The sequence below is a fragment of the Protobothrops mucrosquamatus genome, unplaced genomic scaffold (genome assembly GCF_001527695.2).
Source record: "Protobothrops mucrosquamatus isolate PMUCROS unplaced genomic scaffold, P.Mucros_1.0 scaffold382, whole genome shotgun sequence".
Classification (NCBI taxonomy): domain Eukaryota; kingdom Metazoa; phylum Chordata; class Lepidosauria; order Squamata; family Viperidae; genus Protobothrops; species Protobothrops mucrosquamatus.
This window is the reverse complement of record NW_015386714.1, coordinates 68,965-203,591: the sequence shown is the minus strand read 5'-3', so window position 1 is coordinate 203,591 and position 134,627 is coordinate 68,965. Positions and strand designations below refer to the sequence as shown.

At 35.7% G+C, this 134,627-nt stretch overlaps 1 protein-coding gene across 1 annotated transcript; it reads right to left on the bottom strand.

The window, feature by feature from the left end:
- Nucleotides 1-15,533: 15,533 nt before the first annotated feature.
- CBLB (Cbl proto-oncogene B) lies at nucleotides 15,534-89,850 on the bottom strand. Its single transcript, XM_015815889.1, has 19 exons — nucleotides 89,846-89,850; nucleotides 89,118-89,292; nucleotides 81,633-81,883; nucleotides 59,059-59,205; nucleotides 52,888-53,044; nucleotides 51,888-52,009; nucleotides 51,080-51,217; nucleotides 50,158-50,245; nucleotides 48,705-48,836; nucleotides 45,352-45,555; nucleotides 41,947-42,132; nucleotides 39,776-40,144; nucleotides 38,787-38,881; nucleotides 34,354-34,491; nucleotides 31,480-31,568; nucleotides 31,262-31,390; nucleotides 29,408-29,551; nucleotides 23,584-23,703; nucleotides 15,534-18,631 (listed from the first exon to the last, which is right to left on the bottom strand). Exons 2-19 carry the CDS (start codon nucleotides 89,283-89,285, stop codon nucleotides 18,375-18,377), a joined length of 2,934 nt encoding a protein of 977 aa, XP_015671375.1. The 5' UTR covers nucleotides 89,286-89,292; nucleotides 89,846-89,850; the 3' UTR covers nucleotides 15,534-18,374.
- Nucleotides 89,851-134,627: the final 44,777 nt, after the last annotated feature.

Here is a 134,627-nt window from a genome sequence, read left to right as displayed (position 1 = left end):
ATATATATATTATTTTTTGTAAATGTCTGCACTGAAGATTACTTTTGGTTTGCCTTTATGTAAATTTTTTACGTAGCTATTTTTATACACTGTAAGGCTTTGTTCTGGGAGTTGCTCGTAATCTGATGTATAGTGTAATGTTTTTATTTTCAACATTTTTTGCACCCTTTAAAGAGGTACATTTCTAATTCTGACTGCTATCAGTAAATCTACTTTGCACAGTGAGTATTTAATTTATAAAATTGCCTTATGGAAAAATGAAACATTTTTTTGTTTTTCAAAAATCACTGTAAGAAAAAAATATTTAAAAAATCTGTAAGGGAAAAATAGAAAAAATCAAACTAACCACTTTATAATATAATAAAAATCTGCTAAACTATTAATAACATGTACATAATTGTCAAAGGGTAATCAGGTATTATTCAAGATTCATGTTATTGTGTATACCAATGTGTATTATGAAGTCTTTTTTAGACAGGAAAATCTTTTTATTGATAGCATTCTGAAAAACATTTTTTTTTCAGTTACATGATATATAGTATGAATGACTGGAATTAATTAGTTCAGATTTTTTTTTTGTTTTCCACTGCCTTAAAATTACCTTTGTTTTTTTAAATTTCAAAAAGGAAACAAATAATTGGAGGTTTTTTCTTTCTTTTTTTAAGTGGTCATACTTAAGCTGCATTTTTCCACAAAATAGAATATATATATTTTTGTGTGTATGTGTGTGTTTTTGTTAACAACACTACAGATATTGCACCTTGAGATGATTTTAGTGTTTTTAACTGGTACATAATTTATCAAAAGTACAGAAATTGTAACAATACAATGAAATCTATGTATCTTTAGTTACACTCAAGACTGTAACTTTGTAGACCTGTTTTATGCTTGAGAATTTTTTTAGAAAGTTAGCATAAAAAGAAACATTTGGATAGATCAGGAGAAATAGTGTTTAGCAATGTTTCCTCTTTTAGCAGAAAACTAGCATTTGGGAGGATATAATAACTTTTTTTAATCAGCAGGGAGATAGAATTAGAATAAGCATATGGTTTGGTTTACCAGTTTATGATTCTGGGAAAAAGGAGTCTCTAGCTTATTGGAAAGTTGCTTAGGAGAGAAATGGAGATGGACATTAGGAAATGCATTTTGCCACATAGGAGAGGGGGAGGGAAACTGTTGTGAATTTGTAAAATGTTAAATGTTTGGGCAGTAGTGACTAATATCTTAAATAAAACCTTCCTATAATGTATTGGCATGAATTAAATACATGAAATGTTTTAGAAATTCAATAGTGTATAAAAATATTACACAAGAATCCTGTAAAAAGTCCTCTCTGCACTGGGTAAGGCTTTATTTGGCAATGTAACAACAAATCTTGATAAATGTTAAACCAAAGTTAAAAGGGGGATAAAACCAAAGTCTTGTGTTCTGTATGGCTAAGCCATTTATGAAATCTATGTAAATACTGTGATTTTTTTTTCTTTTTCTCCTTTTCCTTTTTTAGAATTTGTTTACAATGATTCTAAAATTTTTAAGCACCTGTTTTCCAAAATAAAATGTGAACACATGCAAAAAAGATTATAATTTGTTCTGATGTGAAGTCATCACTACCTTTAAGAAAAAAAGCAACTGTTATAAATACAGGAAAGGGGGAAACAAGATTTAAAGTGGCCTTGGATAATATGAAATATAAAAATAAATACGAAGGTATTCCCATTTAGGAAAGGAAATCTCTTTGCTCTATTAATAAAAAATAAAATTATTCACACGACTGCTTGACCTTGCTTGAAACTGAAAGAAAAAAAAGTGGAAGTGCTTAAATTCTGCATCCAGTGTCAGCATGAAAAAGGACTAAAACTCTCACATTTCTAAAGTCTACTTACTTACCACTGTTATTTTTTTTGGGGGGGGGGTGCCTGCTCTACTGTTCAGAATTCATGCTAAACATGTTACAGAAATCTACAGTACAAATTAATTGTTGCCATTAATGCCTGAAAGACAATAAAAATGAAGTATGTTTTCCCATTCCGGTGTGACATTTCAGTTCAAAGATATTATTTATGTATAAAATAAATTTTCGGCCATTGTGGTGGCATGAATCTTCAGCTTTTTTCAGATATTTTGACATGTGCCAAATGAAACACCTTCATGCATTTTATTTATCTTTGATTTACCTACTCTTTATATAATTTATGAAAGTTAACATATTTAAAGGTAGAATTTAACTGTTAATTGTGAGGTATTTGTTTTATTTTATTTTTATTCTGCTTTCATTAATAAGCCCTGAAGAAATTTAGTTTGATTTTTTTTATCCAGCATCTTTATTCAAACTATATTCTCCAATATATTAAGATAAAATTAACATTCATGATTATGAACATGGTTCAGCCATTTGTGCATGCTTATTATTTCAGTGTAAAAGGAAACATCACATTTTATTGAAAATGCTTGTTAATTTGATATTTCAGTGACAGAAAAAATTATTCATTTTAGACCATTCTTTAAATTCAAAATCCAGTAAAATTACTTCCATGTGAGTTGCATCTTTGGCTAATAATCATTAAAAATAAAAATAGCAGGATAGAATTCTAAATTTAAGCCAGAACTTGGTTTCAGTGTGAAGTATTAACATTCTACTATTCTAATTCTCATCTAGTCTTCATTTTCTTTCTTTTTCCCATTAAATTAGCAAGAAATATCAATTGTCTTACATGAGTAATTTCATTATTTCCAAAATTATGAATAAGGATAAGGTTTGGCAAAACATAATTCCCCTGGAAGAGAAAATGTTGAATATTCTCCATCTAGAAAAGTTTAAATCTATTTAAGTACTTCACAAAAACAAGTCCTGTAACTTTCAATTTTAAAGTTTAATGGAACATTCCTCTTATTTGCTCATAGTTTTTTTTAAAAAAAATTGTGTAGCATTGTTTGCAAGACAGGCAAGAATAGAAACTTTACTATTGCAAGCAATAGAAAATAAATAACCTTTACTAACCCAGCTACTGATTAAATTTCAATCACCCTGATGTGATTTTAGGCTATTCAGTACTTAATACGACTTTTCTTTGTCTTAGGGTTTTTAAGATATTGCCTTTTCCATTTGGAAAGTACAAACAAGGAAAAGGGTATCAAAGAGAAGGATATCTTCTCTACATTTTTCTAGAGAAATATTGAATAAATCCCCTGTCACTGGAGTGCTCATCCAACAATCCTAAGCCCTGCCCTTAAATATGATTGATTTTACCAGTATTTTGTGGGAGATAATGTTTTACTGGATTGGCTCTGGACCAGTTAGGAAAAAACCAATTTGATAGGAAGGATTGTTTTGAAAAGCTGGCAGAATGATAGCTGCTAAGAGCTCTTAAAAAGTTAAACACATATAGCTAAACATGTAGAAACTAGTCAGTGGATTAAATAATTATATCACAGGGACATTTGTGCTGAAAGATATTAGTCTGATGGCCAACTAATTTTTTCCATAGGCCATAAGTAATAATATCAGGAAAGTTGAAAGAGACAGAGGGACTAAATCTGGCTGCATAAGACCAAACTTTAAGAACAAATGCATATACTGTAAAACCAGAATTGATAATACAGTACCAAACAGAAAATGCTACCTCTGCAAAGAAGCTGAAGAAATAGTGAAACACCTAGTTAGCTGCTGCAAGAAGATTGCACAGATGGACTACAAAAATGGTATAACAAATTAGCAAATGATGAGTTGGAATATCTGCAAAAAATACTATTTGCTTCAAAGCAAGAACTGGTGGGACCATAAAATAGACAATGTAATAGAAAATCAAGAAGTTAAAGTGCTTTAGAACCTTAGAATTCAAACAGACAAGCATCTGCCACATAAAACCCCAGATTTAACAACTGGGAAAAAAAAGGCAAAAAATTCTGGATAGTGAAGGCAGTACTGGAATTAACAGAATAGAAAAGAAAGAACAAGAAAAAATAATAAAATGCAAAAACCTGCAAATAGAAGTAGAATTTCTGAGGCAAAAGAAAGCAAAGATACTCTCAATAATAATAATAAGCACCTTTGAGTACAATCCCAAAATATTTGGAGTACCACTTGAACATGATTGGCATTGATAAAATCACCATCAGTCAATTGCAAAAGGCAGCTTTACTTGGAATAGCTTACATCCTGTGATAACACCATCAAACAACATCTGCCTATCCCAAGTCTTTGGGAAGGACTCGATAGGTGGATAAAAATACCAAATCCAGTCTGAACATTTGGCTGACTGCGACGAACCACAATACAAAAATAGGGTTTTTCATAGGCCAAAATTCTAATCTTTCAAATAAAATACAGTCAAATCCCAAACCTTCAGCCAATCCCAATTTAATGACCGTGAAAAAGAAGCATATTGAGAACTATTTTCCAAAGCACCCAAAGGCCAGACAAAGAACAATGGATGGAAAGTGATCAAAGAGAGATTTAACTTAAAAATAAGGAAAAATTTTCTGATAGTGAGAACTATCAACCAATGGAACAGCCTTTATAAGATGTCACTGGAGGCTTTCAAGAAAAGACTGGACAGCCACTTGTCAGAAATGGTATAGGGTCTGCTGCTTGAGCAGGAGGTTGGACTAGATCAGTGATGGCGAACCTTTTAGAGACCGAGTGCCAAACTGCAACCCAAAACCCACTTATGCATCGCCGTGTGGGTGTGGCCCATTGGATGGGTGTGGCCCATTGGGTGGGCGTGGCTGCGGTGGTAACAGCAAACTGGGTGGGACTAAAAAGTTCAATCAATTCCAACTTTGCAAGATCTTTTTTTTTCCCGCAAGAAGTTGAAATTGACTGATTGAATTTTTATTTTATTTTTTGCACATGGTGGCGGAGGCCTAAAGCGAAAAGGTTTTATAAAACCTAGCTGAAAGCCTAGGACTGGAGTGACAGTGCGCGTGCCCACAGAGAGGGCTCTGAGTGCTGCCTCTGGCACCCATGCCATAGCTTCGCCACCACTGGACTAGATGACCAAAAAAGGTCCCTTCCAACTTTGTTAGTCTAACTCTTTCAGAAGTCCAGGAGTGAGAAGGAGCCAGGTGGGCCAATGAAAACAATGTTTTTTAAAACATGAGAATTGACCACTAAGAAGATTGTCTTATGGCCCATTTTCATCTCTTGAAAGGACAAGAATATATGTAGTTGCCACTTTAGACAATCTCAGAGAACATTCAGTGTGAAAAAGGCAGTCGCTAATATGTACCTGTGCCACTGAGTGGTGCTTTATAGGTGATATCCAGACATCTAAATTGCTGCTGTTCAAGTACCAACTACTTCTTACTAACAATAAGAAGTTCTATCCATCAGCAGTCTAGATACTGTATCCCTGACTAGCTTTATCTTAGTCATAATCGAAGGGAGCTCCAGATTGGGCACATTGCTGTTGATAAGGGCACAGTTACTGTTACCAAGCCTCCTTCCTAGTAGGGCCTTAATTCTCACACCAATTAAAGCCTGACTGAGGCTTTAACGTCAAGCAGAAATCTGCTGCCACAAATCTAGGAAAATATCCTTGTCATAGAATTGTTTTAAGGAGAGCAGAATCCCTTTTATAATAATCAAAAGCAATGTTTCTAGAAGTCCAAGATATTTTCAGGTGAACAGTAGATTTTTCATGTCAACTTAATCAGAATGGCATTAAACTGCATCTTTTGGGGACTGCAGACAAAAAGTGCAATGGGCCCCAGATAAAGTGGAAAGATGTGATAATGATATTATAATGGTAACCATTACACTTCAGTCATAAGGACTATTAGCACATAAATGCATTGTCATTTGTTTTATATGTACTAATGTTTAGTATGGAAATAAAATTGCCTTGGACTTTTAATATAGGAATGTAATAGATGTAACAGAAAACTGATGCAATGACTACCATTAGTGGAACATAACCACTGAAGGCTGTTTCTTTAAAGGAACCAAAGCAATATGAAAGGAAAAGTTGAAGTTGAACAAATCTGACAGAGCTGTAGAGGGCATGTGGATTAAAATATATATAGTAATGAATAAAAGCAATTCTATTGGTTGTGTTTGCTATCATTCACTCAATCAAGGAAAAGACGTGGGTGATATGTTCCAAAGGAAACTGCAAATCACTTGGATGCATGAAGTAGCAGTGATGAGTGACTTTAATTACGCTGACATCTGCTGGAAGACAAATGCTTACTTCTCAGGATGGTAATTTCTCCTTCAGAGTGGTGAAAGGCACAAGCTATCCTTAACTTGATACTGAGCAATAAGGAAGCTAAATCAATAAAGTGTAAGTATGAGAAACTTGCAATTGAATGCACGTCATTGAGTTCAGAAGTGTGTTTTTTTTAATTAAACTTAGAGCAATGTTACAATATGTAGGTTTTTATGCCCAAAGAAATTCACAGGAAATTAATGGAAAAAGTTGCTCAAAATGCCAGAGACATCTTTAAAATGCATAATAAAAGTATAGTTGCAAACTCTGAATTAAAAAAAAATCCACAGCTTATTGTGAATGAGGAAAAAAACAAAACAGAAATCAGTGCAGATGCACAAGATGTCTGAAAGGAGTAGAACTAAAATATTCTATCTATCTATCTATCTATCTATCTAACTAACTATCTAACTATCTATCTATCTATCTATGAAATTTATTTGCTGCCCATTTTGTATCCAATGACTGGGCGGCAGAGGAAATAGTAGGAAGAGGGACAGCTTAGCAAAGAAGAGTACACAAAAATTGTACAAATGGTTTCCGTTCTAATCTTTAGCATGAAGCCAGGTAGTTCACTTTGCATCAGTCATTCTCTCTCAGCCTAGGAAGGAAGCAATGGCAAACAATTTCTGAAGTCTTGCCAAGAAAACTGCAGGAATTGGTTGTGTCAGGTTAATATCAAGAATGACTCAAAGGCATCCCCACCTGCAGAAAAATTAAAGTGTGGTATCTTCTCTTGTGCAATTTCCCAAACAGATGGACTGATGCCTCACTTAAGAGTTAAATGGCTTTACCAGACTTTTGAGACTTCTCTTACATCAGGCTTCCACCTCAGGCTTCTCATACGCAAGAGACGACGTTTTCCAAAGAAAGTGTCCTCTAAATGAAAGTTGGTTTCCTGAAATAAGTTGTCCTGCTTAGGTCCTAGCAAAGAAAGCAGCTCCAACTATGAAGATATGCATAGATAACAAGCTAAAATAAAATTATATCATGAAGTAAATATAAATAATTGAATGAAAAATATTGTACCATCTGGCTCATTACCATCTGCTAATACATGAGTACATATGTGCATGATATACACACATCTACATACATGCATAACCATGTATTCTTCCTGAAACCGAATTACAAGACTTCCAACAGTAGCATTCAGTTTGTTTTGCCATTCATTTTATATTCATTTAAAGACAACTTTTTTTCTATTCTATTTCATATTGATGCTCTTGTTCTATAGCAGTGATGGCGAACCTTTCAGAGACCGAGTGCCCCAAAACCGCCCCCTGCCCCTGCTCCGCCTCCCATCCTGCCTGCTCCGCCCTTGCCCTGCCCGCCTGCAGGACCACATACTGCCTCCATGGCCCGCCGCAGATTACCCAGGCAGCCCTGTAGCGCCATGGCAGCCACGCCCTCTGCCCACACCCCGCAGCATCATCTGCACGCTATGTGGCACGAGGGCAGAGTCTTGTCCCTGCTGCCTGGCTATGTCCTTGGCTGTGCTGCTCTGTGCAGGCCGCGCCCGGGGACGACTCTCCTCCAGGAGAGCTGCTGGTGAAGAGGGTGCCATGGGGGGAGGCAGGTCTGGGGTGACGGCGAGCGTGCCCACAGAGAGGGCTCCAAGTGCCGCCTCTGGCATTCATGCCATAGGTTCGCCAACACTGTTCTATAGTGTTCAATTATTTTGTTTTATTTTTAATTATAAACTGCTAAACATAAGCTGGGTTGAACTGTGGCCTTCATTTATCAACTTTTGTTTTAACCCACATTTCTGAAATCTATTTGCAAACTCCTAGATCAGTAGGAATCTGGCAAAATTCATTTTTGCAAAATCAGTTCAGGGAAATCTATCCAGTTCAATAGTTTAAACTATTTCAGAAAATTTATCCATTTTGGATTTCTGAATTGATTTGCAATCAGTGCCTGTGCAATTCAGTTATATAATTTGATTTGCATCCAATTCAGTTATAAAATTTGATTTGAGTTATGACTTGATAGGCATTTGAACTGAATCTGCAGATCATTTTTTTTTAATTATAGCTTCCTTTCAGAAGAAGAAAAGAAAATTCAAGAAATTTGCTTCTTGGTATGAGAAGTACTTATCCATCATTGCATTGCATATATAAGATTCTGAGAAGCATTTCCCTGTTGGTCTTAATATATTTAGAATTTTTAAAACCATTATTGAGTAAGCCTCTTTTTCCATTCCTTCCTTCCCACACCAAATCATTTATCTTGTTTTAAATTGACTGCTAACTTGTTTTGCTTTTTTTCAATTTAATGGTCAAGGTTGTTAATTAGAGAGTCTGGGCCTTTCTGTTAAAAATACAAAGTGATTGGCACAGACAATTAGGCTCAGTGTGAGGATACATTAAATGCAAAATGCACATGGATAAAAGTTACCAATTATTGGAGACAGAGTGAGGAAAAGCAGGTGGAACAACATACACTATCTGGCAGTACTGATACCATTAAAGCAGCATGGAGGGAGAGAGAGAAAGAGACACACAGAGAGAGAGAGAACCAACATTAATCATGTCACTGGGGAATATTGAAAGGAAATTGAACTGCCAGAGTTTCATGCCTCCAGTGGATCAATAACACAAAAACAACTGCAAACTAAGAAGTACGAGATTACATTTAAAACAGGCGGCATAGACAATATAGCCTAAGCATGCGAACTATATGAAGCCTTCTATATTTATTCATCATGAGGGAAAGGAGTTCAATCATGACAGCTGACATAAACATTTCATTTTCTGCTTTATCAATAAAATTTACAGAAGTACAGCCTGGAAAAGCATATGTCTGTGTCCTAGGGTTACCTTGTGAAAGAATCAAATAGTACTGTTCCTTGGGAATACCTGAAATATGGGGTTATCATCTGCCTAATTTTGATTAAAATGATCCATCAGCCTAAAGCAGTTTTCTCATTCTGGAAGCCCAAAGAAAAATCCCACTCCATTCTGATGCACAGTGGCAGAGTGTCAATGATAATTTATATCATAGGTCAACTCCGATAAGTACAGGAGTCTGGATAGCTTATTTAAAACTTTATATCAGTCTCTCCTAGAGGAAGCTTTGATTCCATACTCAAATAATGAGATCATTCCATACTGGCCAACAGTTCCAGTGTCTGAAGTCATAAATCTTATTTACATCCTCAAGATTAATAAGGCCTCTGGCTGTGACAACCTCTTGTCTCCAGACCTGTAAGTGGACTTAATCATTCTAATCCTTAAAAAAAAAAAGATAAGGCTAGCCCTGCCAACTACCAACTTATTAGTTTGCTGAGCATCACCAGCAAGCTTTATTCATGCCATTTAGAATGAAAATTGCAAGAATGGTTGGTAAAGGTAACTATCCTTATTGCAAACAAGTGGAATTTAGGTCTAATCTGGATCATGCTCTTGTTTTATGTGGTCCATATTCATGTGGTTTATGGAAAAGTATAGGGAAACATCTAGACCTCCCTTTATGAGGCCTTAAATCAGCATTTAATTTTATTTCAAGGTTTCTCCTATGGATAAAATGCAAGAATCTCAGCATTGAGTGGAAATTATTGTTTCTTATCTACAATCTGTATAAAGACTCCAAGACCAGAATGTATTGTAATCCATAGGGATTGCTACTAAAGCTAATTCCTATATGTAGGGGAGATGTATGCCTTCTTTTTAAGAATGTATGTCGTCTTTTTAAGATTCCTGTTAATCTATGCATAAACTCATTGGCTAAAGAACTTTCAGACCCAAATTTTCATCCTCCCAGAATTGCAAATATGTATCTTCTGCAGTTACTTTTGCAGAAAATGCAGCTATTATTTTCTTTAACAACTTAATACACTACCCCTGGAGAAAATGTGATAAGCTACTTGAAGATTAAAATACTGTTTTTTGTTAAAACATTCAGGAACATATGAGAAAAACTAGAGGAGGGGTGTCAAACTGCCGGCCTGTGGGCTGGTTTCATCATACCGAAGCCGCGCCCACCCTATTGCCGGCAATGCAGAGTCGCGATACGTCACAGCATGTCACATGACGTGGTGAGTTTGACACCCGTGAACTAGAGGGTCAAGGGACTGAGCAGGTGAAATCATTTACTTACCTGTGATTTTTTTAAAACCTGTGATCATAAAGTGCACATATTGACAGATTGATCCTGCAGGCTCAAAAAAAAACAACAACCCTTCAGAAACACCTTTTAAAGGTTTTTCACATTACAAATTGGAAATATATCCCTACAACTTTAAAACTATTCACAACTAAATATCTGACTAAGCTTTTTTATGGTTCTGGACTAGTTCCACATGCAAGTTACAGGTGCATAAAGTATAAATCCCAAGTATAAATCCAACTTGATTTTTAGGCTTAAGAGTGGCTAAAATGAGCCAGGCTGAAAGCTTGGCTGTTAATTATTGTTTTGAATGCCCCTTTTCCTCAGCTGCTTTGATTCCAATCAGCCACCTATCATCCTAATGATTCACATTTCAAGCTAAGCCATAATAGCAATAGCAACAGCACTCAGACTTATATATCACTTCACAGTGCTTTACAGCCCTCTCTAAGCGGTTTACAAAGTCAGCATTTGTTATTGATGGAACATAACCATTGCAAATTATAAACCATGCTTTACTTTTTCCTGAGCAAATCTAGCCACTTTATCATTATTAAGTATGATGTGCACATAACTAATTTGTTATAAAACAAAAGTACATTACAGTCCATCTCCCTTATTACACTAGTTATCCACATTTTCCATACTCAGAAAGGGTTAGAGTTCCTTGAGAATATAAGTATCCTGTATGGTAAGGGCATAAAAATTTATATTTTAACCGGGGAGAAACTATTTTTTCTTCAGATAATTGTTTATGATAGATCAAGAATGAAGCTTATACTCATGTGATAAAAATTCTAGTTCACTTCCTATTAAGTTATTAATCTATCCAAGAATATTCCGTTTCTATTTGAGTAAATTATCCCTAGTTTAGTATGCATCATAAATTAAAAACATACGTAGGTTTTACATAAGTCATTGATATACTGTATATCAGAAGATTTTATCTACGGAACGTTGACTGAAATAAGCATGAGTCTCTCATTGGAATAATACAGCCCAAAGTCTATTGGGAGTGTCCAGCTGTGGAAGGAAAGCTTTGCAGTGGCCAGTATGTTTTTTTCTTTCTCTTGTTTTTTTCCCTTGGGAGAAAGGCGGCATAGAACGGTTTCAAGGCAAGCCTGAAGGCCACTGCACCACATCTGAATTCTAACAGTAAAAGGAAAATGCTGGAACCATGGGAGTATGGGTGTGTAGATCTGGTTAGAGGAAGATTGGTGTTGTAGGGAAAAGAAAAGGAAGCTGAAAGGAAGTTGCAGAAAGGAAGCATTGGCAGAAAGGAAGCATTAGCAGTGGAGGGAATGGAGCAACCATTAGCTCAATGGTGAAGGAAGAGTTGGCTTCAACTTCATGAAACTTAGCAGCAGACAAGCTGGAAGGAAAAGCAGAACTCAGCAGCTTCACCATACCACCAACAATGCTGAGGAATTAAACGTCAATCAGCAGCTGGTAAAGCACCTTTCCCTTTCATCCCACCTCAGCCCAGGCTGAGAAACTGCCAAGCTTCAGCAGCAGTTTAGAGTAACAGCTAGCAGCAACAGAAGTCAACTTGAAGATGGCTTTTGTTGTTGTTAGTTGCGAAGTCGTGTCCGACCCATCGCGATCCCATGGACAATGTTCCTCCAGGCCTTCCTGTCCTCTACCATCTTCTGGAGTCCATTTACGTTCACGCCTACTGCTTCAGTGACTCCGTCCAGCCACCTCATTCTCTGTCGTCCCCTTCTTCTATTGCCCTCAATCTTTCCCAGCATTAGGCTCTTCTCCAGTGAGTCCTTCCTTCTCATTAGGTGGCCAAAGTATTTGAGTTTCAACTTCAGGATCTGGCCTTCTAAAGAGCAGTCGGGGTTGATCTTTTCTAGGACTGACTGGTTTGAACGCCTTGCAGTCCAAGGGACTCGCAGGAGTCTTCTCCAGCACCATAGTTCAAAGGCCTCAATTCTTTGTCGCTCAGCCTTTCTTATGGTCCAACTTTCACATCCATACATTGCAATTGGGAAAACTATGACCTTGACTATATGCACTTTTGTTGACAGGGTGATGTCTCTGCTTTTTAGTATGCTGTCTAGATTTGCCATAGCTTTCCTCCCCAGGAGCAAGCGTCTTTTAATTTCTTGGCTGCAGTCCCCATCTGAGGTGATCTTGGAGTCCAGGAAAATAAAATCTGTCACTACCTCCATTTCTTCCCCATCTATTTGCCAGGAATTGAGAGGGACGGATGCCATGATTTTGGAAGACTTTGATATAAACTCAAGCAACAAAGAAGAGGGATAAGATAAAGACATAAGTGTGTGCATGGTAATACAGGTATAGCATAAAATACCATAGGTTTGTAATAAAAAATTCTATTTCTAAAAAATATGTAACCTAGTTTAATAGTTATTGTTAAAACTTTAATAATAATACCTATTATGCTATTTATCATTAAATTTGGATTATAGTGGTACAGTCCCAAGATTCTGACTATGGGTAGAAATTGCCTTTTAACACATCACAGAGAATTATTTCCACCAGCTGTAGAAGCATTCATTGAAAAACATCACAAGTTAGAATAATAATAAAAATAAAAATAAAAATAAAAATAAAAATAAAAATAATAATAATAATAATAATAATAATAATAATAATAATAATAATAATAATAATAATAATAATAATAATAATAAAGTTGGAAGGGACCTTGGAGGTCATCGAGTCCAACCCCCTGCTCAGGCAGGAACCCCACACCATTTCAGACAAATGGCTGTCCAGTTAATTCTTGCAGAATGACAATGCTTAGCAACTTTTTTTTTTTCAAAAAAGTTGGTACTACTTAATAAATCACGTGATACCCTTCAAAATCAAATAATACAATTCAAATAAACATCAAAAAAGGAAAAACAGTCAAGGAAAAAAATTGTAAGAAATCAAAATTTCTGAATAAATTCTACAGGCAAGTGAAAATATATTTCCTAAGATACTTTAAAAAGTATACTATCTTGAAAAAGGAATTCCAGATAGGCAGAAAACAAGGACATGAATAAAGATATGAGACAATATACATTTTAGTTAAAATGCTTTTAAAAATATTGTATTTAGTTCTCTAGAGGAGCTTGAATTTAAAGGATTATATAAGCACAAGCAGCAAAGTAAAGCTATTTTTTTAAAAAATGCATGCAAAGAACAAAATTGTAAATTGTGATCACATTCATGGGTAAATTAAATATTAAAGTAAAAAATTCCCAGAAGATATCCTTGTGCTCTTGCAAAACCTTTATTCTGATCAGGATAACCAACAAGCAAAATAAGGAGAAAAAGACTGGCTCCACTGGGCAAAGAGGTAAATAAGGATGTATACTTCTTATTTATTCAAGTTATATGAGATATTTAAAATCAGCCAGTTTATTGCAGTCTTAGACCAATATAAAAGACTGTCCATGAGTGATCTATAAGTACCTATAAATCTATCTTAAGAAACCATTAAATAAAACTGTCTTAAAATTAAAATACATCTAAAAAAACTGACTAGCACCCATGACTAAGAACCAAAAGGATTAATCTGTCTAGGCCAGGGGTAGGCAACCTTGGCTCTTTTATGACTCGTGGACTTCAACTCCCAGAATTCCTGAGCCAGCATGGCTCAGCTTGGAAACCTCTCCCTTTCCCCTCAGCATGGCTGGCTCAGGAATTCTGGGAGTTGAAGTCCACAAGTCATAAAAGAGCCAAGGTTGCCTACCTCTGGTCTAGGCTGTATATGGGATAGTATATGACGACATATAAAATTTACATAGAATATGGTATCTGAAGTAACATAAACATTAATAATATATAAAATTATATAAAATATATCTGTGTGGCAGTTTGGCATATCAAAGTCTAGTGCATCATGCTGCTATACAAAACCTAACCATGTCAGTTATAACAAATGGCAGTTTATCTGTAGGCAGAATCTGGACTTAGGGCAATTCTGAGTAAACTGTGTGTCTGAAACTAAAATACTACTCTTATAGCTGAAAATGCAAAGAATCTGCAAGCAATAGTAATGAAAGTCACGGAACCTAGTGAAAATATGAGACTGATATTAAATAAAGACCAAAATAATGACAGCAGGTAAAACAACCAGGCTTAGAATTGATAGTGAAGATATTGGTAGTTTCTGCCTTTAGGATCAACCATCAACTGTAAAAAAAATAAACAGTCATGAAATATGCTGCAGACTACCAACTTGGCAATGTATCCATATAGGCCTTGGGAAAAATATTCAATTTATGCCTATAAACATCAGAATAGTGCAAGTAATGATATTCCATGTGACATTCTATGGAAGTGAAAACTGGACTTTTAAAAAAAAACAATAGAAAATTATTGACGCTTTTGAATGTTGGGGTTGAAGACTCCTGAAGAGACTCTGGACAGCCAAGAAAACAAACAAATGGATCATTGAACAAGACTTCTGATTAGAAGCACAGATATAATTACAGTAATTATGCCTACAGATAAGCAAATCAGCCAATTTCTATGTTACCCCAAATTCTTTTCTATTATATATTCATTCAAGCCTATTTTCATGAGTTCTAAATAGGATAAAAATCTTCAAAATGACACAATTTTTGTTGTTTTTGTAAAATGCCCTTTAAAATTATTTTTAGGGGGCTGAATGCATTTTTATATGACCAATGAGATTTTGTCCAATTGTGATTATCTTTGAGTTATAAATCTCACTGCTGAATTCTACTTAACGGTAAATAGATGTGTAGGTTTATAGCTTTGGGGAAAGTGAATTGAATAAGCTTCTTTTTAAAGTCAAAGTAAATTAAAGATAACTGACCAGGTATAGTAGTGGGTTGCTGCTGATCTCACCAGCTGTTAATGTTTGGTAATGCTTTGTGCATCACACAAACTAGTCCTATAGGAGAACATGCTATTATTATTGATGCCAAGCCTTTATTGTGGGCATCCCTGTAAAACAAATACGGTTGCTAAACATATTCTTGAGGTCTGTTGTTTACGAGGAGACAAATTTTGCATAGACAAGTCTTGAGCAAACTCAAAATATTTCTTTACATTCCAACAAAGGATAAATGACTCAGCTATAAAAACTATTTTGCAAACACACATCTATACATTCTGATGCCTGCATAAACAAATGTGGGAATGATGTGTTCCAGTATAGCAAAACTTGGTTGATGCATGATAGAAAACAAAGAGAAGTCATTTTGTTAACATTAATTTTTATAAAATACCTTACAAGAACAATATAGTAACTTCAGGTTACATAATATTCAGAATTGAAAAAAAAAAGATGAACAAAATATAAATTGATCACATCACTATTTTACCACATTAAACAAGTTTATAAAAAGTATTTTTCTTTCAGATAAAATAGTTATTTAGAAGAAAAATCTTCAAAATAAAAACTATTGAAGTCCTTTCAATAAGTCAGTCTGAGAAGCATTACGTTCCAGGTCAAAAGGCTGTGCCTGATTTAGAACTCACTTGTCTGCTTCCAAATGTATCAAGCTTTAAGACACAAATTAAAACATTTACCAGGTCAGTGCAAAGTAAAGCTTCAAGCTGGAAACAGGAGAAACAGAACAATGTTTCTGGTCCAAAATAAATTCACATTATAAAAAGTCGTTAGGTATGTGCTTGGGATAGAAAGAAACTTGCATTAGAGAGTACTGGAAAGAATGTTAAAACAGAGGCTTGCTCTTGAGATGCTGAGTGTGTATTTGTGCTCTATAATGTGGGAAATCATCAGCACTACTGGTAAGCATCACTATCTGTTTAAACTATTTAGAATTGTTTAGCTGTAAGGCAAGGAGGCATAAACTGCCCTACCTGTCCTTCAAGCATATGTGAGCCCAAAGCCATTCCTAAACTACCATCTAATTGTAATTTTTTAAAAATAAATCAGAAAAAATATTAAATATGTGGCAAGTAATCATTTTATTTAAATCAATTTAGATCTTGTACAGAAACTCATTCAAAGCCAGCAGCCTGATCGCCTCAACCTGATCAACACTTTGAATCCAGCTAAAGAATGTAAAATAAAAGTTAAAGTATGATAAAATTATTTAAGTGTTTGAATCACTCTCCATTGTAGAAATATAGTCATACTTCCAACCTAGCAAGTAGCTTATGGATAGACTCCAAAACTGATTCATTTAGGAAGCAGTCATATAGCACAATATGACTGCTTAAATATGTTTGCATACAGAAATCTTGTAAAGATCATTTGCTATTACACATTTATAATTTTCCAAATGACCAAGGATAAAAGATATAACACTGGCATTACAGAATATAGGCATACCTGGCTTCTTAAATTACTTGCAAATTTCACTAAACCAAGTCCAATCTTTGTGGAATGTTTACTACCGCTTTGACTGTCAAAGGCTTCATCAGATGCTGAAAAACTACCAAACCATATAATATTCTAGATGTTGTATCTTTCTCCCTCAATTATATGGGATGAGAGAAGACCAGAGGGTTAACCTACACATTTGTATGTCTCTACTCTTATACTATGTAACATATTAACTTGAACAAGTCAGTGATGGTGAACCATGCCCAAAATATAATATAAATGCCAATGTTCCCCAGCAAGATCGTATTTCATAGATTTAAGAGAAGATAGGGAAAATAGCCATTTCAAGATTAAGTTTGTATTCAGTTTACCCCATTTCAAATCAACAATTTCTGTTAAGTTTTTAAAAATAGAAATTGGAAAATCTAACTTGTAAGGTGTGTGGACTTCAACTCCTAGAAATCTCCACCCAACATGCTAAAGTCCACATATCTTAAAGTTGCTAAGGTTGAAAAATACTGATCTAGGGGAAAATGAAATCAGTTTTGTGATTATTCTAGGTTTAATTATAGCAATTCACTGAAAAACCTGATTTAGCTTGTGCTTCAAAAAATTACTAGCAACTCAAGGCAGGAAAATTATGTTCAAGAATACAGACACAACACAGTAAGTTGATCTGGGGACTGAATAAACATTTAAGATAAAATGTAAATTAATTAAAATCCTTGTAAAATTGGTTGATATAGAAGTAATAGAATTCAGCCACAGTACAGAAAATTTAAAGTGTTCTTAAAATGATCCTGTTCTTGCAATGCTGTAATGAAATAATTATCTACATAGGAAATTAACCAAATACTTCTTTCCATAAGACATTTACCTGTCCACTGATAATAAAATTCACACTGATAGATTTCATATATCTGCCAATATTAAGGCACGCACAGCCTTTCATTAAGCTTGTCAAGAAACCAAAGTCTAATTTCAATTCCATACCTTTTGGATTTTGAATAGCTATATCAAAAAAGATTTACGTTTCCAGGTCATTATCATGCAATTTTGTATATTTTAATTTTGTAAGTTAACCATACTGATCTTGAAGCTTAACAACCACATGTCAAAGAAAAGCTACCCAGTGTTGCTGGTCAAAATCTTTTTTAAAATAGACCAGTAACAAAGTAACATACTACACATTCATATAGATATATATATTTTGCTTTGTGTAAATAGCAATGGTCTACCAGAAAAATAAAATCAGTAGTGAAGGCCTCATTTTTCTTGCATTTTATTTGAGCAGAAATGCAAAAAGCTTTTAAAGCTCCTTGAAAAATAAAAATGGAGAGTGCACTTATATATGTATAAAAAGTAAGTAAATGGGTCAAATCAGTATAAAGACAGCTGGAAATGCCTCACAGTAGAAAATATGAACAAGAACACAGAATTGTCAGCTTTAAAATTGTCATTTACCATCTTGTAAACATGGAAAAATGCATTTCACAGATTAAAAGTTCATGGGAAGTAAACTTCTTTAAATTATTTGTCAGTTCAACCCTGATTCAAAAATATGGCTAGCAAAAATACAGATTTAATTCACTTATATCTTGAAGTGAGCAGTTGATCTTATTCTGAAAAATTGTTCCAACTCATTCTTTGAAGATACATCCAGGAAAAAAAAATCTCTCTTGAATCCCATCTCACAATTGTACAATATTTCTCATGTTTACACACACACACACATATGGAGAATTAGGCTTGCTGCAAGGTTTTCCATACTATAGATTGAGTCGTGGGGAAACTGATGGAGGAAAGCAAGCAAATTCTCTTAGAATGCTCCGTGCTACATCAAGATTATTCTGGGCTATTTCAAGGGCCCTCTTCACTTCTTCAAAAGAATAACCTTCTCCCATAAGTTTTGCAATCTTTGCATCAACATTTTCTATAGATGTATTATGTGCCTTCCTATGGTGTATTTCTGGAGCAGTCCTACGAGGAAGTGGTTTTGGAGGCCTGGCTGGTGCTTGCGAACAATCTACATAAAAAGAAAAAAAAGAATGGTCATTTTTTTAATGGCAAAAAATATTCCTGACTAATTCCAAGTCATTGGCTCTATTCAATTCTCTTACTATAAAGGGTAATTTCCAAATTTGAACTGGACTGTGGACTTATACATATTTAAACTTTGCACAGATAGGAGCAAAAGAATTATTATTTGTTTTGTTTGGTTCAAGAACAAGTTCTACTTGTTAACTCAGCCTTCCATCCTTTCGAGGACCCAGATTGTTGAGGGCAATATGCTGACTCAATAAACCGCTTACAGAGGGCTGTAAAACACTGTGAAGTGGTATTTAATCTATGTGCTATTGCTATTGCTACTAGATGTTACCAAACCATACAAGAGAGATATAATTAAAACTACTTCATCTTAACTTTAACTGATTTCCTTGAATATTTTCTATGAATGGGATTCTGTGCTTTTTTGTTCACATTTATGATTCCTCTGTTATAGCAATGTTTACCTCTATGATGTGCAATTGCAAATATTACTATAAAGTATTATTGAAATTTATGAAAATCAGGGATAGCATTTTAAAGCATAATTTAATAAATACAAATAAATTATCTCAAAAATAGAGGTAGTTCTCAATTTATGACAATTGAGCCCCAAATTTCTATTGCTAAGTGAGATATTTCTTAAGTGAGTTTTGCCCCATTCATGACCTTTCTTGCCACATTTGTTAAGTGAATCACTGCATTTCTTTAGTAACACAGTTGTTAAGTGAATCTGGCTTCCCCATTGATTTTGCTCGTAAAAGGTTGCAAAAGCTGATCACATGACTCCAGGACACTGCAACCATCATCATAAATATCAATCAGTTGCCAAGTGTCTGAATTTTGATCAAGTGATCATGGTGATGCTACAATGGTCATAAGTGTGAAAAACAGACATAAGTCACTTTTTTCAGTGCTGTTGCACAGTCACTAAATGAACTATTATAAATCGAGTACTACCTGTAATTACATACCAAATGACCTTCCATTCTTAGGGTTTTTGATTCAACGCATTCCAATATATTAATTACAATGAAAGACAGTAAGGATTTTTATCAGCTTTCTTCCTCCTTCCAAGAGTATTTTTTTAAATGCTAATGTCACACTCTCAACTCTGGGGTTCTTTGCTCTGTACAATCTTCATCATACAATTAGTGTTTTTATTTATGCTGTTACATGATATCTTATCATACATAAGAGCTGGATTATTTAGTTATTTTCAGCTGTGCTCGCAGTAATAATAATTCCTATGAAATTGATTTTCAAAAAACTATTCCATCAAATGGTTATACCAGTTCTGATCATAAAATGGGCTGAAATAAATATAATGCATGCTTTATTTTTATTCAAGAATATAAGTATTGTTCACAATATTTTATTTGATTTGGGTGAAAAAACATGAATAAATTCTCCATGAACATAATCTAAGAATCTAAATATATTTAAAAAATATTTTCAGCTAGTACACAAATTTCTACTATTTGGCTTCAATGTAAATTATTGATACAAACATTTCTGCATTATGATATTACTTGCAACGTGACTAAGAAGATGGACATTTAGAAACATGTATTTCAAATAGATATCTTAATGTATGAATATGCTTTTTATTTTTTTTAAATCTATTTGAAATTGTCAGCAGTGAGAATCTTCCACTAGCAACATTAATTCACTTACTATCCAAAGTCCCACAATTAATAGATAGGAATTGTATATAATACATGCCAAATTATGGATAGAATTAGTAAACAATGAGGAGCCCTTGGTGCTTTCTGAGCTTAGTTATTTGCCAAAGACTCTACACAGTTCAACCCTGAGCTACATATATTCTCTTCTATTGGAATAAATAATACATTTAACTTATGCATAGCTATTAGAGCATATACCAAGTATACCAACATCTACATTAAAAAGGTATCTGGATGATTTAACTTGCACAAAATGCATATGGGAACATATTACATAAAATTGATGAAATTGAATTTTGGAAAAGATCTGTATTACTAATAACTGCATTACTATGCACACCAAAGCAATATATTATAATAAGAGTTTGAAAATATTTTTCACCCCTACTATTAAATTAGAACCTCAAACCCCTGAGGCAGAGTTTATTACAAAGCAAGACATGCTGAAGTTAAATTTAAAATCATACACTTAGTAAGTATAGGTACATAAGAAGTTTCTACTGTTCCAACCAATGTGCAGGGGATTACCTGTTGTATGTTTTTAAAAAACAGTTACCACAGCTTAAAGACTTTCTGCCTACAGCTATCTAATAGTGTCACTCAATCTAATACGGTAGTGTAATTCAATTTTGTTTATTGGCAACAGACATAACAACAAAAACACATACAAAAAGATATTGGAGGATATGACTTGGTCCAAGTAGTGCCTCTAATGGACTCCAGTTGGAGCAGAAAAGCTAAATTAAGATTGCGTCTCCTGAACTTGAAATTGGTTCAACAGACATTCATGTACAGAATATCTCTGTTCATATATTTTCCTGGAATTTTTAGAAATCTGAATTTTAGCAGCATAAATTCAGCTTTGTTTAGCTTTCCTCCTTTTTTTCAGTATTTCATTGCTTAGGGAACTCTGGGCAATAAGATAGGTCAGGATATCTGAGCATTAAGACAAGATGTGGGACTTATTGGATATTACCTAATTCACTCAATTCTGTATTTTGAAGCAGCTTGTCAGCAGAGTTTAGAATGGTCAAACTTTATTATCACTTCCCTCAGAAAAGTATACTGGAATCTCAAAGACCATTGTAATAATTTGCAGATTATTTCAATAATAAAATTGCTGTAATGTTGCTTTTGACATACTTTACTCAAGTGTCCAGTCTAATGGTTTAAATATACAGGAATGCTCAGATGGCAGATAAGACACTTTACTTACATAGTCTTATACTTGAGGACTGCAAGCCAATAATAACTGTACCTTTCCACAACAAATCTTAAAGGAGATAGTAATCTATTATTGAAAAGTTCTCCCTGGGCCCCTAAGGTTAAACCCACTACAACCCAATTACAAGTACCTCTTTGTTACTAGAAACATAGATCACCGAATCAAAGTTGTAAGGTGTATCTTAAGTCATCAAGTCCAACTATCAAGTCATCAAGAATACAATTTAAAACATCCAATAAAAATATATTGTCCATCCTTCGTGTGGGCAACATGCTTAATAATGTAGCAACTGGCTAGATGCAGATATTTTCAAATGACATGATTTTAACTCTTTCCTGGGTTTAGGCCTGGGTTTGCAAATTAGAATATCAGATATTCTTCTGTAGGACAGAGATAAATATAATGCAATTCTACAGATGTTTGATGTCCACGTAGTTTAATACTGTCAACCACAGTATTTCTGTGGTTTGTCTCTGTGAGTTGAAGATGCTGTATTACAGTGAATCCACTCCTACTTGCACAGAGTTGAGTGACTATCTCTCCATCCTGGCAACAATACTATGGTGTACCTCAAGACATTATTTTTCCCTCAGTGATACCCAATATCCATAAAAAAAATTGCTGGGAGAGGTTATCTGGCGTTTGAGGGTTAATAATGACCAGAATGTTGATGACAAGAATTTTTGTAACCGCTGAATTAGGAGAGGCATATTCCAAACCAGGACATGGAGTAGATAAAAGCCAGTAAATAGAGCCTATATCTTGATAACATAGAATGGGTGGTTTCCACATGAGAATTTCAGAAATCCGCTTGCTCTAAAAATGTTGCTCCTAAAGACATTATTACCATTGGAACCTAAGTGACATATTTTTAATTTTGGTAAATGTACTAATTATATCTTTACATGGATGGGAACAGTTTAGTTGTATTTGTTCAGGAAAAGGAAATGTCATATTTAGATTACTGCAATATATGCAACAAGGGTGCTTGATCTAGAAAGAGAAACGCACACAAAATGTGGCACAGCAGGTTGCTAAGTGTGGCTCATGATCATGCACATGTTATGCTTCTGCTGAAGTAATTACTCGTTTCTAATTCAGTATTATGCCAGGTTGAAGATTCTGCTTTTTACACATAAGGTCCTAAATAATGTGGCACTAGGATACCTAATAGATCAATTATGCTGTTACAGACCTGATTGATTGATAAGATCATCAGAGGAAGTTCTGCTGCGTGTGCCGAGACTGACTGATTGTCATCTTGCGGTTACTCGCAGACAAGCCTTTTCTGTAATGATGCCTGTACCATGGAATGCTCGGCCACCTGAAATTCATGAGGTACCTACTGTTACATCTTTTAGGTACCTTCTGCCAGGATTTCCTTCTATGAATGTTTGATGGATAGTTTTGCTTTTGCTTAATACTTTACTTTGTTTTTATTACTGTATTGCTGTATTATTGTTATTTAATCCCTTTGATTGTAAAAGTCCAGTATCTGGACTTTTACAATGCATCTTGAGTTTGCATAATATTTCAACAGATGTAATTATGGTTTTTTTCTGGTAGTGACTGTGATGTTTTCTTCTCTTTTTATGATAGTAATGAACATATCGATTCTAATACCACATAGCACTTTTGTTTATTATAAATTATTGTAACCGAGACTGACTCCCAGAATTTTACAACACAGAAAGAGAAACACAGAATAAAAGCTAGGAATGAAAACAATAGCACATAACCCTGATGCCCAAACCCAGGGACAATAGTAAAGTTCTTTGGAAATGATATGGAAAAGCTCTAGTTTCACTGCTTTGAAAACAGATTAAAAGGTTAATACAAAATGAAGCTCTAGAAGGGGGGGGGAGGTTGATATCCTGAATCACATATTCTCCATTTTCAATTTTAATATACTTTCTGAAAGATTTAATCTGAAAGATTAAAGTGACAAATTCTTTTGAAAAATTATAGGAAATATAAACAGTTATGTAATTTTATTCCTGTATATTGGGTTTTAATTACCTGAAGAAGATGGCAGTTGGTCATAATCCTGGGATGTTCTGTGGGCCTTTATATTTTCACCAGTTAATCTTCTAACAGGTGGTAAAGGAACTGAGCCATTTGTAGGATCAAAAAAAAGATCTGTGAAAGGAAAAATAAAGATCATTTTGTGTATTTCTGTTCATAGGACATAAATTGATAAAAAAAGTAATTCAAAAGAAAAAATACACAAGAGAGGAATTATGTAATATGTTAAATTTTAATTTAATTGAGTTGAGTTGCAAAGTCATGCAACTTCATGCATTCCTTTCTAATGTGGACTTCACCTTCTTTTTAATGGTTTCTTTACTAATCTGAGAAATTGTGGTTAATTTTAATCAACTATTGAGTATTTTATACATACATATATACATATATATGTTTGTGTGTATGTGTGTGCATATATAATATATATAATATTAAGAATATGCACTCTAGAACAGGGCTTTTCAACTTGTGGTACTTTGGCACCTGGCAGGTGGTATACGACCATCCTAGAGAAGTGGTAGTGGGGGGGGGAGAGGAATGAGCTAAAGCAGTGATAGCGCTGCACAAGCCTGAGAGAGAGACAGCTGGAGCTGCAGGGCTATCGGGGCAGGGCAGAAGCTCCAGGATCTATGTGAGCGGCTACAAGCTGATCGGTGCTTCTGCAGAGCTGTTGCAGCTCAGCACTGGGCTCCAGCTGATTGCCGCTTCCGAAAGTAGCATGTAGCTGGAGGGGCACCGAAAAGGAGGGGGGAGAGAAGGATATAAAAAGAGGTTTTGGCGGGGAAAGTCCAGCGAGGGGCTGCCCCCACCCTGCCCCCTGGGCATGCACACAGGAGGCAGTGAGTGCCAGGCATCCCTGCTGACTGTCCCTGCTGACCGCTCAGAAAGAAAAGAGGCAAGCCCAGGCCAACCGGGTGCTGATTTACAACCTTGTAGCTACCATCAAAGCCAGAACGTGCTCAGCCTTAGATCCATGGGGCAGCCCTGGAACCAGTGACAGGCCCCTCGCCACCTCAACCCCGCCTCCACCCCACCCCCTAGGTGTGTGCACAGGAGGCGGCGAGCGCGCAGGATCTGGCATCCCTAGGGACGGCGTTCTGAGCGCTTTGCAAGTTTATTTTTTTAAGCTGTCAGAGGCTCGGGCAGGAGGCTTCCCATTTTGACCCCTCCCGTCATTGCCTCTGTGCCTGAAGGGCCTCTGCGTGGCTCTCAGCTCACCTCTCCCAGACCCGTGCATGTGCTTGTTTGTGTGTGCGCGTGCGTTGGGGGGGTCTCACTCCTTGCAGCCCCATGCTGTGACATTGGGGAGGAAAAAAACGGGAGACATAAGAGAAGCTGCAATGGGAGCTTCTTGCAGCCTTCCACGCTGCTAGGGTGGGAGCTGAGGGCAAAAGGGTGTGATGCGATCGCCGGCGCATTGAGAAAAAGAAACAAGTACTCCAAAAAACCAGCTTCCATTAGTTTGCAGTCTGCCATCGCAGAAGGTCTCTGTTGAGGACGTGGAGCTGCAAAGGGTGAGACACAACCCCCCTTCGTGCACACAAACACATGCATGGTCTGGGAATGGTGAGCTGAGAGCCACACAGAGGCGACGACAGGGGGAGGGGTCAAAATGGGAAATCTCTACTAATCACTGCCTGCCTGTTGCCACCTCTGTCCAGAGCCACTTGCAGCTTAAAAAAAAAAGCAGGGGAGGGAGGGAGGGAGGAAGGAAGGAAGGAAGGAGAGGCAACTTGGTTGGAATTGCCCCAGTTCAAAAGAGAAAGCAACTTTGTGTTCTGTTTTGTCACAGACAGAATTTTGTTGGCAATCCAAGTTAACAATGGTATTCTTGAATTGTGACCTCTTAGGAAAGTATCCCCTTCCTTGTATGTTGCTAACAGCCATTTCCAGTGAGGAAAACAGGACAAACCAGAGTGGGGAAAAATATTTTCCTTTGCTATATTTCCAGTCTGATTTAGACCAAGGCAGGGTCCCTACAAAAGAGCCCTTTTAAGGATAATGTATTAATAGAAAAGCAACTAATCTACCTCTGTTCCTAAACGCTAAAGCTGTTGCACATAAAAAACAGAGAACCTCTGATCAACTAACACAGCCACCATTTTGACAGTTTTGCTGTACTGTTGTCTGTGGACGCCCCCACTAAAGGCAAGCACAGGATAAACTGAGCCTGGTTTGTTCTCAATATTTTAAGTGGCCATAAACTACTAGCAAAAGTTGCATTTGATCACAAGGCAAGGAGGCATCGAGAAATGTTTCCTCTTTTGCATTTGAGCATCCAAAAAGGGACAGGAAAGGAGAAAGGAAAAGAGGAAAGACAAAGAAAAAGAAGAAAAGAGGGGAAGAGAGCAAGGAATGAAAAAGAAGGAAAGAGGGGAAGGAACAAAAAGGAAAGGAGAATGAAGAGAAAAGGAAAAAGAAGAAAAGGGGGGAAGGAAGGAAGGAAGGTTATAATGAAAGGGAAGGAGGATCTGAGGGAAGTCCTGCCTTAGCACTTGGCCACGACCAGCACTGCTGCCCTTTTGCCTTCCCCTTGTCCCCTCCTCCTGACTCTCCTAGTGGTCTCCTATCCTATCGGTGAGGATGCTTTGGATACAAAGCTGAGTATCTTCGCATGGAGAGGGAGTGGCCTCCCTCTGGCCCACACATTTTGCCTTCCCGCACACACCATGAGCAACCAGGCCAAGGAGAGCAAGCCAAATAGCAGCAACCTCGAGGAGAAAGTAAGCCAGGCACCCCCTTGGGGAAGGCTGGGCTGAGCTGGGTGCTTCCCCTCCACTGCCCAGGGCTCTGGGCAGCCTGCACCACTGGGGGTCTTCTGCGTGGCCTGAGAGCAAAGGAACCGCCACCAAAGAAATTAAAACCGGTACTTTTTTCCTTTTTTTAAATGGTTTGTAACATTTTATTAGATTATGGAATAAAATACAAAAATACAATACAAAAATACAAAAGCAAATAGTAGGACACAGTGGGGAGGAAGAAGGGGGGGAAAAGTGAGGGGGAGAGGGGAAAAAGAAAAGGAATTGACTTCCGACTTCCTCTGTTGTAGTAAAATGAAGCATTAACTGAATCTCAACTTTTTACTTTCCCATAATAGTATAATCTAGCCATGTCTATAACAACAAATGAATCTAATCAGTAAAACCCAAAATCCCGCCCCCTTTTTTTCAGTCATCAGGTTTTTGATACCTTGCTAAGCCCTGGTGGTACTCGAATATTGTCATGTCCTAAAAGTGGTACAATCTGTGAAAAGGTTGAAAAGCCCTGCTCTAGAAATCTTAAAGATTTAGTTGTCCTGATATCTTTCTATCCACTGGTTGCAGCTATTGTTCCCCATTGTCGGCTACTGCTTTGCTCCAACAGCATTTTATAAACTTTAACGTAGATCCACAGTAAACAGAAACAGAGCATTAAAAAATTAAAATGACAGTGAAATTTATAAAATGTATAAATCACACAAAATTAATCTTGCTAATATTACCATTTTATAAACTGCCAGAGGTAGAGAAAGGAAGAAGGGCAGTTCTTTCAGTAACGCAGAGATCCTTTAGCTAGCATCAGTAAAAATCTACAGCAGAAGGAAAGCCGAGTAGTAGCTATGGATCCTCCCCTTCTTGAATTTTGGTTCCTGCCTCTTAAATCCATGAATGTATTTTAGATCTTGAACAAAGTTTTAAGAACTGTATGAATTTTTATAAAGATACTATTTTTTATAAAGGCAGTATTTTTTCTAATCTGTTCTGGATGCTGCTTTTGCTAAATTAAAATTCCTTCAAATCAAATAAACAATTTGCCCACGTTATGAAAATCAACCAGTAGTGGTTGTCTCCAAATGTTATCTCAGTGTTTCGCCATACAATTAAAGCCTGATTCAGAAATAAGTTTACATACTGCATTAAAGGGATGTTTAATAACCCTGAATAAAACATTCTGGCACAAGATTCAGCTGTAACTATCCAACATATTAAATATTGGATATTTTAAATATTTAAATATTTCTCATTTTTTTCTGACTTCAATATAAAAATGTTCATGCTAGGCTATTCAATAAACAAAAACTATATTCTAATTAATTTTTATACTAATTTCAGTAAAGTTTACAATTATAGCAGTAAAAATACAAACTAAAAATAACAAGAGAAAACAAAAGTTGCAGAAAAGGAAGAAAATATAAACAAATTAAAAAAAGAGAAATAAAAAATAATATAATAAGGAAAAAGGAAAGAAACAAAGAAGTGATTTCTCCTTTATCACAAGTATAAACAATTTAGTAATTTAAGATCTCCTCTTAAAATAAATGATCTCTTCTCTTATAAAAAAAGCCTCTCCCTTTTTATGACCCTGTAATCCCTTACTTTGGGGTAGAATCGGGATGACTGGACAAATCCATAAAGCCTTGTTATTTCAGTCCTAATGTCAGTAACAGTCTACCAAGGGTTGCCAGAGGTAACAACAGTTCTATTTTAACCTTGACCAAAGAAGTCAATTTTATATTTCTTCCCTTTTCTTTTAACAATCTTGATTTTAGACCCAACAAATATGTCACAGAATTTATTTTTTTTATTTTTTCTTTGTCCTTTCTCAAAAGAATTCTTCAAAAATATAACAAGCTTCTTTTGTAAATCCAATATAAGAAAATTATTCAGATCACTCTGTTGCTTTTTTATTTGTATATCCCTTTCAATTAATTAAACAATCAGCCGGATTCTTTTGTACAGTATATCCACTGTAACATCTTTTTCCATGCTATTCTTTTAGTCTGTTGAATCAGACTGTTCAAATCAGTCTCAATCCTAACAGGTAAAACTAGCTCCTGTTCAATCTTTTAAACATAGTTAATCAATAGAAGCAGATACTATTAAAATTAATATCTGAGTTCATTGTTTAAAAATTTCCTTCAATATGCCCAATACTAAAAAAATATGCTTCATTCTGTAATTTTAAGTTGAGTTTGAGTGTTGTTCTAATTTAATTATATCTTTGGTTCCCTCTAGTATCCAATTTTTAAATCATACCTTACAATGTTTTTTTTTAAATAATTCAAAATAAAAACATTTTTCCACAAGAAGGATACCTTATAATTAATTCCAAAATATTATTTAAAATTTATCTGAGATCTTGGTCCATTTGTAACTTTCTTAAAATCAAATTTTATCACCTTTTTGTTGTTTATTCCCCATATTTTTTAAAAGTCCTTAGACTTTTATTTAAAATTTCCTTTGCTAAGAATTGAAGGAAACTCACCTGGTACTATAAATCCTCCAGATCTAAAAGTTCCTAATAACTGTAAAGTAGTTAACAAGCAATTTCTGAATGTGATTAGAAAAGGAAGTATGCAAACTTAGCATCCTTTCAAAGGCGCCAACCACAGTTTGAGGAAGATGGCTATTCCCACATCTTCCAGACTGCTAAACCCACTGGAGACAGTTGTCTTGTGGTCTCCTCACAAGGAGCAGCTGTTTGGAGCACTTGTAGATGATCTCAATTCTTCTCCTTGTCTGGCCAGCTCTTCATTCCTCTGTGAATGTCAGCTCTGATTTTTGCAGAGTTGTCTTTAATCTGCCATTTTTCCCAGATGTCAAAACTCCAAACAAAAAACTACTACTTAATTTGCAGATCACTATACCATTAATAGTATATATTTTGGAAATATAGGAAATTAACTTGCTTATTTTTCTACATATCTTCAATTTTATAGTATAAAGCTCCAAATGCATGGCTAGATCTATGCTGACAAGTAGTTAAATAATTGAGAACATTTTTTATAATTAAATCTCTACATTAAAATAAAATAACTATCAACATCACCATCTCTTACCGGTGGATGGGTGGTATAGTTCATGTCCAGACAGGGGTCTATTTCCTGCAACAAGTGGTCTTGTTTGCTCAATGAAGCTATGGCGTGCAGGAGGTGGTGGAGGTGGAGGAAGGGAAGGTGGTGGATTGTCGGACAAATTTTCACCTATATTGACAGAGAAATTATATAAACCCCATATCAGATAATTTTCCAAAAGTTTATCTAGCAGTAAAGTGACTTTAATGCAGGTCATTCTTGACTTAGTATTACAATTGAGTCTGGAATTTTGATTGTAAGCTGTAGTTGTTACATGGGTCACCACAACAATATTTTTTTGGAAGAAAGATAATCAATGCTACCTCAGTTCAGATATTTGAGATCAACACTTCAGGATTCCAGTCTAGACTTGATTAGTAGATAAATGAATTTGGAGGAAACGAATTTCTATTGAATCAATCTTCAGTTAAACTCAAAGGCTATTCTGATTAATACTGTAGAAGTAAATATCTTTAGCTAAAAAGTCAGAATAAAGAGGGAGGGAGGGGAAATTTTTCTTATAAAATGTAACTTCTATGATAAGTGGGCCCTTTGAATCTCTGTCCAGGCTCAACATTTCTGCTAATAGAAAGCCATATTTCTTCATTTCCTTGGTCCAAATCAATCAATACATCACTGTGGGGACCTTCAGTCAATACTACATTAATGCTTGTTTTCCTTGAGTCAGGGTTATAAAGCTATAAATCTTTTCCTTGAGTCAGGGTTATAAAGCTTCCATAACTGACCCAAGATATAGCCTACATTCTGGTGACATCCCAACATTAGTACAAGTCTTTGAAGCCATTTCACAAACTAAAAATAAAGTTTCTGCTAGAGAAGTTGCTCACCCGTTTTAGGTTGCTACAAATAAATCACTGAAACATATTACATAATATTCTAGTCTTTTTCTCCAAATTGAAAACACTAAAATTAAAAAGAATTTGTGACCTGCTTGATGAATAACAGCTGGGCAAATTCAGGTAATTTGAGAAAACATGTCTTATGAAACTGTTAATCTAGTTTTTCTGGAACAGTTAAATGTTCCCCTCTCCCAATTTAGGAATATAAATTAAAATAGAACGCAGTATTTTTCTATAGCATTATAAATTATGCTGTAATAGTTATGATCATTTGAGATGGAATTAATTTTGATTTTGAATAAAATGTCCACATCTAGCTAAATTTACGTGTGGAAGACAAATACATAAAACTGGACAAATCTTAATCTAATATTACTAAATATTAATGCATCAAATATATTATCATTTGTAGAAAAATGTATTATTTTGAACTGACTACAGAATACAAGTAGTCCTTGCATTACGACACAATTGAGCCCAAACTTTCTGTTATTAAGTGAAACACTTGTTAAGTTTGTCCCATTTTATGATCTTTCTTGCCACAGTTGTTAAGTGAATCACTTTAGTTGTTAAATTAGTCAAACTGTTGTTAAGTGAATCTGACTTCCCCATTGACTTTGCTTGTTGGAAGGTCGCAACGGGGATTACGTGATACTGGGACACCACAACCATCATAAATATGAGTGGATTGCCAAGTGTCTTAATTTTGATAACATGACCATGGTAATGCTACTACGATCATAAGTGTGAAAACTGGTCATCAGTCACTTTTTTCAGTGCCATTGTAACTTTGAACGGTCACTAAATGAACTATTGTAAGTTGAGGACTATATGTACACTCATAGAAATCAATGAGGCTTCATTTAGTCAATACTTGGTATAGGATTTTAGATTTAGTCTACATATAGCTTTCTTTGAAAGATTTATTGTAAGGAGCTTGCTGTATTAGAAAGAAAAAGAAAAATAAAAAGAGAATAACCTGGAGGATGCACAAGCAAGTCATAATCGGAGGACGTTCTATTGAGTAGAGATGCATGTTTCAAATTTTCCCTCAATGGAGGTCGCACAGGTGGCAAAGGTATTGGGATAGTAGACTCAAAGGCTTCTCCTAAATACCAAACATTTAAGATACCTTAATTTTTAAACTTTCAAAAACAGCATGTTAATTTTTTCCCTCTAAACATGCACTACTCATACCTATATCAGGTTGTTTCAATTTTTTCATCTCAGATGAAGTATTGTGCATTTCATTACTTATTCCAGAGCACTGACCATTCTCAAATACACTGAAAGCAAAATAAAACCTGGAGTTTTAATCACGTAGAAGTTACATGGAATTAGATGCAAAAATAAAACGCAAAATGAAGACACTTAAACTAGTATAAGAAATTTAACTTCAGATAATATCAACTCTTTCCCTCTGCCCCTATTTTTAATTACTATCACATATCTTAATTTTAATAAAAGACAACATCATTTTCTAGCACCATGTGCACTTGAACTCAATAAAGCAGATCAGAACTCAAACCAAATAAAGTTTGATGAAATAAGTGACAATTATAATTTTTTTCATATTTCTATAAAGCAAAATACATACATGAATTCTGAGAGAGAGAGAGAGAGGGAGAGAGAGAGAGAGGGAGAGAGAGAGAGAGAGAGAGAGAGAGAGAGAGAGAGAGAGAGAGAGAGAGAGAGAGAGGGAGGGAGGGAGGGAGGGAGGGAGAGGGAGAGGGAGAGGGAGAGAATGTATTTAATTTTTATAACCACCCATCTCAACAAGTGACTCTGAAAACAATTAAAACAGTACAAAATATATGGGACCAGGTAAAATGTATATTAATACAGCCTGGAAACAGGGCCCTTAACACACTGAAAGCCCAGGCCTGGGCACAAAACCAAGTCTTCATGGCCTTGCAAAAGGGCAACAGGGTCAGGATCATCCTGATATCTGACGGGAGATATTCTAAAGGGCAGGAGCTACAGCAGAGAAGGGTTGATTTCCTGTTTTCCGCCAGCCAACACTCCTTGGTTGATGGGATCTGTGGCATGCCCAATCCACCTGACAGAACTGGACAGGTAGAAAAAACTGGGAGAAGACCATCCCTTAGTAACCTGATTGCAGATGATAAAAGGCTTTTCAAGCAATAACCAGCTCCTTGAATTGCACCCAAAAACACATTGGAATACTGGTAACTCACAAAGTAGTGATGTTACATGTATCAAATACCTGACATGTTTACTATGCGTATAGCTACATTCTGTAACAGTTGAAGCTTCTGAGTGCTTTTTAAGGGCAGTCCCATGTAGAAAGTGTTACAGTAGCTCAGAAAAGAGATCAAAAGGCATGAGTGACTGTCAGCAAAGCCCCCCTATCCAGAAATGGATACAACCAGTCACCTTATAGGGGAGATGCACAGCATAAAAAATTAATCTATAAATCAATAAACTGGCATACTAACGCTAAGATATGCAAAGGCTCTTCTAGCCACCGCTGCCACTTGATCTTCCAGCAGGAACACTGACTCCAAGAGAACTCCCCCGATTGTGAACCGGTCCATTTAGGGCAGTGCCACTCCATCCAGAACTAGTGGTGGCAAAACCTTATCACCACAAGTCCCAAATATCGAAAGACACTCTGTTTTGCTTAGGTTGAGTTGAAAACCTAATCCAAACTCTTACAGCTTCCAGGCACTGACATAGGACATCCATGGCATCATGGAGATACAAAGCTGAGTACCATCAGCATATTGATGATACCTTATCCCAGATTGTTGGGTCACCTCACCCAGTGGCCTCATGTGGATGTTAAATAGGACTGGAGAGAGAACTGAGCCCTGGGGTACCTCACAAAGTAGGTGTCAACTCTACAAATGAGCATGGCTACAGCTATTTTTCCTTCTCATTCTAGGTTGCCACATTGAAGGAAGGAGGGGGATTGCCCAGGTGCTTCGCTAGTCAAAATAATCTTTTGTCCCGTGGGAACCAAGGTCATCAGCTGCTCCTGAGAGTAAAGACTGGGCGTTTCATAAAAAGCCCACCAAATAATCATATTGGAGAACGTAATTGCTTACATAGCTTTTGTGAGTGGGACATTTAACTTTGTATAGGGGAATTGTTGCTTGTGTATCCAGACTTGGTTTCACTTTTGACCGTGCTGATATTTTGTAACTAATAAACAAGTTCTTTGAGGAATTTGCAAGCCTCGAGTTCTGCTTTATTCATCTCTGTCTGTCAGAACCATGACATTAGGGGCCATGGCTTGGAACTCTATCCCCATCAACACAAACTAGAATGGACCCTGGAGAAAAAAAGAGAATCAGAGCAACACAATGCTGCTCACCCCCAATTCCCAAAGATGGTCCAGAAAGAACCATGATCAATGGTATCAAACGACACTAAGGGGTCAAGAAGAATGAGGATGGTCGCACTATTCCCATCTCACTCCTACCAGAGGTCATCTAAGAGCACAGTCAATGCTGTCTCAGTCTTGTACCCAGTCTGAACTCTGATTGAAAAGGGTCCAGATAAGCTGCTTCATCCAGAGTTCTCTGCGGCTGCCACACAACCACCTTCTTTACAAGCTTTCGTAAAAAAGGAAGTTTGGAGACTGACAAAAGCCATACTGGTTCGGTCATCAGATGACTCCTTCAGGACAGAGTGCACTAATGCCTCCTTAAGAGCTGACAGAATCACCTCCACCTTAAGAAGTTATTAATTATTGCCCAGACCCAATCATGTGTTTATTTTTTGTGTGCATGCATGTGTATATTTTAAAAAGGTGATATTCTATTAAGATATTTAAGCATAGGTATTAAAAGCTGTGAAACCAGGAATTCTATTCTGAGGAAGTATGTCAGCAAAAAGTCTATTCTTTGTATGGAAAAAAAAACACCGTAAGAACAATGCCTAGAAATTTAACAGAGAGGTGCTGAAACCTGATACCAAAATATTTTAAATTCTGTGTAAAGACGTAATCTTAAAAGTAACATTATGGTTAAGATCAATAAAATATAAAACTAAACTGAATGTCATGTCAAATGTTTCTCTACCATCATCTTCAAATCATCTTACCGAGTATGAGACTTCATATTATGACAATGAAGTGATTGCGAAGGCAAAGAAACAGGATGGGATGACGGAATCTTGTACTCATCTTCTACATGTTCTCTTGATTTTTCAGAAAAGGAATTTATAACAGCAACAGAAGACCTCAAGAGAAAAGTACACCAGACCCAGATGAGTTTTTGTTGGTACAGAAAATAAATATATCAATCACTGCATTTACAAATGGATTTAATTATATTTTTCTATTTTATTGCCACAACAAAGCCAAAAATAGAGTAGGTATGTGCATTTAATGAGATACAAATGTATTCCACTTCCTTATGGAGGTTGTGCACTTTGCTCTTTTCTCTCTTTTTCCACAAGCCAAGAGACACTTAAAAATTTTCAGCTTTGATTAACTGCAAAACAAACTCAGATGTCTCAACAGAGAGAGACACAAAGCAAAACGTAAGAAGTTTAAGATGGACTATGTTATTTTTAAAAAAACTTGAAGAACTGAATATAAAATTAAGGAATCATAGTTGTATTTTCTTTGAATAAAATTTGAAACACTGTACTGAATGTCAGAAAAAAATTGTTACATTGAAATAATACAATGATAATTTATAATGCAAATTATCACTAAAATATATATCAAAGTACAAGATACCATGAATCTATTTCCATAACCTCCAAAGACAATAGTGTTTCCCAACTCTTAGAGCTCAATCTCCAAAGATAATTTTAGACACTGTCATTAATTATGTACGGATGTTTTAAAAGCAGGCATTTAAGATATTTGGCTAGTATTATAATCTTCAAAAGATTCTCATTATACTATACCTCAAGTGTAAGGGCAAAGTTATGGCTTGTTAATGTCCATTTTGGTTAGCTTTAGGACAATTAAAAATCGAAACAATGGGGGGAAAAAGACCCAATGTGATGTGAGGAAGTAAAAGAGATAATTAGTTTGAAGCTCTAATTTGGAGGGAGAATCATGAGAAAGGGAACATTTTCCCTTCCAAAGCAGCGTTTGAAATGACCATGTTCACTATTATGCATTTTGTACTACAGAAATTAAAGCAGTTCAAGCTATACAAAATATAACCAAAAGGATGGTGGCTTTTTAAATTAGTATCTTTAATAAAAAGCATGTAACATTCAATGAAATACAAGGCTTATAAAGATGAACTGCAAGAATTTATTACTTTCTGTAGTCTCTGAAACAAGACAAAACAGACATGTGTGTTTTTTTAATCAGTATCCCAAATGAATATTTCATTTGCCAGCAGGAACGCTATATAAAACTACAGAAACTGAATTCGATTCTGTTAATGAAGATATATGTGATTCAAGATTATACTTGAACTGAAACTATTAATTTGACATCTAGTATTGACCATTTCAGAAACAACATTTATAGGGTCCTTTTCAATTATAAGAACCATACCAAATGACACCATTGATCTCGAATTCAGTTGTCAAGTATAGCGCTTCTATGACATACTTTATTGTGAGCACCTAACATATCATCTTATGATCTATCTGATGGAATAATGATAAGCCCTGGCAAGTTAGATTTACTATTATAAGCTTGTATGTTGGCAGAATCAAAACTGATGTTGGAATGCCTGCTTCAGCATAACTTTGTGAGCAAAAGATACTATAAACATATGAGATACTATTTTTGATTATATAACTTAATTGACCTATTGAGATGTCTACTGACCTTTTTTAACAATATGTTTTTAATAGTATATACAGTATATGTTCTTAGTTTACAATATATGTTATTAGTTATTTTTTTGTTTTGTAATTTTAGTTTGGCTTTATTCATTTCTATATTTTAAAACTTGTTATTCTAAATCACTTGGAATTGTATGAGATGTGCAGTATATAATGGAATGAATAAATGCTAAATGAATAAATAAATAAATAAATTCATATTATTTATAGATTAATTTATAAACAATAATTTATTATTTATAAATAAATAATGATATGGGGCTGCTCTTGAAATGTATCCAGAAGTTTCAATTGGTTGAAAATATGGCAGTCTGCCTGGCTTTGTGCAGGCCTAGATATTACACATGTCATTTCTCCTGTGGCAACTACATTGACTACTGATTAGCTTCCAGGTCATTTAAAGGAACCTCTTTTCCCAGTTACATTTACCTGACCCACTGAGTAGAGGGGGTAGGGAATGCTACGGGCCCCTTCTCCTAAGGAGGTTCATCTAGCAGGATCAAAAAGACAGGAGTTCTCAACGGGAGCTTCCTCCCAGTGAAGTATCATCCTGTGGAGATAAGACTGGGCCCCACTACAACTTTTAAAAGGCCCTGAAGACATGCTTTGGCAATGGGGCTGGGGACTCCAGATTGGAATAGAGCCTAAAGTGGTTTTGACTGATTATTAGTTGTCATGGGGGGGGGGTTTACTGCTTGTTATTTTTATATTGGGTTTTTAAGCTACACAGAGTTACTGACAGTGAGTTGGGCAGGCATACAATTTTTCATAAATAAATAAATCAAACACAGGTCTGATGTTTTGCCACATTTTTTTTAAAAAAAGACTTAATGGTTTCATGTTTTATAAACTGCTGTGCATATCATGAGATTTCTGTAAAATGCCAGCTTTAATAAAAACAAACAATTTCCTCAAGATCCACTAAGACGGTCTTGCGTCTGCCATTTAATGTTTACTGGTTTTTTTTTACTAGAAAGAACAATTTTGCCTTTATACTTTCAGCCTAGAATAAACAGAGTTGATGGCAATCTGTTAAAAAGGTGGTATGAGAGATACTTATCATATCACCAGATTCATAAGAATTGAAAGATGTGGGAGAGGGGAATACATCTAGAGGTGAAAAAGAGCATTTGTGAAACAGAGTCTCATAAAGGAAAAAAAGACAAAAGAAAATATGTTATTATGTCCTTTTATCAGCACTCTACATAATTCTATATTTATTCTCCCAGATATTTGTCTAACGTGTGGGAGACTAGAAGGAAGGAATGATGGTGACTGAACTATCTTCCTTAGAGAGGCTAATTTCAAATTCTGAATTATTAGTTTGGATTTTTAGGAAAACTAATTTTTTTACTGTCTTTTCCATTTTTATGATGGTAGGTTGGGGTCCATCCTAACCCCTTTTCCTCAAACCTGGCCACTGCAACTGCTAAATCTTTTTTAAAAACTGCTTTTGAAACACTTCCAACAAAATTCTTTCATGCAGTATCAATGACTTCTATAATTAATGAAGCATTATTCGTGTGAATATGTGCCTTCAAGTCAGTGTTAATGCCTGCTGAGTGCCTGGAAAACTCTTTACAGCTCCCTTGACAAGATTTTGGAACTGTTTTGCCACTGTCTCCTCCTTATGGCTGGGAGAGGGAGTGTGGCTCAAGGTCATGCAGGAGGCTTCATGACAAAGCAGAAACAGAACTTACAGTCTCCTAGCACGATCATTCTAGCATTTGCCAGGATTTAGGAAAAGGTCCGGAGAGAGTCTTTCAGTAAATCTAATATTTCCCATTTCAGAAAGTGTCTTTTATCATTGGTTAAAAATTAAACTATAGATCAGTGGTGGCGAACCTATGGCACGGGTGCCAGAGGCGGCACTCAGAGCCCTCTCTGTGGGCATGCGCGCTGTCGCCCCAGTCCTAGGCCTTCAGCTGGGTTTTATAAAACCTTTTCACTTTAGGCCTCCACCGCCGTGTACAAAAAAAAGGTTCAATCAATCAGTCAATTTCAACTTCTTGCGGGAAAAAAAAGATCTTGCAAAGTTGGAATTGATTGATTAAACTTTTTAGTCCCACCCAGTCTGCTGTTACCACCGCAGCCACGTCCACCCAATGGGCCACACCCACCCAATGGACCACACCCACCTGGCACCCGACGATGCATAAGTGGGTTTTGGGTTGCAGTTTGGGCACTCGGTCTCTAAAAGGTTCGCCATCACTGCTATAGATCAACCTAATGATAGCTAAAACAGAACTTTATTTCTCTTGGCAAAGAGCCTGTCGTTTCAATAAACAGAGATGAACGAAAAGATGACTGGTTAATTCTAGAAAGTTCTTCTGAAGTTTCTGAATCCCATATTGACACAAAAATATTATTGCCTTATTAAGTCTCATTTTTCAGAGTTTTGTATGTATCCCAAATTCTGTGTTTTTTAAAGACTTCAGTAAAGATCAATATTCTTGTGATTATAATTATGAGATGCCTATTAACAGAATCTGAAGGAACTATGATATGGTAACTTTCAATATTTATTTACAGCCTTCTTTTAATGCTCTTCTAAAATACTTTTAAGTATATTTTTAATTCACCTGTACACAACATTGATGGCTTCCAGATAAATGAAGATCTAAAAACTCCCAAATTTGTGAACATATTCTACTCAGTACATAATTCTAATTCATAAAAATATTTAAAAAAATTGTTCTTAAAATTGAACTTACTTCATATTTGGCATGGCTGAAACAAAGGGTGGGGGAGGTGAAATGCGAGGTGGAACATCATATTCTTCATTACCTAGATGTCCATTTGAAAATATCTGCAAGAGACAGATTTCTCAGAATGGTTATTTGCAAACTATATACAAGTAAAATGTTCATTTACAAGATTTTGAACTCATTCTCATCTTTAATTTCACGTTTAATTCTGTAGTTCTACGAATTGCTTGTCATCAATATAAATTTCATGTGTTCAGCACTATAAATAATTCAGCTAAGGTTTCCTCATACACTTTGTAATAGAACAGAATATGTAACAGATATAACGGATATCAAGGAGACCACCAGCCTAGAACTAAGGAGAAATTTCCTGACAGTGAGAACAATTAACCAGTGGAACAGCTTGCCTTTAGAAGCTGTGAGTGCTCCATCACTGGAGGTTTTTAAGAAGAGACTGGACAGCCATTTGTCCAGAATGGTATAGCGTCTCCTGCTTGTGCAGGGGGTTGGACTAAAAAACTTCCAAGATCCCCTCCAACTGTTATTCTGTTTTGTATTTTGTTACCTAAATAATTCAGCTAAGGTTCCCTCACACACTTTAATAATATATTCCTTAAAAACGTCTGATATTTGTTTTTAGTTATTTTACTATATAATTTTCAAATAAATTATAATAAAATAGGCCACTAAATGATATAATACAATTACTCTTATACTGTACTATTATTTACAGCATTCATGTTCATTAAACTTCATATATTGTACCATGTATCTTATGGTAATTCATGACATAAATTTGCAGAAATTTTCGATCATAATACATGCAATAATATTTTCTATTGATATATGAATTTGCAGTAAGTCCAATTATCATTTCCTACAAAATGGCTTCCTATTATCTGATTATTCCCACACACTTCTCAACAGTATCAGACTTCAAGTTCAATACTCCTAACTAAAACTAAACTTCATGCATCGTACAATCTGGCTCTTACCTTGGTACTTTCTAAAGGTAATTCAGGGAATCTGTGCTTTCGCAGAAATAATGGATCAGAACCCATGCGACAATGTCTTCCATTCATATTTGAGCTTGCAGTAAGTCCAGGTTTGGGACAATTATCATTTCCTACTATACGACATCCCACAATTTGATTATTCCCACACACTTCTCTGGGGCACCAGGCTTCAAGTGGCATTGGTTGTTCTCTGGAAGATACACTTTCAGGATGCTGCAAATGTCTACTTAACCTATTTTCTGGAGGAATGGGTGGAGGCCTTTCTGGTGGAGGTGGAGGTGGATCTCGTATTGGTGGTGGTGGTGCTGGAAGAGGCTTGTCTTGTTTCCTCATCATGCCTGGAGAAGACTGAGACATAACAAAATAAAATGCTTCATTACGTATATAATCGATACTTAGTTACAAATACAATATTTTGTATAGTCATCTTAATTCATACATCACTGGCTAAAATGATCAGCGTAAAATTAAAAATAAATATTGTAAATTACCTGAATGAATCAATACAAACACAGCCAAATATAAAAGCAAACCCACGTTATAAATAAATTAAGACCAGAAACCTAATCCTTCAGTGTCAGTTAAAATAATAAAATTAATTAAAATGATATCAATGAACTATATGCAAACTTCAATAAATCAATATCGAACCATAACTGACAAGTTAAAAAATCATCAAATCAGAAAAATAAAATACTAATACAGTACACAGCTAAGATGTTTGCATACATATGGGAAGCACATACTCTCAATAACGTATTTTTCTTTTACTATTCATCCAACATTTGGTTAAAACTCTTTTTAGTGTTCCACCTATAATCCAAAGCTGGATATTCTTTAGTATGTTTATGAAATACGTATTTATTCGAGTATAACGCGCACACGTGTATAACGCGCACCCCTAATTTTCGATTAAAAATCGGTATAAAATTTTGTTTCACTTTTTCTCGGCTCAGACCAAGCATTGTAAGTGACAAACGTTGTTGAACACGTGCGGCCATGATAAAAATCATTTATTGACAACATAAACTATGAACACAATACCGAAATAAAAGTACCGGTAACAATATTTATTTTAAATGCTTCAAAGTCAGATTCATCATCAGATACACTAAAGAGTTGTTCCCATTCTTCTCGAGTTAATTTATCATCAGTTTCTTCGCTTTCTTCTGAGTCTGAATTCCACAGCAGGTCGTCTTCTGTGCCATCCATTTTATTGCTGATGCCGCCCCCTGTACGCGACGAGGGGACGTGTTTTTTTTCTTCGCCCTCGCGTGAGCGACTGAAGCCCGGAAAAGGCACAGTGCGAACTCACAATTCGTGTCATATGCAGAACGTTTTCTCCTGAGTTGCCATCTAACGGGAAAGGGAAGTGCGTCTCGCCAGTTCGGGCCGCCCCCTGTACGCGACGAGGGGACGTTTTTTTTCCTTCGCCCTCACGTGAACGGCTGAAGCCCGAAAAGGCACAGTGCGAACTCACAATTCGCCTGCGCCCTCAATGTACCAGCCGCCACTGCGTCACCCCAGCCCAGCCCTCGTTTATAACGCGCACCCAAACTTTGATTTCTTTTTTTGGTAGAAAATTTTGCGTGTTATACTCGAATAAATACGGTAATTATTTCCCTTCTTATAAAATACTATCTTTACCATAATCAGTAGTAGTCTACAGAATTTTCTTTCAACTAATTGTAGATAATAGGCTGAAGTGTCCCACATAATTTTATTTGTTCTAGTATCTGTGAAAATAAGTGTGTAATATATATATGTAAAATAATTAACTTTACAAGGTAACTTTTGAAAAGAACACAGGATGGTATGATATATAACAATCATAAAATGGCACAGAAAGTATCGAAGTATTAACATAGGAAGGAGAACTCAGAATTCAACAGTGAACACATACACATACATACACACACGTTTATATGTTTTACTTGTTCTAATTATTGTTTGGTTTTCCAAATACACAAAATATTGACTTAGTGAAAAGAGAAACAAAAGGTTAGGTGCTGGAATGATCACAAGTTGAGTTCGGTGGATTTGAATAAAAGCAGAAAAACCCTGAGAACAGCAATTGAAGAGGTCTTCAGTATGCTTCTAAGAAAAATAATGTTAAACTCCTAAGTTCTATCACTAAATTGTATTTTTACCTTTGGTGAGTTTGTCGGGCTGGCACAAGGGGATCGGGAAACTCCTTTCTGTATTAGGTCCAATCGAGGAGGGACTGGTGGAAGGGTAAGATGGGATCCTTGTACGGGATCAGGAAATGGTTTCCTTCTTTGAGCAAGAGGAGATGATCCTGGAGATGTCACTGGGGAATTCTGTCTTTCATTACACTGCAACACAAGGTGTTATGAAGTATGTAATATTCATCATTCAGGGAAAGCACCAATTTGCAAGTTCTTACTAAGCACCTATCAACTATAACAATCAAGTTTTTCCCAAGGACCTGGGACAGACAGATGTGGAGTTAAAAGTATCATCACAGGATGCAAATTGTTTTGAGTAAAGCTGCTTTTTCAATTGACTGGTGGTGAACTTGTCAATGCCAATAGTGTTCAAGTAGTGCTCTAGTTGTTTTGGGATTGCATCCAAGGAACCTATAACTATTGGTAGTACATTTGCTTTGTTTTGCTATAGTAGTTATATTTCTATTTGCAGGTCTTTGTATTTTATTATTTATATTATTAATATTATATCCCACTTTTTCAAGGAGCATTAGCAAAACTCAGCTCTTCTTTAGCCTCACAATTTTATTCATAAATCACCCCCTCTGCTCATTTAGCAACCATAATCTGTTCTTTAAATCAGAACAGAAATGGTCATTAAATAAACAGCTGACCAAAAGAGATACACATCACAAAAATCACTGGTTGCTGCTCTTTCATTCAGATAAGTTCTCTAATACAGTATCCTATGCCAGACCTGTTTTGCATAAAAAAGCTATTTATTCCTGACCTGTGCTTTTTTCCACAATGCAGCCCTTCCCTAAAAAGTGCTAATGGCAAGTTAACAAGCTCATCTCTGTGACCTTAAATAGTTGATCCATCCATTGCTGCCTAAAACTGACCAGATCTTATTCAATTTCACATTGAAAACTTTTGTTGTCATGCCAACAAAATTTGGTAGAAAATGTGTGCATTGGTGCAAAAATGATTTTTTGTTTTTAAATTTATTATTACCATTGTATTTATGAAATTGCTTAAACAGGTAGCTGCTAAATGAGGAGTAGCTATAGTTCTGTCAGATTAGGCTGAGAGCTTCATAGACAAATAATAAATTTGGTATTAGGATTAGGATTAGAACCCTCATTCTCATTCACTAAATGATTTCCTTCATGGAAAAGAACAGAGAAGAAATTGCCCACTTTTGAGAGCCTTTTATCCTACTTTTTCCAGTTAATGTTTGCTATTTTGTTGGCTTTTAATAAATAATCTATTTGCATTTTCATCCTTATGAAAGTGTTTAATAACAAAGCAAGAGATGATAAATCTGCTTATTCTTTTTCTATGTTTACCCTGTACTTTTAATATGCTGCTTACTAATGAACGATCTCTCCTAAAATGTTTCTTTACATCAAGCCAAAAATTTGATTGTAACTTGGAAAACAAGTGAAAGTCCTGCTCCCTCAACCGAGGCAATCCAGCAAAAGTCAATATAATCCAGTCTATTATCTAAATTAGACAACTAGCTTTATATAACTTGAAGTTTCATACCGCTTGACTACTTCACTCTTTGAAATCTTGTAATATCATTTATACTGGTCCATGGCCATAATAAAGATTTGATTGATTGTAATAGCTTAACTTTAATAGCAATAGCACTTAGACTTATATACCGCTTCATAGTGCTTTACAGCCCTCTCTATGCAGTTTACAGAGTCAGCATATTGCTCCCAACAATCTGGGTCCTCATTTTACTAACCTCCGAAGGATGGAAGGCTGTCCTCAATCTTTTGTTGGACCATTTAAAGCTAGTTGTTTCTCTCTGTCAGTAATTTAGTACTCTACCTTTAGGGTGTTTTTTTTTTATAAAAAAAACACCATAAAGAAAACTAGAAAACTTAGAAAACTAAGCCTTAGCAGAACTAAGTGTTATTCATTTTTATAGTTGGACTTTTTCTGAAACAAGACTGTTTTTGCTTTCTACAGTATTTGCTATTATGTTTTTCCAAAATCAGGAGGTAAAAAACAGATCTTAAATTGCTAGTTATTTCATTTTTATAACAGTAATGCCATTTCAATTCTTTAATATGATACCTTGATATTGAACCGTACTGTGTAAGATCAATTCTAAAGAGTCCTTTAGATGAGTAAATGTAAACATATAATCGGCACATAATTTCAATCTCTGTTCTCTGTTTACTAATTTGTTTCCTGAAGATGTATTGGTGCATATATGTATGTCCGCACATGTGTATGTAACACACACATAGAGACATAAAATTATACCAGTGGCCAACTTTATGCAAGCTGGATAACAGCCAGCAGCCAGCATGATTGCCACCTAGTCAAGAAATTCAAGCCAAACCATTATGTTTGTTGTTGATAATTTTGTTTATAGTTGCTTCCTTCTTTTACCTTCATTTATTGGATTCCATTTACAAATTAGGTGGGAAAAGTCCTAGAACTCTATCCCTAAATTATCCTATATAGGTTAAGGCAACATTATTACAGGCATAAACACAGCTTCAATATACCCATTCAAAATTTTGTTCTAAGTATGAAATGCCTGCTTTTTATCTAAGCTTTATAGAGATCTCTTAAAAATTTTTGTTTAATCCTCAGAACATTCAAAATGGGTTGAAATATATTACCAGTACATGCATAATCAGTTATGAAAATATATTTAGCTATAAATAACATATATATGAAGTGGTGATAAACTAGAGTGGCAGGGAACCCGACTCAGTAGATGCCAACAAACTATAATATCATAAATACTAGCAACTGTAGTTCAGCAACATCTGCACTGACATAACTCACTGTTCTATTGTAGAAATTAACCTTCAACTGTGGTTAGCTATTATAATTAATGGAATATCAGAATGAATCTGTCTCTGACATCTGGTTTTAGATAGAAAACATAGGAAATGCTAATGTATCCATACCTTTCTTATGAAAGCACTTGGATTGCTACAATTAGAAATAAGCTGCTGAGCTAAATAGTTCCTTATAATAATACAAAAGGATTCTTATTTTCCAATACTCTCCAAGAAATAAAAGAAAGAATGCATCAGTTTACAGCCAGGGAATGTACAACAATGTAATTTGTTTTCTTAGTTCATATTTTTACAGGTAGGACAGGAAGGCCTGGAGGAACGTTGTCCATGGGGTCACGATGGGTCGGACATGACTTCGCAATCAACAACAATTTTACAGGTAGTCCTCGATTTACAACAGTTCATTTAAATAGTGTTCAAAGTTACAACGGCACTGAAAAAGTGACTTATGACCAGTTTTCAAACTTGTAACCATTGCAAATTCTTTAATCAATGTGTAAATTATAATTGCAAATTACAAAGTCATTGCATATTTCAGGAAAAAAAGAAGTACCTTTCGCACAGAAGCTAATCGATTCATCATCAAAGACTCTTCTCTGTCATCATCATCATCTAAATCAAGCATAGGAATACCAAAGCTATCTAAAATACTGCAGCATCTTGTGTTTTCATCTCTGGGATCAAAGGGATCTACAATTATGGGTTCAGTTCCTTTGATTTCACAACGGCAAAAAGGACATCCTTGACCATCAGATTCCTAAATTATGAAAAAAAAATGCTTAAATGCTGAGAACTATTTAGCATTTTTTACTACATAGAAGAATCTTAAGGTAATGAAAACCATATTAATAGTATTTTAAAAAACACAGATGCAAATACTAGGAGAGAGGGAGAGAAATTTCAAATGAGTAGCAGCATCAGGATTTTTTGATTACATACCATGTTGGGAAAACCAATGGCAGTTGGCAGATTATCACATTCTTTGTTTTTACATAAATAAGATGCATTCAGGCTTTTTTAAATCAATTTTAATACATCTCAAACATATTGAGAAATTGGAAAAAATGATATTATATTAGATGTTAGGGAATTTAACTTACCCATCTTGGAAAACACAATATTCTTTACTTATCAAAGAATAAAGTAATATGAATTGCTTTGGGAAATGTTTCATAATATTTTATATTTAACTATAACAGTATGTAGCATGTATTAATATGGCACTGACTATTAACAAGTTTAATAATTCACATTGAAGAGAATATTTGTAGGTGAAGATTGAACTATGGGGTCCTTGACTGTCTCTGAACTTGTTTGTTTTCCGAAATGTCTGCAAAAAAACAAACAAACTCAGAGAGAATCCAGAACCCCACAATTAAGACTGATTTTTTATTTTTTTCTTAACCTTTTATTTTCCTCATTCTTTTTCTAGTTTTTATCATTTTAAAATTAACAATTGTTTCATTTAATTGTGATTTTAATATATTTTATATTTTGTCTATGTTTGTATTATTTCTAGATTTAAATAAATTGTTGACACCAGATGAAAAGATGTATGCTGCTATTTGTAAGACTTTGGTTTTTATATGATTGACTGATTAATTACCATCACGTTGGTGTTGGCTCTTAGCAACCATACATTTTAATTGTGAGAAAGTAGTGCAATATGATAATGGATCAGTAACCTATTCAATACAAGATTCTTTTAAGAAATCTATAATCATTGCACTTATATAAAATATTTCATTAAGAAGTTTAAAGACATTTTCCCTTTTAATGTTTACAACAATCCTGTGAAATAGATTGTAGCAACTCATCAAAAATTACAACAGAATTTTATGGCTGTGTAGGTATGCAAATATGGATCTCCTTAGTCCAATCATCACATTGCAGTGGCTTTATAACTAATATTGCTTATATACCCTTAAACCAGTGGTCGGATTAAAATATGTGAACAACCGGTTCTCTGTGTGGATGTCACTTTCGGAAGTCCATTCCGGGCCTGGGCAACAAAAAACTAGCTACCGGTTCTGCCGAAGTGGTGCAAACTAGCTGAATCCCACCACTGCCTTGAACTCATATTTGATTTTCAGAACAGTGTAGCTCCAACTTATATAGTGAAAAGTTTAGACTTAGAAGTATAACCTTTTATATTACTAAGGACTAATCTTATTCTAAAATCTCAGATCAGAAGAAGCAACTACACCGTAGTCAATTCTTTTTAGTCATTCATACAATTATATAAATATATAAATTATATACTTTTATAATTTTAATACATAAATTAGGCATTTAATTTACTGAACCCTTTTTAAATATTATAATGCAAATGAAGATTTCCAAAATTCTTTTTACTGAGAATTAAACATTAATTGAACTTGGTCAGCTGAAAAATTGGTGAACATCACCAGCCCTGCTCTGACTAATATAAGCTTACACAAATGAGTTATTTTTCTGTGTTCTGTTGAGCTGAACTATGAAAGCATCTAAAGTCAAAATAAAAAATACATGCACGCTCCAACCTATATAACTCACTTTGGGCTTTGGGCAGGTACTTGTCAGATTTTAAAATGTTTGCTACAGAAAAAGTGCCAATTTATTCAAAGACTTCTGCTTTATGCTTTAAGGTAAGATATCAATCTATGCAAAATTATATAACTATCAAAAATAAACAAAATGTGGCTATAATAATATATACATAGAACTCAATAAGAAACCCTTGTTTAGAGAAACAAATCATATCATCTTACCTTATTTTATTTGTATTTTTATTTCAGTGCTTTTAAAATAAAGGATAACCAACATGCACAGGGGTTGATCGACCTTCCACATAAAATATTATGCAAATGTGATTTTGTGTTCACTAAGGAGCTGGGAGTAACTTATTTTATTAAGTAAAACAGATGCTTTATTATGATAAAAAAGCACCAGATCTCTCTCCTTAGGCATCTCTAACGAGCCATTATGACAGCAATTAAACACTAACCATTGGCAAGTAGAAACTGAATTGCTGCAGTATATTCCCTTCATCAGCTTGTTAATTATACAGAAGTTAAATGTGCAGTGAAATTTATTTTAAATGAAATGACTGTTAATGAAGGAAAACCTAATACTCCATTTACTTGGATGTCACTTGCTAAAGTTACAGCTTAACCATATATTAAATGTTTTTATTTTATTAAAAATCTACATTCCCACTGATGCTATGACCCAGAAAAATTCTATGATACTGTATTGTTTTCACAACTGCTCCCAAGAGAACATCCCTATCAATGAATAAATGGGAAAATATTTTTTTTTTTAAAAAAGAGGATTCTTATCATTTATGCAGCTCTTAATATTATAGTTAATTTCTCTTATTAAATGATTTCAGAAGTTACAAGTCAATGTTGCAGATAAGTATTCTTAGTAACTGAATATTCATCTTAGGTGGAAGAGTTATACTGTTGGTTAAAATTTGTCTCATTTATTTGGGAATATTTTTCTTTCCATGCTCAGTTATGTTCCCTTGCTATTATAAGTGTCAAATCCTTAAGAGCTACTTACAAACAAAAAGTAATTCAGAGCATTATTTAAACAGATTTACTAGAAAGTACAATAGAATTACGTTACATAAAACTTGGAAATGTTAAATTCAATACCCAGGTTTGTTTGTACAGTTTTTTTTAAATCTTCTTGCTAACTATCTACTGGTACACTGCATTTTCCTGATAAAGAATATAAAAGTGTTCTACGGTTACAGTATTTGAAAGAAGTTATGCTACTTCCCTACATATGAATAAACTAACATTTCAAGATTTATTCCTACAATTGGTATCCTTAAAACATTAGTTAATGTATCAATGTTAAAAAGAGTGAGAAATAGAAAAAGAACATATAGGAATTTGATTACAGAAAGACAGTTACCTGCCATGCGGTCAGGCAAGATGTACACATCAAATGTCCACAAGGTTCAATCTTCACATCTTTGTCATTTTCAGCACAAATTTTACAAAGCTGGAACGTGGAACCCATTTCACAATATAATTCATATTGTTCCTGAAAAGGAATGACTGCAATGAAGAGCCTCTGAAAATGATAATATAAGAGCTACTTGGCTTACCATTCAGGTTATAACTTTTACGTCATAACATATACTAGTACGACAAATTGTTACTGAATCTATTCATATAATATATGTATTATTGCTTTTTCAAACAAGAACATGTATACAAAAATTCCATTGCTCATAAATAATCATAACAAACCACCCACACAGCCTTGTAGTACCTTAACTAAAATAAGTAATTCTGACTCAAATCTGTTGCATGAGAATCTACTTCATCAGAGAAATAAAGTATAATTTGGTTTTATTCAAACATTACCAGTTGGGACAGAATTTTAAGCAGAGAGTCAGAGAAAAAAAAATAGCAACAATTCAACTATTGTCTTTCCAATCCCATCCCAAAGCCTACCATCAACTGCATCTGTTAATGATAAAAGGACAGTAGTTCATTAAAATTTGTCCTAATAGATTCATTCAGGTTTCAAAAAACCCAAATACGTTTTGTGGTTTATGTTAAGCTAATGCATCAAGACTTTTAGAAAGGAATATTTTTCTGATATTTATTGGATTTGGTTTTATTTTACAAGTAACTTTTTTGGTAGTAAAATTGTTATATTGGTGGTAATACAAAATCTCGACCATCAGCAGAAACTGCAAGTGCTTAAAGTATATTTTCTTAGAATTTTTCCTTTAGAATTTTAAATGAAAATTTGTTGCTGTCTCCTAGCCATTATTGAAATAAATACATTTAAAGTTAGGGAAAAAATACAAAATATGGGTAAAAATCCCAAAATACTGTAAAAAACTTAAATAGAACAATCCTTAAACTTAATTTTTTTTTGATAAGCAATAGAAAAAAGAGAAGGGGGGTAAAAGTTAAATAAAATAATAAAAATAATAAAATATATACATGTCCCTTTGTCATGGTTAATTTTTTGAAAATTAAAAATGAAAACTAGTTTTTAGGTTATTTTTTTCCAAAGGCATAACAAATTCATTAAACTAATATGCTTATAGTGATACATACTTAAAATGTATCTGAAGTATCTTGACAAAACTTTTCTTAGCATAGTTAGCCTTGTCAAAACTGGATTTTAAAATCATACTCAGACTTTTCATTGTCCTTCAGATGCATTGAACTGCTGCCCCCAAAACCCTTCATCACCACAGCAATTCTGACTGCTATCAGCTTTCATCATTAAGGGATACAATATATATTAAGCTATTTAAATATGATTTTTATAAAGATATTAATATAAAGTCCTCAATGAATATGAATGAACATACATTCCAAGTGAATAACATACAATATACCTGTGTAACTTTTATATGATCATGTGGAATAGGTTCACATAGTCCTGTCAGATCAGGATTATAACTTCGTCCATCTGGATAAAGATAGCTGAAATGGAAATAAATGTTTGGCTCTTCATTTATATACTTACTGAATACTTAGATGAGTGAACAGTTTTGCTTTTCCCATTACAAATAGTTTTCAGTTAACTATGGTAATTGAGACAAAAATTTCCATTGCTAAGTGATGTGATTGTAAAGCTTCATGTCATGTAGCACAACCTAGTAATGGCAGTTGCAGCAGTCCCAGTTGCTACTGTAAGGACTACATGGGTTTTTAAGCAAGGATTTTAAGCAAGGATCTCACATAGCCATGACTTATTGCCAGCTTGCCCATTAACTTTGCTTGTGGGAAGCTAGCAGGATGTCACAAATTGCAATCACATGACTGCAGATTATTGCAATGATTGAAAATCTGGGCTGACTGCTAAATGCCTGGATCATGATCATGTGACTGGGGAGCTGCATTTGGCAGAATTCTGACGACCTGCTGTAATTACCATTTATTCAACACTGTCACAAGTTTGAACCATTGCTGAATGAGTGGTATTGAAAGAAGACCACCTATTACGAGTATGTCCTGCTAAAAATTCCCTTCCAGAAATGCCTGTTCTTCATTGAAAGATCTATATTCTTAATGTCTTCCATATAGAATCTCTGCTAACTGCACCTCACTTTCCACTGACGATTTCACTTCAAAGTTGCCATCATTCTAGCTCTGTTTGCCCTAATTGGGGACACAAGAAAAATTCTTAGATGAACACTTTAAGGGAAACTAGATTTCACAATTATGATAATCAAATCAGATCAAGAATACTTTAACTTGCACCTGTTGTATTAGCAAACCGTGCCTTCTATATAAAAAGTAACAATTTATACTCACAATCCTTCCCGGCTGCCATCAATTAGAGCTTGAAATAAAGGCTTATTGTGGGGTATGGTCTGTAAAATATTTCCATCACCAGTGACATAACCAATAGCCCACTGCCCAAGTCGAGTGCAACTTAATCTGAAAATGTAGCTGTAAAACAAAGGACAATGCTATAATTAATGAAATAATTAAAGACAGGATAAAAATAAATTAATTAAAAAGAAGAATATTTATGTAATCTAAATTTACCAGTATTTCTACTGTGATTAAAAAAGTGGATGAATAAAATCTTATGTTGAGCTTTACGGAAACCTAACTATTTCTTAACTTAGTTGTGATCAGACCTAGCATTCAGCTATAGCTTAACTGTTTGACTAACAGTGTATTATAAAGATAAAAACAGTTTCTTTACTGTCGAATAGTTCTATTACATGGTTGTTTCCCCAGTTCCTATCTATAATGGCCACCATTTTAAGTGCTTTTGTTTTGATATGGCTCACCATGTCACTAGTTTTTCTATCACCAGTGTTTGGAAATAACACCAATCATTTTCTAGTTGTTTTCACGAGACCCCTAGCTAAATATGATCAAGTTTTCCTCCGCTTCTAGATATTATATTGTTCACGAGGATAATTATTATGATGTTGAGTTACTTCCTCCCAATCCCCCTGAACCAAATAATCTCTTATTGCAAAGTTTCTGGTTGTAGTCCAACATCATTACATTATGAAATTTCCCAGCCATCCAGAAACATGACTAACTAGTGGCAACCTTCCATAATTTACTGAAGTAAATTGACAAAAAGTATTGAGTTCATTACCTTCCTGGTTTGGTGTTATATTTCTGCAACCGTGCTTTAACTTCATCATAAGTCAGAAATGCCATATATCCAGGATGAGTCACAGCTAAGAAGTTCCAGTTTCTTAATATGGAACCCCAGGGCTAAACATAAGTGAAATATATAAAATATGTATTTATATGTATATATTTAATATATTGTATTTTCACCTCAATTTCCTCTAAGAATAAAGAATATTGCTACTTACCCATCAAAGTTAACAGCCATTTGAAGTTAGTTACAGTGAAAAATAAGGCATTTTAAAGTAATGTTCAGATTAAAAAAATAGCTTAGAAGTGTGCAAAGAATTAAGAATCTGAATAGTATCACAAGTTAATGGAAATAGTCCAAGGCTGAAATAACCCCATTTCAGATCCAAATATATCTGCTTTTATTAAAATGATGAAAGCAGTATCACATTGCAAGCCCTTTGGACTGTTTTGTGAAAAGGAGCAGGGCTTCTATCATCTGCTGCTTTCATAAGTCTGCCGTTCACCCCTTAACATTTATATCATGCCTAGATTAAACCAATTTTATATTTTGAATAAAAATTTAGAGTAATTAAAAATAAGAAATGAAAGCAGTACATGAAGAGAAGGGAAATGGGGTCTAATTTGTAACTTAGTAAATCATGATTTATTAAGCCAAGATAATTATGCTAAATCAGTTCATGTTTTCATGTGAATTCATTATTCCAAATAGTATTTTTTTAAAATTTGTATGTATACCTTTTAAAGTTTTATGCTACCACAGAACTAGTAATATAGTGTTAATTGTATTATGTGGGCTATGAAAAACATACAATGTATCATATTTACTAAAAAGAAATGGTACCTTGAATTAAAACACCTCCTACCAAGAAAAGCGGACAGAAAAAAATTCTATAAAATCCTTCCACACCTTTGTCTAAAATTGCAAAATCCAGCTATTTCAAATAATATAGAAAAGCATGTTAAGTATTATTTCAGTTTAACTAAATTACCTGAAATAATCTTGTGAAGATATCAAATTCAAAAACTGAAATATAGTCATTGCATGTTAGATCAATAGTAGACTTCAAAGCCATTGCTTCCAGACCAGAACTAATCTGATGCACCTCATGAAGACATTGTCGGAATACTTTCCAAGGCACTATGGTCCTACAATAAAGAAACAATATATGTTAGATAAGACACCATTTTTAATTAGAAATAGCCCTTTTGAATAACCACTTGATCAATAACCATTCAAAGTTAAAACAGCACTGAACAAGGACTTAGGATAGGTTCTGATAGTCATGGCCATCATAGTGTCCCCATGATCATGTTATGATCTGAGTGCTTTGCAACTGGCTCAATTATGACATGGCAGGACCCCGCAGTTGTGTGATCGCCATTTGCAATTTTCACTACTGCCTTCTGACAGGAAATTTCTCCTTAGTTCTAGGTTGGCTTTCTTCTTGATTATTTTCCGTCCATTGTTTCTTGTCCTGCCTTCAGGTGCTTTGGGAAATAGATTGACCCCCTCTTGTTTGTAGCAGCCCCTTGGGTATTGGAACACTGCTATCATGTCACCCCCACTCCTTTTTTTCATTAAACTATACATACCGGTAACCAATTCCTGCAACCATTCTTCATGTTTTAGCCTCAGTCCCCTAATCATCTTTATTGCTCTTCTCTGCACTCTTTCTAGAGTCTCAACATCTTTTTTATCGTGGCAATGAAAACTGGATGCAATATTCCAAATGTGGTCTTACCAAGACATTACAAAGTGGTACTAACTTTAGAAAAAGTACTAACACTTGATGTGATCTTTATTCTAGCCCTCTGTTAATGAAGCCTCAGACTGTGTTGGCTTTTTGGCAGCTGCAGCATTTACTGCTGGCTCATATTTAAGTGATTGTTCAGAAGGACTCCAAGATCCTTCTCACAGTTACTACTATTGAGCCAAGTATCACCTATTTTATACCTGTGCATTTGGTTTTTCTTGCTTAAATATATAATTTTACTTTTCTCACCACTGAATTTCATTTTGTTAGATAGGGCTCTGTGTTCAAGTCTGTTAAGGTCCTTCTGTATGTTGAGCCTATTTTCTAAAGTGTTGGCCATTTCTGCCAGCTTAGTGTCATTTGCAAATTTGATGAGTTCCCCTTCTATCCCTTCATCCAAATCATTTATGTAGATCAGGGGTCCCCAACCCCTGGTCTGTGGACCAGTACCGGGCCGCAGCATGCCAGCAACTGGTCTGCACAAACAAGGAAAGCCCCATCCGTGGAATGCAAGCAGCACACAAAACCATGCTCCCTCCGGTCCGCAGAAAAACCTCTCTCCACGTAACCGGTCCCTGGTGCCCAAAAGGTTGGGGAACTCTGATGTAGATATTGAAGAGTACTGGGCCTAACAGAGCACTGAGGAACCCTACTGCATACTTCCCTTCATGTAGATGCCGTTCCATTAAGGATTACACATTGAGTGTGGTTAGCCAGCCAGTTACGAATCCATCTGGTGATGATGTTGTCTAACCAACATTTTTCTATCTTATCAAGTAGTAAGTTATGGTCTACCTTATCAAATTTGTCTGAAATGGTATAGGGCTTCTTGCTTGAGCAAGAGGTTGGATTAGAAGACCTCAAAGGTCCCTTCCAACTCTATTATTGTTGTTGTTGTTGTTGTTGCCTTACTGAAGTCCAAGTAAATTATATCCACAGCATTTCACTGGTCCACTAATTTTGTCACATTGTCAAAGAATGCAGTAAGATTTTGCTAATCTGTTTGCTTATCTACCAACAACATTTCTATTTTACCTGAATTTTACCTTTTGTTCACTCTTCTCAAGCGCATTAATAAACATACTGAAGAATCAAGAAATCAACTTGAAAGTGAAATTGGAAGGAGCAGCAGATTTGGAGACTACTAAGAAGAGGGTAGTTCCTTGTTCCAAAAAAGCAGAAATACTTCTTCAACATAGTAGAGAAGATGGAAACTGGGCAAATAGCCAAGGTGTCCAACAGTAGTGTATAGCATTAGTTTCCAGAAACAACTGATAGAAGGGAGTGGAATTATTGCAAAACTGTGTTCCCAGGGCCCAACCCTAGATTTATTTAGGAGACTAGCACAGCCAATGTTACTAAAAGACATTAGGAAGTTCAAGCAAAACTAGCAAATATGTATACTTCATATCCAGTTCCTGGCAGAAGTTATCAACAGACCAAAACAATTTTATTCCAGTTTCCTGATTGGAATGCCTGTTAAAGTAGTTACATATTTTTCTTCTANACCTCTACTGTATATTCATCAGGAATATGATTTAGTTCATACCTGAGTGGCCTAGTGCTTTTCCCTACTTTCTTCAATTTAAGCCTAAATTTTGCAACGAGAAGCTCATGATCTGAGCCACAGTCAGCTCCTGGTCTTGTTTTTACTGACTGTATAGAGCTTCTCCATCTTTGGCTGCAGAGCACATAGTCAATCTGATGTCTATGTTGACCGTCTGGTGATGTCCATGTGTAGAGCCGTCTCTTGGGTTGTTGGAAAAGAGTGTTTGTTATGACCATCGTATTCTCTTGACAAAATTCTATCAGCCTGTGCCCTGCTTTATTTTGTACTCCAAGGCCAAACTTGCCTGTTATTCCGGTTATCTTTTGGCTTCCTACTTTAGCATTCCAATCCCCCATGATGATAAGGACATCATTTTTTGGTGTTAATTCTATAAGGTGCTGTAGGGCTTCATAGAACCGGTCAATTTCATCCTCTTCAGCACCAGTGGTTGGGGCATAGATTTGGACTAATGTGATATTGAATGGTTTGCCTTGGATTCGAACTGAGATCATTCTGTCATTTTGGGGATTGTATCCCAGTATTTCTTTTCCCATTCTTTTATTGACTATGAAGACTGCTCCATTTCTTCTGAGGGGTTCTTGCCCGCAGTAGTATACCTGATGGTCATCTGAGTTAAATTCACCCATTCCTGTCCATTTTAGTTCGCTGATTCCTAAGATGTTGATGTTCAGTCTTGTCATCTCTTGTTTGACTACATCTAGCTTGCCTTGATTCATGGATCTTACATTCCAGGTTCCTATGGAGAAAAGATCTTTACAGCATCGGACTTTCCTTTCACCGCCAGATATATCCACAGCTGAGCATCCGTTCGGCTTTGGCCCAGTCGCTTCATTCTTTCTGGCGCTACTAGTACTAGCCCTCTGCTCTTCCCCAGTAGAATACTGGACACCTTCCGACCTGAGGGGCTCATCTTCCAGCGTCATATCTTTGGAGGACAAGTGGTCTCCCTCAAAAAAGATACTAAATATATTCCTGAATGCAACCATATCCAACATGATCAGTTATATCAGCCAAGATAAGCAAAACTCAAGTAAACAGATGCAGCCTGCCTACATCTAACTAAAAGAATATTCAAAATGATAAGATAGGAACTTTCTGTATGTACTTCAACATTTAATATTTGTGTTAGCATGACATTTAACTATATATTATTTATTTTAATTACAGGTAGTCTTCGATTTACAAATGCTATTTAACAATTGCTCAGAGTTACCACAGCTTCAAAAAGGATGCTTTACAGCCTATAAAACTCTTTCAGTCCTCATAAAATGTTATGCTGCCCTTCTCTGTGATCACATGATCACATTTTGAATGCTTGCCAGTTGGGTCATATTTACAACTGGCTGCTAGTTTCTGGCAAAAACGCCCATTTAGGAGAATGGATTCACACTGATTTGCTTTGTGTGATTTGCTTAACGATTGTGTGATTTAGACTTACCACTGTGCAACTCATTTAATGACCACCATAACAAGAGATATAAACTCAGGTCTGGTCATCTAATTGTCTTACAACTTACAACCCAAATTCTAGTCCCAAATGTGATCGTACGTTGCGGACTACCCATACCTTGGTACTCATGTTTCAGACTTAACATTATACTAAGTCATTGACTATCATTCAAAATCTCCTAAAGAGGCAGGTTTGCTTCATTATCTCATTAAAGTATGGCTGTAATTTGGTATTGATTAACTGCTGCTTTTAATTTTTGATCTTATGACTCTGCTTTTGTTACTATTGATTTTATTTTATGTTGCTTTGAGCCAAAGTCTTTTGTTGTTTTTCCCTGTTTTTTTTTTTTTTTGGCTATTTAATCATGTTTTGATTCCTGCCAATTGATAATCATTAATACTGCCTTCTGACTGTCCTTCTGAAAATCTTCCTAGTAAGTGTTGGCTTCTAAATATTTATTTATTCATTTATTTTAAATTTTTTACCCCGCCTTTATTATTTTTATAGATAACTCAAGGAGGCAAACATACCTAATATGCTTTCTCTCCCTATTTTCCCACAACATGTAACATGAGTTGAGCTGAGAGAAAGTGACTAGCCCAAAGTCACCCATATTATTTATAAATGTAAAGCTAGTATAACACTGATGACACATTACAGTGATTACTCAAGATTCTGTTAATAGCAATAACTTGTGAATTTTTCACTTAATTCATATAACTGTGATTTTACTACCTATTGCAAAGTTATTATATCTTCAACATTTGCATCATAGCCAGGTAAATTACACACAATATGTAAAGACCTGTAATATATACAACAAACCGATTCAATTATGTGTTCTTCATAAAATATTGATATCTTCTACATTTAATAATAATTTAAAAGCTTATTTTCCTGTCTATTATCTATCACACAAATTTGCTTTAATCCCTGAATATTGGTTCTGCAGCTGTCAATTAAATTTATTTCTCAAACAAATTCAACAAGTCATAATTTTCAGAACAGATTTCTGTGAAGAACTATCACTTGATAAAATATACTAAAAAGATAAAACACTTAAAATAAGATTGAATACCAGAGATTGTATAATGAAATATAGACTGCTGATTGGATTAGAACAGAGGTCCCCAGCCTCTTTGGCACCAGGGACCGGTTTCATGGAAGACAATTTTTCCATGGACCAAGAGGGGGGGCTGGGGAGGAGGTTTCAGGATGATTCAAGTGCATTACATTTATTGTAATTTTTCTAAACAAACAAACAAATAATGCACTTTATTTCTATTATTATTACATTGTATTAGATTAGACCAGTGACTTTCTGCTTCTAAGAAAGTGGGATGGAAAAGACACAATCCTAAACTCAGCTTTCCAACAAAACAAAACAAAGACCCAATACGTTGAGGAAGTGCTGAGAAAACCATGGGGGGGGGGGGAGAGCGCAAAGCAACTTGGCACTGCACCAGCCCAGCAGTATTGGAAAAGGTACAAATGAGAGAGAGATTCCCTTGGAGATACAGTGCTTAAGGGGAAATGTAGCTTCTTCCCTCCCCCCTTGCAAGCCGGGTAGGAGCACGCTTGGCTTGCGAACGTAGAGAGCTGCACGAAGAAAGGAGGAACACACACACACAAATACACACAACAAATTAAACCACAAAAAGCTGCCAGGATATTGCCAAAACACAAGGCACTTGAACCATCAAAAAAAAAAAAAAGCAAAAAATTCCAGTTGAAGTGCAAAGGACCCCCCATCAGTCTTAGAAAAGATGCAGACAAGAGAAAGATTGGAGACTTAGAGACACAGTGCTTAAAGGTAGCTTCTCCCTGCCCCTATTTGTACTTCAAGAAAAAGACACCCTCACACAAACACACATACCTTGGGGGCTTTGGGGAACGAGGCTTTGGTGAAGCCCCCTGTTGCAAGCTGGGCAGGCGCATGCTTGTCTTGCAAACTTGGAGAGCTCCACAAAGGGAATGTGAGACCAGCTGGTGTGCCGGGAGGGGGAAAGGAAGAAAATGAGGAAGAGGAAGCAGGACCTGGAAGAGGAGAAGGAGGCAGAAGAAGAGACAGCAGAAGAAGCAGGAGGAGGAAGAGGAGGAAGGATGCGGAGCTCAGCTATTGCAAGCCAGTTGCAAGTGCAGTCGTCACAGGACCTTTGCACTGAGCATGACGGCTTCTGCCCTGCCACTATCCTGCCCCTGCCCAGACCCCTGCAGACTCACCACATGCCTGGAGGTGGAAGATGCGCCTTCAGCACACCTCCAGCAGCACAGACCAGTTCCTAACTGGCCACGGACCTGGGGGTTGGGGACCCCTGGATTAGAGGCATTTAATACTTTAACCACTAGCAACTCTACCTTCTATATTGATACAGCTGATACTTACTTTTCTCCGAAGAACTTCTTCCAGAATTCTGCAGCATCTGCTTTTGTGATACGAAAATTATCACCCTGGAACTGAGCGTTAGGGAAAATTGCTTTTATTTCTGCAAGCATATGACTGAAGATGAGGGATAATTTTGTAAGATTTCGCCTGCCAGTACAAAAAAGAAAAACAAGAAAAAACATAAAAACTGAACAAAGAAATTCCACTGAACATAAAAAGAAATGCTACATCATGCAATAGGAATTCCCCTTCCCAGGGCTTTTTTTCTCATAGAACCCCCAGAACGGAGTTCCGGCACCTTTTTGGGATAGAACCTTGTAGGGTAGGCAAGGCGGGTTGTATGACATGTATGAGTTCCAGCACCTTTTTTTTTAACAAAAAAAGCACTGCCCCTTCCTAATATTAGGAACTAGTAGTGACTTATAATTGGAGAAGATACACCTAAAGACAAACAAGAAATGCAAAGGCAGAAGAGTAACCTGAGAGTAAAATAGCTTAAATCATTGTTGACAAGCAAAGACCTATCATGAATGGGGTTACTGTTCTAGGGAGAATGACAACAGAACAAGAAAGCACACTTGTTTTCAAAAGGTATTTTGAATCCATCCATCCATCCATCCATCCATCCAATAACACTGCTATACATTAAAAAACTGACTTTGCTGTGGGAAGCTGGTAGGGAGTCACAAATTGCAATCACATGACTGTGGATTACTGCAATGGTTTGGAATCTGGGCTGGTTGCTAAATTCACAATCACATGACTGTAGCAAGCTTCATCTGGCAGAATTTTGAGAACCAGTTATTAATTACCATTTATTCAACAGTGTTTCAAGTTTTGAATATCAAAACATCTCAGAAAAAACTAACAAACCTACTCCAACCATACAAGCACCATACAACCAGCTAAAACTCTCCAAAACATTTTAAATAAATCAAAAGGACCAGCAGTCCCAGAAGAAAAAACAAGAGTTGTCTACAGTATACAGCAGTGACTGTAACAGCCACTATGTAGGACAAAAAGGCAGAGGACTAGCAGAGCACATCCATTAACACCAATTGCCGTCACAAGACATTATGAAAAGTCTTCAATTTCATAATACGTGGACAGACATAATCATAATTTGAACTGGGAAACTGTGAGCATCCTACACCAAACAAAGTTCAAAAACACCAAAAAATTCCTGGAACCTGGCATTCAGACAAATCTGAATGGCACATAGCGATAAACACCTACATACCATTCAAGAGGGAGACAATCAAGAAGCTAAACACAAAGGAAAAAGACCTACCTCCTCACTAGCAATCAATAACCTAGATAAGCAGAGATTAATACCAAAATTAAAAAAACTAGGCAAACAAACTAGTAAACAATACCCCAATTAAAGAAACACCAACAGCAGACAAACAATCAAACAACCTAAACAATCAACCTAATCACTACCAAGAACTACCAAGAACACTCCCACTAACAGACAGGACAAGCCACACAAATGGCGAGCAAACCTTACTCCCACTAGAACTGATGTTATCTAGTTGGGTAATGAAACATCTGCAAGAAAACAAGCACATTCAGAGATTACTAAGGGCTCCACAGTTTGTTTATTTAAGAAAATTTATATGGCTGCCCAACTTATTCTCAGTAACTCTGGACAACTTACAAAGATAAGAACCCAATATAAAAAACAATAAAAAGCAATAACCCCATCCCCACCCCAGCAATAATTAGTCAAATAAGCCACTTGATGGGCTCCACCCCACTCTGGGTTTTCCAGACCCTTTAGCAAAATCAGGTTTTCAAGGACTTACAAAAGTCTGTTAAAGTGGGGGCCAATCTTATCTCCCCAGGTATGTTCCATAGGGAGCTAGCCAACACAGAGAAAGCCCTTCTTCCTGGTCCTGCTAGATGAAACTCCTTAGGAGAGGGAACCCATGGCATTTCATACCTCCCCATTCTGATGGGGTAGATAGATGTGACTAGAAAAAGTTGGCCCGTCAAGTAATCCAGTCCTAAGCCACGTAGGGCTTTAAAAGTGACCTGGAAGTCAATTGGGAACCAATGTAGCTCCCCAAGGAATAATGACACAGGTGAGCATCAAGACTTGCACAAAACTATGCAGGATGATGCATTCTGAACTAATTGAAGCTTCTACTGTTGTTGTTGGTTGCGAAGTCGTGTCCGACCCATCGCGACCCCATGGACAATGCTCCTCCAAAGGCCTTCTCTACCATCTTCTGGAGTCCATTTAAGCTGCTTCAGTGACTCCATCCAGCCACCTCATTCTCTGTCGTCCCCTTCTTCTATTGCCCTCAATCTTTCCCAACATTAGGCCCTTCTCCAGTGAGTCCTTCCTTCTCATTAGGTGGCCAAAGTATTTGAGTTTCAACTTCAGGATCTGGCCTTCTAAAGAGCAGTCAGGGTTGATCTCCTCTAGGACTGACCGGTTTGATCGCCTTGCAGTCCAAGGGACTCGCAGGAGTCTTCTCCAGCACCATAGATCAAAGGCCTCAATTCTTTGTCGCTCAGCCTTTCTTATGGTCCAACTTTCACAGCCATACATTGCAACTGGGAAAACCATGGCCTTGACTATACACACTTTTGTTGGCAGGGTGATGTCTCTGCTTAGTATGCTGTCTAGATTTGCCATAGCTTTCCTCCCCAGGAGCAAGCGTATTTTAATTTCTTGGCTGCAGTCCCCATCTGAGGTGATCTTGGAGCCCAGGAAGATAAAATCTGTCATTACCTCCATTTCTTCCCCATCTATTTGCCAGGAATTGAGAGGGCCGGAAGCCATGATCTTGGTTTTCTTAATGTTGAGTTTCAAGCCAACTTTTGCACTTTCCTTCACCCGCATCAAGAGGCTCTTTAGTTCTTCTTCACTTTCTACTATTAGAGTGGTATCATCTGCAGATCTTAGGTTGTTGATATTTCTCCCGGCAATCTTAATTCCAACTTTTGATTCATCTAGCCCTGCCCTTCTTATGACATGCTTCTACTATGTTTTCCCAAAAGTAAACCCTACTCCAAATGTAAGCCCAAACTGATATTTGGGGGCCTAATATAAGCCCTAGTGCAGGGTGGGCGAGTCGGCCCAGATCTTCCCTGCGACAGCCGGAACGCCCCCCCACCGCCGGCTTGCCAGGGCCCTTCGCCAGCGGCCGCCAGTGGAACCAGCTACCACCGCCCCTGCCTTCTCCGTCCCGGCCGCAATGAAACAAACCCTTGGCAAGCTCCGACCTCCACCCGCCCTGCCTGCTGGCCCTACTGTTGCTGGGATATTTCTCGGCCGCATCAGGTGCCATGTGGCAGCCAAGTGGCTGCCCATGCTGCTTCTGCCTCACGGGGCTCTTTCCCCTCCTGGCCACTCTGCTCGGGGCTGCCCTGCTGGGCTGCTCCTGCCTGGCGCAGGGCAAGTCAGCCTAGATCTGGAGTGCTGTCCTGCCGCCGGCCTGCCAGGGCCCTTCACCAGCAGCAGCCAGTGGAACCGCACCGCCCACGCCTCCGCCTTTGGGCTGCTTGAGTGACAGCCTGCATGCCTACTTGGTGCTACAGGCACTGGGCTAAGGGCTGAACCTGCTGCTCTTCGGTCCCTGGCAGGCATTGCACCTCTCATACTGGCTAGGCGCTTTTAGCCTCTACCGGCTGCTCCCACCGGATCGCCTTCTGCCTGGCCAGCTGTTGCTGCCACCATGAGGTGAGGAGGCGAGGCAGGTGGCGGGGGGTGGAGTTGCTTCCCTCCGCCTGCCAGACATCTACCGAAGCCGCACCGGGTAAGGTTGCCGCACCCTCCCATCCAGATTCCCTCACCTCCCCCAAGCGTTTTTTTACTAACATGCCTTTCAGCTGCATTGTGTTTCTCTGTTTGCTTCTCAGCCTTTGCCACATGTTTGTGGGACAAAAAAAAAGTTCAATCAGACATTCTAACTTCTTGAGGTCTTGCGAGAAGTTAGAAAACCTGATTGAACCTTTTTTTTTGTCCCACAAACACGCGGCAAAGGCTGAGAAGCAAACGGAGAAACACAATGCAGCTGAAAGGCAGATTAGTAAAAAAAACACTTCGGGGAGGCGAGGGCATCTGGGCAGGGGGGGCATGGCAACCTAACCCTGCATGGCTTCGGCAGGTGGAGGGAAGCAACTCCACCCCCCTGCCACCTGCCTCGCCTTATGTCATGGTGGTGGTGGCAGCAGCCAGCTGGCAGAAGGTGATCTGGAGGGAGCAGCCGGTAGAGGCCAAAAGGGCCCAGCTGACATGAGAGCTGCAGCGCCCACCCTTAACCTGGTGCCTACAGTACTGAGTAGGCATGCCAGCTGGCGCTCAGTAGCCCAAAGGTGGAGGCATGAGTGGTGTGGTTCCACCGGCGACCGTTGGCAAAGGGCGCTCGGAGGCAAGCGTGGGGCGGCACTCCGGATCTGCGCCAACTCGCCCCACGCCAGGCTCAGCACCCTTTCCGCCACCGCCCACCACAACCGTACCTGGTCTGCCACCACGCTCTTGCCGCCGTGTTGCTTCTCCACCCCATGCACAGGCCCCATCCCACCCCCACGGGGAAACATGGTAGATACTTTTCAAGAGCAGCGCCATGGAGAGCACACTGAAAGAAGGGACGTGACTATGGCGTGAGTGACACAAGGGAGTCAAGACAGAAGGAGACTAGGGTATGAGTGACTGTGAGAGGGATTATTGGTCCAGGAAAGGGCATAACTGGTGCACAAACCACAGTTGCATGAAGTTCCTCCTGGTGCGTGACTGTGGACAGGTATCCTGGGTCCAGGACAACTCCCAGATTACTCATTGGGTTTATCTGGACAGTATCATTTTGTCCAAGACCAGAGATGGCAATTTTCTAGGGACCAACAAAGCCCAAATCCAGAGCCTGGTTCAGTTTCAGCCCATTGTTCCCCAACAACCCCTTAACCCCTCCAAGCACTGTAAAAGGGAGGTTATCACATCGCTTAATTCACCATGGGCTAAAACAAATAGCTGTACCAGCATATTGATGGTATCTCAGCCCATGGTGGTAGATGATCTGATCCAGTGGTTTCATGTAGATGTTAAACAAAAGCAGGAAAAGTACCAAGCCCTGTAGTAACCTGCAAAATAAGAGACAAGGGCTGGACCTCTTGCTTCCTATCAACACTGACCGAGAGCAACCCTTGAAGCCACTCCAGAAGGATACCATAGTTGATGGTACCAAAAGCTTCAGAGAGGTCACGCAGAGCAAGGATAGATGCACTACCTCCATCCTGCTGCCACTAGAGATTATAAGCAATGCCATTTCTATCCCATAATCAGGCCTGAACCCTAACTGGAAAGGGTCTAGATCACAGGTGTCAAACTTGCCGTGTCACATGACGTCTTGCGACATATTGCAACTTTTTTTACATTGCCGGAGCTAGGGTGGGCGCAGCCTCCACATGATGCAACCGACCCGTGGGCCAGCAGTTTGACACCCCTGGTCTAGATAATCCATTTCATCCAGGAGTTGCCGCACAACCATCTCAACAACCAATTCAAACCTGAATTACAAATCAACTGTAGATCACTGTTTTTGTGTGCCTAAACAAGAGTTATCAGCAAAGTTATCAACAGAGGGTTTCTTAAATGACTGTAGGGAGGCACTTTGTCCATACATTTAATCATTAAAGGTCAAAAAATGCTGACCAATTGGTACCTCCTTCAGACTCATATGACAATATGCAAATGCAAAACAGATTGAATAGGATTGGGACTAGCATTCAAATTTGTTTTATCCCATTGGAAATGGCAAATGCAGTTGATGTACTATGTGGATACAGATGATAGGTGAGTGGCTTCTTTTTGAAGGCCTTTCTGATTTTTATCCTCACTCACAATTTGTACAGGCTTTAGCTAATACTCTACAATTGTGCAAATTAGTGCTGCCTGTTCACCTGATCTTTCAACGCCTTCTTAGCCAGCTAAACAACCCTCAGCTCCAGTTAGCTGAAAGGCATTATTAATTCTTGATGGAACCATAATCCCTGCACTCCTCTGTTTGTGAGGCAGGTTTCTATTCCATCAGATACATCTCAGATTGGCTAAGATTAACAACCAATGCAATGATTAGCTTGGGAACACTATGCTTAGGAAGGATCTATTGATCCTGGGGTGGGAGAAGGAACAGCCACTGGAGCAGGAAGCACCTGCTACTGGAGTAGACTGGAATAGAAGTAGGCTTTGATACTAAATCCAGACCATTACAACCATTAGTCTCATTTAATCTTCCCAAGCCTGATGGGGCTCAGGTCAGAATTTATTTTTATTCTTGGTTTCCAATACAGCAGAATTGACCTTTACTCCCAAACAGCTGCTTCTTCAAGAAGAACTTTGCTGCAAGGTTGGAGCCACGAACCACTGACTCCAATGTATTGCATTTCAAGGGCCTTGGAAGGTGACTATGAATTATAAAAAATTCATGATCTATTATGTGAATTCTGCTGTTCTACTTAATTTATTAATGCCTGATTTTAAGCAATGGATTTCTACTAGGGCTTCTGATTGGAAACCAAGTCTGCATATCATTGATATTTGGGTGATGATAGAAGAGACAGCTACAGTTGATTTCCAGTACTGCTGGTTCTTGCTTCATAATTCCAAATATCCTATTTTGTTGAGTTTATGAGCATTTCTCTCTCTCTTGGGTTTCTTTTATTATAGAAATGCTCTTCTTAAATCTTCTGAGAAAACCTTAGCATAGGAACGCTATCTCAGGTGACATTACTTGGTCTCCTCTCAGGCCACTGAAGAGGATTATCACACCAGGCTGTAGCTGGTACCTAGGCCAACAGTATGATAGAGCATGGTTCTCAACCTTTTCTTCACCACAGACCCCTTTAAATACTTTTTGTGACCACGGCTCACGGCTCACGGCTACGAACCCCAAAGACTTAAGATTTAATCATAATTTTTCTTCAAGCCTTCATGGACCTCCTGGAATGACACTGCAGTCTCCCAAGGGTCCACAGACCACTGTGATAGAGGTGTTTGATGTTGATGCTCCAGCTTGATTGCTTCACTTGATTGCTTCACTTTGCTACAGTAACTTCAAGGATAATTTCCATGCCACTTAGTTTGATCTGTTTTTGGCAAACAAAACTGCTCAGTCACATGTGGCTCACAATGCTATCCCTGCCTCTCCTTTTTTCTATTCTTTCTCCAAGGGTTGTTCCATATTGTCCTCTCATTTTCCCCCCATTTACTCTTTCTTCTTCCTGGAAGAAGATTGAAAGGTTTTTTTTTTTTTAGAGACAGAAAGAAGTCTTAAGTATATCTTCATCTAGATGAGGTATACATAACCTTTTTCTGTTGCTTAATTTCTGCCGACTGAAAAGCCAAAAACACATTACAAAAATTAAAATATCCTCCATTTTCCTAAAGAATGGAATCATTTTTCAGTTAAATGAAGGAAAGAATTTTGTCTGAACCTAAATGAAGGAAAGAATATTATCTGAACCTAGATACTAGAACATCGGTTGGGTTTTTTTATTTATTTGTCAAATATTTTTTTCCAGAAGGCTTTTGTTGGCAAGTTATACTTTTGTGCTTTAATTTTCATTTCTGATTCTGACTTAATTGTTTTATATTTTATTTGTGAAATTTTAAGTATTAAAAGCTAAACAGAACAGTGCTTTAACAGCAGATGGACAGAAAAGGAGTTTAAATAAACTATCCAACACTGCTACTTTAGGAACTCAATAAAATATAACCAATTCTTATCCCTTGAGCAAATTTATTTTCTTCTGTTTTGTTTTAGAAATTTGATGCTTGCTAAAAACCTAATTGTTATGAATTGATATACAATGCCGAAGTGGATTTTATTTCCCCCTACTCTCCAAATCTGTTCTGCCTTCCCTAAGAGATTTTAAGGAAAAGGAAGAATTAATATCACATAAAAATAGGTGCAGCTATATTTCATACTTATTCTGTTTTAATTAGGAATACACCTAACACGTTCACCCAGTTTTAAAGATGTATGTCTTCAATATGATACAGACAGTTTTATGTTTTATTTTTTTAATTTGCTTTCTGTTGTAGGATATTGTTACTGTGGAACTATTTACTGTGTTTTATTATTTGCATTAATACTTTTAACTATTTTGTAGCAGTTTGTGGAAAAATAAGATAAACACTTAAGAAATAATGTAATACAATTATCAGATATATATTTACATTTGAGGCAAGCCTTCAGATGAGATTTTTCTCTCTTGAGAAAAGTACATTAATGAGTAATTTAGAAGCCCTTCCAGAATGGACTCATCTGCTGCTACTCCATGATGTATTATTTAGCATTTATAAATCCCTGATTTATTTATTCCCTATTCTGTTTCTCCTGATCTTTCTGCTTTTATCTATTGGTACATTTCAATCTCTTTCTATAGCTTATGAAATCTAATTTACTGGGAAAATGAAATAGTTTCCTTTAAAAGTGCTTCACCTGTACTTTAATATATCTTTTAGAAACTTTATGATGTGGCAATTTTCAATTTTCTCTTTTAAAGTCAAGGGGGGAGGGGGGAAAAGAGGAAGCTTTCATGTTTGAAAACATATATCTTATAAATTATAGCTCCTAAACCTGTGTTTGTATGGTCTTTTATATCTTACAATTTGGGAGAGTATAACCTTGTTCCCTTTCAAATTCTTCTATCTTGGCCAGTGCTGCACCTAGCATTCACCATTAAACTGGTGCTTTCTGCTGGTGAATAGTAGTAAACTATTTGATTGCCTGGCTGAAGCTCCATGGCCATAATAGTATTTTATTTTTAAAGCTTCAGTTGCAATTCAGTATAGTGGAAGAAATGATGTTTTTATTTAGATTCAAAATAGCTCCCTTTTGACCTAAAAAAAAAATAATTCTTCCCTCCAAAAACCTCCCTACCCCAAACAATAGCACTTGCTATTTGCTAGATGTATGGACACGTGTAACTAGGAACTATTTTTTCCTGTTTCAACGAGAAATATACTGCTTCTGTCTAGGAGCATATCTCCTCTGTAAAATCCCACTGAACAAACCTTACCTAAGTGATTAATAAGGAAGATCAGAGCAAGGTCTGCTAGCCAAGGGACGAAGAAACTTGGTTTTAGTACTTTCTTCTCCAGGCTGCTCACCTCTAATAGCAATCTAGAAGCTGTAGGGAAGGAGCAGAAGCTGCCTCCTTCTGAATCAAAGTCCAGGGCAGGAATGTGCTGTAAGCCTAGGGGCACCATGTCAGGCAGCATTTAGACACCAGTTGAAGAAATGATCCAAATATCTCCCCCCACTTCCCAGCAGAGCTAGGCAGTTGGGTGATGGGCAACTAGGCAATTAGTGGCAAGGCATCTTTTCTCAAGCAGAATAAAATACCTGCACAGTATATGAAGCAACTCAAGTCCAAAGGCATTAGGCATTACCTATTCTATTGAGCAATAATGAACTTGGATAACCAGTCATTCAGCCAGATGGACAATATCTGATTCTTGCACTTCCTCCATTTGACTACTACTTCCTCTCATTTCAACAGGCAGGCAGTATTCTTTCCATATTAACAACACAAGGAATAAGTATCCTTATCATCTACTTTATCTTGATCCACTTAAAATGAACTTCTTACTCCCCACTCATCATACATTGGTCTGTTACTCTAACCACCAGCACTTCTCATGGTGCTGGACCTGAGCACAGATGGTTGTTCCTCCATAACAAGTTGCTAAATGTAGTTCACATACTGTATTAGCTGAAGTTAGCATGGTCATAAACTCCATAATTGAATCTGCTGGGTCTATTTATTGGCATCACCAGCATTGTCAACTGACAGGGTCTGTTTGTGCATGATTACATTAGTCAGCCTGGTATCCTCTTGACTAGTAGAGCTCTTATGGATACAGGCCGTAAGATTGTTGGTTATTTCTACTATGATGTGAAAGGGAGGCAGATACTAGACAAGTTCCAAATTATACTCCTCTTAATTATGAAGACTCATGGCAACTTTTTCATGGCAAACTTCTTATGCAAAGACAAGTCCTTGGTACTATAAAAGTAAACTCTTAACACTCAGTGAGAAATCAATAAGAACAAGTCTTATAAAAACAAAACACAGAAGGAAACTAGTTAGCCTGCTGAAATGAGGGGACAGGCAAGAAAGAAAATACTGTTAAAAAAAATTTTTTTTTAAGGAAGCAAGACTTATGATTAACTGCAATTGCTAGAATTATTTTGGTAGTGTCCTCAACTTTCTCCGGTAAATATTATTGTCCTTGGATTTTCTTATGAGCTTATCTAAGCGTTTCCAGTTGTGACTGTGGTTCAGACCTGACAGATTCTTTTCTGAGAAAAGACTTTGGATGCACTCAGAAGAGCTGGGCCTTAATGACAGCTGAGTTTTGTCAGTCCCATTTATTAAGCCAGACAATGGCTGTAGCTTTTGAGTTCTGGGTAAGTACAAAGCTTGTCACACTGTGTGATGCAAAAAGAAAGGAGACAATGATCTTTTCTGATATTTTCTACGGTATCTTTACTTTCAAAGGCATTCTAAACGTCTACAATAAGAGGAATCAAGAGCAACTATAGAGTATACATACTTAAAGTCAGCAAGACATCGATACAATGATTTAGTTTTCACTTGTTTATTTACATTTCCAAAAGCTGAATTCTGATGGTTTATTTTGGATGGTTGACTCTTGGAGTTTTGGAATTTGGCATCTTTCATTCATCCTTGCACTTTGTGTTCCATTCTTTTTTATATTTTCATTTGTGGAAACTTCAGAATACAGTTAAAACTGTAAAACACTCAATGTTGATTAGACTGCTAAACCTTGGTGTGTTGGGGCAACCTTCTATTTGTGCTCTTATGAATTGTACATTTTATTTGCCCACATCTGAACTTGCCGCGCTATTTTATTTATTTTAGCATTTCAAATATATAAAGTTATTTTGCCGAACAGGCTATGTCCATGATTCTTGAGTAATCATTTGCTACTGAATACTAAATAAGTAGTGTACATAATGTAGCATTGTTATTTTAAAAATGTAACAGACCTGATTGCCTTAAGGACCCAGCGTCTGCCGTGGCCATTTAGTGTACATTTGTGCTGCCCCTTTTTCTTTAGAGATGAATTTTTTCTTCATTTCCTCAACATAAAGAGCTTCAGAAAGATTTTCTTTGCTTTCTTCTGTCCTTTCCATCTTCAGCCTGGCAGTGACTCACCAAGGTAAGTAACTTACAAATTTTGTTGCTCTCTTTCCAGGCATGCATTAAATTTACTAAAATTTAAGTAGTTAAAAGGAATCAATGTTGGCAGGTTGAGGCATTTAGTTTCAGTACCTAATGGTGGTGGTGGGGAGGGAGATGAGGAGAAACATCAGCAAGTCTTTCCCTTCCGGGGGTTTTTGTTTGTTTGTTTTTTCTTTATTAAAGGAATGTGGGTATCTGTGAGAGGGAGGGCATTCAGAAAGGGAAAGGTTTTGGAAAGCTTGTCCTGAAGCTGCCTCCTCTGCATGCAGATAGCTAACTTCCCCAAAGCTAGCAAGTTTTCAGGTTTCTGACAGCCAGCTGACTAGGGCAGAGGCCCAGTCCGCAAGCATAGCTTCGTGGGCCAAGCACAGAGGCTGTTTGGAAGCCACTCTGGCTTGGAATAGGGTTCCAGGCTCTAATCTGGCTGGGCTCTTCCCCCAGATGGACTGTTTTTGCAAAGCTTTTTGCTGCTTGCCTGTCTCCTTTGTGGACCTAGGAGGGTAGCAAGCCTCCCAGGTCCTCCCCTACCCATGAGTTACCCCATGCTCATTTAACGACCCACATGTTCATATAACGGTGGCATCAGAGAGAACAAGGGGTAAGGGTCATTAAGCAAGGCTGTCTCACTTAACACTTGCACTGTAATGGGCAGGCTCCATTAAGGTCGTAGACTGAGGACTACCTGTATATTTTCTGTAGTTTATTTCCCTAACTTTTAATGTTTTGCACAGTTGTGTTATTTTTTTTTTTTAATGTTTCAGGAAACTGAATATGAGTAGCAATATTACCCAAAGAACAACATTAAGTTATTTTTTTTTAAAATGACTATTATTTTTCAATAATACGTTTACAGCCATCTTTGCTCATCTTGACTTAGCAACCCTTGATACATTCAACGATGGTATCTTTTTGGCTGGCTACGGGGTTTGAAGCTGGGTGGTGCAGTTTTGTGCTGGTTTGGCTGCTTTCTCCAAGACCGGTGTTGATTGGGAGTGAGAGGTCCAGCCCACAGCCACTCCTCTGTGGCATGCCATGGGGCTCAGTATTCTCTCCATTCCTTTTTAACATCTACATGAAGCCACTGGGTGAGATCATTCAACACTATGGATTGAGGTATCATCAGTATGCTGATGATACTGAACTTTATAACTTCACCCCTGGTGAACCAAGTGGCTCTGTGGCTATCCTCTTGCGGTGCCTAGAGGCTGAGGGACACTGGATGAGGGACTACAGACTTCAGCTGAAACCTGGCAAGAGCAAGTGGCTTAAGATGCATGGAACTTCAAGATCTGGGACTTTAATCTCTTTCGTTCTGGTTGGGATGGCACTATTCCAGACATACCCAATCTGCAACTTGGGGTTCTCCTTGACTTGCGATTCCTGCTCAAAAAACAGATGGCAGTCATGGCTAGGAGAGCTTTTGCACAACTTCGTCTTGTACACCAGTTGCAGCCTTCCCTGGATCAGGAGTCCCTATGCTCAGTCACTCAAGCTCTAGTTATCTCATGTTTGGATTACTGCAATGCACTCCACACGGGGCTATAGCTGGTGCAGAGTGCAGCGACATGGACAGTTCTTAGGGCCCCTAGAGTGGTCCATGTTACACCAGGGTCCGTGAGCTGCACTGGTTAGTAATTTGCTTCCATGTGCAATTCAAGGTGTTGATTATCACCTTTAAAGTCCTTCATGGCATGGGTCCAGGCTACTTGAGGAACTGTCTCACCCTGATGGGACTGACCTGTCCCATCCACACTGGCAGAGAGGTATATTGAGGATCCTGCCAGTCAATTTTGGCTGGCAGGGTCCAGGAGAAAAGCCTTCTCTGCCACAGTTCCTGCCATTTGGAATATCTTAACCCTTGAGGTGAAATCAGCTCCCACCCTTCTGACCTTCTGCAAGATCTGCATCATTATTACCTTTGTGTTTTGTTCTTTCTTTCTGTTTATTAATCAATAACCAATAAAAATAAATTAAATATATAAATTACATGTAACTTCTTGGATAATTTCACTGACACTGTATGTTAATAGTTTTTTTAAATGTTACACTATAAAAGGCATATGTATCTAACAAATTTCTATCCTAAGATTAAAACTCAATTTTTCCATAACATTTTTAATCTCTATTTTCCCATTTTCCCATATTCTGAGATTTCAAAAGGTAAAACAAATTTACAGCTATTTTTTTCTTACTTCATAAGCATCTTGGGGAATGTACTATTTCTAAACAATATGTTTCTGGCAGTGGAAAAAAGTAGTGATTGTTGCATTTCATAAAATTGGAAGGAAAACACTTTAATTCCTCCTCTTATATTTTAATCCCATTTTGGCTGCTTAAAACTTCTTAGTCATCAAACAACCCACATTTTATAGGAATCTAACTATCCCATGAAGGACTAAATCAAATACAAGGTTAAGGCAAAACATTTTTAAGAACAGAAAGATATTTTCATGTCTAGAAAATGGGAAACCTTTATAGCAAGACTGTTAATGAATCTCAAATTATGATTTGCAGAATAAAAATATTTAAAATGCATTGGATAGTATTATGTTTCTATAGAAAAGGAATGTCAAAAACAGCACTTAGGGATATTGCGAATTATCTAGTCTGTTAACACAAGTGCTAATTTGCCAAAAGAAACTGAAACTTGGGTCTGCTGCTCTTACCTGCCTTTTAACTAACCACAAAATATATAAACAGGAAATCTGTTCTCAGTATGTTACACTATAGAAATTTTTATACATGTGTTTGTTATTTTCACAATGGCAACAAATTTTAATTATTCAAGATTCGTAAATTGCAATGCATATAATATAAAAATCTTCAAAAACTGTCTGTATAGTTAATCAAATTCCAAAAATGAGTTTGATTATGTTTCTTCTTTATCATCTCGTTTTTGACAATTAAACATCAGGTCCAGAGTTTTAAAAAGGAATACTTTTCTGGGACAATTCATAGCTACTTCATTTCACAAAATCCTATATATAAATACTACAAAACAAAATAATAATACAGTGTTTCTTGCAAAATAAGCAGAAAAAGATTGAACTTTAAATGTTTATAGACATAAATTGTAAGATTTCTTGAAAGAAAATCATTTAAAAATACAGAAACTGGGTGATCTACTGTATAGATAATACATCTATGTGAGTTTTAATGTCTACTTTTTAAGGTCTCGAGGTAATTTATATTAAAATAAAGTGTTATATAATAAAAAAGCTTTTAAATATATAAGCAAGAATGTGTTAAACAGCCATGATTTAGTTAAAATTAAAATTTTAATTAACTTGTTTACAATCTGATATAATACTCTAAGCTTGGTTGAAACAGTCCGTTCATCCCTTTTGGTGATAGAAATAATACAGCACGGTATCTTCCATTATCTATAACAGTGATGGCGAGCCTTTTAGAGACCGAGTGCCCAAACTGCAACCCAAAACCCCTTTATGCATCATTGGGTGCCAGGTGGGTGTGCCCATTGGGTGGGCGTGGCTGCAGTGGTAACAGCAGACTGGGTGGGACTAAAAAGTTCAATCAATCAATTCCAACTTTGCAAGATCTTTTTTTTTCCTGCAAGAAGTTGAAATTGACTGATTGATTGAACCTTTTTTTTTGTGTGTACACGGCGGCGGAGGCCTAAAGCAAAAAGGTTTTATAAAACCCAGCTGAAGGCCTAGGACTGGGGGGGCGGGGTGTGTGCCCACAGAGAGGGCTCTGAGTGCCGCCTCTGGCACCCATGCCATAGGTTTGCCACCACTGACCTATAATTTCTTGCTTCATCTAAAACTAAGGTTAAAGGTTTTGGAACAAGTAGGACAAGAAATCAAATTCAATTTCTGTCTATATAGGCTGCCTGGTTCTGAACCTATTGACCACTTTGCTCAGTTCAAATGAATCAATAAAATATAAAACTTCCTGGGTTTGGCCCCTGATGAAAGGGGGATGCACATATATCCAAAGGCAAGATATGATCATCTATATTGAACCATTAAAAACATTAACATTTTAAATGATTAAGTTTTTTATATTCAGAAACCTGAAGAATTTTTGTTTCTACCAATGGCAAAACTAACTATAATGGCTAATGTGACAGTGACCTCTTCACATAGGGACAGGAGCAACAGACAAGCAAACACTGGACACATAAAAGAAATGGGGGAAGGTGATTATTCATACCTGTCTCTTTAAGCTCGCAGGAACACAGCATTAAAACAAACCAAACAACTTATGATGCCTTGGGTCATCATTTCAGAGATATTTCCTTACCAGATTCCTCAATATCTTTAACAATGGTAGGTTTCTAGTTTATCAGGGATATGTGGGCCATACTGACCTACATAGCAGTCAAATATCAGGAACTGACCACAGAAATGTTTTACAGCATTTTGTATTATGTCATAAAATGCCTTATCATAATTTTGATGTCATAAAATGTTTTATAAAATTTTCCAAATTTCAATACCACAGGAATTATGGCTCCCAGATTTTATTAAAGGCTACAAAAAAGAGGTTTTGTAGTTATGTACTGTAGATACAGTATTTTTTGAAGCTATGGTCTTAACAAATGTAACTAAACTTCAAAATGATCCAAACAGAAATATCCAAAGTAAACTATAAAAATATTCATGTAGCAGTTAGTGGCTGGAGAAGGGAGGGGAGAAAAAAGAGGGGCTACCAGAGCACAATTTTTTATAATATTTCTTAATTGGGGGGGTTACTTTTTATTTTTCAAAATATTTTATGTATGTGTGTGTGTGTATGTGTATTCTTTTTACAGAAAAATGTAAAAAAATTCAATGGATTTTTAGGTGACATCTCTTTCAAAAAGAAATAACATTTAGAAATGACCTCATTGCATTTATACTTTAAGTATTTGCTTAGTGACCACAATTAGGACTGGCAACTTGGTTGTTAAACAAAGTGATTTAACATTTTTTTCTTTTACATTTTATTGCATTAGTTAATAAAAGAAAAACAAATAAAGCAGAAACTTTTACTTCTGTGCCCAATGACAAGCCCATTTATTATTCTCCTCAAGAAACAAGTCTGGAACACCAGTCTCAACTGAGAAATTTAGGCATCCTTTTCCTTGACAACAACTAGCTCTGAAAGATCAGCTTGTTTGCTGGCAGAAAAATAATTCCAAGTCTCCTTGAAAGGTTAAAGAAGTTTTACAGGCCAATAACAATAATGAGAGAACCCAATAACAGGGTGTGTTCCTGTATGTGTACTCACTGTCTGCTTCATTTTTTTCTTTTCCTCACTCTTTAGAAGTCCTTTACTCACAGCTCTTCTGGGATCAAGATTGAAAATATACACACTTATTCCCAGTATGGCTGGTGTTTTCTTTTTTCACCACAGCTAATGATTTTTATAGTGGCATCCATTTTTGATTTTTAAAAGTGCAATAAAAATCTGTATTTTACTTATTACCTTAGTTTTCATAATTATAGCAAGGATCATAATAATAGAAGTGATTAGCTCTATCTTATGGATTTTACTACTACTATAAAAGGGTGCATAAATCTGAACCATAATTTGATAATTCATCATATGGTATTAGGATTTATAAACTTATTTTTTAAAATAAGTTTGTTAAGACATATGAAATAAAGGAATGTTTGCATATTTACTAAATATCATCTGGCTATAAACTGGCAATGATTAACCATACTGCTAAATGCCTTTGGCATCAGCATTTTTCTCACTGCTATTAAACTGTTGAAGCTAATTAATTCCAGGCAGACTATTATATTAAAAGTAAAAATGCAGCTAATTGTCAGGAAGTTTTTTTTTATTAATTTTCCAATAAAATTGTTCTTGCTATATCCTAATGTAACAGACCATCCAAAAGAAATATTTCATATTACTGATCTCCCTTTCATGATATTATATTTATTATTATATTTATATTTCACCTTTTTCTATGAGAAAATTATTACAATTGAAGACTCCCAATCAATCTCTTATTTACAAACTGACCAAATCAGGAAACACAGGTAGTCTTCAACTTACAAGAGTTCATGTAGTAACCATCTGAAGTTACGACACTGAAAAAAGTGACTTGTATGTGTTTTTCAGTTACTATTGCAGCATCCCTATGATCACGTGATGAAAATTCAGACCCTTTGCAACTGGCTCATATTTATGACAGTTGCAGTGTCCCAGGTCATGTGACCCCCTTTTGTGACCCTTTGACAAGCAAAGTCAATGGAGAAGCCAGATTCACTTAACATTCGTGCTACTAACTTAATAACTGCAGTGATTCTCTTAACTGTGGCAAGAAAGGTCATAAAATAGGGCAAAACGCACTTAACAAATGTCTAATCTTCGTTGAATAAATTATCATCAGTCAAGGATTACCTGTACTGTTGTGCTGGAAAGAATCACAACTGTCCAGATAAGGGGTAAATTATGCAATAAATGTTACAATACTGCAACACAAGTTCCTCCCCTTTTGTATGTGCATCATAACATCAGTTACACACTCACCGAATGGGCAAAACTTGGGTCACAATTCTTGCTTCGTGTCCCTGACAAAACTGTTGGGATTCTATAGACACAGCTGGAAAACATAAAACCATCTTGCAAGGGAATGCAAACCCCTTCCATATCGTTGTTATATGGATATGACTATTTAATTATCAGAAATAAAATTCATAGGAAGCTTTTCTACTTAATGTGTCTTCAAGGATAAGGATTTTTCAGATTAAACTACTGTGGAGTTTTAAGGAAGATCCCAATGTTTTCTGTATGTGACTGTCCTTGAAGTAAACCAATAATCCAAGAATTTAGGATCATTATAGCAATTTTAAAAGAACTAAATGCAATTTGAGATGGCAGTCAACATTTTTAAATCTCGAATAACACCCAATCATAGGATGAATTGCATCTTCCCATTCAGCCTATACACCCTTATGAAATTTTGCAGGTTTTATCTGCATGACAGATGATTTACGTTCATGGTTTTCAATTCATTTGACCTCTGCATGATTAATGATTACAATAATACAAACTCTTATATGAAAAAATACTTTTTCCTCTAATACCAGGCTGTATCTCCTTTAGCAGAAGAACTTCAAGTACGTAATTCTTATAACTATTTTCCAGTCTCTAACATTAACTGAGAGGAATTTTTCCCATTTCACTATGCATTTTTTTTTCCAGCAGTGCAATGTTTGAGGGATTTCTTGCATGTACAGCCCATTTCAAAACACCCACAGCATCTCAATGGGGTTTAAACCTGGGCTTTAATTTGACCATTTCAGAACCCTTCATTTCCTGGAATGTTTAGGGACATGGTCATATGGCAAGAATGACTCAACTTTTGATCGAGCTTCAAACTTCTGACAGATATAATCACATTATCCTCAAGCACTCTTGGGTACAATGAAGAATTCTATAGTGGATTCTGTGATGGTGTGCCATCCAGACCCTGATGCAGCAAAGTAGCTCCAAAGCATAACATTTCCACTATCATGATTTATCGTTGGTAAGAGGTTCTTCTGGCAAAATGATATCATTGGTTTTGTTTAAACATGTCTTGTAGTATAGTGGCCAAATAATATTATTTTGCCTTGTGTAACCAAAAGAAGTTGTGATCTTTGCCTATATCTAATTTGTGCAGTTTTTTTCTTATAGTAGACTCATGAATTCTGATATTAATAATGGTGACAATTATTTTTATGTCACACAATAAAAGTCTGTGATTTTTAAAGACTTTTTTCAACATCGTGTGTTCTGTTCTTAGGGTGAATTTGCTGAGACAAGCTAAACTTGTTTGAAATCTCCACTTATACATGATTTTTCAGATAGTGGAATGACTGATATCCAATTGTTTGTCAATCTTTTAAAATCCCTTCTGAGGGTCATAGGCATCTTTAACTTTCTTTCGGAAGGGCTCAGAGAGGTCCTTTAATCTAGGCATGGTGATATCACATACAACAACAATGAGCAAATCAAACTAAATGTCTCATGTTTAAATAAGACTGGACCTTTCTTGATCTAATCTGCATTTATGTATATTTAAATTACACAATGGAATATAAAATGTAAAAGTACATATTTGTTATAATACATCCTCTTTATATACTAATATTGTTAAAACAAAGATCAAATATATGTATGTTGAAATACATTATAAGGAAAAATGTCAATGAATATATTTATTCAATTTTTCAATGGCACAGCTGTCTTAACATTTTTCTAAAATCACATCCCATATTTTTCCTCTTAACTATAGGTATAAGCTAAATGATCATCCAATATACTTTTGTTATCAACCGTTTCATGATTTTCAATTAAAGAATGATCATATAATTCTTCCCATTTTATTATATAGTTGAACTAACATGTATTTTGATGTTTCCAGATGAAAGAAAAACTGTACAAACATTATTGTACAAATCTTATTGTGTAAAACTTAAAAATTAAGATGTTTTAATGACAAAATCAACATAAAGACTCTTAAGCAGTTAGCATTATTTCTCTTGTGCTCATACAAACACAGAGACACTGAAAAAACCACTCTACCATATAAAATATTTTAGAACTAGACAAGCAATGTGCCACTTCAAAGTGATTGCCATACATATTTGTTTATTCCATCTACTTCTTACATAAATAACCAGACTTTCATATTTCAAATTAAAGCAATATGTTGTTAAGTCATTCAATGAAGTTAGTATCATTTGCTCAAAGTCTGACAATGCTTAGGCACCAATTATTTTGGTCTTAAGTGATTGGGTATATACCTCCTGGCAAAGGATAAGTTCTACTGCAAAATATTTACAGCTCTATTATTTAGAGCTCTATTTACAGCTCTATCTATATTAACAGAAAAATGATATGTGATACAAAAGGAAGTCTGAAGCTCCAAGGCTGAGCTAAGTGATAACAAATCAGCAACAGTTTATTGATATATAAAGTTTTTTTAATTTTATCAAAATTGTTTCCTTGTTTGTATTTCAAATGACAATGTCCCATTACCATTTCAACAAACCATATATTCATCAGTTTCAGGGAAACTGTTAGGATACATGATTACAATACAAAGTTATATTGAAATGGTTTCTTGATTTTATTAATATTTCTATATTAAAGACAAACAGAATATGAAATAAGGGCTTTAAGGGCTTTCAATTTTGTTAGTAAGTTGTATTTTTAATTAATTAAAATATTTAAGTTATTAAAAACATATTGAGAATGTAGTTGAGTTGATGTGTTATTAATCCAAGCATTTGCAACATCAGATTTTATTATTCAATAAATTAGTGGATCAATTTTATTGTGATAAAATGCCTTCAAATGGTATTTTCTTTATTTTACTCATGTGTGAGAAGAAAAAAATCATCCTCCCTCTATTGATGGCAATAACATTATCATCATCTTTCTGTTAATACATCCTCTTGTGCACTAAAAAAAGAAAATCTAAGTATACTGATACTTTCCTCTTGATTTGCAATGCCCTTGCTACTTCCACCAGACTACTTCTGTACTCAGGAGCATATGTAATAAGATATTTCATTTGGGAAGCAATTGTAAGTATCAGTCTACTTTTGTCAATTTAGAATTGCTAATGAAGACATAAAAGTGGTTGATGGCTTCTATGTTTTAGGATCTATCATCAACATTAAAAGAACAAACAGTCATAAAATATGCCATAAACAAGCCGTTGGTAGAGTAGGCCATCAAGGCCCTAAAAAAGGTATTCAGATGCCATGTTTCTATATCTGCATCATTTACCTAAAAAGTGCTAACTGACAGAATGCGCCCAAACTTTGGGACGCATGGAATTGAAATTTGGCAAATTTTATAAAATACTTTATGACATAAAAAATATCAAAACATTTTATGAGAATACAAAATGTCATAAAAAGTGGTCAATGCCTGATTTTTTAGTGTACTATATAGTTCAACATGAGCTACTTTCAAGGCAGATTCTCAATTAATGTTTAAGAACTTTTCACGTACATTAGAAATTCTGACATTCTTGAAGGCAGTGAGGAATCTGGTAAAGAAATATCTCTAAAATGATAACCCAATTAATCAGATTGTCTAGTTATTCAATAACATTTGTGTGCTCTGTATAGAGCTCAATGTAGCATCTCAGGCATTAATACATTTTCACCTGTGCTTTGAATTGCCATTTTCACTTCTCATGACACAACACTTATACATAGACAAAATTTAAGCAGCTTTATAAATGATACAAAACTATAAAATATCTTACAACAAATGCAAAGCAGAATAACTTCAATTTATTTAGCTTGCTACCTGAAGTGTAGCCTATTAGTAATAAGTGACTTAACCTTTATATATAAAACTATATCCATTTGATGTTTTACTCTACTTATTATGGAGGGGAAAACCCTAAGCTCTCGCAAATATGAAATGATGGATTAGGCCACTTTAAAGTCAAAAATGAAGAAAATCTTCCATGCAATACAAAAAGGAGAAAAGTACTAAGTTTTTCCACTAAGTTCTTCCACTTCTTCATGCTTGCTACCCACTTTCCCGTCTCAAAGTCAAAAAGTTTTCCTTGTTTTTCAGCATTTCTTTCTCAAAGCAACACCTCTAATTATCTACTTAGTTATTCATTTTATCCAAAATAGGAATCTTTAGTATGAAAAAATGTTTTCTATAAATGAAGTTAATACATCAAATAGGTGGGTACTTTTGTTCTTGTATTACAGAAATTCTTAATTTTAAATAAAAATATGCTTGGTACTTATTTTAAATTATGAAATGGCTCTAGCCGACAAAAAAAAGATTGCATTAAAAATTGCCCCAAGCTGTTAAAGATATTAAGACATTATAGTTAATAAAATAACCTGCATTCTAGTCACTAATTATTAATATTAAAACTCGAAATATTAACTAAAGAGTATATATTTTAGAGTATGATCATTATTTCACATATATAGAAATATAGTTCCATAACAGACTTCAACAACATCATCTAATACTATTAACTCACAGGGAAACAAACGTCAGCACTGACATTTAGAAGCCTTCCCAAACACACAATTAAACTTCAATTAGTCTAACTGAATATGCAAAACTATTTTAAAAACAAGTGAAACTAATGCTATTACACACTGGTATTTCCAAACAAATTGATCTTTATTTATCCTAAACATAAATCCATAATCAAAACTCAGTTATGGCTCTCTAGGAAAACACATCAATAGGCTATCAAATTGAGCAATACAAACTTGCACATACATTAAAACATTATGTATTTTCACTCTGAATAGCAACAAAAAGTCTGATAAATTTTGTTCAGAAAGTATATAGAATGTTCCTAAAGAGAAAAACAGTTTAGATAGATATGTAAATTCTCTTACCTGTCCTGTGACTGTTCCTCATACATTCTTTCTTTTCCCTCCTTAAAAAGTCTTATAGCTCGTTTTGACTTTTTCATGAGACTATCAATATAGATTTTAAAATATTCATTTTCACTGAGCTGTGCAAGTTTCTGGTTTTCATCATACTTGCTCAAAATAAGTCGCAAATGTTGGTATGTATCCGGCAAAATGTCAAGTATGTAAGGTGGGCTATTTTTCAATTGAAGTTTAGGATTCTGACATAGTCTGACCTACAATTAAAGAATAATTTACATAAATTTAACAATTAAGTTCACCCAACTCAAAACGTATTGTACATGAGTAAGACAATGGTGGGAAGCTTACACCTAAGCTATAACATTACCTGGAACTCAACTGTTTAATACAGATACCTGTTATGAATGCAGGTCAAAACACTGTTGATTTCTAACTGATAACATCTGTAGAAAGAATTTTAGTATTACTAATCAACAAAGAAAAAAAAATAAAAATAGCAAGATGTAAAGACAAAATTGTACTAAAATCAGACTGTCTGATTTCCTCATCATATAGCTTAATCAAGATACTTAAATATAGCACCTTGCTGATGACACCTCAAAAATGAGGAAAGAACTATATTCATCTCTTTTCTTCTACATTTTTTTTTACATTTTCCTTCTATTACAAGCCATAGGAAGGATTTAACTGTTCACCATCCTGACAGATTTCAATTCCCACCCCAGGCAGTACTATTAATCTATTTAAACCACAAATCTGTACAAACACTTGTTACCATTGTTATTATTTATTTACTATATATCCCACCTTTGTAGAAAGAACTCAGTGCAGCATACATAGTGACCCTTCGTTCTATTTTTCACCAAAACATCTTTGTAAAGCAGGTTGGGCTGAGAGTGATTTCTCCCAAATCCCCAATGGGATTCCATTATATATTATTTGTAAAATCATTTTTCATTTTTCATAAAGAAAATAGTCTTTTATCTTATTAGTAAGCTTCTCACAGTCATCAGGATTGGATGGTCTCCAAATTCAGCAAAATAAATACGTAATAAAGATTCTATTTTTTAAAAAATGTATAGACATGAAAACAGGTCTCTGTCATCACACAGATAAGTCAAAACCTTACACATGTTGCTTGTGTGTAGCAAGTATTCCGTCTGACTAAAGAGATAGCAAACCCTATGAAAGAAAACAGTTCTTCTTTCAGTGGCTCTTCCTTTACCCCATTGGCCAATATACTTAAACAGAAGAAACAGAACAGCTACCTATATCAGTAAAGGTTCTTGCAAAGACCAAAGCCAATTGAAAGAAAAAAGTATACTGTCAGTATTTTGTCTTTTGCCATATGATTAGCAAAACATATGTTGTGTGCAAAAAATATACAGGTGGTCCTCAATTTACAACCATTCATTTAATGATCATTTGAAGTTACAACACTGAAAAAAGCGACTTACAACTGGTCCTCATATTTACAACCAATGCCTCATCCCCATGTGAAAAATAAATTAGGTTACTTGGCAACCAACATGTGTTTATGAAGGTTGTAGAATCCCCAGGTCATGTAATCACCATCTGAGACCTTCTCAGCCAGCTCCAAAAAGCAAAGTCAATGAGGGAAGCTAGAGTTGTTTAAGAACCATGTGATTCACTTAACATTGCAGTGATTCATTTAACAACCATGATAAAAGGTTATGAAATCACTTAATAATTCCCTTGCTTGGCAATAGAAATTCTGGTTCCAATTATGACTGTAAATTGAAGACTATCTGTACCAAGTTTCCTTCTCAGCTAATGCTACATTTCAGCTATTATGTGGCTATTTAGTCTGTTTATTTAAATGTTTTAATAAATAAACTATTACAATATTTCATCTGAAATTAATCAGTCCAAGGATCATATTTGGGGTTTCTGAACTTATTTTATAATTCAACTTTCAGATAGTTGTATTATTTTATAGTTTCTATGATCAAGACGACCTGAAAGCACACCCATTTTGTAATAACAAGATGTAGTAACATAACATTTTAACAAATTGAATTTGTCATGGGAATTTTAATTCCCCATTAAAATATGTGCACTTGATTATTTTCTGAAGTTTCAAGAATTCTTTAGTCTAAAGATTGAGTACGTATTTCGGTATAAGTAGTATATAATTAAACAATAGGCCACATTTAGCTAATAATAAACTGAGGGAAAATATCTTTGCCCCATTTTAAATAGCCAAGATTTCTATTTCGTGAAAACTCAACTTGTTTAGATTTTTCAAGGAACAGAAAGAGAAATTCTACCCGCATACTTCTATACCAATGTGGATATCTGACTGTAATTGCACCATGGAAAGCGGCCCTTGTAAGTCTGTTCTTAAACAGTTCTTCATAAGGACAAACTTCATTCTAGATTAATACTGCACTACTGCAGAAATATGAACCAACAGAAACATTTCATCCATCAAATAATAAGGAGCAATAGTTTCTTTAAAAATGTTTCATTGATTATATATTTTATAAGGAATGAGGTCAAAAAGCCCTGAAACAGTTTTTAAAGTATGAAAACTATAAATTAGGTATTCATATGGATCTGTACAAGTAAAAAGCAAATTGGCCAGACTTAGTAGCAAAGATACTACATTAAAATTTAGTAAACTTTACCACAGCTAAGATATATATATATATATATATATATATATATATATATATATATATATATATATATATATATATATATATATATATATATATATATATATATATATATATATATATATATATATACGGTAAATGAAGCAGGCTTCCTTAGCACAGGAAATCAGAATGGCCTCACACCCTTTACACCACTTCCTCCTGTGCAGAGTTAATGACTTTCAGGTGCTAAAAATTTGGCCAGAATAAAATTGGGTCAGATGGATGGAGGGAGGGAGGGAGGGAAGGAAAGAGAGAGAGAGAGAGAGATGGACAGAGAGACAGACATCAACTAACTATTTATGCTGGTTTACCTGACAACAAGCATATTCCAAAATATTTTAAGATTTTTTTAATGCAAATAGATTAGATTATATAAAAAACCATGTGCCTGTTAGCAAAATTACAACTGAAAATGAAATGTCAATTTGAAAAAACAGTAATTTATTGGTGACATTTTAATTTGTTGAGCTGATAGCTGCAATTTGTCAAATTTTGATAATTACTGATTTTCTTCATTCAATATTTTCAGAGTGTAATTTTCCATTTTAAGAGATACTTCAATAAAAGTGAAATAAATAACAAATATATCTTTTACTTGCTGAGAATTCTGTATGAATTCTGTCCATATATCAGGAAAGCATTCAAGTTGGAAGAGTACTGGACCAGTTTATAGATTGTTTTATTCATTAGTTACTTAACAAGGCTGTGTCCTATTTCACACTGACCAGTTTACAGACCATAATATGTGACTACATATCACACCAAGCCCCATTTCCCAACCCACATTACTTCTTAATATAAACTCAGTCACAGTCAAGGTACAGAATTTGCTAACACAAGATATAGCAACAAATCAGAAAAATCAGAACTACTAACTTGAATTTGGACAGGAGACAATGAGAGGAAAAGCTGTGATGTAAGCTAGACTGGTATCATAGAAATAAGTGTTGGATAACAATACTTACATTTTGTTGTGAACTATTATTTATTAAAAAAAAGCAATATGCAAAATTATACATTGCCTATTTATAGAAGAGATTTAAAAAGCTTTTACTTATGCTTATATATTAGGTGTTTCTGTTTAAAAATATTAACATGAATGGAATACCACTTCAAATATGGAAGTTTTGTATCACAAGAATACATCTCTTCTCTCCTCCATTCAGCTTTCAAAAGATCTTTTTGACAATCATGATATATATATCAGAATGAGGGATTGCTACATAGGTTATCGTAAGATTGAAAAAATATTCTAAATTAGATGGAGAGAAACACAATTTTGAGAAACAAATTCAAATATCAGAACAATACGTTCATCAGAATAGCATACTGAATTGCAGTGGGCAAGGGGCAAGCAGGAGACTGGAAGTTGTTTTTGAACTTCCATATCTTAGAATCTTGCCCATTATATGAAGGCTCTTAAAAATCATAATGATGGAAAACATATTCTATTCTAAATAGAAAAATTAAATGTTTTATTTAGTTTTAGTATCAGTTTTAATATTAAAATATTATTGAAAAGCTTCTCAAAGTTTGATCCCAAGAGTGTTAGTGTTTGATTAAATATAGATTTAAATATAGATCTAAACACTTAAACAAATTTTAATGCACAATTTTCTAAATCCAGACTTAATTGATATATATTCTGCCATTTTGTATGGGGGTGTATAGGGATGGGGACATGCTGCCATGTCTGCAAATAATTCCCTGTACTCTCAAGTTTTATGTTGCAGCACATAACCTTATTATCCCAAACCATCTAGTATCCAAGAAGAAATTTCTTTTTAAGATGTGCCCAAAAATCTTAGCAGATGACATGCTGTAGAGATTTAAACCTAAAGACATATCTTACTGGAAATTTCTCTCAATTCAGATAAATATTACAGGTAGTCCTTGACGTACAACCACAAATGAGCCCAAATTTTTGTTGCTAATTGAGACATTTCTTAAGTGAGTTTTGCCTCATTTTACGACTTTTCTTGCCACATTTATTAAGTGAATCTCTGCTATTGTTAAGTTAGCAACGTGGTTGTTAAGTGAATCTGGCTTCCCCATTGATTTTGCTTGTCAGAAGGTGGCAAGAGATGATTAGATGACCCTGAATTTTGATCATGTGACCATGGGAATGCTGCAACGGTTGTTAAGTGTGAAAAACTGTCCTAAGTCACTTTTCTCAGTGCTGTTATAACTTCAAATGAAGTGTTGTAAGTCGAAGATTACCTGTATACAAGTTTAATTCAGAGGATGAAGAAAATTAAGATGAATTTATAACATGAAATTTAAAAAAAATTCCCAAAGGATACCAAATTTGAAGAGCAATTTTGGTATATTAAATACATATTTCATTGACCATTATTTTAGAAAAATGTAAAAACAAAATACCTAATTTTCAGTTGGAAAATGATAAAAATAAGGGGTTTTAACTTTAAACTAAATAAAACTGTATTTTCACAAACATAGACTATGGGAAGGAAAGAAAACACTTTGGATATCAAATAAATGAAAATCTCACTTGATTTTGTTGACCGAGTTCATAAACATCACAAGTATTCAGATTAAGCCCATGATTCCATATACCACGCTAACTCATCAAAACAGTATCAATTATAAGTTTTAATATTCCTGTTTGTGTTTTAAGGTTTTAAACTGTCTCTTCTTTAAAAATTCAAACAACCAACAAGAGTTAATTCAAATTATTTTCAAATCCATTTAAAAATATGGTCCCAACTGTTAAGAGTAAACTTTTTCCAGACCCGTTTCAGATGTATTGGGAACTGCTCTGGACTATTTCCACAGATATGTGCGTGCACAAATTGCGGTGTGTGTACTTGCACAAAAATATACCAACTATATGAGCCCAGAAAAATGACATGGCTGCTTCAACCATTTGAAAATATGGGTTAATTTATAGTACCAAGGTCTTCTAAACCAGTTCTTTTGAAGAAATTTTGCAGCTGTAATAATTAATTATTGTAATATGTCATGAAATCTGAAGTAAACAGGCACGGTATAAATGTTTTAAATAAAAACTAACACTGAAGAGCTAATATAGTTATATTGTGCATTTAACACATAGCCAATTCTCATGAATGAAGGCAAATATACTTGTCCCAGGATAATGTTGCAATATCGAATTTGCATCGGTCACCGGGACGTGTATACCATAGCCAACTCTTTTAAAAATATTTTTACTTTGAGAAATAAGACCACAATCAGCAGTCAAGTGGTTATGCAAAATGCCCCACATTCAATTTTTGGTATTTCTTGTCAAAAACATCAGAACAGAAAACAATGTGAAAGATTCAGGCTTTAATAGGCAAAGTCAGATTGTAAAGCATTTTGAGTTGGTATAGTCAGCTTATTATATTACATTCAATGTAATATAACTAGAATTGCATACTTATGTCCTGTAATTTGCCAACATTTCAAGTTATAGTATTTCACAGAATTATAGAGTAGGAAGAGTAACTGAGGTCATCATGTCCAACTTCCAGGTTAATGTTGGACTCCAGCAAAAGTTTATACAGCTAAGAAGGGTATAACCCACAACTTCAGCAGGTAATTGTTTTTACTCTTAAGAGTTTGTACCTTAAATAAAAGTTTGTTACTTTAAAACTATGAACTAAATGTAAAAGTGTAATTAAAAAAATAAAAATAAAAAAATACAGATTTGGAACTGACAATGATTTGGCAACTAAATAAAAAACTTACAAGTCTACCACAGGTTTGAATCAACAATAAATTTATACTGGCATTTTAAATTCTGAACTGATTCTAAGAAAATAGGTTGTTATAGACAACATATGTTTTAATCCGGGTTATTGCCACAATTTCGGTAGTACTGGCTATCTTTAAACAACTTTTACAAAACACCCAAAGTTGGTAGCACATCAGAATTCAGTTCTGGAAAAAGCTATAACTATCTTGCCATACAACAGTAGTAGGAATAATGTAATATATAAAACCTATAAGGAACCTGTGTGCCTTGATGACCAATGGAAATGTTTTAAACTGTTTGTATCAGGTCTATTTCTCATCTAGAATCCATGAACTTTTTCATGGAAACATGTACTATTAGATAAATAGACTGGTGGCTTCTTAAAAATGTTTTATATGCTATGTGTAAGAATACTACATAATTCTCTGCATTTAGCATTTTCTACTTACAATTATGTTTTATGAATGCTACAATGAAAGCACCTACACAAATCTATGTGTAAAATGTAATTTTCAAGGATTGAAAATGGGCCATTGTACTAAGCCTATCACAAATGCTGCACATATAATTTGAAGGACATCCTACCTGCATAACAATACACATTTTTGTTCAGGAACCTCCTATCTGTATTTTATAATATATTTTATTCTCCAATAATTTTTTAAGATTTGGTTACATAATTATTTTATTGGGAAATTACAACTGAGGGTAATGTTTAAATTGTTGTTTATCTGGTCAAAATAATAAACTTAGTTCTTTTTCAGCAGATTTGATTACATGATTAATGTAATTAATGATTAAGGTAAGTATGGATCTCAATCTGATTGCCTGAAGTTTCATTTTCAAGGAAACAGTACAACATAAGCCAAAGTGATATATATGAAACAAACTGCATATTACCAAACTTACAATTGAAGAACTGTATATTTAAAGTATATTTAATATTCTTCTTTTATACTGAGAATAAATATAGCTAAAGGCTAAATAAGCATGTAGTAGCTCTCATGAACCTGAAAACATATATTGTCTTGTGTAATCCAGCAATAATTCCTGTGTACACGTTACAAATATAATTTACAGACTCACCACTTTATCCATTAATTTCCAAGTTTTTTCCACAGTCCTGCGATCAGCAGCTGCCTGCTTGGGGGGGCCAACTGCATCCTGAATAGCATCAATGAATCCCAGAATACGCCCTTTGCGGGGGTTTCCTCCTCGGCCACCTGGGTTCCGGCCATTGAGGGAATTGGCCATCTGGGATCTTAAATTTAGGAAAGAAAAAAAAAAATGTAATGCTACGATATGGTTGGTTTCTCTTGCCCAACCATAAAATATATCAATACTGACTTCACAGTCACTGAAAGGGAAAATATATGTAATCTATACTGGGAGTTTTAACTTTAGATGGGGACGTAGCAGAAAAACCTGGTAATCTTTATCAAGAAAGAAATTTGATCAAATGTCACTATCTGTTAATTGAGCACATTTATGGAAACATACAGTTTTAATTCCCATGTACATTATGCTATTTTTTTCCTTTTAACCCTTTTTATACCTTTAAAAATGTTTATCAGCCCACCGTCAGTGTTTATGCTCACTTTCCCATGTTAAACTTACACTTTCACACAAATAATTCTCCTTCACATATGGTTCACAAGGGACAAGTACATCTGACGAGTAACAAAAGGTTTTAACAGCCATATTACCAACCTCCTTCCCCCACCCAGCACCTAGTAGCAGAGGGGAGATGAGAAAAAAAATTACATCTCTTACACCATGTATTTAATAGGACAGAGACATTTAAAAATACGTACAAGTCCGCAACTGTACGCGACACTTGTCTGGGGGTACCGTTCTAGTTTTTTAAAAGTACCAAGAAAATAAATTCCAGAAGGGAAAGGAAAGTTGCTTTTTGTAAATCCACGGTAGCCAAGATTAGTTGCAAACAACCATCAGTCTCCTTTGCCTTCGCCTGGCCAGCGCTGGAGAGGTCGAAGGTTAGGCAACTGTGTCCCCAAGAAGTGCCGCCTGGTCAGCTTTTCTGCCGTCTCACTACGATCGCTTGTTTTCTCTTTTCCCTGCCTCTCCTCCGGGCACACAACAGCCCGCGGCGCAGCCCGTGTTATTAAATCCCAGCAGTTTTCCTGGTTCCGGTTTCTGGTGAAGCGCTCTCCGTCCCTCCGAGCAGCCCGAGCAGCCCGCAGCACCACGCGACACGCCTTAAGCCTCCGCAGCGAGGCCGGCAGAACCAAGAGCGATGGGACGTCTCTCCCCCAAGTCGTCGCGGTTGCTGGGGTTCCAGAAGGAAACATGGGTAGTTACTTCGCCACCGCGGGCCCGTTGCGACGGCGGCGGCGGCGGCAGCAGAAGCAGCAGCGCTGTTCTCGCCCGCTCTTGCTCCTGGTTCGGCGGCGCGAGGGTAAGGGGCGTGTGGGGGCGGGCTGCGGGGGCGGAGCTAAGAAAAGGCAGGGCAGGCGGTGACGGCGGCGAGACCGGCTGCGACTCAACCTTCTCGAAACGGCGGGCTAGTTGCCTTGGGTTGTCCTCGACGTAACGCCGCCTGCACGCTGAAAACGGCTCGCGCCGGCCCTTCTCTCCCCACCCACTCTGCCCCCCCCCGTTCTAACGGTATTAGGGTTCAGTTCCCAGATGTGGCCCAATGAAACGTGAGCGCGCGACAGGAAGCAGGCGCCGGGGGGGGGGAAGGAGAACGAATTGAAACAGAGGCGCTGAAAGGACTCACATCCACAGACCACAAGAAAGGAGACTTCGCGAAAGGAAAGGGCAGCGAAGGCACCGAACTCCTTTTTCTTAGCCCCCCCCCCCCCACTTAAAAGAAAATGTGCAGGGCAGCATTGTGCGTATGTTGGTCCTCCAGTGCCTGATTGATAAAGTAAAGGACCAATGGGAGCGCGGGGAAGGACTTCCGGCTCTGCGCTCTCCTCCTCCTCCTCTGACTGTGATTCATGAATCAGTTGGAAAGATGAAGCCGTGGGCGACTTCGGGACTTCTGCAGAACATCTGCAAAAGGGCCGGAAGTAACCCTTACGGAAAAGAGACTGAAAGGATTTATTCTTATTTTTTTGGGAAAAGATGACTTGTATAAGTAAATAGCCGTTGATTACGATGCTGGGGAAATGGTTGTATAGTCATTAAGAGAAATGGTATTCGTAGCCCTAATCTTGATGTATTTAATAGTCCTGTCTTTCCTCACTCCTCCGCCCACGCATGGGCTTGTAAACCAATATTTAGAATAATGTGTCATATTGTCTACCGAATTAGTATTCCTATAACACTGGAGACAATATAGTTTTGAATTCCATACTTCTTAAATTCTGAGTAAACCAAAAGAAGATGGCATTGCATGAACGTTGAGAATTATGTTTACACAATTCAAGGTTTTTTTCTCCCTCGTAGAATCTGGCCAAGGAAGTTGAACAGCATCACAAAAAAGTTAAGTATTTTAATCCACAGCATGTAGTTTAAACTTCTATATTGCCACAAAGAGCAAATTTATGTAAGCAGTAAACACAAATTGCTGGCAGATAAGATCAATGGAGTGGCACTTAGGTCCATCCAGTAGGCTGTGGAGATATGTGCACATAAATGTTCCTGAATATATGCTTCAAGGCAGAGGTAGGTTACACACATGTTTTTCCCCCCCTTATATAGAGTTCACAGAAAAAAATTATGCACTGCCCTTCAACCAAATGGATAAAAAGCAGTTCATTTCAGAAGTTGTTTATTTTTAATAAATATTTATTACTAAAGGAGTATTATGGATTACTGTACAAATTCCCCAACCATGTACTACTTCAATTAGGAAAATGAGATGGCCAAAGAAGAGATGGGATTGTGCCATGACAGGGGAAATGCTATGAAAATAGTAAGATTATATTGGAAAGACTGATTTTTTAAGAGCTTACAGAAAGGCAGTTCAGTGTAGAAAGCAATTCCTGAAATTAGGAAGAATAAAAACCATAAATACAGTATTGAAAATCTCTAGGATTTAAATATACTTTCTTTTTGCACTTGTCCTGTTGCATTTACATGTACTGAAATAGGACAGAGTCAGAAAAATTAAGAAGGCTTCCATAATTTAGAATAATTTGGATGCTGAAATATTGATAAAGAAGTCTTGGGTCTCTTATTATTATTGAGGGGGAAGAATCTGCTGGATAGATATGAAGCAACTGCTTACACCTTGGGACATTTATCTGAATCTTTCACAAAATATTTTCTGATTAATAGGAAGATGAAAATCATGAAGCACTTTTCAAACTCATGAATCATTCTAAAATTGCAAAGAGAACTAATAAAGTATATGAATAACTGATAGTTATGAGCACAGATGTGGGAATTTAGGACACTGAATTCACTGGATTGTTTGCTATTGATTTCAGTAACATATGTAATTCTGTGATAATTGTCTTCAGTGTGTCAGAATTCAGGGATTCTCTGAATTAGTGTATCATTGTGGATCTCAAGTAGCATCTCAAATCATGTACTGTATATATTAAAATCCACTCAGGCAGGATCTAAAATCACGTTAAACCCACTTATTGTCACTTTAAGATGAGCTCAGAAGGCCTTTGGGAAAAACACCAGAGATAAAAACACCAGTTGCTAATATATATAGTAAGACAGTCACCAAGGATTCAAGGTCTAGACAGACCAATCTGAGCACAGTTCAGATTGGCTACACTGCAGTGTTTCTCAACCTTGACAATTTTAAGGCATGTGGACTTCAACTCCCAGAATTCCACAGCCAGCATTGCTGGCTGTGGAATTCTGGGAGTTGAAGTCCACATGCCTTAAAATTGTCAAGGTTAAGAAACACTGGGCTACAGGAAAGGCTATAACTCAATCCCGCACACATGAATACTTCGCAGTATACAAAGTCAACAGGACACTAAGGACCATCCTCAAGAAATCAATGGGGCTGTGGAACACTGGACAATCAATTCAAATCAAGACAGCTTGCACAAGTGGCTATCAACTGTGGCATAGAACAAGGTGATAACTCTGTCCTGCTGTTCTTCAGCATAGGCTTGAACCTCCACAGCCAGATAATCACAAGGATTGAATATAGATATAAGTTCAAGCGTAGAACTACCATCAACCACCTTGTCTTTATGGATGAGATCAAGCTATGTGCTGAATGAATAAGACATTCATTTGCTGATCCACTGATACGGATCTACATGACACTTGATTGGAGAAGTGTAGAGGGATGGTAGTTAAAAGAGGGAAGGTATTTAAGATTCATAGGATGTAACAGACAATAAGCACACTTACAAATCTTAGTATCCTACACTCACATGACAACCATGGTAATGCAAGGAAGACAGCAACATCCACATACCACCAAAGAACATTACGTGTCCTGAAGAGCCAGCTTAGTGGGAAAAACGAGATCCATATTGACTAGCACTGATGATGTTACCTAGTTTGGGTAATGAAACCTCTGCAAGAAAACAACCATGCTCAGAGAGCACCAAACACCCCCCCCTTTCAACCTGAGTCACAAATATTTTCCTTTATAAGATCCATACTATCAATTCATACGCTTTGCCATTTATTAGATACCCTGCTAGTATTGTGAGCTATCCAAAGGAGGACATGTAGACTACCAATGTAAAGACCCCAAAGCTCCTTGCAATGTACAGAGATTTCTACCCCAAGTTCAATACTCAGAGGCTGTACACCAGCTGGAAAGAGGATGGGCGGAGTCTGTTGTCAAAGCCACTATCCTTGTTGAACCCCTGAACATTCACAAGTTCACCACTAAGATGGTATGAATTCTGAGAGAATGCCTGAAGCAGCAGCAAACATGGAAAAAAGATCAAGCAGAGGAAGTGTCTACCACATTAGACAGAACCCAAGGTGCAGACTACGCAGAGAGACTTCAGATACATTCCATCACACAGCGTCAGGAGGTAAGATTCAGGCAAAAACAGTATAGGTTGAATGGTATAACCAAGTATTTGGCATTGTGTACGGGAATGTCTGCACAATGTATGGACTAAACTCTGCCAAGTCCAGATTCCACATAAGGTCATGGAGAATAACAGAGCTAGGATTCTATGGGACTTCTGATCCAGACAGGCAGGCATGTACTGGCAGCTTAGCATTGAAGACCTTGGGGAAACTGTTAAGAACTCTCCTAATCAGGTCTCTGAACAAATATAGCAGGAACATTTAGAGCTCTATATATAGAACTCAGTGAGGCAAATAACATGAGGCCCCAGAGTTTGCCACATTAAACACCTGCTGGCTGGGATATCCAAAACTGAACACAGCATAGAGACTATCAACAGCATATTGGTTAAAGATAAGATTTTAGGCTATAGAGTTGCTACTACTAGTCTTAGCTGACAATTACCTGGACAAAAACAGTAGAGCAGAAAATTAAGACTATCTGGACTTGGACTTTGTTCAGGCCAAAAAGGTAGTGATGCAAATAAATATTGGATGACATTGAATAGCAATTTGAAGTCAACTCATGGTCTCAGAATCCCAGAAAGTATGCTAGACATAGGGTGTTATGAACCTGCAAGATACTGAAAGGATGTTTTAGGACCAGGCATAACATCCATCTATCTGGCAAGTATTGCCAATATTCATCTAGCTCAGCACATTTACCTTTATGAAGCGGGGGAAATTGCTACAATTTAATGTGTCTTTTTTTAAAACCAGAACCTTTATACAGACCTCAAAAAGGACATTGTAACCTATGTTTTACTAGGTGCACATGGAAGAATAGACAATTTCTACACCTATTCTGAAAGTTAAACTCCAAAGTCACATGGTAACCAAATGTATAATTACAGCAGTTAAAACAACGTGACAACTCACTTCAAATATAACTTGACAATCCTTTCTTTTAACTGTTTGATTTTATCTGGTGGTATCTATTGGTAATCTTTGATCATAAATAAAGGATATAATTTAAATAAGTAATGTCATGCTCTGTGCAGTTCAGAGCAACAGTGCATCTGCTAATTCTAGTATAGCATTGCAAAATTTAAAAAAAAAAACAGACATAGAAACCAATTCCTAACAATCCTTTTTTATAAACTTTTTAACTTGATGTTGGAGAGCTATAAAAAAAATGAACATTCTACAGTATTATGTCTTCAGCTTGTTTCTGAAGAATGGCAAAGATAAAAGCACTAAGTTGTCCCTTTGTGGAGAGTAAAAAAAAAATGCTTCAGGTTGAGCTTGACCTGTATGAATGTATTGATGTAGCATTTTTGCTAGTAGGGCAAAAATAATTGGCAATGACTTCATCATGGATCAGTTTGTGACTTCTAGTATTGCCTACAATCCTGTGCTCCCTGCAGGTCTTCAATCCATGTACCAGCTTAGCACAATCATGCATAGTTTCTAAACCAAAGTCTGCCAGATGCTGCTACCTGCTAAATAATTGTGCAAAATATATATATGGAAAACTAATACTTTGTATTTTTATATTCATCTTTTCAGGGTATTATTCCATAATAATTTTGCTGTGGAAAAAGAAATCCTGCTGCATTAGTGTGATTCAGCAAAAATAGTTTGTAAACTATTACAAGATTAAGGTCAAATTCTGAACATGCATTGGTATCTATCTAGTACAGGGGTCCCCAACCTCTTGTCCGTTGACCAGTACCGGGCCACAGCATACCAGCAACCGGTCCACACAAACAAGCAAAGCCCCATCCACAGGATGCAGGCAGCACACAAAACCACGCCCCTTCCAGTCCACGAAAAAACCTCTCTCCACATAATTGGTCCCTGGTGCCCAAAAGATTGGGGACCTCTAATCTAGTACATAGATTTGGCTCAAGCGAGACATTTATATTTTGAGACAGAAATCCAGATGGCTTCCTCACTTGCAGTAAAATAATTGCCAGAAATAATTCTGTCCACTCTTTTTCTTTGGAATGAAAAATCATCTGAAGCCTTCCCCCAGTGTCATTATCTTCTGGGGGAAGGGGGATGAAAGCAAGAGAATGCAAAATTATAGGTCTATAGCCATGGTTCCCTGTGGCTTAAATCTACAATATTTTATTGCTTATTCTTGAGTTTCCTTCCTTGATGCAGCTTAACTTTCCCATTAATCAACAAGGTCTGCTCATCTTTATTAATCTATTTATGTTTTGTGGATCCTAAAATACATGCTGATAGAAGTTGATAATTTATCATGCTTTCGTAGCAGCCAAAATTTGAGTCTCGTCATGTCTCTTAATAAGCTTAATCTCTTTCCTCTACTAAAAACTGTTTCTGCCTTTCCATTGTCATACCTGTGGTGATTCAGGAATCAATAGAAGAAAAACTGAAGTTCTCTACTCATTTACCAAAATGACTATGATAATAAATACCAAGTACCTTTTCTATTTTCCTTCCCATCATTAAAAAAAAATGCTATAATGATTATTTTTAATGGTACAGAGTTGCCCTGTAAGGGTGATCTTGCAAAGTTGTAAGGTACATGAAAATGTAAGTGCTGTTGTATTAATTATTTGTATTAATTGTTGTTTGGTAATATAGTTTTCAGAATTTATTGCATATCCTTACTGTATGATGTGTATTGGTCAGTAAGAAGTATCAATAGAAGATAATTTTTGTAGCTCAGGGTTAAATTGTAGGATCCTTGGTGGTCTCTGAGTTTGGAGGTTTGCTTGCAGACGTTTCAATAACAAATTAGGCAATCTCATCAGTGCAGATCATCTTGCAGAAATATCTGCAAGAAAACCACCAAGCACAAGCAGCACCAAGGACCCCACAATTGGAAATAAATTTAAGTTCAGATGGTCTGTAACCATATATATGAAAATATAGTTTTTGAGACAAATCTGGCAAAACCCTAACATCAAAATAGCAAGAGTACAATCATAATTTTCACCCTTGTAAGTATATCAGTTACATTTCATGAAAAATGAAACAGTTGAGAAGTTTGTAGATTGTGTATGTAGTGCCTCTTGATTGAATGTACTAAACTATTATTTATAGATTTTCTAGCAAAAATAATAAACATGCTGGGAATAAGTAACCAATGTATACATTTTAAATTAAAGATTTGAAACCTGGTAATTTTTGTATGACCACTGATTGTATTTTACATTTTGAAAGATGGTTAAAAGATACAAAGTGGTAGACCACATCATACAATTGGGTGGGATAGCTTTGAGGACTTTCTTTGGAATGTATGCCTCTTTCAAAACATATATTACAATTTGCATTTGCATTTTCCATGGAAATTGCCAAAAAAAAATTAGTAATCAGAATCAAAGGGTATTCCAAGGATCACTGTGAATTGCATGTCCCCTGAACATGCAGGTTGTTTACACTAGGCTAATTATTTAATTATCTATGTCTATCCATCCATCCATCCACCCACCCACCTATTGTCATGGTTCAAAAGACATCTATGGTTTTCAATATTCATTTATATATAAAAATACATAACAATTACTCTATAAGGAAAAGCAGCAGAACCACATGCATTGGTGATATCATTTGACTCCTTGAATTTTCACTGTAGTCACTAGAATGACAAAAAGCCAACAGAGTTTAGAAAGCCATGGCCTTGGGTTGTAAGACCAGCAATCTTATGTTACATCATGGGTGGCAAACTCGCCGCGTCACGTGACGTGTCATGACGTATCGTGACCTTTTTTGCATTGCCAGAGTTGGGGTGGGCGCGGCCTCCATATGCAACCGGCCCATGGGCCAGCAGTTTTACACCCCTGTGTTACATTATCACAACATAAGTGAAAGTTTGGTTAGGCCTACCCCAGTATACTTTTCTAAGGCAAAGGACAAGATACATTTCACACTTGGAAGGCCTCCTAGCTTTAAATTGGCTATTATTTAAATATTAGCAATGAAGCAAATTTTCTTGCCAAATCTGAAGGTGAAAGCCTAATTTTTGTCTTCTAGGACAGATTAATAGTTGTTCTGGCCTGAATAGTAACAGCTGGGACACTGCCATTGTTATCCCCCTTTACTTCTGCCCCTGTCACTCACTGTGGCTTCTTCATTCTGCCAAAAAATAGGGCTGCCTGGAGTCACCAAGAGTGAGTTGGGCAGCTATATAAATTTTCTAAATAAATAAAATATTTTTGAATGTGAAACTGAGATTAGGGTATTGTCTTGCTTTTATTAATGCCTAAGTCAATTAAGGGGCACTTCCAATGTATAGCAATAGCACTTGACTTATATACTGCTTCACAGTGCTAATAGCACTCTTTAAGTGGTTTACAGAGTCAGCATATTTTCCCCAACAATCTGGGTCATCTGATATAATCTGATATAAGTGTATTAATTCAAAAATGGACAACCTTCTTGAATCAGGACTGTTTTAGCCATTTTGAAAGTATCTGGATGCATTGTAAAATGATTGCTCTAGAAACCTACCTATTTACAAAATGTTTCCTATAGCAAGTGTGAATAAATTCCATTTAATAGAAAATTTGCTAACCATCTCAGTGAAATATTTGTAGGGGCCCAAGCATTCCTGCACAAATATGATACTAGAAGCTTTGCTTGCTTTGTACCATGCCAACTTCTTTTATTTATAATTTTTTAAAAAATTCAGGGATTTTTTTTATTAGCTGGTAAGGTATCCTGTAAAACAATCCTGTAGAATTTGAAGTTCAATTCAAAATTCAGATTAATTGAACTTTAAAAAATTTATTGTTAAGACAGATTGTTTTATGTGACCCAATTTATACTGTACCACAAGAGAAATGCTATTTCTATTGCCATTACTCTAGAAAGTAAATAACATAAAAGTGATATGATTAATATATTTTATTTTTCAGCATAATATAGATAAATAACCAGTAGCAAGTAGATCCTCTATAGAAAATTTAGGAAGCAATTTGATCTCTATTTCCAATATATATGATAAAGCATACACAAAGTATGTGGAAGGCAAGGAGGATTAAAAGGTGAAGCAATGTTCTGAAAAATTAACATGCAGTTGACATTTAGTATCATTCCTTTAAGACATTTTGGTAGGAGGAAAATACCACTGCTCATTTAAGAATGTGTGGTCTTGCAATAACCATTTTCGTTGTGATAATGTGAGCATTGGATTTCACACTGCTATACTAAGTTTATCTGAAAATCAAAACTGGGGGAAAAACAGATTAGACTAACTACTTCTGCAAATATATTTTGGACTGATATTCTGACACCTCACAGTTTCAAACACCGCATAACAATTACAACACTGGATTATGAACGGGTAAATTTAAATACTTAACAGCAAGTGTCCATGATTTTATGCTAAGGGGCTTTCCCCTTTTCAGTTGAATTAGCCTTGTTAATGTCAACGGAAGTGAGAACTTTAACCACAGGCAATATGTCTTTGCAGTTGTCAAGTCTCCGTTTTTTTTTAATTCTGCAAATATGAAACTTATAACCTTTTAAGAATCTCCTTATTCCAATATTTCTATCATGCATTTTTATACTTATGCACCGTGTATTCTTGACCAGTATCAGAATCTTATTTAACCAGTTAGCACAACATAGAATTATCAAATGCTCAGAAATAAGCAATTAACTTGCATTAGTACAAGAAAAACATGAAATGTTATTCTGTTCGTAGGAGGATCACTTTTTAAAAAAATTAAAAAAATTGCTGCAGCCACCTTCATTTTTCTGTTTAGATTCCTCAGTGTCCTTAAGACACTCATCATTTATTATTTTCTTTTGGCAACCTAAGCATTGTTGACATCTTGGATGTCACAGAACGTCCGTGCAATGTTGAAGATGAGAAACACAGCTTTCAAATCAGGTGATGTGGCAGCACTTAGAATAGCAAGAGCTGAGTTGAGGCGCTATAAAATCAGCAAAGCGGGCCTATAGTCAGAAAGTGCAGAATTTCTTTCAAGATCCTATGGACCTGAGACGTATGTGGCAAGGTATTCAGGTAATTACTGATTATAAGGCAGCTTCCCTGACATGTAAGGGTGACACAGACTCTCTAAACAGGCTAAATATGTTTTTGGGATGGTTTGAGGCCACAAACAATGTTCTAGCAGGGAAAGCTGTTCCCCTTCCTGATGAGCAGGTTCTCAGGTTTGATACAACTGGTGTTCAGAAGGTCCTGTAGAAAGTCAACACTCTGCATGTCCTGATAATATCCCTGGGCGAGTACTTAAGGAATGTGCTGACCAGCTGGCCACTGTTCTCACAGACACCTTCAATCATGTTTTAAGACTGCAATCATTGTACCAGTGCCCCAAAAAACTAAAATCACATACCTTAATTATTACCGTCCAGTTGCACTCACTTCCATTATAATGAAATGTTCTGAGAGATTGGTAAAGGACTACATGGTTTCATGCCTTCCCCTTACATCATCAGGTGAACAAACTGGGCCTATTAGGTTTTAATACTCCTCTACGTAATTGGATACTTGATTTCCTTATTGATAGGCCCCAGGTTGTGCAAATTGGAAACAAAGTTTCCAATTCCATCTCCTTGAGTACAGGTTCTCCACAGGACTGTGTCCTGAGTCCGCTACTGTTCACCTTGAAGACCCACGACTGCTGTGCCAAATCTACGAATCATATTGTGAAGTATGCAGACAACACGGCAGTGGTGAATCTTATCCGGGATGACAGTGAAGAGGCTTATAGGGAAGAAGTGAAGGCTCTGGTGGACTGGTGCAATAAAAGTAACCTGGTTCTAAATGTAGATAAAACAAAGGAGATCATTGTAGATTCCAGAAAGAGCCAGCCTAGTCATACTCCATTCAGTATCAAGGATGCAGCTGTAGAGGTGGTCAACAGTATTAAGTATCTGGGGGAAGATAACTAACAATCTGAATTGGTCTCTCCACACATCATCCTTAGTGAAGCATGCAAACCAGCATCTGCATTTCCTGCGCCTGATGAGGAGAGCACATCTTTCTCCTTCTGTCTTGGCCACTTTTTATAGAGGCACAGTTGAAAGCATTTAAACAAACTGCATCATACAGAGAATAGTAAGAACAGCCAAGAAGATCATAGGAAGCTCTCTTCCTGATATTCAGGATGCTGCTTATAAGCACTATGTGCTTAGAGCTCAAAGCATTGTTAGAGACCCAACACATCCACTTTACGGTCTGTTTCTGTTGCTCCTCTCTGTGAGGAGGTTTTGAAGTATTTCTAGCAGGACTACCCAATTCTGTAAGAGCTTTGTTCCCTATGCCATCTGTCTGGTAAACTCGCAAGATTCGTTTTTCTCACCATGCACATGTATACATAATCTGAACTAGACTGTTGTTTCTCTATGTCATATAATATATGTGGGTATACGCATAATTCTGTATTTATTTCTTTATTTTTGTCATATTTATGTAGTGTATATCAGAGGTGGTGACCCTTTGAGAGCTGAATGCAACAAAATTTCATTTCAATATATGCCTATTAGTGTGGATTTAAAGTGACAATAAAATTATTCTATTTCTATTCTATCTGTTCATTTCAGTGAGGCTTTGGATGAATTTTCAGAAAAACTGAAATAAACCAGTACTAGACAGCAGAAATCTTGGATGGGCTACTTTTGTAATTTCTGTCTACAACCTACTCAGTATAATGAACTCATAAAATTTGGTAATTTTGTTAGCTATCTCATAAAAATGTAGCTGATTTGTGCTTTTATCACATGTTACATCATATGTATGAAGTCAGTTGTGAATACATTCAGATTTCATCATATCTAAGAGCTTCCAGTACAAGCAAGTTAGTAGAAATGACTCAGATTTCTATTGCTCTCCATAGCAATAAATCTTAAAATCTCAGACAGGGGTGTCAAACTGCCGGCCCACAGACCGGATGTGTCATGACGAAACTGCGGCCACCCCATTGCCAGCAATGGGGAAAAAGTTCCGATACGTCACGCGACATCACGTGATGTCGCGAGTTTGACATGTCTGGACTAGACAAATATTCAGTGTAAACTAATAAGAGATAAAAAAAATTCAGTGTTCTTTATAAATATTTATTATTGTTGTTTTTATTTCCCATCTTTATTATTTTTATAAATAACTCAAGGTGGCAAACATACCCAATACTCCTTTCTCCTGTTATTTTCTCCACAACAACAACCTTATGAGGTGAGCTGGGATGAGACAGTGTGACTGGTCCAAAGTCACCCCGCCAGCTTTCATGCCTAAGATAGAACTAGAGCTGATAGTCTCCTGGTTTTTATTATAAGATTTTATTGTTGTTATTTCCCCCCCTAAAAGATTTCAGTTTGTTTTTCAATTGAATTGTATATAATTATATTAAACATGGAAAAAATTCTGAAGTGATTTATCTTGTTCTGACTTTTTTTTACATCTCAAAAACCTGGCATTTTAACATGGATGTACTTTCTACAGTATATCCACTGTATTTGCAAATATCTCATGTATTTTATTATATGATACTCTATTTACAAAGAACAACACAGAGTACCTTCATTATTTACAGTTTAAAGTTATTAAAACAAAGGGACTTTCATTGTATTAGTTTATGTAAGTAGTATTTAAAATTTGATGCCAAGTTATCTTTCAATGATGGAAGCTCTTTTTCAACTATTTCTGTTTTCTTGCTTTAATCCTTATTTTTCCAATTCTTCAATGAACATTTTATTTAAAGCAAGAACGATGCCTGACATTCTGAGTATTGTTTGTTCTTTAATGAAATATAGTCAGATTTATATTTCATAAAGTTACTATGTGGATAACCATAATACCTCTATATAATTAAATTAAATCAATATGCATTAAATCAAATTTAATTCCTTCTTGGTTCCACCCACACCTTTACTCTTGCCCTCCCCAATTATTGGAACAGAGTTTTTATAATGCTATAAAAGGCCACGTTTTATAACATTCTAAAATAAACATTATCTTCAGCTTGGTGAGAGTTTATGAGAGAAAGTGGGAAAGGGGAAGTTCAATTTATATGAGAAGAAACAATATATCCCAGCTATGGGTGCCATGCAAAGAAAGCATTTCAGAGAGACTCTGCCTTAATTGACTTACTATAATTTTGCCTGGGAATTTACTCTTACAGTTTCCAAGATTATGTTTTCTTCTCCTGAATAATAATAGAAATGCTTTTCTGAAATCTTTGCTTCTTTCTTGTTTCTTTGTAGTTATGTTTGACAAGTTGAAAAACATTATGTACAAGGGATATTCTCTGGTGAGGATGGGGGAACTTGACAGAACTTTGCTACCTTTGCCTTTATCTCATAAAGAAGTACATAAGGCTCAAGGCTTACTTTTGATGTCACAATGGTTATTTCAGCATTTTGATGAAATCTTTATTTGACATGGACACTCTTGTTAACCCCCCCCCCCAAAAAAAACAGGTAGATCTGATGCATGCACAACCAGGAAATAACCCATATCAAATTGATGTTACTTATATTATTCTCAGAAATTTACTTAACAAAATGTGCCTGAAAATGTTGCTCCTGATTCAACTGAGGCAGCTTCAGAAAACACAAAAAGCAAGGCAGGTTTCCAGACAGCAAGCTCACCAAAGAACTGAACATGAAAGCAAAAAGAAACAAATGAAAAAAAAACATTTATTTGTTGCTCATCATGTGGATATGACTGCAGCAGCCTCTGGATTCATAGGGCTGAAAAGGTCTTGGAAGTGTGTTAGTCTAATCCTTCGCCCAATGCTAAAACTCTTCATACTAGTCTGGACAAATGGCTGTCCAGTTTTTCTTGAAAACTTCCAGTGATGGAACACCCACAACTTTAAGGGGGTGGTTGTTTTATTGCTTAATAGCTGTCATGGCCAGGAAGTTCTTTGTTAGGTGAGGTTTGGATATTGCACTATAAAGCTTCTATTATAATTATATGTGGGAAAGACCTTGAAAGATGGCACTGCCTAGGACATGGGTGTCAAAATCGATCACGTCACATGACGTCTCGTGACTTATTGCGATGTTTTTTGCCTTTGCGGAGCCAGGGTTGGCGTGGTCTGCGTATGATGCATCCAGCCCGCGGATCACCAGTTTGACACCCCTGGCCTAGGGAATGGTTAGATTAGAGACAACATGGCCTATAGCTATATAACTGGGCAGAGCAAAAGTCTCAGAAGAGACTCTCTCTTGGGCTGTGGTAACTATGGGAACAATGATAATTTCAGACTTCAAGACTATGTTAATATGACTTTACAATAAAATAAAATTAGTTTATATAGTCATGTTTAATCAGGTCTATGTGATTGGATTTGTGCTCTTTGAGTGTTTTCTTGCAGGCTAGGTAACATGATCAGATGTACCTGTTAAGATTGACATCCACGCACTGCTAGGTGGAAAATTTAAGGTCCAATTCTGAGCACTGTCATATGGAAAGGACATAGACAAATGATGATGTGCAGGGAACAGTGACTAAGATGATAAATTACAAACAAATAGATTTTTGTTGGACAACAGGAAAAATGATGAACTAACTGCGGGAACTGTTTAAACAGAAGCTGGATAACCATCTGTTTGAAATGCTAAGATAGTCGATTCTGATGGGCAGGGATTAGACAAAATGGTTTTCAAGGTTTATTATACTTTATTCTTATATTTTATTTTTTATTTTTAAGCAGAGTAGCAGCTTAATTTACTTTATAAACACTTTAGTTTATAAATCTTCATAACATCTTTGGATTTGTAACAGGTCTTCTGTACAAAATCTATTTATAGCAAGAATTATGATGTGTATTTAACAAAAAGGTCATTTCAGACTTTTAGATCCTTCTTTGTTTACTATGCCCTATGGATTTTCCCACAAATTACTATACATATTACTACAAAAATGCTACTTACTATGAACATCCCTACATTTTTGGCACTATAGCACAATTTTACCAGGTGTTAAGATATTCAAAACTATGATGCAGTACTTGGGTAGACAACCTTTTGTCCCAAGACATATTTAAATTCTGAGAGCACATAATGGATTCATTCATGGAATAGCTACCGTGGAAGATGTAAGAGATTCAAAAGAGTCAATGGTCACAAAATAGTAGGCCTGTGGAAATTTGTCTGTTTTCCAAAAATACACAGCAATGTAATTTAAAAAAATAAGTGGCCAACTTGTATCAGTTATCAGTAACATAGCAAATGGCTTCTGTAAATGCACAATGCAAGGTCAGAATGCTCTGCACAATGGAATTGACAATTGAGGCTTTGAAGTAATATGATAGCAATAAATGGCGTTGCCTCTGTGCCACAATAGGCAATCTCTTACTTCTGTAGTGCAAAGCGCCATTTGAGACAACTATTCTAACACCCCTACCAAATATCTATTTACCAGAAAACCAGCTAGCTCTCTTATATGCTCTATTTGGTGGGGTCCAGACTTCCTACAAATAAGTATGGTATGGGCACTTTGCAGCAAGGCAGCTCTCTAGTTTTGTCTTATTTTTTCAAACAGGGAATGTTTGTGCACCAAGAGACATCTCTGAATACTGACAACTATCATGAATATACAACATTTGGGTTATTTGGAGGTAAAACCTCCCAATGCCATTTTGTGTCTAAATATGTTACTTTATTTTTAGAAGTATAAAGTAATTTTCAATCTTATAAAAGGAATCTATAACATATTTTAACACTTGGATCTACCAACTGTCTTGCTTATCCTTGCAAAAAAAGAAGGTCATTTGCTTACAAAAGGACCTAGCTCTGGTGAAGAAATATTTATCTGCTACATTTTCCTTTTCCAGTTTTAATGATTCATGGGATTTTTAAAAGAAAAAAAAGAATGAAGAAAAACTTTATTGACGTAAGGAATTGCATAAGACCAGACCTTTCCAACTATTTGTGACTCTCCAGTAATGCTTCAGTCCCATGTGGTATGTATTTTTGCTGCTTTTTTGTGAATAACTGCACATATTCCCTGTTGGCTGTTTGCAGGAAAAGGAAATGTCACTGATGTTACTAATCTAGGCTTTGACTGCCCCCCCCTCTTAGACAGGATTCCCAACCACAAATTTAGCTATGTGATTTGGAAACTTAATCATTATTCCATTAGTTGGGAACTTCAGAAAAAGCTTTACCTTCATTCAACATTTCCAGTAGCCTTATATGGGCATGAGGGCTTTTGATTGAGCAACAGTTTCTTCGGTGGAATGTTATTTCTGCCTGAAGTAAAAAATACTGGCACATTCTACCCAAACAACCAGATGCTTTTAACAATACTTCAGAGACTTGCAGTATATAGATTCCCTGTATTCTGACAACAATTTGAAATTTAGCTAAAATTGGTAAAAATCCGAATTTAATAAACAATGCATGCCACATGCAGCACTTTGAGGATATTTACAAATATAAATATAATTTTTAAAAGGCATTTGATTGGTAGTTTCATTTTGTCCAAGAAATTGGGTAATTTAATATTCTGCTGAATTGATGAAGTACAAAAAAATTACACAGTTTAATATTTCTGAGATGTAATAATCTAAAATGAAATGGTTACATACTAGAAGATTAATCTTACTAGAGTTTGAATCTCTTACTGTACACCAGCACTGAATGTTCCAGGAAAATATTCCTTGACGTCTAGTAAAAAAAAAACCTCCTGCCACATAATCTCTGTGAATTCCCAACATTCAAGGACATGTTTTTGAGTGCAGATTTAGTTAATGTGATACATTCTCAGCACCTCTCAGTCCGGTTACTGTCAGTTCAGAAAGCATTCTGGAACACACCTAATAATTTTCTGTGAGTATAAATGAAAACTGATAATGTTAAGCAAGGTGTTTTTCGCTTCATTGGATGTTGTGATAAATTTCTAAAGGTTGAAATATTTTTGGAAGAAATCCTGAGAACATTTAATTTGTAATTTCTGACAAAATTTGATGCTTGACAAATCAATATTTAGAGGTAAGTGGGTAAATGAAAAGACCAACATGCAGTAAGTTGTTGATAGTTTATGGTCTTTTTTAAAAGGAAACATACTAAAAAGATACTGCCTAAACTAAAGAGTGCAAAACTGCAACATTAATTTCTTGGACAAAATTTCACCTCAGAAGCCATTAACAAACCACCAATTAAATCTTAGGAGACACTCCATAACCTACAAGATGCAGATCTTCTTTGCCTCAGAGAGCAGAAAGGAAATAACACGTGCTGGAATAGATACATATGAATAAAGGCAACTTTTAAATTACCTGGGACTATTTAGAGCTTTAAAAATCAATGACTTCAGAAAAACTTATCTAGTAAACAATACCACTATTTCTCTTATTTATTAAATTTCTAAGCTGCTGAATCATTATGATTCCCAACAAATTATAACAAAATAAATTACATTACACAGTCAGAATAAGAAAAATAAATGAAAACACAATAAGAGAACATAATAAAGAAAGAGGGGTAATAGTTTAACATTTTTTCTATACCCCCCCAATACAAGAACCTTGAATAATTCAAAATCCTCAAACCAACAGTAACAATATTAAAACACAGAGACATATACACAATAAAGAACAAATTAATATCAAAGGATCACATCTCAAATTCCCTCAGAAGAGAGTCTGGAGTTTGACTCTTGCTAGCTTTTAGAACAGGGGTGTCAAACTGCCAGCCCGTGGGCCGGTTTCATCATACCGGACCCGCGCCCACCCCATTGCCGGCAATGGCGAAAAAGCTCTGATACGTCGCGCAATGTCACGTGACGTCACGAGTTTGACATGCCTGTTTTAGAAGAACATTACCAAGTAAGGTAGTCTAAGGAGGCCCCTTTAAAGAACAGACTCATTAGATTTAAAAAAATGTTTTCTTCATCTCACAAAAAGAGACCACTGTCTGTAGGATTTCCTGGAAGAACCCTCTTGGGTGAGTCAATATTGGTTGGAGTAGGCAAACCTGCAAATACTTTGATACCAAAACATATGATGTTTTATGAGCTAGTACATAGGATTGATCTCCTACTTTCTATCCCTTTCCCATCTATCATTTGCCCATAATCTATTCTTAATCTGGTTGTTCAGATCTTCCCACAGTGCACTCACTGCCACTATAACTAAGTCCATCTACCTTGCTCTTGGTCAACCTTCTCTTCTCTTTTGTTCTCCCTTTCTAAGCATCAAAGCCTTGTCCAGAGAGCTAGGTTTTTGAATAATATGTCCAAATTAGGATAACTTGAGGTGTTCATTTGTGCCTCATCTGTATTGATTTATTCAGTGATTGATTTAGGTTCTTTTTCTCAGCTGTCCATGTTATTCTTACCGTCAAAGTTCAAATGCATCAATATTCTTTCTTATGCTGCATCTTCCAATTTTTGCTTCCACAGAGTGTCACAAGAAAAAGTGTTGCTTACATTATTTTGATCATTGTGGGTAGGGGCACACCATGTCATCTGAATATCTTTTTCAAGGCCTTCATGTCTGTTGTACCAAGTGTTAGTCTACAGCACGAGTGTCAAACTCGCCATGTTATGTGACATGTTGCTTTGCCAGAGCTGGGATGGGTGCGGCCTCCATATGATGCAACTGGCCTGCGGGCCGGCAGTTTGACACCCCTGGGCTACAGCATGTTTTGTTATTGCTTGTTCTTTTACTGTTGATGTAAATAGTCTAGTTGTAAATAGTCTAGTTGTTACTGTTGATGTAAATAGTCTAGTTGATGTAAATAGTCTAGTTGTCATTTAGCTCAAATAGTTCCAGAATTATTTGAGGTCTAAATCTTTTTAGATTAGTTCTGGAAGATAATTAACTCATTGGGTTATATCACATATGACATATTAATCTCATTCCCTAATTCATTTATGAATTTCATGTAAGCATAGCAAGAGGATCTGATATATCTTATATCTCTTCTAAAGGTGGTCATCTACAATAGCAAAATAAATCTGAAGCCATAATGAAATGGGTTTATAAAAATAAAATTATCCCTAGCTGACTTTAGAAAGCACGGAGGATATACGCTAAGAGAATACACTCTAGGTCACCTAGCTACAATTTTTTTTGTATATATTCCAAGACTTCCATAACTGATAGATCACAAAACTGGAAAGTTCTGTCACATATTTTATTCAATGAAGAAAATATCAGTAAACTTTTCACCTCTTGAAAGAAGCCTGTTGGTTGTGACAGGTAGAAAAAAAATGCCTTTGCTGATTCCCAAGAAGGCATGACTTCTTTTGGCACTGGAAAGCCTTAAGGTTCACAACAAAACTGTTGTCTTGACAAGTCTGTTGGCCACATAATTTGAGCTTTCCTAGAGTATTCAGTAATTTTTTGGGATTCTGGAGTCTCCTGTGGTTGGACTCCCTTAATAGATATAAATCTTGTTAGTAACTCCTTTCTCTTTCAGGTTACCTTGTTTGTCCAGAAACAGAGGTGGCCTGTCAATGGATCTGAGGAAGCATTTCATTTAACACCCCTGATAGACATTCACATTCACACACTTACACACACACACACACACAGAGAGAGAGAGAGAGAGAGAGAGAGAGAGAGAGAGAGAGAGAGAGAGAGAGAGAGAGAGAGANACACTGGTCTTATATTTTAGGGTGGCTCTCCTTTTCTCAATTCATTTCCCTTCCACTTTTAATTATTTATGTGCTGCAAGTTCAAAGATGAATATTTCACTTAATCATATGCTGCAGAGCAGTGACTCTGTGGTTCTGGTTCACTGAACTTGGTTGAAGTCTGACTAATGGTTGTGCCATGTGAACAGTTCAGATCATTAAATATAAAAAAGAGGAATATGCAAATGCTGTGAATTACTGACTATTAAAAAGAAATAGTTCTCAGTCTGGTGTAGACTATATTCTTCTAACACACTTACCTACAAGAAATTATTGCTGAGATGAAAGTCAAATGCTAAACTTCAATATCATATTGTTAACCTGAGTCTTGAATAATTTGGCCTAGATTACTTGAAATACTACCTGTTAGACCAGTGATGGCGAACCTTTTAAAGACCGAGTGCCCAAACTGCAACCCAAAACCCACTTATGCATCGTCAGGTGCCGGGTGGGGTGGCCCATTGGGTGGGTGTGGCTGTGTTGGTAACAGCAGACTGGGTGGGACTAAAAAGTTCAATCAATCAATTCCAACTTTGCAAGATCTTTTTTTTCCCCCAAGAAGTTGAAATTGACTGATTGATTGAAGCTTTTTTTTTTTTTGGTACATGGCGGCGGAGGTCTAAAGTGAAAAGGTTTTATAAAACCCAGCTGAAGGCCTAGGACTGGGGCGACAGCGTGCGTGCCCACAGAGAGGGCTCTGAGTGCCACCTCTGGTACCCGTGCCATAGGTTCGCCATCACTGTGTTAGACCTATTAGATTGCCATAGTCAATAAGGAGGTTTTTGTTAGTGATACTCCATACTGCAGACAGACCAATTTTAGCTACTTAGTCTGACCTTCTTCAGAATTAAATTTTCACCATACATAGACATATTATTATTTTAGCATATGATGATGAACAATGACAGAAGAGAAATAAATACAACCCACATAAATTTATACAAAACGTCTATGGAGTACAGCAATGGTCTCATCACTGGACATCCAATTCAGATATTCAGGCATTTGCTTTTGGCGTTGCTTTGTGCAGATTTTCTAGGGAAACAGATGTGCACATTGTGGGCAGTCTTGCACTATATATTTAATAATTTGCATACCAGCACCGCAATAATAACAAGGGGAATCTTTCCATCCCAATTGATACAGGGCAGAGGCACTTCTTCCACACCTAATTCTGTTCAATTTCATCCAGACAAATTGAGGCAGGTGAAAACCAGGTGGTTTGGTAGAGGGATCATAATGGTCAGGCCACAAGAAGGTACCTTGGACCATTCCTCTCTCCAGGCCTTCTTGGGATTAAAGTGGGTAGATGTTAAGTGAATAACTGTTTTCCAAGCTGGCCTATGGGATTTCAATCTTGTGATGGGCTGTGCTGGTAATTTGTGTACCTATTGCTGAGGTGGAATGTGTGTGTGTGTGTGTGTACATACATACATGAATACATACATACTTCTATACATATGTTTTGCTCAGGTGTTTTTCTGAACTCAAATGTAATACTTTTATTAATATAAGTTGAATGGTTTATTCCTAGTTGTTTTCATAATGGATTTTTTTCCATTTTATTCTCTATATCACTTAGAAATTATCTAGTGAAGGGTGAGCTCAAATTATTATTTTAAATAAATAGAACACATGAGTCCGGTGACATTGTTATATGTAACTTTTCTAATAAAAAGACTTCTGTGGTTACAGTTAGGAGAATTGAAATGAATTCTCCAAGAAACAAAAGGTTTGCAGAAATGAGAGAAAAAGTCTAAACAAATAAAGCTTCTGAAAACATCCTAATGGCCCTTTTCACCTGACATCCTATGGGGTCAGAGTTAATGTATCACATGAACTCTATAATTCCAGTCAGCAGTAAAGAGAATAGCTTTAACCTTAAACAACCACAGACCTGTTTAGAGCTATATTTAATTACTTCAGTTCACTGTCTTGTACAAACAGAAAAAGGGCTTAGTGAGGAAATAATCCTTTTTTCCTGCTTCCCTCACAAAAACCTCCAAAGTTCCACTACAGCTCCAGCAAAATTGTTAAGAGTCCTGCCCTGATAAGGCCACTGCATTTATTTAATTTTCAAAACTTTAAGATAGATGATAGAGATATATTCTAGATTAACAAATCAGTTGCTACCAGCCTGCCTTCCACTGAGGACCTATATACTGCACGAGCAAGAAAAAGAGCTGTGAAAATATCTACAGTCCCTTCACATCCTGGACATAAACTATTTCAACTTCTTCCCTCAATAGGGCATTGCACACCAGAACAATTAGACATAAGGACAGTTTTTTCTCCCATGCCATCACTCTGCTTAACAACTAACTCCTACAACACTGTCAAACTACTTAGTAAAGCTGTATTACTATGATACTCGTCTTTTTTCCTATTACCTATCCTTATCTTATGACTATAACTTTGTTCTTTGGTATAAGGTTTCCTGCCTGAGCAGGGGGTCAGACTAGAAGACCTCCAAGGTCCCTTCCAACTCTTGTTGTTGTTGTTGTTATTACTATCTTACAATTTATATTGTTTTTTTTAGTATCCAAGTATGATTTATATTGTTTGCTTAGCTAGTACTCTATGACAGTCACTAAGTGTTGCATCTTATTATTTATGATGAAGTGTTGTATTTTATTATTTATGATAAACGCATTTTCATGTTGTTTATGATCATGATTATCACTATTACTTGTATGTACACTGAGAGCTTATGCACCAGAGACAAATTCCTTGTGTGTCCAACCACACTTGGCCAATAAAGAATTCTAAAGCCTTGCTCTTCTTTAATACAGGTCAAATCTGGCATATATTTTATTGACTGTTAATGCATTGTACAATGTACAATAGTCTGTAGGCCTATGTGGATCAGCCCTAAACTGAACTGGAGAATTATGGCTGAAAGAAATCTGATTCAATTTAGGTCGGTGAATCACCATCTAAAAAAGACCAATTTGATTCAATCTATTTCAAGATTCAAAAAATAATTTTAAAAAATTGTCCTGAGGGTATAGTGACAAAACCATAATGATAAAAATTTTGAAAAAGCTTTTTCTAGTATCTCTGCATAAAACAAATATAGAAACTGCTGATAATGCAATAAAACCTCAAAATCCTTTTGTAGTTAAGCAAAGGCAGTCTAATTATACAGATGTTTTTTTAAAAGTGCATTTATAGATATATTTTACATCTTAGTCAATTTAGGTTTGCTCATTCAGACTACTGAATGAAACAGCCTTTGGGTTACCTTACGACATTTGCCACACATCTTGCCACATCACAAATTGCTTGCTGTGCTAAATGCTACATCCCACATAAGAATGAAGTAGGATTGTCTGTGGGAGACCAGGAAGCGGGAGTGAGATGTAATTTGTTTATGCATTTGGCTTCAGTAAAAGAGCAGAAAACAATCACACAAAAGCAAATGCTTTCATAAAGCAACAGGAAGCCAAAACATTAGAAATTCACTGGAATATGAAAACACAGTGACCAGTTTGGGAATATGCTTACTGTACTTTTTTTTTTTTAAAAAAAATGAATGGATCTTTGTTCAGAGCAGCATTTTACAAGAAAGCATATTTGAAGCACAACACAAATGATCCAGGCATCCTCTCCCTAGTCAATAAATTCATTTTTATATGCAGGCAGCACATAATGTGTCATGCTGAAACCATGCCCACCCCATTGCCCCATGCAATGAAAAAAAAGTTGTGATACGTTGCGACACGTCACGTGACGTTGTGAGTTTGACACCCCTGCCCTATATCATTTCAGTGTTGGAGCACTCACAACTTCTGGAGGCAAGTCATTTAATTGTTCTAACTGTCAGGAAAGTTGTCCTTAGTTCTAGGTTGGTTCTCCTCTTGATTAGTTTCCATCAATTGCTTCTTGTCCTGCCTTCAAGTTCTTTTGAGAATAGGTTGACCTATTCTTTTTTCTGACAGCCCCTTAAATATTGGAACACTGCTATTGTGTAACCCCTAGTTCTTCTTTTCATTAAACTGCAACCGTTCTTCATATTTTTTAGCCTCCAGTCCCGTAATCATCTTTGTTGCTCTTCTCTGCACTCTTTCTAGAGTGTCAACATCTTTTTTATATTGGGGCATCCAAAACTGGATGCAATATTACAAGTGTAGTCTTACCAAGTGATTATAAAGTGATATTAACAGATCATATGATCTTGATTCTGTTTCTCTGTTAATGTAGCCTAGGACTGTGTTAGCTTTTTGGCAGCAGCAGACACTGCTGGCTCATATTTAAGTGATTGTCCATTAGGAATTCAAGATCCTTCTTGCAGTTACTACTGTTAAGCCAGGTACTATCCTATACTTGTGTGTTTGGTTTTTCTTGCCTAAATGTAAAACATTACTTTTAATTTAATTATAGGATTCTTTATATTTATGCCACTGTTCTTTCAATGACTCAAAAAACTTATAGAATACATGTCTTTGGCAAAATGCAGCAGACACATGAAGGTGATAGTAATGTCTTATCTTTCCTCTTTCCATAGCTAAGGATAGTCAGCTTGTTAACAATAACAATTAGACTTGACACCTTGCATATCAAAGCTGCTATATAGTATTGCACTTCAAAGAATGTTACTGTAGTATCTTCACATTTTAAATGATATTCTTGTCTTCCTTCTAATTTTCTTGCATCCTTTATCTGTCAGAAAGTAATTCATTACATAGAATATATACATATTCAGTCTTTGATCAATATACCCGTAAGGTCTATGTAACTTTTTGGGTCTTACTTTTGACTTTCCTGGGTGCAAGAGAGCATTGATTTACTATAGCCTGCAGCTTTAGAAATAATAAAATAATAATAATAAAATGATCATTGGATTCTTTTCAATTATTTGTATTTCTTAGATCAGTTTTTCATCTAAAGGTCCTACATCCATAAGATGCTGACTCTTATTCCAAATCTCTTAGATTCTTTTGCAGTCAATCCAAGGATGGAAATTATGCATTGCTACTCAACCACTAGTAAAAAAAAATTGTGCTGCTGAATCACCTAGATGCAAAATGGAGAAGCAGATTATTATCATGAACTCAAATATTATATTTTCCTTCATATGTTTTATGTTTTTATAAAAAAATTATATAGAGAGAATAATATTCAGGCAATTCCTGCACAGGTCCCTGATTTTGTGGATCAAGATCAAATTACAAAATGATGCATTTAGATATTATTATAAGAAAATCATTTTGAAACTTCTTAGCCATATTGATAATCAAAATCTGTTAACTCATTCATTCAGTGACTACTTAGTCACAAAGGTCCATTTCAACTATGCTGCAGCTCCTACACTGAAGGCATTTCAAGATGTGATTGCATTGTATATCAATTTGTGTGTACAATATGTGCACACACACATGAGAAGTACCGTATGTGCATATACAGTATGTATAAATGCATCCACATCCATCTTGCTGTACTAAAATACACACATGCAAAGTAAATGTGCATTAGTCTTCCATATGGCAGTCTAAGATTCTATACCAGTTTATTTCCTAAAAAGTACATCAGAATCTGTTTTGAACATCAGGCAGAAAATCTGTAGAACTGCAAATAAGAATCTTTTCTGTATCAAGGGCCACACTTCTCTGGTAACAATCTATCAATAATCTTAGTGGCAGAAAGGGGAGGGGCAGAACAAAAAAAGATGGATCTGTGTCTTTTTTTTTTTTTACCACCCTTTTGTTGGAATCAAACTACATTATGGCTCCCTGCATCCATAAATCCACTGATATTACTACTAATATTAAAGGTAGATATTAAAATAATTAGCAGAGGGATTCTCTAATCACATTTCCTTGTCTAAATTAGAGGTCCCCAACACCCAGTCCATGAACTGGCATCAGGCTGCGGCATGCCAAAAACTGGTCTGCACAAACAAGCGAAACCCCATCCGTGGGATGCAGTCAACATGCAAAACCATGCCCCCTCCAGTCCACAGAAAAACATCTCTCCACAGAACCGGTCCCTGGTGCCCAAAATGTTGGGGGTCACTGGCCTAAATTACTTACTTTGCACGTGTCTGTGTAATCATGCTTCCTGGTAGGTAGACTGGCTTTTGCAAGGCCTTCATCACTTCCGTCCCCTCTCAGTTCAGCTCTGACTACGACCTGTGCCCTTCAGGTATCTCTGTGACCCACTTTCTTTTCATAATGGAAAAAAAGCATTTTAAATAAAGATTATTTTTAGTTTTCTTTCATACAAGCACCTGCCTAGAGAAAGACTAAATTAAAAAATATATCTTTTATAAGCCTTTATCTCTCATACAATCTTTCCATTATGTAAAACCATCATCTGCTATCTAATCCTTTTTTTTTTCTTTCTGTCTGTCTCTCTCCCTCAAAAGTGAACGCCAGGGGAAGAATAGGTCCTTTATACTATGAAAAGTGCTCAGAGGCAATTGCAGTTGGGTATTCTCTTAAATTTACTGTATGTAAAAATAAATAAAATATATACCAAGGGACTTTAAAATTCTATCAAGATGCCAGAATTACTCACTCTTCTTGTAAAAATGTATTTGATTAAAAATTGGTGGACGAATTTGAGAAAAAGAAAAAAATGCAAAAAAACAAACAATCCCCCCCAACTTATCACTAGGTTATTAAAACCAGAAAAGAAAATTGTTGTGATTTTTTTCTCCTAAAATATCACAAGGTGCTTTCTAACAAAGAGGACTGTTAGGCATTTCTGATAAAACATATGTCTTGTTAAAATAAGGTTTAAAAAAATAGAATGAGAGGCTGTATAAGAGATCTACATCATTGCAACTTCAGGGAAGTACCTAAAATACATTTGGTTAGCCTCCAGAGAACCTAATAATCAATATTCCTCTTTCAGGTTCCCTATTAATATGACATTTCTCTCCATATATTTGTATCTGCTTTTGTAACTGCTGCTTTTGCTCTAAGGCACTAATGTTTGTTGTTTTCAAAATTCTAAAGTTGTTACAAATTTACTGTAGATAGGATTAAGGCTAAGCATTTTTTTAGCAAGTCCATTTGGCTTTAGAATCCACATAGTAAAGAGTGCCTTGTGTTTATGTACAGGAATCTGTTTAATTGTACATATTTTACAGAGAAAGAGACTTGCTGCTGAGGATTGTGTGTTTATTTTTGAAAGCCAGAGGACAGCTTAGCTTTTGATTCCAGCTTTGGATTCCACTGAACTGCTTCAGGCAATACATTTATAAGATGGCAAAGAGTGCCCAAAAACATTATTTTGAGGTATCTTCCTGAATTGACAGTTTGATTTTATCTCTATGCCACTGATAACTGTTGCAACAGCAAAACTTATCTATCCAAGATGAACTGTATAAATGGGGGATAGGTTAGCCTCATGCTATACAGATTTCTGGTTTAAAATGTTTATTCTACAGTGACCAATGAACTTGTATTCATATATCCCAATGAAATGATTCAGAACAAATCAGTTGTACTGAATTTATAAACATTGGTTCTTCACTGATGTAAAAGTTTATTTAAAAAAAAAGTGTGGTAAGCATCTGCAAGTAAACGTTTTCAACAGTTTTTTTGTAAATGTTTTAAAATAGAAGGGAGGTAATACATTAGAAAGCCCTCTTCCTGTTGCTGTGTTCCTTCCTTTTTCTTGAAATAATTTGGGCATTGGAACCAGAATTCTCAGCCAGCCACTTATGAATGGAATGGAGTGAACAAATAGTAAATTGAGCATGACCTTTATATGTGCATGCATGTGGATAGTAGAGGAGGAGCAAAGCTTGGCTTGCCACTAAAAACAAAAAACATTCTTAAGCACATAACAGGGTTTTTCCCATATGGATTGATTTTTAGGAAAGTATTTCTTACTTTACACAATGAGATATGTTTAGCTTTAGTTTGGTTTACCATATTTATGTGAATCCATAAAACATGATATGAGTTGCTGCTGTCAGATTTTCTTTGTTGCTGTTTCTTCCTTGTAGAACGATAACACCTGAATACAAACGTACCATATTGCTAGGTTACTCTAGTCAGGATTTAACTCCCAAGAAACATGTTTGCAAGAGATCTGATTTTCTTCTCACTAATAAATATACTCAACAAGGTGTGTATAGAAAAACAATAAATGAGTTTCTATTCATTTATGCATATGACTTCTTAATTCTGTATTATCAGTACCAAAGCCAACTGCATATCTAAAGTATAAAACATCTCAAATGCCTGTATTGCATTAATTTATCCATGAATATATAAATTACAACCAATAGAAGTAATTATTTTAATGACCAAGTTATTCCTCTTCATTTTCAGGAAAACCAGGTTTTCCACATGTATTTTAGCCAATGTTGTTATCCCTGCACTATACAGTACTAATGGGCTAGTTAAATCATTCAGTGAAGTGGGGTGAAGGCAGTCAGGGGAACATTCTGTTCTTAAGCTGTTCCTAGAACAGCTAAATACCTTTGCAAAGGAAGTTAAAGCAGCCATAGGCCTTTTCATGCCAAGTATACTCGTGGAAAATATCTGTTATTAAAAATGAAAAAGGGAAGCTAAAGTAATATTGCCTTCTAAAAAAGAACAGACAATATGGGTGTGTTTCCATTTCTGGAATACCATCTTCCCAAAGGTAAAGACAGCACCCTCTCTTCTAGCATTCTGGAAAGGTTTGAAAACCTGGCAATGGTCCCAGACCTGGGGTTGATGTCTGTTATTTGTTTAATGGACCTTGTTTTGCTTTGTTTTGTGGATTTTGTTACTAGAGCATTTTAGTCCAGGCTGTTTGTATATATATTTCTTTTAGCTTTGTGCACCTCCCAGAGTCCACTGGAGATGGGCACCCAAAACATTTAATTAATTAATTAATTAAAGGCTGACTTGTTTCTATATTAGTTTATTCTTGGGGGAAAAAATTAAATGGCTTGTGATCATCACTGCTCATATCAATTATCACTATTCCTACTGTATTATTGCAGATTTATATTTTTAACCTGATTTTATATTTTTAATATGTGTTATGGGTTTTTTAATGATGTAGACTGGGAGTTATTTTTTAATAAATAAAATGTAGATATATTATGAAGGATTATATAAATCTGTGAACATTCACTTATAAATTGAAATAGGAAATTGTAACATTAAAAAATTACAATGCATGAAAAAGGAATACTGTGAAAACAATGTACAATAAATCACAAGAAAATTAATATCCAACAAAATCATTAGCTGATGAAACTGTAATTATAAACATAATAAATAAATAAATAAAATAAAATGAACAAAGAAACAACCCCCTATAAAAAAAATTACATGCCATAGTGTAAAATGTTATGAAGTCTGTGCCAAAGGGACAGTTTGTGTCATTTTTACATTACCAATCTTTTTAAAAATTGATCAAATGCAGAGTTTGTGAAACCAATCTTTTTTCTCCAGTAGTACTTTTCCAGGCTCTTAACAATTATCTTTGACTTAAACTTTTCTAAAATATTCTTCAATTTATGAATATCATTCAAAATAACTAACATGTTTAACAAGAAGGAACACTGATTCTTTTTTTATTTGACACATAAGAAGTAGACTGATGCATATTTAGAAAATTGTCTATGACTGTGATTCTGAAGTGCATCTGCATGTTCTGCCTACTTCAACATTAATTGTAACTGCTACCTTTTCCTCAGCAGAGGCAAGAATTTATATATTGTCTACCGCAAATATGAACAAATAATTGAGAATCCTCCATTATTTCTATAGATGAAGAATGTAGGAAGTGTTTAATAAAATTTCTTTTTTTGGAGGAGTTGTATCTGAGAAATTATGTAAAAATGCAATGGGAAAATGGCGGTAATATAATTTTTTTAAAGCTGTAAATGGATAGACTTACATATTGCCCAATAATAAAGTTATTTGTTTTTTGCTTAGCAGTGTGTTAATGCCAATGTATTATCTACCAACAGGAGTAAGACTATAGTTTTTCAACATTTACAATATCCAGACCTTACAACATTGTTAGAAGCAAAGGATGGCTACCAAAAATATAATATAAAACATTTCAAAGTAAATGGTGGTGGATATGCCCCTCCATACTGCTGAATCCTTTTTTCAAAATGTATCTGTATATGTATACATAATGAATACTATTCTTGTGGAAATACCTGCAGATCTCTCATTATTGAGAAAATTGAGATAAAGAAGCCTAAAGGAATTCAGTAAAAAGCTGAAAAATCTCTGTGTGCTTTAGCTGCATTGAGTATTAAAAATCCTCCCTACGTCTTCATTATTTGAATATTCATTTCCTAGTTGTCAGTATACACGTGTGTTCTGCATGTATGTGTATGTGTGTGTGTGTGTGTGTAGAGAAAGAGTTGTTTCACTATACAGTATATAAAATTTGGATGCTAATTATGAAAAGCATGTTGGTTAATGCGGTAGTGAAGTTAAGAGTATAATTTTTGTATTAGTAATAATGATTTTAATTTTACTGGAAATTCACAACAGTGATATTAAAATATCTGCTCCCTCTGTTTCTCCAAAAGAACCTTTCAACTTTAACTGTGCAGCTCCATATGTGTTATCCTGCACTCTCTTTACTCCAGTCCAGTTTTGATAATAGAAATTATAATCCAATACAACAGAAAAGTTGGGGAAAGTTGTTCGAACTTCCACCTTAAATCCAATGTATTTTAAAACATAATAATAGAGATCTTCAATTCACTGTGATAGAGTAAAACAAAACTCATCTCCTGCTTTTCCTTTACTATACCCAGATATATTCTTAGCTGGATATATACATCTGTCAGTGGTGGGATTCAAATATGTGAACAACCAGTTGTCTGTGTGGATGCCGCTTCTGGAAGTCCATTCTGGACCTGGGCAACAAAAAATTAGCTACCAGTTCTCCGAAGTGGTGCGAACTGACTGAATCCCACCACTATATGAAGTACAAATAAACATTTGAAAACGTTTTGTCATTTTTCATTATTTAGTCCATCACAATTTAGTTTGTCTTTGAGTTTATGTACCAATTGAACAACATTTTTCTTTTCCTTAAGTTTAACAATATTTATTTATTATGTTTTATTCTACTTTTTCCCTTGGTTATTCAGACTAGAGTCATTATTCTCATAATAAAGGTGGAAGACAGAACGGACAAATAGTGAGTAGCTAGTTCATATCATGATATGCCATAATACTGTTAGTTTTGTTTTAGCTTGGCATATTGTTTGAGTCCAGCTATTAAACCATGATTTATTGCTTAGTGTTGTGCACGAACAGGGTCAGCTATTTACTCAGTCCCATGCAGTGAATGCTTTGTATGTTCTCTTCACTGAGTTGCCAAACAGGATAACTGAGAAGATTTTGCCAGGGAAGTCAATAGGAGGAAGAAAGAGGAATGACCAGAAAAGCTGGTCTAGGATTGTCTCCTGAATTGTGATTGGAGAAAAAGTCATTACCTGAATAGCTGTGGATTGTGTAGTCCATTGAGGGGGATTACTTCCAGCTAAATAAACTAAGACTATAAGAAGAATATAAGACAGCCTGATCCAGCATACAGGGAAAAGTAAGAGGAATTTTGGAATTTAGCAGGGGAGTCCCTAATTATTTCCCCACTAAGACATCACTAAGACGAAATCACAAGAAAAGAGCTATAAAAAGAAATAAAAACAAGACACAGCAGAAGTAATCATAGCTGGAGTTCACAGTAGATGGAACCAACTAGTTTTAGGTATCTTCCACTCTCCCCTTCTGAACAAACTTTCTAAGGACATACAAAAATAATAAAGATAGGATATAAATAAAGGAATGAATAAATACTTATTTAAATAATATTTATTTTAAAAAACTTACAACATTATCAATTTTACCCAAAAATAATAAAAAACAAATATAAACAAACAAATAGTATACTATTTAAACAAACTGATATTACTAATTTTTATTAATTATGGTATAGACATCTTTGTTTTATTGTAACGTGTATCCAGGAAAACTGCTGCATTATCACCTTGTAAAGAATAATCAATAAGATTAGATCTGGAGTTAGGGGATGTAAAACTAATTTGCTATTTTGGATCCCAATTCTATGACTAGTAGCCATTTATACATCATGCTCATTTATCTAACCGAATTAATAAACACCTATCCACCACCACCCATGATAATTAAAAATTACCAAGGTTTGTATAAGGAGTTCGTTTGTATACAAGGGCAACAGCCAAGAAACCAGGAGACTGCGAGTTCTAGTCCTGCCTTAATCATGGAGCCACTTAGGTGAATTGAGGCCAGTCATTCTCTCTCAGCTCCTAGGAAGAAAACAATTACAAACTATTGTAGGGACTTATCCAGGTAGTCACTAGGAGACAAGAAAAATCTGAAGGCAAAATAATGATAATTATAACAAAAGGACTATGAAAGATTTGTTGTGGTATTATAATAAACCAAGTTTATCTCTTCATATAAATGCCAAGACAATTAAGACAGATAGACAAAATATGTAAATAAAATTTTTAAAATTGCAATTTAAGAATCTTAATTGTCTTGGAAATTAGACAGGCAAGCTTTTTCAAAGATGCCTTAAGCATTTTTATTCATTTGATGCTCAAAAACAAACAAACTCGGGATAGGTTTTCCCAGCAATTTAGCCTTGAGAATTGAACTGGTTTTAGATACTATGTTTAAACTATGTCTTGAAGAATGGCATTCTGTACATCTTTTCATCTTGGGTATGTTGTGCCACTTTGTACTGGCACTTGGGATTCTTCTCTGATTCTTTTTGATAACACGCACAATTTTCATTTAGGCCTAACACATAGCAGGAAACACCCTCATTTTTCAGTATTGTTATCAAATTATATTTACCATTGCCTGACAGTAGCCATTCAACAAGTGAATGCTGAAGGAAATGTTATTTTAAAACTATGTAGAATAAATATTGCACAAGAACTGTTAGTCACTTTCTTTAAAAAAAAATAAACACTTCAGACAAGAAAGACTAAATATATCCCTGGTAAATTATCTCTATCCATCTTACATAATCAGTTTGAAGATGCCTGCACAAGTTTATATGAAGGATATTCAGCTACCTGCAAATGATTTTGTTGACCTGGTCAAACTGTATATTTCAATTAATTTGTAAGTGAACAGAAGCTAACACAATCTCCACATGGTGTAAACGTAAGCATAATATCTTTTTAGTATTGATGTTCATTGTATATAAGCCAAATTAGCCATGATGGCATCATATCTCCTCTAAAAACTCTTAGCTGGTTATCTATTAATATATTTGCTTTTTAATTGGTTTTATAGGGGAAATGTTTTTTTTTTGTGTTGTTTTTTAACATGCTGTGAGCCGCCCTGAGTCCCTCTGGGGAGAAGGGCGGCATAGAAGTTTAAATATAAATAAATTTAAATATAAATCTCTGAACTATGATTACCAGAAAGAGTCCAATGTCTGTAAGGGGCATTGTAAGGGATTTTTATTTGTGAGCTAAGCTAATGTATCAATTTTGCAGCTACCTATGTATTTCCCTCTCCTATCCTTGAAGAAAAATGCCAGCTAAGTTTTGTTTATGTCTTTAACAGTCACAAAATGCTACACATTATTTGATGTCTATTGGACTAGTAAAAGATTGCTTTATGCATAGTTCATGCGTCCAGTGATATTTTATACTTTTCAGATCTAGATGCTGATAAACATGTAGTGTGTGTAACTTTTGAAGTGCATGTTTTCTAACTAGTAGAGAAAAACATATTTAAATGTCTTTAGCACACTAAACAGAATGTATAAGTAACCATTACTTATATATGGCATGTTAATGCTTGTTGTTTTTCTACTTATAATATAGTTATAATGTAACATAGATTCAACATTATTTCATAATTTTTAAAAATATACACTATAAAATAAAGGCTTTATAAAGAAACAGAAGTTTATATCATGTTACAATAGTTCCATTGAATAATCACGTACTGCATCAGTTTTTGTTTATTTCACATAATTAATAGGGGCAACTGATATGTAATCATTTCTATACAGAAATTCCAATATAGCTGTTAATGGAAATGAATAGGGAATGAATCTCTACAAAAAGAAAGACTACAAATGAAATGATTTTTTTTTTCAGGGGCCAATGATTCTGAATACACAACATATGGAAAATAGATTGGTTTAAATTGAGAGGGGGGAAAAGAGATGAAAATAGCTAAATATTGTCAGAGGGTTCAGAACCACTTAATATATAAAATAATGCTATCACTGTTATTATTTAAAAATAAACTTTAAAAGGGGCCAGAACTTTGCCCTATGGACCTTTGATTCTGTAATCTGAGATTGGGAGAGGGGGACAGAGGAAAGAAGGAGAGGATGGATACTATTTAATTTTACCTCTTCTTTCATTCCCTTCATTTGTTATTTCTCCAATATCCCTATGTATTTGCTGGAGTTGCAGATAGTTACTGGCTGAAATGTTTTACAAGTGGTGAGTGAAGACCATCTTGTCTGATTAAGGGATCTGATCCAAACTTCCAGAACATGCTAATATAATCGGGTTGCTTTAGTATTAATCTAATCTAATTTGAATCTGGATTACAGATTCAGAAGGATCAATTCTTGTTTGCTCATAATCCTATATATATTTTTCAGTACAGTCGAATAAAATCTGCAAATTAGACTCCTATGAAGAACAAGGTCTGCCCAATTTCATAGATAATAGTATAAGGATTTTATTTAAAATCTGTTGTTGTAAGGTACAGGAACATTGGGCCCATAGTTCAGACAGATACAGGAATTTTGTACAAAGGGACAGGATGTTTGCAAGCAATAATAATGCTATTTTCTAAATGTATAGGGCTGATGGTCAGCATTAAAATGAAAGTACAAGATTTAATTCACAATTTATTTACATAAAATAAATAAGTTGTATCTGCTAGCTAATGTAAAAGATTCCAAAATATTATCACAAATCCACTTAGGGAAAAAACTGGGTTGAGTAAGGGTTCTTTTAATCTGAAAGATCTCTCTATTTCTATAAGGTACTGTGATTTAGGCAATGGATATGACCTGAGCACAAGGATCTTTCCCAGCTGATTTCTACAGTCTTTCTCACTTCTTCCCCAATCAGGAAATTTTATATAAATTCTTAATACTCCCCCCCCTTTTTTTTGTTTAGATGGCACAGCGTCAGCTCTTATAGCACATTAAAATACCAAATAATAGAATAAAAAATGGATCCAGACAGTGGATTGTGAGAGGATAAAAAATTGATAAGGTTGTAATGGATGTCAATGTGGTGATAACTATTTTGCTTTGTGTCTAAAACTTAAATGTCTATTTTAAGGCACAAATTTCAATTTCATTTTTGCCTCCACCTTCATCATAACAGCAATAAACTGTGACTACAGTGGCAATTATTGCGGTGCCTGACATTTATAAAATAGAAAATGAAGGATAGAAAGTCTACAGATTCTAATTGGGGATTTAGTTATGTATTTTACAATTATTTCTTGAATGTTTACAAAAATGAGCAAATAATTCAATCAATGGAATATATCAATATGTGATGTACAAGTATGTGGTGTACAAGTATTGTAAGTCATGCTTGCCCATAGTATTTGAAATGTATTTAAATCACATTAAGTGGTAAAAAAATCTATGTATTAATTAAACTACAATTAAGCTAAAGATATCAACGATCAAATAATTACTAAGATGGCACTTAGTAATCACTCACTTACTCAATGGGCATTTTTTGCTGCTGTTTGCTCAACTGTTAAAGCGAGTATCAGTATGACACAAAGAGTCTCTTAAAATGGCACTGTGTTTTTTAATCATTTATATAGATATTTAGAGAAAATCATTCAGCAAACTGACAGAAAAAAAATTATTGGTTATATGGCAATAACCTATAAATTTAACAGGATTGTACCCATCCAATGTCAGCCATGTCCTGCTTTTCAAAAACTATTCCCGTGCAATGCAATTTTTGAAACAGTATTTAATCATGCATCCTGGATAAGCTACTTAATGATTTAAAAGTCCTAATATTAAAAAAAGTATTTTTTTAAAAAAAACAGAACCTAATTTTTAAAATATATTACTTGATCAGTATATTGGTGAAAATCAAATAATTTGAATTCATTAGTATCCTGATAAAAAAACTTACCATTTTTATAGGAATAAGAGCAAGGACATTAGCATAAGGGCCTTGACATTTAACAAAAGAACAAACAAACGAACATTGGCTATGGCAAAGAATGCTATTTTGTTTTTCAAGGAAAACTATGGTAGTGTCATGGTTCTGGTAGATGAAACCCATCAAAAGAACTTCGAGGCAAAATTCTTCCTTAAAGAACATTTATTTGGGAAACAAAATATCGGCACTACATAGTTGAATCCAAAAACTAAATTCCCTTCCCCCAGATACAAAGTTACAAAGTACAATTCCCACCCCCAATAAGCTGTCATAAAGCACATTCCCCAATTAGCTTAAAGCGGGGCTTTCTCCTCAGCTCTTTAGCCCGCCAAAATGTTATCAGCTTGTCCTTGGGTTCCCACAGCGGCGTTATTATTATGGCTAGCTGAGCTTACATCCCAACCCTCGTGCTGCACCTGATTTTTAAAAGTAAGAAAAAGCAGGTTAAAGGAAAAGAGAAAATGGCTGCATTTTCATCAGTTGTCAGAGCAGGAACATCCAATGTTAGCAGCATTGATAGGTAGAGGAGAAGTTTTTCTGAGGTCAGTGAATCAGACAGATAGCAGTGGTTTGAGGAACTGGAATTTATAAGTCTTTATTGGTAGAATAGCAATACACCACTGTAAAGTTATGCATTTTGTTGGGGTTGTTTTATTTTTTTAAATCTACAGCACCTTTTTATCCTGCATCTTCCACTTTCTCAGTTTCATAGATGTTCATAATAAGACTTATATGCATATGTGCCAATTTCCTGATTTATTAAATATATGTTGGTTGGCCAGGAGATTTATACTAATTGTCAATTATTTATGTATGTATAGTTTAGTTATTCAATGGTAGAATTATTTCCTCGACTAACAACTGTCTTGTGAACTGGGTTATTATAAGACATAAGTCACAGTAGTTAGATAATTCAGGATTCTGAACTTAGAACTTGTATTTTTTCTGAGTTATGTAACTGATCTGAAAACAGTATTTAAATATTTATTGATTATCCATGCTTATTTATTACTGATAAGACCTTGGTCACTTTTCAGTGTTGTTTTTCTTAAAAGTAGCTTACTACTTACAGCAAAAATTAAAACAAAATTAAAAAGCTGCAGTATTTAAAATTCTAAAAATAGAAAGTCAATTTTACTTATTTACTTTTTAGATTTATAAGGCGACCCAACTTAAACAAAGTGAGTCTGGGCATCATACAACAGAAAAATTAAAATGGTAAGTATCATTAAAAAAAAAAGACATGGTATAAATATAAAATAGTAACCAAGTACAATAATAATACAAACAAATAATACTTTCAGGATATCTAGATAAAAATAAAGTAAAATCTCAGCATATATACAGAAAAATCCACCTTTGTTAAAGTCAGTCCAAATTTAGTAAGACTGGAAGACTTGTCTGAAAATTAGCAAACAAATGCTCAATCCTAGATGAAATTCCACAAATGAAAGGTAATACTGAGAATATATACATCATGCCTATCAATAACAGGATATTTAGGGGAGCTTTTCTGTCCTTTTATAAATGTTAATCTAAATGTCTTCCAGCTGTCAGGAGGCACTTTAACTTGTGCATGTCTGTAGTAGAGGAAGCTAGAATGAGGCACCTTTTAACTGAGATATAATATGCAGTACTATTTAAAATGAATATTTCTATTTTATTAACTAATTAGGAAGGAATGAACAATAACATACCGATTGGGAACAGTTAGCTCAACAAGTACCAGCAGTCAGAAGTAATGGAGAAGAACTAATTCTGACAATGTTAAAAAGTCAGTGATTCAATTTAAAAGATTAGCATGTTTACTTAACCCCTAAATGGTGCATTTGATTTGTAAAATTAAATTTGAGAGATTTGAGATGAAAGTCCTAGCAGCTGTGTTTTCATGTTAAGATACTTATGAAAAATTATGGTTTTTTTTCAAATGTTCTGACATTAACATATGTCTCTAATTAGGTTCTATTAAATGGGTTTATTTGTCTTATTATAGCAGTTCTTTGCCAAATATTGAGGTTTCATTGCATCACTATTAAATGATTTATGTTTCTCATATCTGCAACTATGTGTCATAGCTGATAGCTTGATTCAAGGCAAATAGCTCCATATTACTACAAACCATCACAAAATCACAATCAAAGTGAAAAATGAGGACATTCAATCCAATGGAATATTATTCAACAAACTTCATGACTGAGCAAGGACCTGACCTGGGTTCTTTGATCCAAATCTATAATTTATTCACTTTCTATAGCATGAATGGCATTGTAAACTACCCAGAGCCACTTGGTTGAGTTGGGTGGCTACAGAAATTGAATAAATAAATTAATACAAATTCATTTATTCTACTCATCTTGTGCATTCCAATACATGCCAACTGTTAATCTGAATATTAAGTATATGTTTTAATGTTGTTAGTATATAATATGCTTTTTAAATTATTTATTATTTTAGTAACAAACTTGTATATTTTGGTAATCAGTGCCATCATTGGGGTAGGGCTTAGATTTTTAACTGAATTAATCAACAAATGAAGATGATGGTGGTGATTTTATTATGTTTTTCAAAATGCACATATTAAATAATGACATTATTTCTTGGACTCGAACGGCTATGAGGACCTCTTCAACAATAGGCAAAGAAAGCTTGTAAGTTAAATTCTGTGTCCTTTATAATGTTCGCTAGGTGACTTCTAAATACCAAATATCTCGTGTGATTCTCCTGCAGGCATTCTTGTGTGGAAACTGAATGTCACACAGGCAGCTGGGTTTCAGGCATGCAAAATGCTGACACTAGTCTTTATTAACAGCTAGTTTGAAAGCGTGTTTTTGCCAATAACGTGTACTTTGATCCTTTGCAGTTTCAAATTTGAGTTTTTACCACAGCAAAAATGAAGCCTAGTGAAATTATTTCATCTCCTTTCATTGTTTTTTTAGTTCTCGGTTTTAGTTTTTATTATTTGTCTTTTATTATAGTTATGAGCCACCTGGAATTATGTTGTAAGATGGGTAGCCAAACAAATATTTTAAATGAATGAATGAATAAATAAAATCTTCTTCATACTGTTTTACATTTTTTGTATTTTGTTTCTCCCATAACCTCTAGATACAATTTGTATGCAACTTGGAGATGGATCTATTTTAATTATATTAGTGCCATAAATTACAACATATATTAATGAGATATGAATAGATGATCGTGTCATTTCTTTCTTCATGTCCTTAGTTACCTTTCTAATACCAGATTCATGAAGCATGGAAAACAAGAGGCAGGCAAGATTGTGCCTTTGATAGAAGGAATGCAATCAATGATAACTGAGGTTAAATAAATTGAACACAACTTTGCGCAGTAATAAAAGTTTTGTATTAGCAGTACCTGTCTCATGTTGTCCAGTTAGAAATAAGCAGCCTTGGATCTCATTAGTACTTGGATGGGAAAGTACCACAGAATTCCAGATCTATAAGTTACACTTAAAAAGTGAATACAGTCCAGAAAGATCCTATGACAAACCACTTCTACTATTATCAAGTAAACTGAATCTAATTGCTGAGAGTTATGCCAGGAAAGAAGGAAGAAGGGAAGGTCATCATACTCATCAACCATTCAGTTGTGTTCAGTCCTCAGCCACTCTATGGATCAGCACTCTCCATGCCCCACTGTCTCTCACTGCCTCCTTTAGATCCGCTGTGGTCATCCCTGTGTCATCCTTTGTAGTGTCCAGCTATGAAACTAAGACAGCCCCGTCTCCTTTTTCCTTTGATCCCTCCCAGCATGATTGACTTTTCGAATGAGTCGGCTCTGATGATATGAGAGCCTCTGTCTGGTGATCTGGCTTCAAGTGATATCTAGGACTTATTTGTTTGTTATTTTTGCAGTCCATGGATACGTAATAGTTGCCTAGAGTTCAAAGGCATCCATCTTCTTCTATCTGCCTTTTTCAAAGTCCAAGTTTCACAGCCATAAGTAGCAATTGGAAATATTATTGCATTAACTAATCTGCATTTGGTTGTGAGGCTGATGTCTTTACTTTTCCAAATGTAATTCATGCCAGGCTTTGCAGTTCTTCCAAGTGCTACATGTCTTTTAATCTCAGGGCTGCATTCACCACTTTGGTCAATTTTAAAGTCCAGGAAGATGAATTCCTTTACTGTTTTGATAGTCTCATTGTTGATCTGCACTCTGACCTGTGTGTTCTCTGTGGTTGTCATTATCTTTGTTTTCCTGATGTTAAGGTGCAGTCCAAATTTTTCACTTTCATCTTTGACTATCAGGATTAGGCATCCAGATCCTTCTTGCTTTCTGTGAGCAATATTGTATCATCTGCATGTGGTATCATATACCACAGATTTTAACCCCATAGGTAGATTCTTCCAAATGTGCATTTCTCATAACTATTTCTTTGTACATGTTGAATATTATAGGTGACAATTGCAATTTTGCCAAGTGCCTTTTTCAATTCTGAACCATTTTGGGTCTCCGTATTCTGTTCTTACAGTGGCTGCCTGATCAGAGTACGATGACTCACATTATACATAGAATGAGATGGATGTGGTGTGAGCTGGGGGACTCACTGCTTGGTACCATATCTTCCACATCTTTGAGTTTATCCATAAAGTTTTTTGTGGGGAAAACTGGAGTATGTCACCGTGTCTTTCTCCAAGGAAGGGAAGGAGGGAGGAAGATTTTTGATTCTCCTTGCCAGCTTTCCACAAGGAATCTCAATGGGGAAGCTGGAAGGAAGTTAGAAGTCACTCCCACTGTTTTGGGGTTTGTTTGTTTTTTTGCTTAGCCATGGTCATTCTGCTTTTCTGTTTGGGCAATGAAATACCTAAAAATGTCTCACAGTTTGTCTAATATATACTGTGAGTGAAGAAATATTGGCCAGGTTTAGAGGTAGTAAACTGTACTTAATGTATTTTGTAAGAATGATATTACAGTACTCACAATAACGAAAAAAGGTGGGCAGACCCAGGATTTTCAGTTTTTCTTCTTAGCTTGTATGAAGTTATTTGTTTGTGCATGTTCTTATTACTTAAATTATTTTAAATTCATTAAACTAATGATTTGACCTCATAAGACTACAAAAAAGACAGTTGAAGTTTTAATGAAATTTCATGTTCAAATTGTTGTCCCTTATTGAAAAATGTCTTTTTCTGGTTTCAAAAATATGCAATCACTTTGGAATGTGTTTCTGAAGGATCTTCAAGATTTTTTTTGTTAATTTCATACCTTTAAATTTTTGGAGTTGCCAATTCCCATCATTCCTGGTAATTGAATGTAAAGGATTATGCTGATGGAAACTGTAACTGAAACCAGGAGGTAAGTGGAAGGTTGCCTCCTTTGTTAATTCATGTGTTTGTTTTGACATAGATCTCTGGATGAAACAAAACTTGGTTCCATAATTTATTTTTCTTTATCTATTTAAGGGGAGACAATCTCAACCCAAACCTGTAAATCTGCATTAACCACAGTGCATTGAAGAACTATCCAAATAAGCAACCCTAAATGCTGACAATTCAATATCCCATTAAACAGCCTGTGATCTCAAAACTTAATCCATATTTTTATAATGTTATTATAAAATTTTAATAATAATTTCCAATGTATATAGGCTTTTGCAAACCCATTGCTATTGGTTAAATATTTATATATGCTTCCTAAACAGCTTCATTCCCATAAACAAACAGAAGCAATTTTAAAATTCCTGTATCTGTGATGACCTCCAAGTGGTGATTTCCCCAACAAACAGAGCTGCTTTGTTTTTGAATGACCCATTTTAAAAAAATGCATTTAATGAGAAGCATGACTAGGCATGGGTTGCTCAACCTTTTATGCCAAATGCTCTCTAGAGAGCTTTTAAAAACCACAGTTTTTTGCAAGGCAGAATCTCTAGCACTAAGAGGCTCAGTTAGAGACATGACTCACAAATGAGTGTGTGTGTGTGTCTATATATATGTGTGTATGTGTGTGTGTGTGTATCTGTGGGGGTGAGAGCGTGGGATGTGTGTTTGTGGCTGTGTGTTGTGAAAAATCAAGGAATGTACTCTCCTTGTGTAAAATTATGCTGCTTAAAGTACAAATCATGTTCACCATATGTTGCCCCTATTTTTTCTCAATCTATGTGATGTTATAATGTACATAGAAAATATACATGCCCACTAACTTCCTGTTGTAGACATTAGAAACACACACACACACACACACACACACACACATGCATACACACGCTCAATATGTGGCTATTCAGAGAGGGAAAGTCAATTGATATTCTGAAGTACTGGAAACATCACTTTCCAGCCCAGGGTCTCTGAAATCAATGTCTTACCCTACTGTGCTGACTTGGCAAAGATTCAAAATTAATCCGATGCTTCATACTCTCAGCCAATCACAGAATCTGCTGTCTCACATCCTTATTTCTGAAGTGGACTCTGAAACCAAAGTATGTATTGATAATAATAGCTCCCTACATTAGACCACAGACTTCATATTACCCTTAAAAATAATTATGGAAGAATATTTCATTCATTAATAGAGATAGAAAACAGAGAGGAAATCAGGTTGGGATTTTATAAATGGAGAAGTGCAATGTATCTGCTTTAAATTCATGCAATTAAAGAATTGGGAATGACCTTGGAGATTATTTCATCCATCTCCTTCTTCCATGCAAATTTAAAAAGCTCTCTTTGAAGATCTTTGGTGAAGAGTACATAACCACTTCATACAACAGTGTTTTCCAATGGTTCATAATTCATAGTCTGGCAATTCCTCCTAATATTTAACCTGAACTTCCTTGGACTTTAATCCAGTGGTTCTGCAAGTCCTCTGGGGCAATAGAAAATTATCCATTTTTTCCTTTAGTGTGCCAATCTTTCATTTATTTTAAAACAGCTATTATATACTTTTCCACATCATTCTTTTTTGTAGGCTAAATCTACCCAAATATTTTAATCATTCCTTATAAGGCTTGGGTTATAGATGCTTTATTTTCTCATTAGTCCAGCCATTATCTCATTCCTATTTGCCACTGTTCTTTTTGAATGGTTGTGTCCCATTACATATAGTTTTCCAAATAGTCTCTGACCAGGCCAGAATAATTATTTTCCCTTTTAATCCATGAATAAAATAGAGCAATAGCATAATAAAAGCCCTAGAGACCATCACCTAATATCCTAGGCCTTTTTGTGATAAGTGCGAGAACATGAAAAAGAAAAGACATGAGCAAAAGGAATTAAAGGCATGATATAAATAAAATGAAAAAGAAAATTAAACATATCCCGTTTATAACTATACCATTCACGGTACCTCTCCAATCTTTTCTGTCCTTACCAACCATCCTTACTTTCATCACTTGTGTTGTTTAAACTTGTCACTTCTTTCTTTTTGAGGATTTTATCTACAACAGAAAGCCATGACTTTATTAGTCTTCTACTTCTTATGAACTCATTCTTTCTTCTTTCGTATATTTCTTTTGCAATTCAGTCTTCATATGTTCTCATTATATAGTCAAACCACCTTTTAATTGGGCATTCACTTTTGTATTCAGTGCACATTTATTTATTCTCCGATGCTGTCTTTCCTTAGACCACACACAGTGTTTAAATATCCCATTCTCAGTACATGCAACTTACATTTTCCTGATGTATTTCACAATGAACTGGGTAGATGCACATCCTTGCACACAATCATTTTCTTTTGACAAATATTCATTCCATGCAAGAAACCACATGGTAACCTTTCTATCAATATTTCCATGTCTAACTTTCTCTATCCATTTCCCCACTCTTAATAAACTTTCCACCAATAAGCAGAAATGCATCAATATTTTCTAATTTTTCAGTAGGACAAAACAGTTACGGCCCCGTATATCCTTCTCATCTGGTTCTACTATTTTATGGAACTCTTTAAATGTGCATAATTGAGGAAGACAGAGTGATAATGATATACAGTTGCACCTCAAAGGATTTGTCTATGATTCGATTGGAATCACAAGCTAAAGTTCAGCCAAAAGGATTTTTTATTGATTGTTTTTGTTTGTTTTGTACTTTGCATCCAGTCTATCTATTATATATAGTTTTGTTTTACTTTCTTTTTATTTCAGCATACAGATAATATTGGTTTGCAAAGCTTTAATAAATCTGTTGCTTAATACATGCTGCGTTGCCCATCTTAAAAGTGTACACTGCTAAATGTTTTAATGGCCCATTGAGTTGAACTGATTGTCAGAAAACACTCCAATACTTTTTCACTCTAGCTGGGAACCAAAACTAATCTTATATTATAGAAGATGTAAGAATTTGGAAACTGAAACAATTCTTGGCTGTTGCTCTTTTTTTTTAAGAGTACTACATCAAAAGTGACAAAGATTTTTTTCCAGAAACAGTTCTTTTTAACCCTCCAGAACTGTCTGGCACCAGGTGATAAAATGACTGTCACTGCTGAGATATTATTTTGCATGGAAATATTGTTCTTCTTTGGCAGACATGGACAAGACAGAATGTTATCCAGCAACATGAGGAAGTATCTGCACACTATTATAGTAAAAAAAAGTTGATTAATCTTGGTTGAATGTGCCAAAATATCTCTTATGTATTAAAATCATCTTAGGTATTCAGACTCATATAGTATCTAGATGTAGGATTGTTAAGAGACTTAGTATTCAGTTATCATTATTGGAAGTGAAACATATTATTTTGGCATAAATTTAATAAATAAATAAATGGGTTGTTTCAATGCTTTTTTAGATATATCATAATCCAGTGACACTATTAGTGAATCACTTAAGATGATACATTGGTTCAGCCACAGCTTGTCAAGACATATTCTGGAAGATCAGGATTAAGTGATTCAGCTAGGTTCCTTTCTCTCATTTTCCTAAGAAACATGTTAACTCAGACAGACAAGGACAGAGTAAATAATAGAC

What these genes read in the sequence shown, in the direction of transcription:
- CBLB (XM_015815889.1), bottom strand. Translation starts at nt 89,285, where the DNA reads ATGGCCAATTCCCTCAATGGCCGGAACCCAGGTGGCCGAGGAGGAAAC. An exon ending in TCTTCACAAGATTATTTCAG is followed by an intron (nt 52,010 to 52,887) that starts GTAATTTAGTTA and finishes ACTTATGTTTAG; the next exon opens with CCCTGGGGTTCCATATTAAG. An exon ending in ACTATACCACCCATCCACCG is followed by an intron (nt 23,704 to 29,407) that starts GTAAGAGATGGT and finishes TTCCTTTCACAG; the next exon opens with ATCTTTTTTTTGATCCTACA.